At 42.1% G+C, this 144,179-nt stretch overlaps 2 pseudogenes; one reads left to right on the forward strand and one right to left on the reverse strand.

Moving 5' to 3' along the window:
* The first annotated feature begins 57,683 nt into the window (after positions 1 to 57,683).
* Positions 57,684 to 58,019, forward strand: LOC147887592 (phenylcoumaran benzylic ether reductase PT1 pseudogene; annotated as a pseudogene).
* A 21,486-nt stretch (positions 58,020 to 79,505) lies between these two features.
* LOC147887593 (pentatricopeptide repeat-containing protein At3g09040, mitochondrial-like) lies at positions 79,506 to 115,521 on the reverse strand (annotated as a pseudogene).
* Between the last annotated feature and the right edge of the window lie 28,658 nt (positions 115,522 to 144,179).

A 144,179-nucleotide genomic window follows, 5' to 3' on the forward strand; every position in this document is an offset into this window, starting at 1 on the left:
TATGGTGTCTACACTGCCTAGCAAATCATACAGCAAATGAGTGCTCAGTCCTTAGAGCCAGGATCACCGCACAAGAAAATCCACCGCCAAGGTTGTGGTGCCATATCTATGTCATCAGTGGCCATGATGAAAATAGTTGCATCTTCAACATGCACAACAACTCGCAAAATTCGACCATCCTTTTGGGAGACATAACTTTTGATCCAGGGGGGGTTCGAAGGTGATCCAAAGAGCAAAATTCCTTTCCAGCTCGTGCTCTACACACGTCACATCATATTTCACATATGAGCTCGGGGGGGTCACTCATCATATGTAACCTTATCACGTGAGTTCAACAGAAGGATATTTTTTATTCCCGAAATTTACAGAAATAAATGTACATAAGGGACTATTTAAAAAAGTTTTGGAAAAAATTTACAGATTTGTATAGAAAAGGGGTACATTTTATTAATGAAAAAATTTACAGATAAGGGATTTTAAATATAGGCCTTGAACGCACGTGATATAGAGGGTTTATACATAGTGACCCCCCCGAGCATATGAGATTGTCACAGGTCAGCATCATTGAATCCACATCATTGGAAGAACCTTCTGTTCCATTGCAGTGCATCCAACACATAAAATGAACAAACTAAAACTCATTTTGTGGCATTTTGTGATTTGACATGTAGTCTAGCTATAGATTAGCACTGCCATAGAGGAGATCCAATTCCACCAAGCCAAGTCATCTATTGCCACATTACCTAATTAGTTCCCACTGGCATTAGTCCCATCGGATCTATCATCGGTATACACATTCACATAGTGACACCAGTTCAATTCTCTTGGCATTTGGCAGTTCATCACTGAGTGTGACACTTAGTAGAGTTATCCCTTTTGGATCCAAGATTGTTGCATTCTTCTTGCACACACACATGCCACCCATGTAAAGTCCCATATTGTTGACTATTTTTGGCATTGGCTTTCAGACACATACATTAGCCTTGTATAGCCTCTTGGCTACTCTGGACACACAATCGTCCAATTTACTAAAGGCTTGATCCTTGGCATACAAAATTTCTCACATGACTTGGTCTTGATCGTTCAACATAAGCCCCTTAGTGAAAGCTCTTTTATAGTGTTCTCATGGGTAGACACTCTCGCCACTGCTACACGGGTAAGCCTCTTGCATAGAGCACTAGACTGCCTCCAGCATGGAGTTATTCTCATTACACTCCTAATGATACACCAATCATGACTCCAAACAAGATCCATGAGAGGAAAGAGAACCTTCTTAAACCATTTATTGCCACAGATTATGTTCCAGTGCCATTTATGTCACAGGTTATGTTTTAGTGTATGATGCCGGCTCGAGCCTCATTGGCCTCATTGGCCTCATTGGCCTTGATAGATCGACTGTATGATGCTGACTCGAGCCTCATTGGCCTCGATAGATCAAATGTAGATGCTTCGAATGTTAGCAAGGATCAGCCCATAGTTTTTGATCATGCACATTCCTTAGCAATCCCTTAGCATGAGGCACATTCAAAAGTAAGCCCTCAGCATGAGGCATATTTGATAGTAAGTCCTCAGTACAAGGCAGTCTCATCTACATTAGCACAAACTTATCCTAGTTATGTACAAACATCACATTCATGCATAGATCTGACTCATCCTTTGCCACAAATGCAGATACTTAGCAGGAAGTGATCATGCAATTATTCAGCAACAGGTAAGTCCTCAATAAAAAGCACTCACATCTCCAACCACATGCAAAGATATATGCCCCAATGCATCCAGCTCTTCAGGTGATTCCATTCCATCATCCATCACTGATGCTTTCACCTCTAACATAAAGCATATCATGGACACAATTCCCTTGAACAAAGATTAGCACATCAGTCTTCAAAACATTCCAACATCGGCTTATTCATGGCGCATTACATCCTTGGATCCAGTTATCACCACCACCACTTTCGATCAACAGATCATTCCTCAGTAGGAGGATACCTATGCATCAGTGCGGTCTTGCCCTAGTGTAGTGGACATCATCAGGTTTAGCCATAGTGCAACATGGGGATACTTAATGTTTCATCATGCACTTATTGTGAAGATAGTGGGAGAGAGGGAAGGAGTCTCCACATACACAGATGGGGGAATACACACAAAGGTGGAGGCTGAAGACAGTTTTCCTCTTCTTAGTTGTGAAAGCCAAAAGAACTCTAGTACAAAGAAATAGAAGAACCCTATATGTGAGTCTCAAACCAAACTCAACTAACTAAGGTGGCATACTAACTGAGCCATGAACTAGAGTAGATAAGGATAGCTGTCATCCAGCTATAATTCGTGAACAGTGTACCAACTGCATCTGCAGCTAACAAGTCGGTGACATAAATGCACAACGGTCACCGTGGCATATCGCGAGTGGATCTCGATATCTCAATACTCCCCCTCAAGCTCAATCCCAATTCCTGCACACCAAGTAGGTCTCTGAACTTGCGCACCTTCTCTGTGCCCAATGCCTTCATGAATATGTCAGCTACCTGAACCTCTGTGCTGACATAAACTAGATCAATGAGACCTAGTAAAACCTTCGCCCGCACATAGTGATAATGCACCTCAATGTGCTTTGTTCTAGCATGATAGAATGGGTTATTTGCCAAGTGTATACTGCTCATGTTGTCACAATAAATGACAATTGGACTGATGCATATCATAAAGTAGCTTATGCAACCAAGCTACCTCACATGCAGCCATTGCTGCACCCCTATACTCAGCCTCTGTGCTCGACAAGGCAACTGTAGGCTATTTCTTGCTGCTCCAGGTGACTGCAGCACTTCCAAAAGAGAACACATATCCACTGGTGGATCATCTATCAAAAATACTACTAGCCCAATCAACATCAGTGTATCCATGCAAATGTATCTGAACCCCAACCTCATAAAATAGTCCATATAGCAATGTGGACTTCACATACCTGAGTATGCATCTAGTCGCATACAAATGCGGTTTCCTTGGAACTTGCATAAACTGACTTACCAATCCAACAGCATAGCTTAAATCTGGCTTGGTAGTAGTCATATAAATCAAAATTCCTACTATGCATCTGTACATAGTAGGGTCTTCCAAAAGCATACCTGCATCTGTGCTCAGCTTCACATTCTGCTCCAAAGGAACTAAAATAGGCTTATAGCCTATTATCCCATATTTGGACAGCATGTCCAATCCATACTACCTCTGCAAGTGCCATATCTCACTTGTAAATCTAATCACCTCAATGCCCAAGAAGTAACGTAGCTCTCCCAAATCCTTCATCTCAAACTTCTGCTTCAATAGCATTTTCACATGAAGGATATCTTCATCACTATCACCTCTGATGATCAAATCATCAACATAAATGACAAGTAGCATAATGCCTTTCTTTGTTTTTCTCACATAAAGTGAGAAATCTGCCTTGGAAATCTGAAAGCCAATAGTGACAAGATACTGTCCTATCTTGTCAGACCATGCTCTAGGTGCTTGCTTCAAGCCATACAAGGCTTTCTTCAACCTGCAAACAAAATTAGGATGAACAGTATGAACGTAACCTGGTGGCTGCTCCATATAGACCTCTTCTTGTAAATCACCATGCAAGAAAGCATTCTTTACATCCATCTAATGTAAAGGCCATCCCTTTGATGCAGTCAAAGAAATGACTGCTCTTACACTTGCCATCCTTACAACCGGAGTGAATGTTTCTTCATAATCAATGACATATGTCTGTGCATACCCCTTGACAACTAATCTTGCCTTGTATCTATTCACAGAACCATCTTGTTGGCTCTTTCCTACTACTTTCGTAGGAAGAGCTGGGTATTTTATGTTGCAGGGTTCCGAGGCTTTTTGTCACCTACAGATATGTTGGGATTGTCGTTGTAGTATATGAGTAGCTTAGGACCTCGAGTCGTGTTCCGGTGAGAGACGTAGGCTTAAGTGTGGTAAGCAAACAAAGTGCAAGCATGTGTAAAAGGCACGTAAACCATCGTTGTTGGGGTAATGAAGGCTTTCGCCTTCATTGGGGGTTGTAGGGTTTAGGAGGAGTTTAAGGGTTCAGAAGGAGGTTCCAGGGTTTAGAAAGAGTTCAAGGGTTCAGAAGGAGGATCCAGGGTTTAGAAAGAGTTCAAGGTTAGAAAGAGTTTCAGGGTTTAGAAGGAGGTTCCAAGGTTTAGAAGGAGTCCAGGGTTAGAAGGAGGTTCCAAGGTTCAGAGTAGAGTACATGGTGGAGAACTCGTCTCCCTCGTAGATCATGGAGTTTAAGGGTTTAGGAAAGCATAGGAGTGGGAGAGGAAGAAGGTGTAAGAGCATGGGTTAAGGAAGAGAGAGAGGAGGAAGGAAGAGGAGGGAAGAGGAGGAGGGAGGGGGAGGAGAGAGGAGGAGGAGGAGGAGGGAGGAGGAGGAGGGAGAGGAGGAGGGAGGAGGAGGAGAAGGAGGAAGGAGGAGGGAGGAGGAGAGGGAGAGGTTGGGTTGCAGGGATGGAGGAGAGGGGAGAAGGGTTGCAAGGTTAGGACATGCTTTTGGACGTGCAGTGCAAGGAAGCATGGACACTTGAGACAAATGCTTGGAATACCAATGTAGACTCAACACAATGCCCCAAGAGTGTGGGCTTCATTCCATTATAGGGTATTTATACAAGTTGGAGAGCTTCTCTCTCTGCATGTAACACAAAGTCGTATCACAAAGTTGTAACACAAAGTTGTATCACAAAGTTGTAACACAAAGTTGTGTCACAAAGTCGTAACACATTCTCTCTCTTCATGTAGACAAACTCGTAACACAAAGTTGTAACACAAAGTTGTTACACAAAGTTATTACACAAAGTTGTAACACAAAGTTGTAACACAAAGTTGTGTCACAAAGTCGTAACACATTCTCTCTCTTCATGTAGACAAACTCGTAACACAAAGTTGTTACACAAAGTCGTAACACAAAGTTGTGTCACAAAGTTGTAACAGAAAGTTGTATCACAAAGTTGTATCACAAAGTTGTTACACCTTCTCTTTCTTCATAAGTTCATGTTGGCACAGAGTCAACACATCTGCATTGTGCTTCACGTTATAAACCCACTTGCAGCCAATTGCATTCTTGTCTTTAGGCGAAGGCACCAAAATCCATGTAGCATTTGCTTCCAAGACATCCATTTCTTCATCCATGGCTTTCTCCTAGTTTTCTTTTCCCATGGCTTGCTCAAAAGAAGTGGGTTCTAGTTCATGTATCACTTTGACCATATAGGCATAGTGAATGGCTGTAAATCCATCATATTTCAGCCTATCCATAGGATTCCTAGCTCTGGTAGACCTGCGCTAAATAGGCTCACTTCCAGGTGCTCTCAAAACATCCCTTGTCTTCCTTGCTCCAGGTGTAGCAACAAAAGGAATACCCAACTCATCATCAATGCTCTGTTCTAAGCCACCGGATTCACCATCCATGTAAGAGTGACCTGCATTCACATTGAACATGGGCTGATATACCTTCTCTTTTCCTTTTTGTGATACCTGTGTACCACTCTCTACATCGCTTTTAGGAGATTCTCCTGATCTCAATCTGCCTATCCATGGTGAAGTATGTGAACCACTGCTAGACGACACTGCAGGTCCACTTATATTTTGTGATTGCTGCTATGAATTCTGTGTGGCATTACCATTTTGTGTATCTACATCAATCATCACATTTATTGGTTTATACCAGCTACTCATCTCATAAAAGACATCTCTACTCACTGTAAACTTACAAATAGAAGGGTTATAACATCTATACCCTTTCTACTGCAGAGAATAACCAATAAAGACACACTTCTCAACTTTTGGATCCAACTTGGACCTCAACTCATCTGGCACATGAACATAGGCAATGCAACCAAAAATGAGAAATATCCGGTTTCCTACCAGTATACATCTCCTCTGGCGTCATGCCATGTATTGCTGCAGTGGGAGTCCTGTTCATTATGTAAACTGCTGTAGCAACTGCTTCAGCCCAAAAATAATCTGGTAGATCTTTTTCATTTAGCATGGCCCGAGATACCTCTCCAATATGCCTGTTTTTCCTTTCTGCAAGTCCATTTTGCTGTGGGGTATGACTGCATGAATATTGTTGCTTTATGCCATGCTCCTGCAGGAACCTTGCAAACTCATTTGAGAGGTACTCTCCCCCTCCATCTGACCTTAGGCATTTTATTTGCAGGCCTGTTTCTTTTTCAACCATAGCTTTAAAAGCTTTGAAATGCCCAAACACTTCACTTTTCTTTTTCATAAAATACACCCAAACTTTTCTGCTGTAGTCATCAATAAAAGTGACAAAATAGTGACAGCCTCCAATAGATGTAGCTTTAGTAGTCCACACATCAGAGTAAATTAATTCCAATGGCTTTTTACTCTCTTGAACATGCCTAGGAAATGGTTTCCTTGCCTATTTTCCAAATTGATAGGCTTCACAAACCTTATGCATTTCTGCAACCTTGAATTTAGGCAATCCTGCAATAATATTTTTGGGCTTGCATTAATTTAAGTCATTGTATATTAACATGACCAATGCGTTTATGCCAAATATCAATATCTGCAACTCCACCGGTCCCATGTGCAAACATTGCTACACTCAATTCAGGCATGTCCGCATCCAATGTAAACATCTTGCCCTTCTTCTTTCCTTTTGCTATCAAGCGACCCTTATTTTTCATATCCTCAACAAAGCATCCATGAGGATTAAATCTGACCTTCAAGCCCTTCTCAACCATTTGACCAACAAAAACCAGGTTCTTGGTGATGTTCGGGACATGAAATACATCAGACAGGTATTTCTTTTTCCCACCCTGCATAGACAAAGGAATTTTACCAATCTGCACAATAGGATGTGCAGTATCATCACTAGTCTCCACAAATCCTGGTTTTTCCATTTTCCTTGCATCCTGCATCCATTTTGCATGACCTGTCATGTGGTTTGATGCACTTGAGTCAACATACCACACATCATTTTGTTCTTCTACACTTGTCACAGAATTGGTCATGTGCTGCACCATAAATAGATGCTCATTTTTGTCATCACCCTGTCTACTAGAAGATGCATAATTGCCTTGCTGCAATTATGCATCCATTTTCCTTGCATCCTGCATCCATTTTGCATGACCTGTCATGTGGTTTGATGCACTTGAGTCAACATACCACACATCATTTCGTTCTTCTACACTTGTCACAGAATTGGTCATGTGCTGTACCATAAATAGATGCTCATTTTTGTCATCACCCTATCTACTAGAAGATGCATAATTGCCTTGCTGCAATTTTCCATTCATAATGTCATTCTGCTTTTTGTAGCAGTCCTTAGCCATATGACCCATTTTACCACAGTAGTAGCATTCAACATTGCTATTTGCATTTCGGCCTCTCTGCCATCCACCACGGCCTCTTTGGCTCCCCCTGCCTCTAGAGTTACCACGTCCTCCTCCATAGGATTGGTTTTCTTGAGTTTGCTGCATATTCTGATTTCTACCATGGCCTCTAGATCGGCCTCCTCTACCTCTACCTCTTCGAGCATTTGAGTAGAAGATAGTTTCTTTTGAAGTTCCTCCTAAAGAAGATGCACCCCCATTTCTTAGCTCTTCAAAAATTAGAAGAGCAAACAACTCTTCAAAATCAGGAAATTTTTCATGGACGGCAATGGATGTCCTCTGGATGTCCAGAACTGTGCATAATCCTTTCCTAGACCATTCAAGGTCACAAAAACTAGATCATCATCTTCCACTGGCGACCCAATGGAAGCAAGTGCATCTACAATTTTCTTCACCTTCATGTGGTAGTCATTGATGCTCATATTTTCTCTCTGCATATTGTGCAACTCCTGCTTGAGCTGCATTTTCCTAGCTTGTGTATTTGTGCTGTACATTTTTGCCAAAGTATCCCATGCCTCCTTTGGCGTACTTGCATCCTAAATATGCACAATCATAGAATCCAAAACACTAATAGACAGCCAGTACATAACTTTTCTAGCTCTCTCATGCCATCCTTTAAATGCCTGCATTTCTTGTTGATTGGGAACATTAGGAAGAACTAGTGCTTCTTCATTTCCTGTAATGAACTCCCAATAGCCTTTTCCCATAAGGAAATTCGTCATTCTAAACTTCCATGCCTGGAAGTTATTCTTGTCAAGCTTTTCAGTGACAATCTGTGAAAGAGAATCAGACGCCATTATAGAACACTGTAAAATATTATGTCACTGCAAAAAACATAGCTTTTCCTCACATGGGTAGATCTACAAAACTAACGAAAGTGGTATTTGACCACACAGTCCTTCCTAGTGACGATTATGCATCAATAGGAAACAAGCATGATTCTGCAACTCCCAATATCTCTGCACACAGGCATATGATGCAATTTCTGTGGCAACTTTTCACTGATCAGCAGAGCACTGGTCGCATAGAAAAAATAGGGCCTTTTTTTGAGTGCCTGTGAAGAACTTTTGCCTTCAAAATGGGCCCCGAAATGGCCTCGAATCAGAAAAATAAAGTCACCCAGGGCTTTGCCCATACCCGCAGCATATACTGCCCTCTCGCCACACTGCAAAGGGCGTCTCAATCTGAGACAGTGCACTCTTGCACTTCTGACTGTGCTACCTGCAGAGATTTGCTCCCAAACTTGAAAAAGGAAAGCAACACCGGTCCTCTTACTAGGACACTTCCGACTGTGCTACCTGCAGAGATTTGCTCCCAAACTTGAAAAAGGAAAGCAACACCGATCCTGTTACTAGGACACCGTGAACTTGGTTTTCTTTCTTGAGCTCCTTACCACAAACCAAGCTCTGATACCATGTGAAGATAGTGGGAGAGACGGAAGGAGTCTCACTTGTGGCTTTCTCACATACACAAGTGGGGGAATGCACACAAAGGTGGAGGCTGAAGATAGTTTTCCTCTTCTTAGTTGTGAAAGCCAAAAGAATTCTAGTACAAAGAAATAGATGAACCCTATATGTGGGTCTCAAACCAAACTCAAATAACTAAGGTGGCATACTAACTAAGCGACGAACTAGGGCGGTGTACCAACCGCATCTGCAGCTAACAAGTCGATGACATAAATGCACAACGGTCGCCCTGGCATATTACGAGTGGAGCTCGATATCTCAACACTTATGGCCATTGCATATAGCCCTTACATGATGCAAATTAGTGGTTGGGGATCTAAGACTACAGATCAATCCCTTCATCAACATTTGGCACCTCATATGCTCAGGGACATCTTATGCATTTTCAATTGTATTTTAGGCTTATAGGCCTTTATACTATCAGCTCCTTCTTGATGAGCCTATGACAAATGCTACATCCCATGCTGATGGATGTTTAGCCATATACACAACTGACAACCTTTAGCTCGACAATTGAGCATATAGGTTAGATAAGTTTCTATACCTTGTCATTTGTACGGGCCTCTTCTTCAACAAAGCAGTATATCATACCTACACATTTGGCCCCATATTTTCAACCCTTGGATCATCAATTTGTCCACACCGACTATGTGTTCTTCTTTGACCCCGCATCATTTGACAGAGATTACATTACTGCAGCATACCTCTCACATTGCTATCAGTTCTTTTGGGTTGGTGATAGTCTTGTATGTCACAATCTACCAGATCACATTGCCATAGCTACATCGACTAGCCTCTCATCTAGATGCCTCTTCCACAAAGCAACTACATAGTTCATGGTGACTTATGACATGTTCATCCTTAACATGTTTAGCATGCAGCCATACACACTGTCATTCACACAATCATCATTTGATCGACCAGTCTTTGATCCAAGCGGACTTGACTTTCTGCAAATTTCCTTCCTCTTCCTTTGGGCCTGTCCTCTGGGTTTTATTCCCAAAGGTGAAGGACACCCCACAACTTAAGAGGGGGAAATCCACATTATGTACAGGATCATAAGTTATACTCATTGTACATGCTTCCGCGCGTAGTCACTGTGCTCACTTACGCACATACTACTTTGATTTCTTTCAATTTTCTTTTCAGTTTTGGATGCTATCATATGCATCAAACAAAATCCACAAAAATTTATTGTACATTGCACCCTCTACTTACCTAGTGCAATTTAAGAGGGGGTGTTAAAGATAGTGTAAATTGCACTATCCACATAGGGCATAGGGGCAAACCCTAACCCTAACCCTAAGGGGTTCACGTGTATACATTCATGTTCATTGTCAATACACTTAGTGTACAGGTAGCTATATCGTGTGCACTTCTCTGTCTCTCTCTCTCTCACTTCCACTATCACTCCTTGTCCTCCTTCTCCTCCTCCTCCTCCTCCTCCTCCTCCTCCTCCTCCTCCTCCTCCTCCTCCTTGCCCTCCTCCTCCTCCTCCTCCTCCTCCTCCTCCTCCTCCTCCTCCTTCTTCTTTTTCTTCTTCTTCTTCTTCTTCTTCTTCTTCTTCTTCTCTCTCAGAGTCTCTCTCTCTCTCTCTCTCTCTCTCTCTCTCTCTCATGAGAGAGACTTTGACGAGTTCATGGTACCATCCCCACATTTCTTAAACATGCCATGCATGTTCTTGACAATCAAAAAATAAAGTTTATGGTGGTAACCATGTCTGTGCCACATGATGGCCAGTCTAATCTACCTATGTTATATTGACTCTCATAGTTGATACTAATCATTGGCCACCACCTGTAGGCTTAACAATCTCTCAAGTAGAAAAGACTATTTATGCCCTCACATGTAGCCATTTCAAGGCTTTTAAGGCCATGGTTGAAAAAGAGAAAGGTGTGCATATTAAAGTGCTAAGATCTGATGGAGGGGGAGAGTACTTTTCAGAAGAATTTTGTGAATATCTAAAAGAACAGGGAATTCAAAGGAAGTACTCATGCAGTTCTACCCCTCAGCAGAATGGGGTTGCAGAAAGGAAGAACAGGCATATTGCAGAAGTAGGACGGGCGACCCTAAATGAGAAAAACATGCCTGATTATTTTTGGGCTGAAGCAGTAGCAACTGCTGTTTATATTATGAACAGAACCCCCACTGCAGCTGTCCATGGCATGACGCCTAAAAAAATGTATACAGGCCAAAAACCAGATATTTCTCACTTGAAGGTATTTGGTTGCATAGCTTATGTTCATGTTCCTGATGAGAAGAGAACAAAGCTGGATCCAAAGGCAGAAAAATGCATCTTTATTGGATATGCTCAGCACCAGAAAGGGTATCGCTGTTATAACCCTTCCACCCGCAAAATGCAAGTGAGCAGAGATGTTGTTTTTGATGAAATGAGCAGCTGGTATGCACCAACTGTTATGGTAGGAGATGCAGATGCAGAAAATGGGAATGCTGCAATAAATGCAGAGCAGCAATCTCAAGCCTTGAGTGGACCCAGAGAGTCCTCTACTAGTGGATCTAATGCATGGACAGGGAGATTGAGATCTAGTGAATCGTCACATGGCAGTCCTGATAGTGTTGTGCAGGTATCACATAAGGGAAAAGAAAAAGTGGACCATGCTCCAGTATTTGATGTGTCTGCTGGTAGCTCTCATGTTGATGGAGAGTCAAGCGGCTCTGAAATGAGCCTTGATGAGGAACTTGGGATTCCTTCTGTTGTTACACCTGGTGCAAGGAAAAGCAGGCATGATTTAAAGATGCTTGCAACTGATCCAGTTGTACGGAGGTCCACTCGTATTAAGTATCTAGTTGACAGGCTGAGATATGATGGGTATACAGCACATCACTATGCTTATATGGTCAAGGTTCTAGAGGAGCCAGAGCCCACATGTTTTGAGGATGCAGCAGGGCATAAAAATTGGGAAGCAGCTATGGATGAAGAGATGGCTGCCTTGGATGCAAACCACACTTGGGATTTGATGCCTTTGCCTCATGATAAGAAGGCTATTGGCTGCAAGTGGGTTTACAAAGTAAAGCACAATGCTGATGGTTCTGTTAGCAGGTACAAGGCAAGATTGGTTGCCAAAGGTTTTGCACAGACATATGGAATTGACTATGAGGAAACTTTCAGCCCAGTTGCAAGGATGGCAACCGTGAGAGCAGTAATTGCTATGGCTGCTGCAAAGGGATGGTCTTTGCATCAGATGGATGTGAAAAATGCCTTCTTGCATGGTGATTTGCAGGAAGAGGTTTATATGATGCAGCCAGAAGGTTATGAGGATAAAGCACACCCCGATTTTGTATGCAGGTTGCGCAAAGCCTTGTATGGCTTAAAACAGGCGCCGAGGGCATGGTCAGACAAGATAGGACAATATCTTGTCACTATTGGATTTCAGATTTCCAATTCAGATTTTTCACTTTATGTGAAAAGGACAAACAGAGGGATTGTGCTTATAGTCATCTATGTTGATGACTTGATTATTACAGGTGATAGTGATGCAGACATTAATGAAGTGAAGCTGCTGTTGAAGCAGAAATTTGAGATGAAGGATTTGGGAGAGCTGCGTTACTTCTTGGGCATTGAGGTTATTAGATCCCCGAGTGGGATATGGCTGTTGCAAAGGCAATACGGTTTGGACATGCTGTCCAAATATGGGATGACAGGCTGTAAGCCTATCTCTGTTCCATTGGAGCAGAATGTGAAGCTCAATGCAGAGTCAGGTGAGCTTCTTGAAGATATTACTATGTACAGGCGCATAGTAGGTAGCTTGATTTACATGACTATAACCAGACCAGATTTGAGCTATGCTGTGGGGCTGGTGAGTCAGTTTATGCAGGCACCGAGGAAGCCACATTTGGATGCGGCTAGGCGCATACTGCAGTATGTGAAGTCCACATTGCATTATGGACTGTTTTATGAAGCTGGGTGTGCATTACAGGTACATGGATACACAGATGCTGACTGGGCTGGTAGTGTCTCAGGCAGGAGATCTACTAGTGGTTTTATGTTTTCCCTTGGGAGTGGTGCCATCAGTTGGAGCAGCAAGAAGCAGCCAACAGTTGCCTTGTCGAGCACAGAGGCAGAGTACAGGGGTGCAGCAATGGCTGCATGTGAGGTAGCTTGGTTACGGAAGCTACTTGCAGATATGGGACAGTCAGTTCATGCAGCAGTTGTCATTCATTGTGACAACATTAGCAGCATCATGCTTGCTAATAACCCAGTTTATCATGCTAGAACGAAGCACATTGAGGTGCATTATCACTTTGTGAGAGAGAAGGTTCTAGCTGGTGAGATTGATCTTGTCTATGTCAGCACTGAGGAGCAGGTGGCTGATATTTTTACGAAGGCATTGGGTACCGAGAAGCTTCGCAGATTTAGGAGCTTGCTTGGTGTACGTGAGATGGATTTGAGCTTGAGGGGGAGTGTTGAGATATCAAGCTCTATCCCCGACATATCTCCTGGATGACTATCATTTATGTCACCGCCTATGTTAGTTGTACTTGTGGTGTAGTTAGACTACCACGTATGTTTTGGTTTGGGTTCACATATGAACCACGTATTCTAGGTTTTGACATATAGGGTATTTCCCTCTTCTATTGTATTGTTGTTGTATGCAAAAGTGAAGAAAGGCTTCACCCTCCAACCTTGTGTCCTCTCTCTTTTGTGTGTTGTGAAGAAAGCTGAACTTGAGTCTCCTATCTCTCTCCCTTATTCTTTACAGTTGGCCACATGGTTGACTCAGGCAGCCACTATGTCAACATGCATAGGAGCCATGATGACTCTTATATCAATGCTTAGATTTTCAAAAGTACTAGAGTTTCTTTAGAATTTTGTGGCCACTTCAATTGCTATCTATTTGACCTCCGATGTAACTTCCTTTGAGCTTTGATGCAGCTTCCTTTGAGCTCATAGGAGCAACCATTATGGTTGTTGTTGGGAAACTAAAAAGAAAGAGTAGAGTGGACACAAACTCAGAATACTTGCATTATGGAATGAAGAAAAGTGAGGTCCTTAAGTAGGCACCTCATACATGCTCACTGACATCACTGATGACTTCAGAGCTCCACAATCGTCTCCTCAATCAACTCCTAGATTCTCTCAATCATCCCATGTGGCTCTCCACCACCTAACTGTGCTTGTGGGCACCTAACTGTGCCTCTAGCACTCAAACATAGAAACCAAGGTGTGCCTGAGGCATACACCTTGTGATATCCCATCAAACCCCCCTCAAGGGAATGCCTCAGGCTATGTCAAGGATACATCTAGTCTCATAGTTTCTCATGCCATCTCATGGTGGTCAAGGATAAATCTATGGCTAGGTTCTCATGCTAGCAAGGGTTCCCATGGGTGTAAGGTAAACAAAAGGGATACAAAAAGACCTTCCAATGGTTATCTGTTGTTAGGTTGGTTTCTATTGTAGGATTGGGGTTGGGCCTAGCATGGTATTCCTTATCCTAGGTAGCTAATGGCATCTTTGCCTTTGGAGAAATCTCAGTAGACTACTCTACTTTATTTTTAGCCTCCAGAGTAGGTTGCTTCTCCTCAACCTCTGTGTTGGTTTCCTTCTGGCCTTCCTTGTCTACATCTCCTAGGCAATGTGGCATCTTGGGCCACATATTTGCTTTCCGTTTCCTCTTCTTTGACCTCCTTCTAATCTAGTGAGGCTTGTGTATGTGGGGAAGAGGACTGAGATTGGGGTTTTGTTGGAGAGGTTGGGGGAGTAAATACATCTTGCTTTGATTTTGGTGATGAGGCAATAACAATGGTAGGAGGAGGTTTCTCTAGAATTGGCATTAATGTTTGTCGATGGAGACAAGTGGTTGTTAGTAGGTTGCTTCTCCTCAACCTCTATGTTGGTTTCCTTCTGGCCTTCCTTGTCTACATCTCCTAGGCAATGTGGCATCTTGGGCCACATATTTGCTTTCCTTCTCCTCTTCTTTGACCTCCTTCTAATCTAGTGAGGCTTGTGTATGTGGGGAAGAGGACTGAGATTTGGGTTTTGTTGGAGAGGTTGGGGGAGTAAATACATCTTGCTTTGATTTTGGTGATGAGGCAATAACAATGGTAGGAGGAGGTTTCTCTAGAATTGGCATTAATGTTTGTTGATGGAGACAAGTAGTTGTTAGTAGGTTGCTTCTCCTCAACCTCTATGTTGGTTTCCTTTTGGCCTTCCTTATCTACATCTCCTAGGCAATGTGGCATCTTGGGCCACATATTTGCTTTCCTTTTCCTCTTCTTTGACCTCCTTCTAATCTAGTGAAGCTTGTGTATGTGGGGAAGAGGACTGAGATTTGGGTTTTGCTGGAGAGGTTGGGGGAGTAAATACATCTTTCTTTGATTTTGGTGATGAGGCAATAAAAATGGTAGGAGGAGGTTTCTCTAGAATTGGCATTAATGTTTGTCTATGGAGACAAGTGGTTGTTGAGCAAGACTTGTGTAAGAAGCTCAAATTGGGGGAGGCCCTAACCAAGTTCCAATGTCCATGACCTAAGACTCCACTATTGTGGATCCACCTTCAATTGTTGTGCTTGGCTCTCTTATTTCTTTAGTTGTTGCTTGTTCTCCACTCCCATAGAGGCTTCTCCTAATCCACTTAGTGCACATGTGATCATCAATTTTGCATTAGAGTCCCCCAAGTTGGGTGGTACACAGCCATCCCATTGCTTCAGACTCCAATCAATATCACATCATGCAAAGGTGTGGGCCAAGCTTGCAGTGAGCTTGATGTGCCAGACACACCCTTTTTAGCTCCTTATCAAAGATTTCAATGAAGATGTCAAGCCAATGGCTGCGTCCTCAAAGGCCGTGAGTACCTTGGCCACAAACTTTCTTGAAATGTAGCATGGGATTTTCTCCAATCCAATATACTCTATCAAGAAGCGATAGAATGGTCGAGCATTGAAATACTTGGATTTGTTGAAAAGGTATCCTTGGCATGGAGATGAAGAGTGAGTGAGATGAAGCTAACATAGTGCAAAATGTTGCATGAGCCAATAGCTTGTTTCTAGCAATTTGTTCAATTGAAGCCTCCCATGTGACTCCTTGGCTGGAACCCAATGGCTATAGACCTCATAATTAATGCCAGTAGTGGTGAGTTTAAGAGACTCAATGCCATGTGGCATTTGATTCGCGATCTTTGTGAATTGTCTCACTATTACTAAACTCACTGTGGCATTGTGGTAAGGCTTAACTCGACTACCATTGATTAGTTCAAGAACCACTCTGCTCTCTAGATTAGCCAATTCAACAGTACCATTATCATGAACTTCTACCAACTGTATGGACCATCCCAACCAAATTTGAACTTGTGCTTCATCTTATCAACCCTTATATTGTATAAAAACACAAGCATACCCTTCCTCATATTTTTGGCCATAATATACCTGTCATGCCAAGCCTTCCCCCTCCTTTGAATTTTTGGCCACAATGGTATGGAAGTTAATACAAAAAATCTACTCTTGCATGTGATTTACTAGGTTTATGTGAATAACCCTAAAATTAAACCCTTGCACTAAGAGCATCAATTTCATCAACTTGCCTTGAATAATAGTTTTGTTGGTAAGATACAATAAATCTACGATATATTAATGACACTAAGTGGTTATGACCATTGGAAGACCTTGGTCCTTAGGATCTAATGTAAGCATTGTACACCATTGGATCAAAATCAATTACCATTACATCAAGGTGTTTTCTACCCTTAAATGCATTGTTGTCTGTGCGGAGTCACCATTTTGTTCCTCCTTCTCAAGTTGTCATTTATTTCTTTTGTGATTTTACATCTGTATTCCAAATCATGATTCAAGGCATCAAGCACTTTCAAAAGGATGAATCGATATATAGCTCTCAATTGTTTGCTAGGCTGAATTCTTTTTAGTGTGTATTATTGGCAATTGATTATTGGCAATAGTAACACACAAAAATAGTTCATGCGCTTGCAAATCAATTGTCAAACTTCCATTGCATTGATGTAGGAGTTGGGTAGGACTTGGTCATTTGAGACATAGCTTCTCTTTGAGCCATAACTTGAATTGAATAATTGTGTTCATTGTTCACAATTCTCTCCACAATGGTCTAGCAGTTTCAAGTTGAGGAACAAGATTCTCAATTGCTTCTATGGGGAGAGCGTAAAAGTGTATGTCCACTTCTTGGCAAACAACAGTTAGACTTAAGTTTAGAAAACCCAATGTGCTTATGATTTGGTCATTATTAGCCCTTACCAAAGCCACGTTGAGGTTTAGGGGTACCTGTAGCTTTTCCTATACCTCGTGGGAGATGAAGTTGTGGCTCACTTTTGGATCCACAAGTGCCCTGATGCACATGCCTAGACCTTGTAGTTGAACATGCAACTTAGTTGGTTCTATCTTTAGTTCATCCGCTGGTCCTCGGTGTTCAAGCATTTCCTTAATCAATGCCATATTCTTATGCTATTTGAGCTTATCGTTACGTGCTCTGGCTTCTTTGATGGCCTAGTGTCTCATCCTGGCTACTTCAGCCTTGAGTTCTTTTTCTCTACGGATGGCTTGAAGGGTAGGTAGTGTGAGTGGCTCATAGTATCTCTTTAATTTGCTCCCATTAAGGTAGCCATCCATTTCTATTCCATCAAGGGTGGCTATTTGGCACACCCCTTGTGGAGTGATTTCCACCACAGGGTAGGGACCCATACCTTGGTACTTCAGCTTGCACTTGGCATTGTGGATTCTATAGAGGAGTCCCAGATCACTCTCTACAAGGTCTTTGTTCTTAAGGTTGTGGTCGAACCACTTTTTGCATCAGGCCTTCTCCACCCAAAGGCAGTAGGCTTTACACAACCTTGTCTCCTCTAAGTTTTCAAGGTCAATTAACCATTCTACCAAGGCATTCTCTGTGAGCCTTTCTTTGATGGTAAGGCAGAGGCTAGGCACTACATAGTCCATTGGCATCACCACCTCCACCCCAAAGGCTAGGCTGAAGGGGGTGTAGTTCATGGCCACCTTATAGGATGTTCTATAGGCCCATAAGCTGCAATGAGCTTATGCTCACAGTCAGTACGACTGGCCTCTACTGTGCAAGTTATAATCTTACAACAATTTTTATTAGAGCTCTCAACCAAGCCATTTGCCCTAGGATAGTATGGCATTGACTTCCTATGTATAATCATGAATTCACTAGCCAGGACTGCTATTGTTTCATTGAGGAAATGAGTTCCTTGTCGTCATCTTACTGACTAGCTATAAGGGACATTCAAACCATGTGATAACTTGCTCATATAAGAATTTAGCGGTGGATCTCGCATCCGCCTTCACGGTGGCTCTCCCTTCTACCCACTTGGCGAAGTAATCTGTGGTGGCCAAGATGATGTATTCCTCTAGCTGCTTGACTTATGGATCCAATAAAATCAATGCCCCATTTCTCAAAGGGTTGATTGGTTAATATTAAAGTTAAGGGCATCATGTCCACCTTATGTGGGATTTGCACACGCTAGTAGGGGTCGCAGCACTTGATAAATTGGACTGCATCTTTGAACAGCATCAACCACCAAAGGCTAGCCTGGAGCACTTTACATGTTGTAACATTAGTGGTAGCAAAGTGCACTCCTACAATTCCAAAGTGGGATTCCTTGAGCACCTTGATGTATACATGCTCGCACACACATCTATGCATGACGCCATCCTTGCCCATGCAGTATAATAGGCCTATGACAAAATATGAAGAAGGGAGAGGAGAAGAGTGGAGATGAGGAGAGAGGGCACAGCTAGAGAGCACACCACAAATGACTAATTGTACACTAGATTTAGTTGAAAAAATAGAATATATACAAACCCTTTTAGGGTTAGGTTTAGGGGATCTAACCCTTTCCTTTATAGCACTCTATAAGGTTAGTGCTACGCACATATGATCACATGATGGTGCTATGCACACGTGATCACATGATGTTGAGTGTGAACTCTCAACACCTTCCCTCAAGATCAACATCATGAAGTAGGCGTTCCCTCAAGATGATGATTCTGGGGAATCAAAGAAGGACTGAGCATTACATTCCATCACACCCCTTTAATGGGAATGTCCTTCCTCTGCATCAAACCAAGAGCTAGTCAGTGTCTCTCGAATAGCTCTTTACCGAGTGGTTTGGTAAAGATGTCTGCAACATTTTCTTTGCTATCACAATGCTGCAGTGTGATGGCACTAAGTAACACTCTTTCTCTGATGAAGTGCTCTCTGACATCAATGTCCTTTGTCCTGGAGTGATATACTAGATTTTTGGCCAATGCTTGAGCCGATTGATTATCACAGTATATTGTTGTTGGCTTTGACTCATCAAAGTAATCTGTTTCCAACAATAGTCTTCTGAGCCATATAGCCTCACAAGCACCTGTAGTGAGTGCTCTATATTCTACTTCAGTCAAAGACAAAGAAACAGTTGGGTGTTTGTTTGACAACCATGATATAGCACCTTGACCAAGGAAAAATGCATATCCCTGTGTCGATCTCTTGGTCTCATGATCTTCGGCATAGTCACTGTCACAGTATCCATGCAACCGTCGATGACTTCCTCTATATTCTATCCCAAATTGTCTTGTTCCTGTGATGTATCTCAAGACTCTTTTGGCTGCATTCCAGTGAGACTGTTTTGGATTTTCCATAAACTGTGCTAGTGTGCTTATTGCATAACAAATATCTGGCCATGTGATTGTCAGATATATAAGAGATCCAATGAGTTGCCTGTAGTATTTGTCATTGACTGTAGGCTTTTCTAAATCTTTAGTAAGTTTCAAACTTTGTTCCATGGGAGTGGCTGCAATCTTGCAATCTGCCATATGAAACTTCTTCAAGAGACTGTCAACATACTTGAGCTGACTCATAAATGTGCTATCTGAATCTCTCCTAAACTCAATTCCAAGACAATAGTGCATAAGTCCAAGATCTTTCATGTCAAACTCTGCAGATAAGTCTTGTTTTTGTTTTCTGATGAAGCTATCCTTGCTTCCTATCACAATCAGATCATCTACATACAAAAGTACAATAGTAATGTCTTCCCCTTGAACTTTCTAGTAGAGAGTATGATCTGCATTGGATTTCATGTATCCCAAATCAGCAAAATACTTGTCAATTCTACTGTACCAACTTTTGGGTGCTTGCTTTAAGCTGTAGAGGCTTTTCTTGAGATGGCAAACCTTATTCTCCTTTCTTTGTTCAACATAACCTGCTGGTTGCTGCATGTAGACTTCCTCGTCTAGATAACCATTGAGAAATGCATTCTTGACATCAAGCTGATACACATTCCATTTGCTGAGTGTCGCTAGTGATATCAAGAACCGTATGGAATCCATCTTTGCTACTGGAGCATAAGTCTCATCATAATCTTGACCATATTGTTGTGCAAATCCTTTTGCAACTAATTTGGCTTTGTATCTCTGAATACTGCCATCTGGATTGTACTTCACTTTGTATACCCATTTGTTGGCTATGGCCTTCTATCCTGGTGGAAGGTTGCATAATTCCCAAGTATTATTCTTATACAAAGCTTCCATTTCTTCATGCATCTTTGAAGTACACTGGCTCTTCTGTAGCCATGATGGTAGTCATAAGAGCAAAGTTGGTAGTTTCCACCTGAATTGCTTTGCCTTTCTGAGCATATGTCAATTTGGTGGGTGGTCTACTTTCCCTAGTAGACCGTCTGAGTTGCTGTGGCTCTGCTTGGAGTGTTGCTGGCAATTCTTGCTCTTCTTCATCAACCTGTTCTATAGATGACTGTGAAGTCAATGCTTCTATCTCCTATGTAGGTGAGGTTTTCCATTCTGATTCCTCATCAAAGATTACATCTTTGGAGATAATGACTTTGTGGTTGATGGGATCATACAATTTGCATGCTTTGCTTTCTTCACTGTAGCCAACCATGATGCATTTGCGTGACTTCGCATCCAATTTCCTGCGATGATCATCATGTATGTGGGCATATGCTATGCAACCAAATATGCGGAGATGCCCAATGCATGGCTTGTGTCTAGTGAATGCTTCATAGGGAGTCATACCCTGTATCGCTTCGATAGGAAGCTGATTAAGCAAGTCGTTTGTTGTAGCTATTGCTTCTGCCCAATACTGATTCGGAAGATGCTTTTCACTAAGCATTGCTCTAGCACTATCTGCTAAAGTCCCATTCTTCCTTTCAGCTATTGCATTCTGCTGAGGAGTATCTTCACATGTGAATTGTCTTCGAATGCCATGACTTTTGCAAAAGTTCATGAATGTTGAAGACATTTATTCACCTCCTCTGTCTGATCTCATGACCTTGATCTTTCTCCCTGTCTGGTTTTCTACCATGGCTTTGAATTCTTGAAATCTGGAAAACACTTCATATTTCTCTTTCAAAAAGTAGACCCAACAATATCTGATGTAGTGATCGATGAAGATCAAGTAATAAAGTGAACCATTGATGCTGCGAGCCTGGGCATAACCCCATACATCTGTATGAATTAAATCAAGAATACCTCATGCATGAGAGGTACTTCTGATAAAGTTGGTTCACTTTTGTTTGCCAAAGTAGCATGCTTCGCAAACTTTTCCAAGAAACTATAGCTTTGGAATCCCAATTGCCATATTCTAATTCCTGAGATCTAACAAGTACTTGAAATTTACATGACCATATCTCTTGTGCCATTTTGCAGTGAGATCTAACAAGTACTTGAAATTGACATGACCATATCTCTTGTGCCATTTATTTTGCAGATAGTGGCATCTGTTGCATTTGAGCTGACATGGCATGCCTATTTGGTACTGTAGTTAGCATTTTGTATAAGCGTCCTTCCTTGACACCTTTTGCTACTAGCTGACATCTTTTGGATTTGTCTCTAATAATGCATTCATCACTGTTGAAGATGACTTTGTAATTGTGTTCCGTCATTTGACCTACTAACAAAAGGTTCTTGCTGAGCTTCAAAAAATAGAGCACATCTTTGACTAATCCTTTTGTACTAGTGAAGTTGTTCATAGGGATAACACCTGTCCCTTGAACTAGATTCGGTGTACTGTCTGCTGTGTACTTCTAATGGTTTCATCTCTGTGAACCATTCCTGATGATTTGTCATATGAGATGATGCACTGCTGTCGATGTACCAAGGATCATGTTCCACTTGCTTGACTTGATAATTGTAATCCTCTTTGGGATTGAAATTAGTGTCTAGGTGCATTGTATTAGTCTGATGCAATTCCTCACTTTCAAGAAACATATTTCCATGTTCATTTGCAAAATGATCGTGACTAGAATGTCCACCACGATGATTTCCTCTTCCTTGGGAATTCCCTCGATTACTGCTTGATTGACCGTCTTGGTCGTACTGTTTCTTGTAGCAATCTCTTTCATAGTTTCCAAACTTGTGACAGTAGTTGCACTGAATGTTTGACACATTGGTGGATGCATTCCCTCGTCCTTGGAATCTTCCTTGGTTGGAATGATTTCCTCTTTGCTGATTCTGATGTTGCTGAGGATGATGCTGATGTTGATGCTGATTCTGACTTTGATTTTGTTGATGATGACCACTTTTTTGGTTACATGATCTACCTCTATTTTTGCCTTTGCCTCTGTTTCTATCTGAAGCTGTGAATGCCTGATCATTAGAATGACCTTTGCGTGCTTGAATGGCTTGAGTCTTGAGTTCTTCACCAAGTAGGACTGACTGAAGTTGTTCCAGTGTCCAAATTTGCCATTGGATGGCAATACTCTGGACTAAATTCTCGTATCCTTCTCCTAGTCCATTTAGGATTACTTGAACCATTTTTGTGGGGTCCATAGTCTCTCCTACTGCTGCAAGTTGATTGTTGTAGTCTTTTATGTGGAGTACATAAGCATGACCAGTTTCACTACTGTTGTGGAAACTCTGGTTGATTTGGTTTCTTAGGGTGAGAATCCTAGATGTGTTCTTGGACTCGTAGAGAGCTGCGAACATATCCCATGCTTCTTTTGATGTCTTGACTCTGTTGAGCTATCCTATGTTGGAATACTGAAAAGAAAGAGTAGAGTGGACACAAACTCAGAATACTTGCTTATAGAATGAAGAAGAAAGAGGTCCTTAAGTAGGCACCTCATACAAGGTCACTGACATCACTGATGACCTCAAAGCTCCACAATCATCTCCTCAATCTGCTCCTAGATTCTCTCAATCATCCTATGTGGCTTTTCCACCACCTAATTGTGCTTGTGGGCACCTAACTGTGCCTCTAGCACTCACACATAGAAACATAAGGTGTGCCTGAGGCATACACCTTGAGATATCCCAACAAACCCCCCCTCAAGGAAATGCCTCAGGCTATGTCAAGGATACATCTAGTCTCATAGTTTCTCATGCCATCTCATGGTGGTCAAGGATAAATCTATGGCTAGGTTCTCATGCTAGCAAGGGTTCCCTTGGGTGTAAGGTAAACAGAAAGGGATACAAACAGACCTTCCAATGGTGATCTCCCCTACATGTACATGCACACAATGTCTGTAGGAGGTACCATGGAACAAAACATACACATGGTCTACATCATAAGGTGACCAGAGGTGTTTACAAAACACACAACACACAATAGTTTATTTTCATTCATTTTGGAGGACTATCCAGGCTGAGTACCTTGACATAAAAAGAGAGATCTGGAGCATACATAGAGATGAGTTTAAAATGCATAATCTTCATGAGATGCCTCATCTTGTGGAGGCAAAATATCCATGTCAAGGCAAGGTCTTACCACATGGGCAGTGTCTAGTGCCTTATAAGATGGTACTATGATAGAACAAGTGGATCTGAAAGTCATATCCTTCATGAGAACAATTATCTTGTCATCTCCATAGTTGTGTAGAGAAGCATATCTTAGGTGTCTGACCTTCATCTTTTTCTTGTACTTGGAGTCAAATAAAAATGCCATGAGAGTGTAGATCTCTGTATTTGCTTCCTTTTTGGCAACCATTGTTTTGGCAATCTTCAATAAGGAAGTCAGGTTGGCATTTTCATCCTTTGTAGCATAACAAGACATTGCTTTATGTTTTGGCTTTTCACATATTTGGCATAAGCAAGCCATGAGAGGCTCTAACCCAAGTATTGGGTAGTGTCTTCTCTCTTACAAGGCAAAAAGAACTGAAATACTTCCAAAGTATAGCCACTTGTTGTAGCAAATAGTAGTGACTAGTTTTCAAACAATGATGCTTCTTCTTACATGCTTCATAGAAGTGGATGAAATAAACATTTTCCAATCAAAACCAGGTCTAGCAAGTCAAAACAAAATTGAATCCACACTTGTACTGAAGTTATTGAAAACTTCAAAAAACCAGAAATGCTAGAGTAGCATTTTATGTAGCATCATCTTCAAAAACTTGTCCAAAACTGTCAAAACTGAAAAGCTGAACTTGGAGGGCTTGTAGCTCACTCTTCAAAGCAAGGAAAAGAGGGCTTTCTGAAGCAAAAGAAAGCTCATATACCAGAGAAGGTCCAGCACAGAGGTTGGACGAAATGGTGCGCACTTTTGCCCGGGAGAGTTGCTACAGGCTGAAACTGAGTTTTGACGATTTCTCCCTCGTTACTGAACCAAATGACTTGAAAAATAGCTCAAAATCTTCGTCTTGAGGTCGCCCATCTACTCCTAAGAGGGCTCAGGCAATGGCAGAGTATGCAGGGAGTATTGAGCAACAGAAGAAATTCGCTGTTTGGAGAATGGCAGCCACCACAGACGTTTTTTCTTCAATTGCTTGCAGGTGGAAGTTCGCCCATACTAGAGGAGTTTCCAGCTCAGAGGGTTTGGGCAATGGTCGTTTGTAGATGGAGAACCAAGCTCTCAAAGATTTTGGGAAGAAAGAGGAAAATGGAGAAGAAGAAGATGAAGAAGAAGATGATGATGTGGCAGAAATGGGCTCAAGGGGGATCAAATGGCTCTGATACCATGTTGGAATACTGAAAAGAAAGAGTAGAGTGGACACAAACTCAGAATACTTGCTTATAGAATGAAGAAGAAAGAGGTCCTTAAGTAGGCACCTCATACAAGGTCACTGACATCACTGATGACCTCAAAGCTCCACAATCATCTCCTCAATCTGCTCCTAGATTCTCTCAATCATCCTATGTGGCTTTTCCACCACCTAATTGTGCTTGTGGGCACCTAACTGTGCCTCTAGCACTCACACATAGAAACATAAGGTGTGCCTGAGGCATACACCTTGAGATATCCCAACATCCTAGCATGACATCTTGCACATTCTGCTTGAGCTCAGGCAATGGCAAGATCTACTACTGGTGCGGAAACTATTTGTGTAGATGTAGATCCTGATGTAGATCCCATTGCTGGTGTTGTGACAACAGATGGAGTAGAGCTACTGGTGGCTCAATCGGCCAATGGTCTAGGTGTAGACCCATCGACATACTCCCATTTGTCCTAAAGCAGAAGAATGGTCTCCATTCGGTATTTCCATGTACCGTCATTGGAGTTGTCTAACTTAGCAGATGCCTCCAGATTGAGGTTGCTAGTCGACATGGTGCAAGAAATGTACTCAGAAGTGTCATGAAGATCTCTGTATGAATCAACTGTAAATACACTGAATATGCCAAGTTAAGTCTTTGAACCATCGGTGAAGATAGAAATGCAGTATATAAAATCTGATATGTATTACAAGGCTTGTGGCAATGATGCCGAAAATAGCCAAGAGGCTTTACAAGGCTGAAATGATGTGCACGATGCCGTGAGATAGCCAAATAGGCTTTACAATGGTGGCATGTGTGTGTGAAATCAAGTGCTATCTGCCCATTGAATCAGTCTGGAATGCCTCTGAACTCTGAAGATTGCTCACTGAACTGATGAACGTAAGGTTTTAGGTAATGTAATGATGTGAAACCATATGTGAGCATATGGACTGACTCGGAGTAGGTACTAGTCGAGAATTTGGGGCATGGCTTAGATTGGCAACTTGGGGAAATTCAAAGTGTCCCTTCTATGGCGATCTAGTCTACTCTAATCTAGATCTAAACCAACCTTTGATCAATGAAATAACAACAAATAATTCCTTTTCTTTTGTTCTTTTTAAGTGTTGGGTCAGATGCATCAATGTAGAGGCAAATGTGCATGAAGGAAGTGGTTTTGTCAGCGAGGCTCAAATGTGAGTGTAACTTGCGCCAAAATGTGCACGTGATGTGACAACGTGTAGAGCACAAAAAAACGAGCGACTTTCCTTTCTGGAGTGCCCTCAAATTCTTCCTGGATCAAGAGATATGACTTGATCTAGGTGGAGGGGCAACAGGAGTGCGAATGGTGCTCAATGATTATGTGTCACTGTGAGTCACATCATGCAGTAATGATGTGGCACTGTGCCTAGCAATATGTGTGCCAGTGGGGCCTTGTGCTGAGGTGGCAGCTGTGTGCACATGCAATGTGTGCACAATGTGCCTGACAAGGGACTATGCCTACAGAGGGTCAGTGCTAAGGTGGCACAGATGATGTAAACAAGATGATGTGGTAATGCTGACATGGCATTGATGACATGGTACTAATGACATGTCCTTGATGACATGGCATAGGTGACATGGTTGATGATGTGGTAGTCAATGATGATGTGTCACTGATGACATGGTAGGATGACATGGCCTACTTACGTGGCACTGATGACATGTCAATTGAGCTGGGTTGCTGACGTGGAAGTTGCTGATGTGGCAATCGACTGCCACATGTCAATTGGATGATGTGGCAAGCGAGGATAAGATGATGACATGGTAGACAGGCCACGTGTCACTTGGCTGGCCACACCTCAATGTGTGGTGAGGTTGAGGATAAGATATCCTCCCTCGCTGCCATGTGGCACTAGGAGGGCGACCGAAAGTGGCTTGTCGAAATCTTTGAGATGCCAACGAAATCTTGAGATTTCGTCATCTTTGTCGATGATGGTCGATGAACAGGAGCCGCATTTGTTGCTCGTTGGTCAGCCATTGCTAGCGTATGAGCTTGCCGCTACATGTGCTTCTTGCTGTTGGCCACAGCTGGACTAGTTCAGGAGTGCGTCAATCGAGGTGCTTGGGTGTAGCTTGTTGTTGGTGGCGGCTAGGAGCTCACGGGAGCTACTACAGAGTTCGTTGCTCATTGTAGGAGGCGTAAGAGGTAGCAGTGCACAAATGGAGGAGCCGTTGACAAAGCTTGGAGTTGGTGATCTTTGTGTGGTGTCGTAGGAGGTGCTCGTGATGGTGCAGTAATTGAGGTCGGCTGTGGATATTGCAGCTAGAGCTGTTGTCAGCCGTTTGATGACAATAGTCTTCTTTCTTCCTGTGCTCCATCTTGCTCCAAGCGCACCTCTGCATTGACTATTGGAGGTCGTTCCACTGAGTGGATCGCACGCTATGGAGCCTTGGATCTATGTGGGCAGTTGTAGATGGCCATGAAGAGGCTCGCATTGGTTGATTGATCCGTCAAAGCTATAGATAGGATCTTGTTGAGAGGCTAGAAGATGTTGTAGGTCATTGTAGAGGCTAAGACTACAGAGTTTGGTCGTCTGGTGGCACTATTATTGCAGATGCAGCCCGTGAAGCTACGTCGAGAGCTTGGTGGTAGAGCTTTGTTGCTACTTTGAAGGTCAACGAAGCTGGGAGCTATAAATGAAGAGGCTGCCCGTCTTGGCTTGCTGTGAATTGAAGGACTCAAACTAGAACACAAAGAATGAAACCTCCACCAAAAACACTCAAAAACTCTGTTGAGACACCTCTCTATCTCTTTCTCTTAGAATGAGACTAAAACCTTTCTTTCTCATAAATCACAAAGCTCTCTCTCACACAAATATAAAACAGATCTATCTAAATTTCTTTCTTCGGAAGAAAAGAACAACTCTCACTCTCACGGAAGAATGAATGGAATAGAGAGTCGAATGACTCTCTCAATGAAACTCTCACAAAATGAATGGATGGAAGTTCCTCTCAATGGATGGAAATTGCTCTCAACGGAAGTGAAGGGAAGGATCTCACAATCACTCAAGAGAACTCTCAATCTCACAATCTCTCTTGCACCCTCAAGAATCACAATGCCTCAGCGAAAGACAAGGGAGCTCTGATACCATGACAAAATATGAAGAAGGGAGAGGAGAAGAGTGGAGATGAGGAGAGAGGGCACAGCTAGAGAGTACACCACAAATGACTAACTGTACACTAGATTTAGTTGGAAAAATACAATATATACAAATCCTTTTAGGGTTAGGATTAGGGGATCTAACCCTTTCCTTTATAGCACTCTATAAGGTTTAGTGCTATGCACATATGATCACATGATGGTGCTATGCACACGTGATCACATGATGTTGAGCATGAACTCTCAACAGCCTATAATTAGTTGATACGACATTGCGTCCTTAGTGAGTTTGCAGACTCTATCTTTCTTAAGAGCTGGGCCCAAGGGTAGGTCAAGACCAATCTCGATGGCCCATTTGGTGTTGCTTCCTTAATGAGTTTGTGGGCTCTATCTTTCTTGAAAGCTAAGCCCAAGGGTAGGCCATTAGCTAGGTAGTGACCGACCTCGGTCGCCCATTTGGGTATGAGGTCGATGAGAAAGAGGGAAGCATCAGGGAGGTCATCTTTGACTCCCATCAGGGCTCCCTTGGCATTGGTGGGGGGTGGAAATTCCAAGATGAGTTCGATTTTGCTGTGGTCTGTGGAGAATCCATTCTAGGACACTATGTGGCTGAGAATTATGCCATGTTTGACCCAAAATTGGCACTTAAGAGAATTCAAGGATATGTGATACAATCGGCACTTTTCTAGGATGAGTCTTAGGTATTTTAGGTGATCATCCCACGTCAAGCTCGTGCATATGTCATCCAAGAAGACTTCCACAAAGTCTCTCAAGTACTCCTTGAAGACAGTGATCATCCTCCATTGGAAGGTGGCCGACACATTAATCAACCCGAATATCATTACTCTAGCCGCATATACACCCCTCAGTTTTGCGAAGGCTACTTTATGTTGATCCTACGGGGCAATGGACACTTGGTTGTATCCAAAGAATCCATCTAGGAAGCTATAGACTTCCTTTCTGGCTACCCTTTCCAGGACAAAAGTTTCATGAATTGCAAGGGGTAGTGGTCGTGCTTGGTTGTAGCGTTAACTTTTTTTAAGTGGTAGTGCTCGTGCTTGGTGGCGGTATTAACTTTTTTCAAGTCCACGCATACTCCATTTTTTCTATTCTTCTTTAGGACTATCATGATGGGTGACACCCCATCCGTATGCTCAATCTCATAGATGAATCCCGCATCTATGAGTTTCTAGATTTCCTCCCTGACTATGAGTGCATACTTGGGATTCATAGGATAGGGATATTGATGTACCATATTGGCATCACCCAACAAGGGTATCATGTGCTGCACTACTTTAGCGGGTGCCCCTTTCATATCGGTGTATTTCCATAGGAGAGCTATTAGAGTGTTCTCCTCATTTGGAGTGAGATCATCAGTGATGAATATAGATTGGGGTTCCTGCCCTTTTGGAGCCATGTTTACCTCCTTGACCGAGGCTCGACCATCATATCCTTGGGAGCACCTATTTTCCCAAGATCTCTTGGCCTGTTGGTATAAGATCTTGTGTTCCTCAATCATGTAAGCCTTGTAGTAGTGGGTACCTGTTGTAGGTCTTCCTTCTAGTCAACTTCCTCCTCGATTTTTGTAGGAGAAGTGGCCCTTTTGGCCTTATCCAAGGAACCACTGAGGTCATTCTCTTGAGCTCAGGGGTTGTGATTTGGAACCCTATTCTCTCTAGAACATCAATGTTGGCTAGGACGTGCATCTAGTTTTGAGAAAAACCTCTAGCTCACAAAGAGGTGCATACCAAAAATCATAGGACTCTTTTTCATCCTCTTCCCTCTCACTGTGTTGGAACAGCTTCAAGGATGTGGTCTGGATGGTTGTGTCAGATTCCACATAGAGAAAAGGTGTCTTGACAATGGGTGGGCCTTTTAGGTGCACAAGTCCACTCGCATGATTTGTTCCTCATGCCGCAAATAGATGTTATATGTATGCCAGTTGTGTACGAGCATAGACATTCGTAAGAAGAGTCTACCTAGGATAGCCTCATATCCCGGCTGTTGTGGGTGAAGTCCATGACTACACACCTGATGGGGTATGTGAATCAAAATACTTTAATGTTAATGCTAGTAAGGACTCCCGAGGCTTTTGCAGTTCTTCCATCAGCGACCAATTTCACCACTTGATGAGTTTGCTTGAGTGTAGGTTTTCCCCACTTTACCCAGCATTCCTTGGTACAAACAATGACTCCCAATCCCCCATCCAAGATGACATCAACCTTTTGGTGTTGATAGTTTATGGGGATAGCCATGTTTGTGTCATCACCCTCGAAGTATTGGCCTAGCTTATTGATGGGAACCTTGGGTAAGCTCTTCCCCTCCTCTGGTGATGATTGGTTGGCCTTAGGGTGACAAAATATGAAGAGGGGAGAGGAGAAGAGTGGAGATGAGGAGAGAGGGCACAGCTAGAGAGCACACCACAAATGACTAACTGTACACTAGAATTAGTTGAAAAAATAGAATATATACAAACCCTTTTAGGGTTAGGGTTAGGGAATCTAACCCTTTCCTTTATGGCACTCTATAAGGTTAGTGCTATGCAAATATGATCACGTGATGGTGCTATGCACACATGATCACATGATGTTGAGCGTGAACTCTCAACACCTTCCCTCAAGATCAACATCATGAAGTAGGCCTTCCCTCAAGATGATGATTCTGGGGAATCGAAGAAGGACTGAGCATTACATTCCATCACACCCCTTTAATGGGAATGTCCTTCCTCTGCATCAAACCAAGAGCTAGTCGGTGTTTCTCGAATAGCTCTTTAACGAGTGGTTTGGTAAAGATGTCTGCAACATTTTCTTTGCTATCACAATGCTGCAGTGTGATGTCACCAAGTAACACTCTTTCTCTGATGAAGTGCTCTCTGACATCAATGTCCTTTGTTCTGGAGTGATATACTGGATTTTTGGCCAATGCTTGAGCCGATTGATTATCACAGTATATTGTTGTTGGCTTTGACTCATCAAAGTAATCTGTTTCTGACAATAGTCTTCTGAGCCATATAGCCTCACATGCACCTGTAGTGAGTGCTCTATATTCTGCTTCAGTTGAAGACAAAGAAACAGTTGGCTGTTTGTTTGACAACCATGATATAGCACCTTGACCAAGGAAAAATGCATATCCCTGTGTCGATCTCCTGGTCTCATGATCTCCAGCATAGTCACTGTCACAGTATCCATGCAACCGTGGATGACTTCCTCTGTATTCTATCCCAAATTGTCTTGTACCTCTGATGTATCTCAAGACTCTTTTGGCTGCATTCCAGTGAGACTGTTTTGGATTTGCCATAAACTGTGCTAGTGAGCTTACTGCATAACAAATATCTGGCCGTGTGATTGTCAGATATATAAGAGATCCAATGAGTTGCCTGTAGTATCTGTCATTGACTGTAGGCTTTTCTGAATCTTTAGTAAGTTTCAAACTCTGTTCCATGGGAGTGGCTGCAATCTTGCAATCTGCCATATGAAACTTCTTCAGGAGACTGTCAACATACTTGAGCTGACTCATGAATGTGCTATCTGAATCTCTCTAGAACTCAATTCCAAGACAATAGTGCATAAGTCCAAGATCTTTCATGTCGAACTCTGCAGATAAGTCTTGTTTTAGCTTTTTGATGAAGCTATCCTTGCTTCCTGTCACAATCAGATCATCTACGTACAAAAGTGCAATAGTGATATCTTCCCCTTGAACTTTGTAGTAGAGAGTATGATCTGCATTGGACTTCATGTATCCCAGATCAGCAAAATATTTGTCAATTCTGCTGTACCAACTTCTGGGTGCTTGCTTTAAGCCATAGAGACTTTTCTTGAGATGGCAAACCTTGTTCTCTTGTCCTGGTTCAACATAACCTGCTGGTTGTTGCATGTAGACTTCCTCGTCTAGATAACCATTGAGAAATGCATTCTTGACATCGAGCTGATACACATTCCATTTACTGAGTGTCGCTAGTGATATCAAGAACCGTATGGAATCCATCTTTGCTACTGGAGCATAAGTCTCATCATAATCTTGACCATATTTGTGCAAATCCTTTTGCAACTAATCTGGCTTTGTATCTCTGAATACTGCCATCTGGATTGTACTTCACTTTGTATACCCATTTGTTGGCTATGGCCTTCTTTCCTGGTGGAAGGTCGCATAATACCCAAGTGTTATTTTTATACAAAGCATCCATTTCTTCATTCATAGCAGTTTGCCATTCTGGCTTATCTACTGCGTCTTCGAAGTACACTGGCTCTTCTGTAGCCATGATGGTAGTCATAAGAGCATAATTGGTGGTTTCCACCTGAATTGCTTTGCCTTTCTGAGCATATGTTACTCTGGCTGGTGGTCTGCTTTCCCTAGTAGACCGTCTGAGCTGCTGTGGCACTGCTTGGGGTGTTGCTGGCAATTCTTGCTCTTCTTCATCAACCTGTTCTGTAGATGACTGTGAAGTCGATGCTTCTATCTCCTGTGTAGGTGAGGTGTTCCATTCTGATTCCTCATCGAAGATTACATCTCTGGAGATAATGACTTTGCGGTTGATGGGATCATACAATTTGTATGCTTTACTTTCTTCACTGTAGCCAACCATGATGCATTTGCATGACTTCGCATCCAATTTCCTGCGATGATCATCATGTATGTGGGCATATGCTATGCAACCGAATATGCGGAGATGCCCAATGCGTGGCTTGTGTCCAGTGAATGCTTCATAAGGAGTCATACCTTGTATCGGTTCGGTAGGAAGCCGATTAAGCAAGTAGTTAGCTGTAGCTATTGTTTCTGCCCAATACTGATTCGGAAGATGCTTTTCACTAAGCATTGCTCTAGCACTGTCTGCTAAAGTCCCATTCTTCCTTTCAGCTATTGCATTTTGCTGAGGAGTATCTGCACATGTGAATTGTCTTCGAATGCCGTGAGTTTTGCAAAAGTTCATGAAGGCTGAAGACATGTATTCACCTCCTCTGTCTGATCTCATGACCTTGATCTTTCTGCCTGTTTGGTTTTCTACCATGGCTTTGAATTCTTGAAATCTGGCAAACACTTCAGATTTCTCTTTCAGAAAGTAGACCCAACAATATCTGCTGTAGTCGTCGATGAAGGTCAAGTAATAAAGTGAACCATTGATGCTGCGGGTCTGGGCATAACCCCATACATCTGTATGAATTAAATCAAGAATACCTCGTGCACGAGAGGTACTTTTGACAAAGTTGGTTCGCTTTTGTTTGCCGAAGCAGCATGCTTCACAAACCTTTCCAAGAAACTGTAGCTTCGGAATCCCAATTGCCATATTTTGATTCCTGAGGTCTAACAAGTACTTGAAGTTGACATGACCATATCTCTTATGCCATTTTGTAGAGAGTGGCATCTGTTGCATTTGAGCTGACATGGCATGCTTATCTAGTACTGTAGCTAGCATCCTGTATAAGCGTCCTTCCTTGACACCTTTTGCTACTAGCTGACCTCTTTTGGATTTGTCTCTGATAGTGCATTCATCACCGTCGAAGATGACTTTGTAGTTGTGTTCCGTCATTTGACCTACTGACAAAAGGTTCTTGCTGAGCTTCGGAACATAGAGCACATCTTTGACTAATCCTTTTGTACCAGTGAAATTGTTCATAGGGATAACACCTGTCCCTTGAACCGGATTCGGTGTATTGTCTGCTGTGTAGATGACATTCTTTTGACCTTCTAATGGCTTCATTTCTGTGAACCATTCCTGATGATTTGTCATATGAGATGATGCACCGCTGTTGATGTACCAAGGATCCTGTTCCACTTGGTCGACTTGATAGCTGAAATCCTCTTTGGGATTGAAATCAGTGTCTAGGTGCATTGTCTAGGTGCATTGTATCAGTCTGATGCAATTCCTCACTTGCAAGAAACATATTGCCATGTTCATTTGCAAAATGACTGTGACTAGAATGTCCACCACGATGATTTCCTCTTCCTCGGGAATTCCCTCTAGATTGACCGCCTTGGTCATACTGCTTCTTGCGGCAATCTTTTTCATAGTGTCCAAACTTGTGACAATAGTTGCATTGAATGTTTGACACATTGGTGGATGCATTCCCTCGTCCTTGGAATCTTCCTCGGTTGGAATGATTTCCTCTTTGCTGATTTGATGTTGTTGAGGATGCTGCTGATGCTGATTCTGATTTTGATTTTGTTGATGATGATGACCACTTTTCTGATATGATCTACCTCTGTTTCTGCCTTTGCCTCTGCTTCTGTCTGAAGCTGTGAATGCTTGATCATTAGAATGACCTTTACGTGCTTGAATGGCCTGAGTCCTGAGTTCTTCACCAAGTAGAACTGACTGAAGTTCTTCCAGTGTTGGAATTTGCCGTTGGATGGCAATACTTTGGACTAGATTCTCATATCCTTCTCCTAGTCCATTCAGGATTACTTGAACCATTTCTGCGGGATTCATAGTCTCTCCTGCTGCTGCAAGTTGATTGTTGTAGTCTTTGATGCGGAGTACATAAGCATGACCGGTTTCACTGCTGTTGCGGAAACTCTGGTTGATCTGGTTTCTCAGGGTGAGAATCCTGGATGTGTTCTTGGACTTGTAGAGAGCTGCGAACATATCCCATGCTTCTTGTGATGTCTTGACTGTGTTGAGCTGTCCTAGCATGACATCTTGCACATTCTGCTTGATCAGGTGATAGGCATACTTATCTTTCTTATCCCATTCTGCTTGAGCTCGGGCAATGGCAGGATCTGCTACTGGTGCGGAAACTGTTTGTGTAGATGTAGATCCCGATGTAGATCCCGTTGCTGGTGCTGTGACAACAGATGGAGTAGAGCTACTGGTAGCTGGATCGGCCAATGGTCTAGGTATAAATCCATCGACATACTCCCATTTGTCCTGAAGCACAAGAATGGTCTCCATTCGGTATTTCCATGTACCGTAATTGGAGTTGTCTAACTTAGCAGATGCCTCCAGATTGAGGTTGCTAGTCGACATGGTGCAAACAATGTACTCAAAAGTGTCCTGAAAAACTCTGTATGAATCAACTGCAAATACACTAAAGATGCCAAGTGAAATCTCTGTACCGTCGGTGAAGATAGAACTGCAGTAAATAAGATCTGACCTGTGTTACAAGGCTTGTGGCAATGATGCCGGGAATAGCCAAGAGGCTTTACAAGGCTGAAAAATGATGTGCACGATGCCGTGAGATAGCCAAATAGGCTTTACAATGGTGGCATGTGTGTGTGAAATCAAGTGCTATCTGCCCACTGAATCAATCTGCAATGCCTCTGAACTCTGAAGTCTGCTCACTGAACTGATGAACGTAAGATTTCAGGTAATGTAATGATGTGAAATCGGATGTGAGCGTATGGACTGACTCCGAGTAGGTACTAGTCGGGAATTTCGGGCATGGCTTAGATTGGCAACTTGGGGAATTCAAAGCGTCCCCTCTATGGCGATCTAGTCTACTCTGATCTAGATCTAAACGAACCGTCGATCGATGAAAGAGCAGCAAATAATTCCTTTTCCTTTGTTCTTTTTAAGTGCTGGGTCAGATGCGTCGATGTAGAGGCAAATGTGCGTGAAGGAAGTGGTTTTGTCGGCAAGGCTCAAATGTGAGTGTAACTTGCACCGAAATGTGCGCGTGATGTAACGAGCGCGTAGAGCACAAAAAATCGAGCGACTTTCCTTTTTGGAGCACCCTCAAATTCTTCCTGGATCAAGAGATACGACTTGATCTAGGTGGAGGAGCAAAAGGAGTGCAAATGGTGCTCAATGATGATGTGTCACTGTGAGTCACATGCAGTGATGATGTGGCACTATGCTTAGCAAGAGGTGTGCCAGTGAAGCTTTGTGCTGAGGTGGTAGGAGTGTGCACATGCAGTGTGTGCACAGTGTGCCTGGCAAGGGACTGTGCCTGCAGGGGTCAGTGCTGACTGGACTGCTGAGGTGGTAGTGCTGAGGTGTCACTGATGACGTGGCCAGATGACATGGTAGATGACGTGGCACAGATGATGTGGCTTGATGACGTGGTAGATGATGTGGCACAGATGACATGGCCTGATGACGTGGTAGATGATGTGGCAGGATGAGCTGGCAGGGGTGACGTGTCAATTGGAGATAAGGTGATGATGTGTCTCGTGGATAAGGACTCCACGTGTCAATAACGAATGTATGCCTTATCCTCCACGTGTCAGAGCGCGGGCAGCTAGAATCTTTGGAGATGCTTCAGAATCTTTAAAGATTCCGTCGATGGAGTCGTTGGTCTGCGGGCGTACCTCTCCAGTCGTCTTTTCGCAGCGTGGAACGACAGCAATGTAGTGACTTGTGGGTCGCAGGCTACTCCCACTAGGCTCGAACAGAAGCTGTTGACGTGAAGGAGCTTTCTGCTGGTTATCGGTTGGAATTACAGCACCGCTTCTCTACCAGCCTGCCTCAACCTTTGCCTATCCAACTGCTCTTGTGCTGTCGTCTTCTACCAGCACAACACTTCAGTCTGCCTTCATGTGTCCAGGGTGATGAGCCTCCTCAATATGAGCGATGCAAATTACTCCTCTTCTTCAGAATGGCGCCCATCATCACGTGAAAATGCATGGGAAGGGGTTCTCTTCCTAGCGTAGCGGCAGTAGGCAGCTCCAGAGATGCAAAATATCAGAAGACAGGGAAGAAGCAATTTCTGGCAGAAGTGGCCACGATAGGGAGAGTGGATCATGTCCACATAGTCCGCTTGTTCGGCTTTTGCTTGGAGGGAGCTTGACGTTGTAGAAGGCCGCGTTGAGTGCACATGAGCTGAGTAACTTGCTATGCAGAAGGGCTTGGAAGGAGCCGGTGAAGAGGCTTGGAGCTCTGATCATCGAAGAGCCTTCGGAGGCTCAAGGCGTAGCGCTATGAGAGCTAATGGCAGCCATTCGGTGGGCTGCGCTGGCCTTCGATGGAGAGGTTGCGTAGAAGTCTTCTGCAAGTCCGCGCAGGTTGAGGCCGTGCCTTGAGGCCTTGGACTGTGGTGGTTGTATAAGCCTTAGAGCTGCTGGCTAACCGTGAGCCGTAGGTCAAGCTGCTGAATGCTTTGTTGAAGAACCACGGGTTGAGGAGCTGCTGTAGATGGCTTATGCGAGAAACTTTAGAAGAGGCTGTTGATGCAGTTGTCCATCCTTGTTGTGATGCTAGCAACAAGTCGAGCTGCCGGGCACTAAGGCTAGATGGTTGAAAGCCTTACAGTTGTAGAAGGTCCTGTAGAGAACCTTTGATCGACCACTAATGTAGAGAACATAGAGGAGCAGCTCTCTCTCTCTCCCTATATTCCTCTCAAGCATTACACTCCCTATATTTCTCTCAAAGCATTGCTCACAGTCTCTCGGAATCACTCATAAGATCTCAATGGAATGAAGAGAAATCCTCACATGGAACCCAAGAAATGAACGGAAATCTCTTAAGCAATGACGGAAATTTTCTCTCAAATGGACGGAATTTTCTCTCAACGGAAGTGAAGGGAAGAATCTCACAATCACTCAAGAGAACTCTCAATCTCACAATCTCTCTCGCACTCTCAAGAATCTCAATGTCTCAGCGGAAGACAAGGAAGCTCTGATACCATGACAAAATATGAAGAGGGGAGAGGAGAAGAGTGGAGATGAGGAGAGAGGGCACAGCTAGAGAGCACACCACAAACGACTAATTGTACACTAGAATTAGTTGAAAAAATAGAATATATACAAACCCTTTTAGGGTTAGGGTTAGGGGATCTAACCCTTTCCTTTATAGCACTCTATAAGGTTAGTGCTATGCACATATGATCACATGATGGTGCTATGCACACATGATCACATGATGTTGAGCGTGAACTCTCAACATAGGGCTAGCAGGGCCTGGGGATGTAAAGAATAAGGGAGAGAGATAGGAGACTCAAGTTCAGCTTCCTTCACAACACACAAAAGAGAGAGGACACACGGTTGGAGGGTGAAGCCTTTCTTCACTTTTGCACACAACAACAATACAATAGAAGAGGGAAATACCCTATATGTCAAACCCTAGAATACGTGGTTCATATGTGAACCCAAACCAAAAACATACGTGGTAGTCTAACTACACCACGAGTACAACTAACATAGGCGGTGACATAAATGATAGTCATCCAGGAGATATATCGGGGGTAGAGCTTGATATCTCAACACTCCCCCTCGATAAACATTGCCTTCGTAAAAATATCAGCCACCTGCTCCTCAGTGCTGACATAGACAAGATCAATCTCACCAGCTAGAACCTTCTCTCTCACAAAGTGATAATGCACCTCAATGTGCTTCGTTCTAGCATGATAAACTGGGTTATTAGCAAGCATGATGCTGCTAATGTTGTCACAATGAATGACAACTGCTGCATGAATTGACTGTCCCATATCTGCAAGTAGCTTCCGTAACCAAGCTACCTCACATGCAGCCATTGCTGCACCCCTGTACTCAGCCTCTGTGCTCGACAAGGCAACTGTTGGTTGCTTCTTGCTGCTCCAACTGATGGCACCACTCCCAAGGGAAAACATAAAACCACTAGTAGATCTCCTGTCTGAGACACTACCAGCCCAGTCAGCATCTGTGTATCCATGTACCTGTAATGCACACCCAGCTTCATAAAATAGTCCATAATGCAATGTGGACTTCACATACCGTAGTATGCGCCTAGCCGCATCCAAATGTGGCTTCCTCGGTGCCTGCATAAACTGACTCACCAGCCCCACAGCATAGCTCAAATGTGGTCTGGTTATAGTCATGTAAATCAAGCTACCTACTATGCGCCTGTACATAGTAATATCTTCAAGAAGCTCACCTGTCTCTGCATTGAGCTTCACATTCTGCTCCAATGGAACAGAGATAGGCTTACAGCCTGTCATCCCATATTTGGATAGCATGTCCAAACCGTATTGCCTTTGCAACAGCCATATCCCACTCGGGGATCTAATAACCTCAATGCCCAAGAAGTAACGCAGCTCTCCCAAATCCTTCATCTCAAATTTTTGCTTCAATAGCAGCTTCACTTCATTAATGTCTGCATCACTATCACGTGTAATAATCAAGTCATCAACATAGATGACTACAAGCACAATCCCTCTGTTTGTCCTTTTCACATAAAGTGAAAAATCTGAATTGGAAATCTGAAATCCAATAGTGACAAGATATTGCCCTATCTTGTCTGACCATGCTCTCGGTGCCTGTTTTAAGCCATACAAGGCTTTGCGCAACCTGCATACAAAATCGGGGTGTGAATTATCCTCATAACCTTCTGGCTGCATCATATAAACCTCTTCCTGCAAATCACCATGCAAGAAGGCATTTTTCACATCCATTTGATGCAAAGACCATCCCTTTGCAGCAGCCATAGCAATTACTGCTCTCACGGTTGCCATCCTTGCAACTGGGCTGAAAGTTTCCTCATAGTCAATTCCATATGTCTGTGCAAAACCTTTGCAACCAATCTTGCCTTGTACCTGCTAACAGACCCATCAGCATTGTGCTTTACTTTGTAAACCCACTTGCAGCCAATAGCCTTCTTATCATGAGGCAAAGGCATCAAATCCTAAGTGTGGTTTGCATCCAAGGCAGCCATCTCTTCATCCATAGCTGCTTCCCAATTTTTATGCCCTACTGCATCCTCAAAACATGTGGGCTCTGGCTCCTCTAGAACCTTGACCATATAAGCATAGTGATGTGCTGTATACCCATCATATCTCAGCCTGTCAACTGGATACTTAACATGAGTGGACCTCCGTACAACTGGATCAGTTGCAGGAGTCTTTAAATCATGCCTGCTTTTCCTTGCACCAGGTGTAACAACAGAAGGAATCCCAAGTTCCTCATCAAGGCTCATTTCAGAGCCGCTTGACTCTCCATCAACATGAGAGCTACCAGCAGACACATCAAACACTGGAGCATGGTCTACTTTTTCTTTTCCCTTATGTGATACCTGCACAACACTATCAGGGCTGCCATGTGACGATTCACTAGATCTCAATCTCCCTGTCCATGCATTAGATCCACTAGTAGAGGACTCTCTGGGTCCACTCAAGGCTTGAGATTGCTGCTCTGCATTTATTGCAGCATTCCCATTTCCTGCATCTGCATCTCCTACCATAACAGTTGGTGCATACCAGCTGCTCATTTCATCAAAAACTGTTGGAGGTGCAAATCTCTCATGGACAAAGGGGATAAGAAGAAGGAGAAAGGGTTGAATTATCCCACATACAAAGGTGTGTGGAAGATGAAGGGACATAAATAGTCCAAGTTGCCCCACCTATCTTCAATTCCCCCAAGCTTGCCTTTTGTGGAGGTTGGAGGGCTGGCTAGGCAAGGGTGCCTTATGGCAGGGGTGGGGACCTGCCATACACACATGCCAGAGCCTCCGTAGTGGCCATGAAGGTTGTGCACTTCCGTGAGGTGCTAGCGGTCTTGGCGGGGGGCACGCTAGGCACATGCTCTTGGATTCTAACATGGTATCAGAGCCCGGGTCTGATCCCCGGCCACCTCTCTCCATGATCGATTGGAGGGGGGTGTTGGAGGTGCAAATCTCTCATGGACAAAGGGGATAAGAAGAAGGAGAAAGGGTTGAATTATCCCACATACAAAGGTGTGTGGAAGATGAAGGGACATAAATAGTCCAAGTTGCCCCACCTATCTTCAATTCCCCCAAGCTTGCCTTTTGTGGAGGTTGGAGGGCTGGCTAGGCAAGGGTGCCTTATGGCAGGGGTGGGGACCTGCCATACACACATGCCAGAGCCTCCGTAGTGGCCATGAAGGTTGTGCACTTCCGTGAGGTGCTAGCGGTCTTGGCGGGGGGCACGCTAGGCACATGCTCTTGGATTCTAACAAAAACAACATCTCTGCTCACTTGCATTTTGCGGGTGGAAGGGTTATAACAGCGATACCCTTTCTGGTGCAGAGCATATCCAATAAAGATGCATTTTTCTGCCTTTGGATCCAGCTTTGTTCTCTTCTCATCAGGAACATGAACATAAGCTATGCAACCAAATACCTTCAAGTGAGAAATATCTGGTTTTTGGCCTGTATACATTTCTTCAGGCATCATGCCATGGACAGCTGCAGTGGGGGTTCTGTTCATAATATAAACAGCAGTTGCTACTGCTTCAGCCCAAAAATAATCAGGCATGTTTTTCTCATTTAGGATCGCCCATCCTACTTCTGCAACCTACTTCTGCAATATGCCTGTTCTTCCTTTCTGCAACCCCATTCTGCTGAGGGGTAGACCTGCATGAGTACTTCCTTTGAATTCCCTGTTCTTTCAGATATTCACAAAATTCTTCTGAAAAGTACTCTCCCCCTCCATCAGATCTTAGCACTTTAATATGCACACCTTTCTCTTTTTCAACCATGGCCTTAAAAGCCTTGAAATGGCTGAACACTTCACTTTTGTGCTTCATAAAATAAATCCACACCTTCCTAGTGTAGTCATCAATAAACGTCACATAATAATGGCATCCACCAATAGAAGCAGCTTTGGTTGTCCAAACATCTGAATGGATCACTTCCAAAGGTCTTCTGCTCACCTTAGCATTTTTGGGAAATGCATGTCTGGCCTGCTTACCCATTTGGCATGCTTCACATACCTTTTGCATTCCCTCAACTCTGAATTTAGGCAAACCTGCAACAATGTTTTTCGTTTGCATAGATTTCAGCCTTTGTATATTCACGTGCCCAATGCGCTTGTGCCATATCTCAATATCTGCAATGACACCTCTCCCATGCGCAAACATAGCAGCTTTCACCTCAGGCATATCAACATCCAAGGTGAACATTCTGCCATTTTTGTTGCCTTTCGCAACCAAGCAGCACTTATTTTTCAAGTCCTCAACAAAGCATCAGGATTAAATCTAACCTGTAGACCTTGCTCAACCATCTGGCCAACTGAAACCAGGTTCTTAGTGATTTTTGGAACATGAAGTACATCTGCCAAGTACTTCATTTTGCCATCCTGCATAGCCAATGGCACTTTACCAACCTGCGTAATTGGGTGCGTAGTATCATCACCTGTTTCAACATAACCTGGCTTATCCAAATTTCTAACATCATGAAACCACTCACCATGACTGGTCATGTGGTTAGAGGCACCTGAATCAACATACCAAACATCATTGCAAGCTGCAGCATCTCCTGACATGGAGTTAACCATATGCTGCATCACAAAAAGGTGCTCATTTCTGCCGTCACCATGCCCACTTGATGATGCATAGTTGCTTTGCTACAACTTCCCACTTTTGATGTCATTCTGCTTTTTATAGCATGTATTCTCCTTGTGTCCAGGCTTTCCATAATAATAGCATTCTGTGTTGCTATTTACTTGCTAGTTCCTTTGCCATGAACCACAGCCTCTTTGGCTCCCCCTGCCTCTAGAACTACCACGTCCTCCTCCATAGGACTCGTTTTCCTGTTGTTGCTGTTGGTTCTGATTTCCTGCACGGCCACCAAAACGGCCTCTTCCTCTACCCCTGCCTCTACCTGTATTCGAGTAGAAAGCAGTCTCTTGAGAAGTTGAGGTGGCTGAACCACCATTCCTTTGCTCTTCACTCAGCAAGAGAGCAATAAGTTCTTGAAAATGAGGAAATGTTTCACGGACTCCAATGGATGTCCGAAACTGTGCATAATCTTTCCCAAGACCATTCAAGGTCACGGACACTAAGTCCTCATCATCAACAGGTGCTCCAATGGAGGCAAGAGAATCTGCAAGGCCTTTCACCTTCAAGGAATACTCATTTATATTCAGATTTTTCCTTTGCACATTGTGCAACTCCTGCTTTAGCTGCATCTTTCGTGCTTTGGTATTTGTGCTATACAGCTTCACCAATGTATCCCATGCCTCCTTAGGTGTCTCTACATCCTGTATATGCACAATCATAGAATCTGAAATGCTAACAGACAGCCAATACAGGCATTTTCTGGCTTTTTCATGCCATTCTTTAAAGGCCTTCAATTCAGCAGGAGTGGGAGCAGCACCCAAAACTGGTTCTGCAGTTTCACCTCTGATGTACTCCCAAACTCCCTTTCCCATAAGGAAGTTTGTCATCCTGAACTTCCATGCTTGGAAGTTGTTCTTGTCAAGCTTCTCATTGACAATGGTAGACAGATTCTCAGACATTTTACAAATCACGAATTGCAACAGCAACCTGTAAACACAGCAAATGCCTCACAAGGGCAAATAGCAAAACTTCTGCAAAAAGCCTCACAGGGGCAGATCTGCAACACTGACAAAAGTGGTATTTCACCACACAGTCACTTCCTAGTGACGATTTTGCATCAACAGGCAACAGGCATGAATCTACAACTCCCAATATCTTTGCACACAGGCATACGATGCCATTTCTGTGGCACTTTTCCACCGACTAGCCGCGCAGTGGTCGCACAGCGAAAAACAGGGCCTTTTTCTGAGTGCCTGCGAAGAACTTCCGCCTTCAAAACGGGCCCCGAAACGGCCTCAAATCAAAAAAATAGAGTCACTTAGGGCTTTGCCCTTATCCGCAGCATATACTGCGCTCTCGCCACACCGCGAAGGGCCTCTCAATCTGAAACAGTGCACTCCTGCACTTCTGGCTGTGCTACCTGCAGAGATTTGCTCCCAAACTCGAAATAGGAAAGCAACACTGGTCCTCTTACCAGGACACCACAAACTTGGCTTGCTTTCTTGAGCTCCTTACCACGAACAAGGCTCTGATACCATGTAAAGAATAAGGGAGAGAGATAGGAGACTCAAGTTCAGCTTCCTTCACAACACACAAAAGAGAGAGGACACACGGTTGGAGGGTGAAGCCTTTCTTCACTTTTGCACACAACAACAATACAATAGAAGAGGGAAATACCCTATATGTCAAACCCTAGAATACGTGGTTCATATGTGAACCCAAACCAAAAACATACGTGGTAGTCTAACTACACCACGAGTACAACTAACATAGGCGGTGACATAAATGATAGTCATCCAGGAGATATATCGGGGGTAGAGCTTGATATCTCAACAGGGGGCAAGAATTGTCTATTCATCCGCTTGGATAAGTCTCACCAAAGGATGGGATTCCCTCTTAACAAGGAGGGGATTGGCATTTTTACCTTAGTCAAGAGGAAGGCAACGATGTTATCATAGGGTTCCTGTGAAGACTCTCCTCCCACTTATAGTAGCAGGTCTTCAAAACCATAAAGGTCTGCTTCTTCCTGTAAGTTTTGCAATACTGGGTCCTCCTGGAACATTTTCTACATCAAATCTGGAGCCTCTGACTTATCGAAGTTGAGACATTCCTCTTTTTCCACCCTTTCTGGCACTTTGAGCACCTTTTCTCCTCAATGGCCAGTTAGGTGGGCTAGATGGATGATATCCAACCCTTTGGTCTCCTTGAGTCTATGCTCAAACTTTTCCTGGCAGTCCCGTACCAAGTTGTGTTGAGAGTTCACGCTCAACATCATGTGATCATGTGTGCATAGCACCATCACGTGATCATATGTGCATAGCACTAACCTTATAGAGTGCTATAAAGGAAAGGGTTAGATCCCCTAACCCTAACCCTAAAAGGGTTTGTATATATTCTATTTTTTCAACTAATTCTAGTGTACAGTTAGTCATTTGTGGTGTGCTCTCTAGCTGTGCCCTCTCTCCTCATCTCCACTCTTCTCCTCTCCCCTCTTCATATTTTGTCATGGTATCAGAGCATGGTTCTGCCTTCCGCTGAGGCGCCATCCTTCTTGTGAGAGTGAGAGAGTTCTCTTGAGTGTTCTCCACGAGAGTCACTTCCGGTGAGAGATCTTCAACCGTCCATTTGAAAGAAATTTCCGTCTACACTTGCATGAGAGATTTCTGTTCGTCTCTTCTTCTTAGGGAGAGAGTTTTCTGAGATTTTTTGTGACTTGAATCATTTTTTTCTGAGCGAGATATTGAGAGAGACCCTTAACAAAGTTGTCTTGCCTAAAGCTCAAGAAGCAGCCACCCTCGACTCTCCAACAAGCCGCTCCAACCGTATGAAGGCAGAAAATCGAGCTCCAAAGAGCTCTTAGCTCTATTACCAGCCGCCATCAACAAGCTCATACGAGCTTTCCTCAACTGGTAGTGCTCCATAGTAGCAGCACAAGTGAGCTTCCAGCCTCCACAAAGGCAACACCACAGCCTTCAACGAGGGGCGCACCAACCCATCGCTCCATCGAGCCACACAACCAACGGGTCTTCTTCGTCTCAGCAGTGGCTCCATAGCTCTAGCAGCATCGGCTAGTCTCTGCCTCGCCTCGTCTACAACAAAGCGGCTCCAACACATGCTTCTCCACACAAAGCTTAGGCTTGCATAGTGCATCCACAGCCGCCTCACATAAAGAGGCTCTTCTAAGCTTTCGCAATCACTGCGACAGCTATTCATTGCGGCTGTTCCGTTGGAGAGGCGCTGCGTGGCCAGAGATACCAGAAGATCATCATTGTGGAGTCGACTGCTGCAGGGATCGTCGTCGAGGCTAGAGCTAGTTGTTGCTAGCAAAGTCATTAGAGGCGCTGTTGGTTGGGAGCCTAGAGCGTGTGCGTCTGTTGTAGAGGCTCACGAGGCTGTAGCCTCTACCCCCAGGAGATCCGTTTGGTGGCGCTGCTCTTAGCGCGCCAACATCGGCTGAACAACAATGACTATGGCCTCCAATTGTCTCCTCTGATCGCAAGCATCCCTCCACCAATTCGTCTCCTTCGATAGCGCCCATCCAAGGTCAGCTTCCAAGCTTCATAGCACGGCTTCATCCTCCACGAAGCCTCTTCATCGACTCTACATGACAAAGCGCGATTCAAGCTTCCTTACCAACGTGGTCCTCCTCGACAGAATCGGCATCTTTGATGGAATCTCCAGTAGATTCCAAAGCCCCAAAAATTGACACGTGGTAGGGTAAGCCCATCCTTGGGCTTGGCCACAAAGCTGACACGTGGCAGACCTTATCTGCCACATCACCCCTGCCAGCTCAACAGGACACATCATCATCGACTGCCACATCATCACCAACTACCACGTCATCACCGACTACCACGTCATCAGTGCCATGTCACCAAGCCATGTCATCAGTGCCATGTCACCTGTGCCACATCATCAGTGCCACGTTAGCATTGCCACATCACCCTGCTGACATCATCTGTGCCACCTCAGCAGTCCAGTCAGCACTGACCCCTGCAGGCACAGTCCCTTGCCAGGCACACTGTGCACACACTGCATGTGCACACTCCTGCCACCTCAGCACAGAGCTTCACTGGCACACCTCTTGCTAAGCACAGTTCCACATCATCACTGCATGTGACTCACAGTGACACATCATCATTGAGCACCATTTGCACTCCTTTTGCCCCTCCACCTAGATCAAGTCATATCTCTTGATCCAGGAAGAATTTGAGGGTGCTCCAAAAAGGAAAGTCGCTCGATTTTTTGTGCTCTACGCGCTCGTTACATCACGTGCACATTTCGGCGCAAGTTACACTCACATTTGAGCCTCGCCGACAAAACCACTTCCTTCACGCATATTTGCCTCTACATCGATGCATCTGACCCAGCACTTAAAAAGAACAAAGGAAAAGGAATTATTTGCTGCTCTTTCATCGATCGACGGTTGGTTTAGATCTAGATCAGAGTAGACTAGATCGCCATAGAGGGGACGCTTTGAATTCCCCAAGTTGCCAATCTAAGCCATGCTCGAAATTCCCGACTAGTACCTACTCGGAGTCAGTCCATACGCTCACATCCGATTTCACATCATTACATTACCTGAAACCTTACGTTCATCAGTTCAGTGAGCAGACTTCAGAGTTCAGAGGCATTACAGATTGATTCAGTGGGCAGATAGCACTTGATTTCACACACACATGCCACCATTGTAAAGCCTATTTGGCTATCTCACGGCATCGTGCACATCATTTTTCCAGCCTTGTAAAGCCTCTTGGCTATTCCCGGCATCATTGCCACAAGCCTTGTAACACAGATCAGATCTTATATACTGCAGTTCTATCTTCACCGACGGTACAGAGATTTCACTTGGCATCTTCAATGTATTTGCAGTTGATTCATACAGAGTTTTTCAGGACACTTTTGAGTACATTGTTTGCACCATGTCGACTAGCAACCTCAATCTGGAGGCATCTGCTAAGTTAGACAACTCCAATTACGGTACATGGAAATACCGAATGGAGACCATTCTTGTGCTTCAGGACAAATGGGAGTATGTCGATGGATCCATACCTAGACCATTGGCCGATCCAGCCACCAGTAGCTCTACTCCATCTGTTGTCACAGCACCAGCAACGGGATCTACATCGGGATCTACATCTACACAAACAGTTTCCACACCAGTAGAGATCCTGCCATTGCCCGGAGCTCAAGCAGAATGGGATAAGAAAGACAAGTATGCCTATCACCTGATCAAGCAGAATGTGCAAGATGTCATGCTAGGACAGCTCAACACAGTCAAGACATCAAAAGAAGCATGGGATATGTTTGCAGCTCTCTACGAGTCCAAGAACACATCCAGGATTCTCACCCTGAGAAACCAGATCAACCAGAGTTTCCGCAATAGCAGTGAAACCGGTCATGCTTATGTACTCCGCATCAAAGACTACAACAATCAACTTGCAGCAGCAGGAGAGCCTATGAATCCCGCAGAAATGGTTCAATTAATCCTGAATGGACTAGGAGAAGGATATGAGAATCTAGTCCAGAGTATTGCCATCCAACGGTAAATTCCAACACTGGAAGAACTTCAGTCAGTTCTACTTGGTGAAGAACTCAGGACTCAGGCCATTCAAGCACGTAAAGGTCATTCTAATGATCAGGCATTCACAGCTTCAGACAGAAGCAAAGGCAAAGGCAGAAACAGAGGTAGATCATATCAGAAAAGTGGTGTTCATCAACAAAGTCAAAATCAGCATTAGCATCAGCATCATCCTTAGCAACATCAGAATCAGCAAAGAGGAAATCATCCCAACCGAGGAAGATTCCAAGGACGAGGGAATTCATCCACCAATGTGTCAAACATTCAATGCAACTATTGTCACAAGTTTGGACACTATGAAAGAGATTGCCGCAAGAAGCAGTATGACCAAGGCGGTCAATCCCAGCAGTAATCGAGGGAATTCCCGAGGAAAAGGAAATCATCGTGGTGGACATTCTAGTCACAGTCATTTTGCAAATGAACATGGCAATATGTTTCTTGCAAGTGAGGAATTGCATCAGACTGATATAATGCACCTAGACACACTGATTTCAATCCCAAAGAGGATTTCAGCTATCAAGTCGACCAAGTGGAACAGGATCCTTGGTACATCGACAGCGGTGCATCATCTCATATGACAAATCATCAGGAATGGTTCACAGAAATGAAGCCATTAGAAGGTCAAAAGAATGTCATCTACACAGCAGACAATACACCGAATCTGGTTCAAGGGACAGGTGTTATCCCTATGAACAATTTCACTGGTACAAAAGGATTAGTCAAAGATGTGCTCTATGTTCCGAAGCTCAGGAAGAACCTTTTGTCAGTAGGTCAAATGACGGAACACAACTACAAAGTCATCTTCGACGGTGATGAATGCACTATCAGAGACAAATCCAAAAGAGGTCAGCTAGTAGCAAAAGGGGTGTCAAGGAAGGACGCTTATACAGGATGCTAGCTACAGTACCAGATAAGCATGCCATGTCAGCTCAAATGCAACAGATGCCACTATCTGCAAAATGGCACAAGAGATATGGTCATGTCAACTTCAAGTACTTATTAGATCTAAGGAATCAGAATATGGCAATTGGGATTCCGAAGCTACAATTTCTTGGAAAGGTTTGTGAAGCATGCTGCTTCGGCAAACAAAAGCGAACCAACTTTGTTAGAAGTACCTCTCGTGCACGAGGTATTCTTGATTTGATTCATACAGATGTATGGGGTTATGCCCAGACCTGCAGCATCAATGGCTCACTTTATTACTTGACCTTCATCAACGACTACAACAGATATTCTTGGGTCTACTTTCTGAAAGAGAAATCTGAAGTGTTTGCCAGATTTCAAGAATTCAAAGCCATGGTAGAAAACCAAACAGGCAGAAAGATCAAGGTCATGAGATCAGATAGAGGAGGTGAATACATGTCTTCAGCATTCATGAACTTTTGCAAAACTCACGGCATTCGAAGACAATTCACATGTGCAGATACTCCTCAGCAAAATGCAAGAGCTGAAAGGAAGAATGGGACTTTAGCAGACAGTGCTAGAGCAATGCTTAGTGAAAAGCATCTTCCGAATCAGTATTGGGCAGAAGCAATAGCTACAGCTAACTACTTGCTTAATCGGCTTCCTACCGAACCAATACAAGGTATGACTCCTTATGAAGCATTCACTGGACACAAGCCACGCATTGGGCATCTCCGCATATTTGGTTGCATAGCATATGCCCACATACATGATGATCATCGCAGGAAATTGGATGCGAAGTCACGCAAATGCATCATGGTTGGCTACAGTGAAGAAAGCAAAGCATACAAATTGTATGATCCCATCAACCGCAAAGTCATTATCTCCCGAGATGTAATCTTAGATGAAGAATCAGAATGGAAAACCTCACCTACACAGGAGATAGAAGCATCGACTTCACAGTCATCTACAGAACAGGTTGATGAAGAAGAGCAAGAATTGCTAGCAACACCCCAAGCAGTGCCACAGCAGCTCAGACGGTCTACTAGGGAAAGCAGACCACCAGCCAGATTGACATATGCTCAGAAAGGCAAAGCAATTCAGGTGGAAACCACCAACTATGCTCTTATGACTACCATCATGGCTACAGAAGAGCTAGTGTACTTCGAAGACGCAGTAGATGGATGCTTTGTATAAAAATAACACTTGGGAATTATGCGACCTTCCACCAGGAAAGAAGGCCATAGCCAACAAATGGGTATACAAAGTGAAGTACAATCCAGATGGCAGTATTCAGAGATACAAAGCCAGATTAGTTGCAAAAGGATTTGCACAACAATATGGCCAAGATTATGATGAGACTTATGCTCCAGTAGCAAAGATGGATTCCATACGGTTCTTGATATCACTAGCGGCACTCAGTAAATGGAATGTGTATCAGCTCGATGTTAAGAATGCATTTCTCAATGGTTATCTAGACGAGGAAGTCTACATGCAACAACCAGCCAGTTATGTTGAAACAGGAAAAGAGAACAAGGTTTGCCATCTCAAGAAAAGTCTCTACGGCTTAAAGCAAGCACCCAGAAGTTGGTACAGCCAAATTGACAAGTATTTTGCTGATCTGGGATACATGAAGTCCAATGCAGATCATACTCTCTACTACAAAGTTCAAGGGGAAGATATTACTATTGCACTTTTGTACGTAGATGATCTGATTGTGACAGGAAGCAAGGATAGCTTCATCAGAAAGCTAAAACAAGACTTATCTGCAGAGTTCGACATGAAAGATCTTGGACTTATGCACTATTGTCTTGGAATTGAGTTCTGGAGAGATTCAGATAGCACATTCATGAGTCAGCTCAAATATGTTGACAGTCTCCTGAAGAAGTTTCATATGGCAGATTCAAGATTGCAGCCACTCCCATGGAACAGAGTTTGAAACTTACTAAAGATTCAGAAAATCCTACAGTCAATGACAGATAATACAGGCAACTCATTGGATCTCTTATATATCTGACAATCACACGGCCAGATATTTGTTATGCAGTAAGCTCACTAGCACAGTTTATGGAAAATCCAAAACAGTCTCACTGGAATGCAGCCAAAAGAGTCTTGAGATACATCAGAGGTACAAGACAATTTGGGATAGAATACAGAGGAAGTCATCCACGGTTGCATGGATACTGTGATAGTGACTATGCTGGAGATCATGAGACCAGGAGATCGACACAGGGATATGCATTTTTCCTTGGTCAAGGTGCTATATCATGGTTGTCAAACAAACAGCCAATTGTTTCTTTGTCTTCGACTGAAGCAGAATATAGAGCACTCACTACAGGTGCATGTGAGGCTATATGGCTCAGAAGACTATTGTCAGAAATAGATTACTTTGATGAGTCAAAGCCAACAACAATATACTGTGATAATCAATCGGCTCAAGCATTGGCCAAAAATCCAGTATATCACTCCAGAACAAAGCACATTGATTTCAAAGAGCTTTTCATCAGAGAAAGAGTGTTACTTGGTGACATCACACTGCAGCATTGTGATAGCAAAGAAAATGTTGCAGACATCTTTACCAAACCACTCGGTAAAGAGCTATTCGAGAAACACCGACTAGCTCTTGGTTTGATGCAGAGGAAGGACATTCCCATTAAAGGGGTGTGATGGAATGTAATGCTCAGTCCTTCTTCGATTCCCTAGAATCATCATCTTGAGGGAAGGCCTACTTCATGATGTTGATCTTGAGGGAAGGTGTTGAGAGTTCACGCTCAACATCATGTGATCATGTGTGCATAGCACCATCACGTGATCATATGTGCATAGCACTAACCTTATAGAGTGCTATAAAGGAAAGGGTTAGATCCCCTAACCCTAACCCTAAAAGGGTTTGTATATATTCTATTTTTTCAACTAATTCTAGTATACAGTTAGTCATTTGTGGTGTGCTCTCTAGCTGTGCCCTCTCTCCTCATCTCCACTCTTCTCCTCTCCCCTCTTCATATTTTGTCAAGTTGTGAGACTCTATTACATATTGTTTCTCTAGGACTAGGTCTAGATAGGTTTCCTTATAGGAGGGCAGGGGTTCTAGGACTTGGGCTTGAACTGGCTTGTTTACACCTAAGCTTGGAGGTACTTCTAGGTCACCCTATGTGGAAGCTGACAAAATATGAAGAGGGGAGAGGAGAAGAGTGGAGATGAGGAGAGAGGGCACAGCTAGAGAGCACACCACAAATGACTAACTGTACACTAGATTTAGTTGAAAAAATAGAATATATACAAACCCTTTTAGGGTTAGGGTTAGGGGATCTAACCCTTTCCTTTATAGCACTCTATAAGGTTAGTGCTATGCACATATGATCACGTGATGGTGCTATGCACACATGATCACATGATGTTGAGCATGAACTCTCAACACCTTCCCTCAAGATCAACATCATGAAGTAGGCCTTCCCTCAAGATGATGATTCTGGGGAATCGAAGAAGGACTGAGCATTACATTCCACACACCCCTTTAATGGGAATGTCCTTCCTCTGCATCAAACCAAGAGCTAGTCGGTGTTTCTCGAATAGCTCTTTACCGAGTGGTTTGGTAAAGATGTCTGCAACATTCTCTTTGCTATCACAATGTTGCAGTGTGATGTCACCAAGTAACACTCTTTCTCTGATGAAGTGCTCTCTGACATCAATGTGCTTTGTCCTAGAGTGATATACTGGATTTTTGGCCAATGCTTGAGCCGATTGATTATCACAGTATATTGTTGTTGGCTTTGACTCATCAAAGTAATCTATTTCTGACAATAGTCTTCTGAGCCATATAGCCTCACATGCACTTGTAGTGAGTGCTCTATATTCTGCTTCAGTCGAAGACAAAGAAACAGTTGGTTGTTTGTTTGACAACCATGATATAGCACCTTGACCAAGGAAAAATGCATATCCCTGTGTCCATCTCCTGGTCTCATGATCTCCAGCATAGTCACTGTCACAGTATCCATGCAACCGTGGATGACTTCCTCTGTATTCTATCCCAAACTGTCTTGTACCTCTGATGCATCTCAAGACTCTTTTGGTTGCATTCCAGTGAGACTGTTTTGGATTTGCCATAAATTGTGCTAGTGAGCTTACTGCATAACAAATATCTGGCCGTGTGATTGTCAGATATATAAGAGATCCAATGACTTGCTTGTAGTATCTATCATTGACTGTAGGCTTTTCTGAATCTTTAGTAAGTTTCAAACTTTGTTCCATGGGAGTGGCCGCAAACTTGCAATCTGCCATATGAAACTTCTTCAGGAGACTGTCAACATACTTGAGCTGACTCATGAATGTGCTATCTGAATCTCTCCAGAACTCAATTCCAAGACAATAGTGCATAAGTCCAAGATCTTTCATGTCGAACTCTGCAGATAAGTCTTGTTTTAATTTTTTGATGAAGCTATCCTTGCTTCCTATCACAATCAGATCATCTACATACAAAAGTGCAATAGTAATGTCGTCCCCTTGAACTTTGTAGTAGAGAGTATGATCTGCATTGGACTTCATGTATCCCAGATCAGCAAAATACTTATCAATTCTGTTGTACCAACTTTTGGGTGCTTGCTTTAAGCCATAGAGACTTTTCTTGAGATGGCAAACCTTGTTCTCCTTTCCTGGTCCAACATAACCGGCTGGTTGTTGCATGTAGACTTCCTCGTCTAGAAAACCATTGAGAAATGCATTCTTGACATTGAGCTGATACACATTCCATTGACTGAGTGTCACTAGTGATATCAAGAACCGTATGGAATCCATCTTTGCTACAAGAGCATAAGTCTCATCATAATCTTGGCCATATTTTTGTGAAAATCCTTTTGCAACTAATCTGGCTTTGTATCTCTGAATACTGCCATCTAGATTGTACTTCACTTTGTATACCCATTTGTTGGCTATGGCCTTCTTTCCAGGTGGAAGGTCGCATAATTCCCAAGTGTTATTTTTATACAAAGCATCCATTTCTTCATTCATAGCAGTTTGCCATTCTGGCTTATCTACTGTGTGTTCAAAGAACACTGGCTCTTCTATAGCCATGATGGTAGTCATAAGAGCATAGTTGGTGATTTCCACCTGAATTGCTTTGCCTTTCTGAGCATATGTCAATCTGGCTGGTGATCTGCTTTCCCTAGTAGACCGTCTGAGCTTTGCTTTCTTCACTGTAGCCAACCATGATGCATTTGCGTGACTTCGCATCCAATTTCCTGCGATGATCATCATGTATGTGGGCATATGCTATGCAACCAAATATGCGGAGATGCCCAATGCATGGCTTGTGTCCACAGTGAATGCTTCATAAGGAGTCATACCTTGTATCGGTTCAGTAGGAAGCCGATTAAGCAAGTAGTTAGCCGTAGCTATTGCTTCTACCCAATACTGATTCGGAAGATGCTTTTCACTAAGCATTGCTCTAGCACTGTCTGCTAAAGTCCCATTCTTCCTTTCAGCTCTTGCATTTTGCTGAGGAGTATCTGCACATGTGAATTGTCTTCGAATGCCGTGATTTTTGCAAAAGTTCATGAATGCTGAAGACATGTATTCACCTCCTCTGTCAGATCTCATGACCTTGATCTTTCTGCCTATCTGGTTTTCTACCATGGCTTTGAATTCTTGAAATCTGGCAAAGACTTCAGATTTCTCTTTCAGAAAGTAGACCCAACAATATCTGCTGTAGTCATCAATGAAGGTCAAGTAATAAAGTGAACCATTGATGCTGCGGGTCTGGGCATAACCCCATACATCTGTATGAATCAAATCAAGAATACCTCGTGCATGAGAGGTACTTCTGACAAAGTTGGTTCCCTTTTGTTTGCCGAAGCAGCATGCTTCACAAACTTTTCCAAGAAATTGTAGCTTCGGAATCCCAATTGCCATATTCTGATTCCTGAGATCTAACAAGTACTTGAAGTTGACATGACCAAATCTCTTGTGCCATTTTGCAGATAGTGGCATCTGTTGCATTTGAGTTGACATGGCATGCTTATCTGGTACTGTAGCTAGCATCCTGTATAAGCATCCTTCCTTGACACCTTTTGCTACTAGCTGACCTCTTTTGGATTTGTCTCTGATAGTGCATTCATCACCGTCGAAGATGACTTTGTAGTTGTGTTCCGTCATTTGACCTACTGACAAAAGGTTCTTACTGAGCTTCGGAACATAGAGCACATCTTTGACTAATCCTTTTGTACTAGTGAAATTGTTCATAGGGATAAAACCTGTCCCTTGAACCGGATTTGGTGTATTGTCTGCTGTGTAGATGACATTCTTTTGACCTTCTAATGGCTTCATTTCTGTGAACCATTCCTGGTGATTTGTCATATGAGATGATGCACCGCTGTCGATGTACCAAGGATCCTGTTCCACTTGGTCGACTTGATAGCTGAAATCCTCTTTGGGATTGAAATTAGTGTCTAGGTGCATTGTATCAGTCTGATGCAATTCCTCACTTGCAAGAAACATGTTTCCATGTTCATTTGCAAAATGACTGTGACTAGAATGTCCACCACGATGATTTCCTCTTCCTCGGGAATTCCCTCGATTGACCGCCTTGGTCATACTGCTTCTTGCGGCAATCTCTTTCATAGTGTCCAAACTTGTGACAATAGTTGCACTGGATGTTTGACACATTGGTGGATGCATTCCCTCGTCCTTGGAATCTTCCTCGGTTGGAATGATTTCCTCTTTGCTGATTCTAATGTTGCTGAGGATGATGCTGATGCTGATGCTAATTTTGACTTTGTTGATGATGACCACTTTTCTGATATGATCTACCTCTGTTTCTACCTTTGCCTCTGCTTCTGTCTGAAGCTGTGAATGCCTGATCATTAGAATGACCTTTACGTGCTTGAATGGCCTGAGTCCTGAGTTCTTCACCAAGTAGAACTGCTGACTGAAGTTCTTCCAGTGTTGGAATTTGTCGTTGGATGGCAATACTCTGGACTAGATTCTCATATCCTTCTCCTAGTCCATTCAGGATTACTTGAACCATTTCAGTGGGATTCATAGTCTCTCCTGCTGCTGCAAGTTGATTGTTGTAGTCTTTGATGCGGAGTACATAAGCATGACCGGTTTCATTGCTATTGCGGAAACTCTAGTTGATCTGGTTTCTCAGGGTGAGAATCCTGGATGTGTTCTTGGACTCGTAGAGAGCTGCGAACATATCCCATGCTTCTTTTGATTTCTTCACTGTGTTGAGCTGTCCTAGCATGACATCTTGCACATTCTGCTTGATCAGGTGATAGGCATACTTGTCTTTCTTATCCCATTCTGCTTGAGCTCGAGCAATGGCAGGATCTACTACTGGTGCAAAAACTGTTTGTGTAGATGTAGATCTCGATGTAGATCCCGTTGCTGGTACTGTGACAACAGATGGAGTAGAGCTACTGGTGGCTGGATCGGCCAATGGTCTAGGTATAGATCCATCGACATACTCCCATTTGTCCTGAAGCACAAGAATGGTCTCCATTCGGTATTTCCATGTACCGTAATTGGAGTTGTCTAACTTAGCAGATGCCTCCAGATTGAGGTTGCTAGTCGACATGGTGCAAACAATGTACTCAAAAAGTGTCCTGGAAAACTCTGTATGAATCAACTGCAAATACACTGAAGATGCCAAGTGAAATCTCTATACCGTCGGTGAAGATAGAACTGCAGTATATAAGATCTGATCTGTGTTACAAGGCTTGTGGCAATGATGCCGAGAATAGCCAAGAGGCTTTACAAGGCTGAAAAATGATGTGCACAATGCCGTGAGATAGCCGAATAGGCTTTACAATGGTGTCATGTGTGTGTGTGAAATCAAGTGCTATCTGCCCACTGAATCAATCTACAATGCCTCTGAACTCTGAAGTCTGCTCACTGAACTGATGAACGTAAGGTTTCAGGTAATGTAATGATGTGAAATCGGATGTGAGCGTATGGACTGACTCCGAGTAGGTACTAGTCGGGAATTTCGGGCATGGCTTAGATTGGCAACTTGGGGAATTCAAAGCATCCCCTCTATGGCAATCTAGTCTACTCTGATCTAGATCTAAACCAACCGTCGATCGATGAAAGAGCAGCAAATAATTCCTTTTCTTTTGTTCTTTTTTAAGTGCTGGGTCAGATGCGTCGATGTAGAGGCAAATGTGCGTGAAGGAAGTGGTTTTGTCGGCGAGGCTCAAATGTGAGTGTAACTTGCACCAAAATGTGCACGTGATGTAACGAGCGTGTAGAGCACGAAAAAACGAGTGACTTTCCTTTTTGGAGCACCCTCAAATTCTTCCTGGATCAAGAGATACGACTTGATCTAGGTGGAGGGGCAAAAGGAGTGCAAATGGTGCTCAATGATGATGTGTCACTGTGAGTCACATGCAGTGATGATGTGGCACTGCGCTTAGCAAGAGGTGTGCCAGTGAAGCTCTGTGCTGAGGTGGTAGGAGTGTGCACATGCAGTGTGTGCACAGTGTGCCTGGCAAGGAACTGTGCCTGCAGGGGTCAGTGCTGACTGGACTACTGAGGTGGCAGTGTTGAGTTGGCACAGATGATGTCAGCAGGGTGACATGGCAATGCTGATGTGGCACTGATGACGTGTCCTTGATGATGTGGCACAGGTGACATGGTTGATGATGTGTCACTGATGACATGGCAGGTGACATGGCAGTCGGTGGTGACGTGGCAGTCGGTGATGACGTGGACTGCTTACGTGGCAATGCTGACATGGGCTGCTAACGTGGCAGTCGGCTGCCACGTGTCAGTTGGATGATGTGGCAGACAGGATAAGATGATGATGTGGTAGATGGGCGATGACATGGCAAGCTGAGCGAGATGGTGACGTGGCAGATAAGTGCGCTTGCTGATGTGGCAGATAATCTGCCACATGTCAAATCATTGACCACTCTTGAGTTGAGTGGTTACCCTCGGATACGGTTGCCACGTGTCATTAACGGGTGTATGCTTTATCCTCCACGTGTCAGGGCGCGGGCAGCCAAAATCTTTGGAGATGCCGACGGAATCTTGGAGGTTCTGTCATCGTCTGTGATGGTCGACGAATGGAGAGGAAGAATCCATCGGATTTAGACGAGTTGAAGGCGGCTCGCTTGAAGGCGTGTGCTACTTGCTGGAGTGTGTGGAGCCTGTCAACACAATGTATGGGAAGAAAGCCTCTATCCGTCAAAAAATTGAGGCCGCAGGAATCGCTTACATGTACATTTCCAGCAATGCGTTTGCTGGATATTATCTGGCAAATCTTGTGCAATTCAGAAAGCCTGCTCCTCCCAGGGATAAAGTCACCATCTATGGCTCACGAGACGCCAAAGTAATCTTTGTCAAGGAAGAGGACATTGGAACGTACACCGTCAAGACAATTGACGATCCGAGGACGCTGAACAAGATTGTCTACATCAGACCGCCTTTGAGAAAAGAATCCTTAGACGATCATGCTAGCCTCGTCGCTGCGATCAAAGAAGTGGACGTTGTTTGACTTAGTTGCTGCTGCAGAGGAGCTGCTTGTGAAGAGGTTGCGTTGCTGGTGGCGGTGGCTTTGGCGGCAGCTTGTTGTAGATGGCGTTGGCAAGAATGAGAGCCGCTATAGATGTGCTACCTGAGACCAAGAGAACAGGCTTTGCTTGTGAGAGTCAATAATAGAGGACGATCACACTCCCTTGCCTTTGAAGATATCGTGGTTGATAGAGTTGTGGGAGTCGTTGGGTAGCCACCGTGTGAGGAGAGTGAGCATCGATTGATGCGGAAGGAGCAGATTGTTGATGGAGGCCCTTCTTGGAGCTATGGCGGCCGATCGTGAGCTTTGAGCTCTTTGGAGGCTGCGTAGGAGCTTGTTGTCGGCGATCGTTTAGAGCTCTGTGAGCTAGTCGAAGGCTAATTTCATCAAGCTTTCTTTCTCACAAAACGTTTGAAGACCTCTCAATCAGAATTCTCTCAAGAAATGAAGGAGCATATCTCTCTCAGTTAAGGGAAGAATACCTCGCAAGTAAAGCACTCTCTTTGTCACAATGGAAATCTCTCAAGAACAATGACGGAAATTTCTTTCAATGGACGGAAATTCTCTCAACGGAAGTGAAGGGAAAAATCTCACAATCACTCAAGAGAACTCTCAATCTCACAATCTCTCTCACACTCTCAAGAATCTCAATGCCTCAGCAGAAGGCAACATAGCTCTGATACCATGACAAAATATGAAGAGGGGAGAGGAGAAGAGTGGAGATGAGGAGAGAGGGCACAGCTAGAGAGCACACCACAAATGACTAACTGTACACTAGATTTAGTTAAAAAAATAGAATATATACAAACCCTTTTAGGGTTAGGGCTAGGGGATCTAACCCTTTCCTTTATAGCACTCTATAAGGTTAGTGCTATGCACATATGATCACGTGATGGTGCTATGCACACATGATCACATGATGTTGAGCGTGAACTCTCAACAGAAGCATGTTCTTAGGCAGAGGAGGTGGTGAGGGTGGCTGTCTCTTCATCGGAACCATCTTGGATGAGCACCTAGTCAGACCCATCACCTACTCATATGGCCTTCTTGGACCAGGTCTACCGATGTTGAGGAGCCTTAGGGCCTTGCAAAAGGCCTTTATCCTTCTTGGCATGTTTCCTCATTGCCCTACCTATGGCTTTGGCTTGCATCCTTGTGATGACTTTTAAGGGTACTGCAACCACCTGGCCTTGTTCAATACTGAGAAAGTTAAGGTTGGTGCTCTTAGGTGGGGTGACTGGGGTTGTCGGTCTTCTCAAGGGACAATCCTTGAACAAATGCTCGATTTCACACCTTGCACACAAGGGTGTAGGGCTCATTGTGGGAGGAGTGGCTATGGTAGGATCTCTATAGGGGCAATCCTTCAAGAAACCTAACACTTGAAGCATGATAGTGGAGGGTTCGAAGTACCTTTGTAGGGGCTGTCACTTGCCTTGTGTGGGCGTCGATAGGCATAACATTGGATTGGGGGCCTTGGGGTAAATTACAGGACTCTAGCCCTTGAGTTCAAGAGAGCGGTCTAGAACATGGGGACTTGTTGATCCTCTTCAGGAGGTAGTGACTTAGGGTGCCACTTCCTTCCTCATAGGGGTAGTAGTCGAGGGGTACGTGGTACGGATCTGTGTCCTCCCAATCATTGGGAACTTTCTCTACCAATATTGGATTGATTGGAGCTATACGAGGTAGTGGAGGTTGAGAGCCCACTATGGGTGGTGGCAGTAACGGAGCCTATTGGGCCCTTACTAGCATGAACTAGCCAAAGGGTCACCTTCTACATTCATAGGATTAGGCAGAGCCATCAGGGCTAATGGGGGTCTCGTTTGATACATGGGTTGGGGAAAGGACCTTGGAGATTGGCATTGGGAGGTATGATGGTTTCCCCATCTATGACAGTGTGCAAAATAGAGGGTTGGCCTTCCCTCAATTAAGGACACTCATTGGAGGGATGGTTCCCATTGCATACCCCACACCATACGTTGTCTCTCAATGGAAACAAGTGGGGATTTCTTGGCGCCTCCTTGGAGGTCCCTGCCCTCCACTATTGGCCTAGCTAATTCAGCACATTTGAGGCCAGATCACTCATATCCAAGCCCTTGGGCTCGTTGGTCTCCTTCTTGATAATCTCCACACTAGAAGACCTGACTAATGGTGCTACTTATAATGGGGTCAGGGTTTATCCAAATCTGCCTTGTCCATCATCTTATCACTTATACGGATAGCCACCTTGCTGCATAACCACATCAAGCGGTCATGCAACTTTGGGTCTACCAATCCGATGAGGAAGTGGGGCAATGATCGTTTGTCGCTCATCCGCTCGTATGGTTCACAACGGGAATTGAGGTGCTTGATTCTAACTATGTAATCTTGAAGGGATTCCTTGTCATTCTGCTTCACCTCTTGTAACTCATTAATCGGGCTCCATTTATGTCCACTGGGGGTGAACCTCACAATGAAGGGTTTTCTCAGTGTCTCCCAGTTGATTTTTTCTTATGGGGTGAGATCCCTATACCATTGGCCTGCTTTGCCATCCAAGCTAAGACCAAACACATTAGCCACTTCTAGATCTCCAAGAGCTCCAAAGGCTTCACATATCTTTTTAAATCACTCCACATGGGAGACCAGGTCTTCTTCCCTAAGGAATTCGGTCATTAACTTGGAGATGGCTATAGGTCAACTCCTTGAGGGATTTGTGAACCTTACAATTGCAGGAAACAATGGGGCGAGTGGAGGTAGTGTGAAGAGAGTGGGAGAGAAGTAAGGAATCTTACTTGTAGCTTTCTCACATACACAATGGGGGAATACACACAAAGGTGAAGGCTGAAAATAGATTTCCTCTTCTTAGTTGTGAAAGCCAAAAGAACTCTCTCTAAGTACAAAAGGAATAGGTGAACCCTATATGTGGGTTTCAAACCAAACTCACCTAACCTAGGTGGCATACTAACTAAGCTACTAACTAGAGTACATAAAGATAGCTGTCATCTAGCTATTATTCATGGGTGGTGTACCAACCACATCTATAGCTAACAAGTCGGTGACATAACAACGGTCACCCTGGCATATCATGAGTGGAGCTCGATATCTCAACAATCCCCCTCGAGCTCAATCCCAATTCTTGCACACCAAGTAGGTCTCTGAACTTGCACAGCTTCTCTACGCCCAATGCCTTCGTGAATATGTCAGCTACCTAATCCTTTGTGTTGACCTCGTTATTTGAGTATGAAGCAAAGTACCTAGTGTACTATGTAGAAGGTGCAGAGGGTCTAATACCAGTTTATGCACATCAATTACGTCCCAACACATATCATGCATCAATCAAGTGCTACAATTGTGGCAAAAATCACTAGATCACAGAGTGCCCTCATCGTGATAGCCCAGCTACTTTCCAACCACTCTGTCAAGATTGTGGCATAGGATATGCCTTTATGGATTGTCCCATGAAAAATAAGGTCCCAGAACAAACACAGGTTAATCCTGACATCCCAATCGGCATCATTGGGGTAAACCATCAAACTCTAGGTTCGGTAAGTGTAAAATCACAACCTGTAAATGTAATTACATGCTAACAAAAAGAGGCCACCATGGAGCCTAACATTCCAATCCAACCAAAGAGGCTTCTTAAAAAGAAAGCACAAGTGCCTCCACCTCCGCCAAGCAATGAGCAGCCAAGCTCATCCACATCAACTCTCAAGCCTCAAATAAGAGAAGCTCCATACCCGAATGCAGAAGTGGAGAAGGCTCGTTTTCAGGTACTTCAACAATGGGTCCAAATTGAACAAGCTCAATTCGAGGCTGAGAAACAAGCTCAAGACCGAATCCATGACTTGGCCCCACAAAGTATTGATTCTGTACTCGAGCCTTTGTTCCAACAACAAACTTCACAACAGAATGTACTGCCACATCAACTTGAAGGAGCCACACTCTCTAGCATCCTGAGTTGCCCTGCATCAATTCCCATCGGAATCCTCTTAAGTAATTGTCCCAATCTCTGGGAGAGTTTCAAAGGATGAATTGAACTTGCAAATCCCCCTCCACCTATGAACGACATTGAAGATATCCGTGTGCGAGTGGGTGAGAGAGATGACATATGCAACATTATTGTGCCTTTGATCCACAAGGCATATAATGAAGTCCAAGCTTTAGTGGATGGTGAAGCACGTGTAAATGTCCTATCAAAGGAGCTCTACAAAAAAAGGGGTCTCCCACAGATGCAAAAGGCTAATTTCAACATAAGCCTTGCCGATGATTCACGGGCTAATCCCTTGGGGATAGTGAATGGTGTGTCCACAAAGATCGCAGGAGTCCACTTTTCCCTTCAATTCACAATCTTGGATCTCCCCAAAAAATCCTATCAAATCTTACTAGGACGTCCTTGGTTACGGGAAGCATCAATCCTCCATGACTAGGGAACTGATAGACTGACAATCCAGAATCGAGACAATGTAGTCAGGGTGAATGTGGGACAGGAGCTATTAAACCAATTGTGCCTAGAGCATTGATGACACATCTTCAACAACAATCTCAAGTAAATCAGCTCCCTTGCAAGAGCATGCCATAGCGGGTGACTCACAAAGCAATGTCAATAACTAGATACAAACATTGGCAACCATCGACAATTGCCATTCATTAGACCCCATCTTCTCACAGATCGATGCTAATGTGCTACAAGTCGAACCTCCACTGACACATGAAGAACCAATGGATCTAGAGATGCCATTCTTTATGGCTAACCTCGAGTGGGATAATGAACCTGAAGAAGGTACCCATACAAATGATGACTCAAATTTTCCTTGGGACCTTGAAACAGAGGTTACGAATGTTGAAATTGAAGATCAAATCTTTGATAATGACTTAGCCACTCTGCATGCCCTAATGGCAATCAAACTCCCAAAAGTTGAACCTCCAAAGTTGAATAACAGTAGAAAATCCCACAAGAAAGCTGAAGGAGGAACTTTGTGATACAACTTTGTGTTATAACTTCTACATACGACTTCTACATGTAGAAAGAGAATGTGTTACAACTTTGTGTTACAACTTCTACATACGACTTCTACATGTAGAAAGAGAATGTCTTACAACTTTGTGTTACAACTTCTACATGTAGAAAGAGAATGTGTTACAACTTTGTGTTACAATTCCTACATGCAGAGAGAGAAGCTCTCCAACTTATATAAATACCCCATAATGGAATGAAGCCCACACTCTTTGGGGCATTGTGTTGAGTCTACTTTGGTATTCCAAGCATTTGTCTCAAGTGTCCATGCTTCATTGCACTCCACATCCAAAAGCATGTCCTACTCCTCCCCTCTCCTCCAACCTTGCAACCCATCCACTCCCTCTCCTCCTCCCTCCTCCTTCCTCCTCCTCCTCCCTCCTCCTCCCTCCTCCTCCTCCTCCTCCTCCTCTCTCCTCCTCCTCCCTCCTCTCTCTTCTTTCCCCCATGCTCTTACACCTTCTTTCTCTCCCACTCCTATGCTCCCCCTAAACCCTTTGTTTCTCATCGCTTAAACTCCATGATCTATGAGGGAGATGAGATCTCCACCATGTACTCTACCCTGAACCTTGGAACGTCCTTCTAACGCTGGACTCCTTCTAAACCCTGGAACCTCCTAAACCCTGGAACTCCTTCTAAACCCTGGAACCTCCTTCTAACCCTAGAACCTCCTTCTGAACCTTGGATCCTCCTTCTAACCTTGGACTCCTTCTAAACCCTATAAACCCTGGAACCTCCTTCTAACCCTTAAACTCCTCCTAAACCCTACAACCCCCAATGAAGGCAAAAGCCTTCATTACCTCAATCATGATGATACACATTCCTTTTACACATGCATGCACTTTGTTTGCTTACCACACTTAAGCCTACGTTTCTCACTGGAACATGACTCGAGGTCCTAAGCTACATGTATACTACAACAACAATCCCAATATATTTGTAGGTGACAAAAAGCCTCAGAACCCTACATACTGAGAGAACCTAGCTTTTCCTACGAAAGCAGTAGGAAAGAGCCAATAGAAAGAGAAGAGGGAGCTTGTATTCCAAACTTGTGCATATAACAATGAAGACCAAAGTGAACCCTTTGGTCTTTTATACATGTCACCTTTGAAGGGAGGGCCAACACTTTTCCTTTTAGCACTCTCCCTTTCTTTAAATTAAAAGGCTCTTGGGCCCGTAGGGTGCCAATTCATATTGCTATCCTTTCGATCTCTCCATACTTCCGGACATAGTAGTTGTATTAACCATATAAGAGCACTTGGAACAAGCCTGGTATTAGGAGGTGCTCCTAACCGGCTCCCAAATAGCGCTTGTGTTAGCCTTGCACCTCTAAGCCCTAAGCTATTTGGGGCTCAAACCCCCTGTGTGAGGCTCAAAACTTGGAGTGGCAAGGCCAATCTTGGGCTACTTGCGGCTTGACCGCCGTGTGGCAATCAATGGTTGTAGCAATGGAAGGAGTACAATACAAGCTCAGGGAGTTTGAGCCCCGAATACCCCCAACAATCACACTGTATATTGTTGTTGGCTTTGATTCATCAAAGTAATCTATTTCTAACAATAGTATTTTGAGCCATATAGCCTCACATGCACCTGAAGTGAGTGCTCTATATTCTACTTCAGTTGAAGATAAAGAAAAAGTTGGATGTTTTTTTGACAACCATGATATAGCACTTTCATCAAGGAAAAATCCATATCCGTATGTTGATCTCCTAGTCTCATGATCTCTGGGATAGTCACTGTCACAATATCCATGCAACCTTGAATGACTTCCTCTATATTCTATTCCAAATTGTTTTGTACCCCTGATGTATCTCAAGACTTTTTTGGCTTAATTCCAATGAGACTATTTTGGATTTTTCATAAATTGTGCTAGTGAGCTTACTGCATAATCGTTATCTAGCTGCGTGATAGTCAAATATATAAGAGATCCAATGAGCTACTGATAGTACCTGTCATTGACTATAGGCTTTCAAACTCTGTTCTATGGGAGTGGCTGCAATCTTGCAATCTGCCATATGAAACTTCTTCAGGAAACTATCAACATACTTTAGCTGACTCATGAAGGTGATGTCTAAATCTCTCCAAAACTCAATTCCAAGACAATGGTGCATAAGTCCAAGATCTTTTATGTCAAACTCTACAAATAAGTTTTGTTTCAATCTTTTGATGAAGCTATCATTGCTTTTGGTCACAATCAGATCATCTATGTACAAAAGTGCAATAATAATTTCTTCCCCTTGAACTTTGTAGTAGAGAGTATGACATGCATTGGATTTCATGTATCCTAGATTAGCAAAATACTTGTCGATTCTATTGTACCAACTTTTGGGTGCTTGCTTTAAGCCATAGATACTTTTCGTGAGATGGAAAAATTGGTTCTCTTTTCTTGGTTCAACATAACTTGTTGGTTGTTGAATGTAGACTTCCTCGTCTAGGTAACCATTGAGGAAAGCATTCTTGACATCTAGCTAGTACACATTCCATCTACTGAGATATCAAGGACCATATAGAATCCATCTTTGCAATTGGACCATAAGTCTCATCATAGTCTTGACCATGTTGCTGTGCAAATCCTTTTGCAACTAGTCTAGCTTTGTATCTTTTGATGCTTCCATCTAGATTGTACTTCACTTTGTAAATGCATTTGTTTGCTATGGCCTTCTTTCCTAGTGGAAGGTCACATAATTCCCAAGTATTATTCTTGTACAAAGCTTCCATTTCTTGATTCATAGAGTAGTTTTCCATTCTGGCTTGTAAACTATGCCTTCAAAGTACATTGGCTCTTCTACAGCCATGATGGTAGTCATAAGATCATAGTTGGTAGTTTCAACCTAAATTGGTTTGCCTTTCTGAGCATATGTCAAGCTAGCTGGACATCTTCTTTCCCTAGTAGACCATCTGATTTGCTATGGCTCTTCTCAATGTGCTTCTGGCAATTCTTGCTCTTCTTCATCAACCTTTTCTATAGGTGACTGAGTAATCGTTGTGTCTATCTCCTATGTATTTGATGTTTTCCATTTTGATTCCTCACATCAAAGATTACATCTCTGGAGATAATGACCTTGTGCTTGATGGGATCATATAACTTGTATGCTTTTCTTTCTTCACTGTAGCCAACCATGATGCACTTTTGTGACTTCGCATCCAATTTTATGTGATGATCATCATGTATGTGAGCATATGGTATGCAACCAAATATGCAAAGATGCCCAATGTGTGGCTTATGTATAGTGAATGCTTCATACCCTGAATCAGTTTGGTCAGAATCCAATTAAACAAGTAATTTGCAGTGGCTATTGCTTCTTCCCAATATTGATTCGGAAGATGCTTCTCACTGAGCATTGCTCTAGCAATGTCTGCTAAAGTACCATTCTTCCTTTCAGCTCTTGCATTCTACTGAGGAGTATCTGCACATGTGAATCGTCTTTGAGTGCCATGACTTCTATGCAAAAGTGACATGTATTCACCTCCTCTATCTGATCTCATGACTTTGATCTTTCTTCCTATCTGGTTTTCTACCTTCAAATTCTGGAAATCGAGAAAAGACTTTAAATTTCTCTTTGAGAAAGTAGACCCAACAATATCTGATGTAGTCATCAATGAAATTCAAGTAGTAAGTGAACCATTGATGCTACAAGTCTGGTCATAACCCCATACATATATGTGTTTCAAATCAATAATACCTCATGCTCGAGAGGTTCTTCTGCCAAAATTGGTTTGCTTTTGTTTGCCGAAGCAGCATGCTTCAAAACTTTTCCAAGAAACTGAGGCTTAGTAATTTTAATTGCCATATTCTGATTTCTGATCTCTATCAAGCTTTTGAAATTGACATGTCCATATCTATTGTGCCATTTTGCGGAAAGTGGCATCTATTGCGGTTGAGTTAACATGACATGCAAATCTAGTACTGAAGCTAGCATTTTGAATAAGCATCCTTCCTTGACTACTTTACCTACTAGCTAATATCCTCTGGTTTTGACTCTGATAGTGCATTCATCTCCATTAAAGATGACTCAATAGTTGTGTTCTTTCATTTGACCAACTAACAAGAGTTTCTTTTGTTGAGTCTTGGAACATAGAGTACATCTTTCACCAATTCTTTCATACAAGTGAAATTGTTCATAGGGACAATGCCTTTCCCTTGAACTAGATTTGGTGTGTTATATGTAGTGTAGATAACATTCTTTTGTCCTTCTAATGGTTTCATCTCAGTAAACCATTCCTAATGCTTTGTCATATGAGATGATGCACCATTGTCGATGTACCAAGGATCGTGATCTGCTTGGTCTATTTGATAACTAACTTCCCTTTTCGGATTTCAATCAATGTCAAGATATATTGTTTTAGTCTTCTACATATCCTCACTTTCAAGAAACATATTCTCATGTTCATTGGCATAATGACTATGACTTGAATGTCCACCACCATGATGATTTGCTCTTCCTCAAAAATTCTCTCAATTGCTATGGGATTGATTGCCTTAATTATACTGCTCCTTGTGGAAATCTCTTTCATAGTGTCTAAACTTATGACAGTACTTGCATAGAATGTTTGACACATTGGTGGATGCATTACCTCATCCTTGGATTCTTCCTTGATTGGAATGATTTCCTCTTTGCTGATGGTAATCTTGTTGAGGATGATGCTGATGCTAATTCCCACTTTGATGACTTTGCTGCTGATGATGATGACCACTTTGTTGGAATGATCCACCTCTACCTCTGCTTCTATTTGAAGTTATGAATGCTTGATCATTGGAATAACCTTTGCGTGCATGTATAGGCTTGCTTCTTGAGTTCTTCACCAAGTAAACCTAACTAGAGCTCTTTTAAGGTTGGAATTTGCCGTTGAATGGCAATACTCTAGACTAGATTCTCATATCCCTCTCTTCGTCTATTCAGGATGACTTGAACCATTTTTGCAAGATTCATTTTCTCTCCTCTTGTGCTGCAAGTTTATTCTTGTAGTCCTTGATCTTGAATGTGTAAGGATGACCGATTTCACTACTATTGCAAAAAATTTGGTTGATTTGGTTTCTTAGTGTGAGAATCTTGGAAGTGTTCTTGGACTCATAGAGAGCTGCGAACATATTCCATGCTTCTTTTGATGTCTTCACTATGTTGAGCTATCCTAGCATGACATCTTGCACATTCTTCTTGATCAAATGATATGCATATTTGTCTTTCTTGTCCCATTCTGCCTATGCTTGGGAAATGGCACGATCTGCTATATGGGTGCAATCACTGTTGGTCTAGTTCTAGATCCCATTGTAGATTCAGCTGTTGGTGTTGCAACAACAAGTGGAGTAGAGCTACTGTTGGTTGGATCATCCAATGGTCTAGGTATAGACCCATCGACAAACTCCCATTTGTCTTGAAGTACAAGAATGGTCTCCATTTGGTATTTCCATGTGCCATAATTGGAGTTGTCTAGCTTAGCAGATGCCTCCAAATTGAAGTTTCTAGTCATAGACATGGCATAAGAAATGTACTCAAAGTGTCTGTGAAATCACTGCCTGAATCAACTAACTACAATATGAACTATCGGCAGTGAAGATAGAACTGCAATATATAATCCAATCTATTATAAGGCTTGTGGTGACAAATGATGCCAAAAATAGCCAAGAAGCTTTACAAGGCTTGAAATGATGTTCACAATGCCAAAAATAGCCAAATAGGCTTTACAATGATGGAATATGTGTGTGAAATCAAATCATGTGCAATCTGCCCACTTATTATTCGATTGTTGGTTCTTTCCTTATGTTTACCAGGTCGACAAAGCACACTCCCAATTGCATACCGTGGTCGATGGAGAGGGAGGGGTGTCTTGCGTAGGGCTCGGAATGAAGAGGAGGATGGAGGTTGATGCTTGGGGTAGATATGTTTGGCTAGAAATGGAAAAAAAAATTTACTCTCCTTGCCCTTGAGTGTTATGTTCATGAAAGTTTAAAGTAGTTTGTTTTTTACACATACCTAGATATGTTTACTCGCTACTTGAGATGCTAGTCTCCCCAGCAACGGCGCCAAATGTTGGCTCTTTCCTACTAGTTTCGTAGGAAGAGCAGAGTTCTCTCAGTATGTAGGGTTCCGAGGCTTTTTGTCACCTACAGACATAGTGGGGTTGTCGGTTGTAGTATATGTGCAGCTTAGGACCTCGAGTCGTGTTCCAATGAGAGATGTACGCTTAAGTGTGGTAAGCAAACAAAGTGCATGCATGTGTAAAAGGAACGTGTGTCATCATGATTGAGGTAATAAAGGCTTTTGCCTTCATTGGGGGTTGCAGGGTTTAGGAGGAGTTTAAGGTTTAGAAGGAGGTTCCAGAGTTAGAAGGAGGTTCTAAGGTTTAGAAGGAGGTTCCAGGGTTTAGAGAGAGGTTCCAGAGTTTAGAAGAGGTTCCAGGGTTAGAAGGAGGTTCCAAGGTTTAGAAGGAGGTTCCAAGGTTTGGAAGGAGTTGCAAGGTGTAGAAGGAGTTCCAAGGTTTAGAAGGAGGTTCTAAGGTTTAGAAGGAGGTTCCAGGGTTTAGAGAGAGGTTCCAGAGTTTAGAAGAGGTTCCAGGGTTAGAAGGAGGTTCCAAGGTTTAGAAGGAGGTTCCAAGGTTTGGAAGGAGTTGCAAGGTGTAGAAGGAGTTCCAAGGTTTAGAAGGAGGTTCCAGGCTTAGAAGGAGGATCCAAGGTTCAAGGTAGAGTACATCGTGGAGAACTCGTCTCCCCCATAGATCATGGAGTTTTAAGGGTTGAGGAACAAAGGGTTTAGGGGGAGCATAGGAGTGGGAGAGGAAGAAGGTGTAAAAGCATGGGAGAAAGAAGAGAGAGGAGGGAGGAGGAGGATGGAGGAGGACGAGAGAGGAGGAGGAGGAGGACGACGATGAGAGAGGAGGAGGAGGAGGAGGAGGGAGGAGAAGGATGAGGAAAGAGGAGGAGGGAGGAGGAGAGAGAGAGGGTGGGTTGCAAGGTTGGAGGAGAGGGGAGGAGGAGTTGCAAGGTCAGGAGATGTTTTTCAACATGGAGTGCAAGGAAGCATGGACACTTGAGACAAATGCTTGGAATACCAAAGTAAACTCAACACAATGCCCCAAAGAGTGTGGGCTTCATTCCATTATGGGGTATTTATACAAGTTGGAGAGCTCCTCTCTACATGTAGGAATTGTAACACAAAGTTGTAACACATTCTCTTTCTACATGTAGAAGTCATGTGTAGAAGTTGTAATACATTCTCTTTCTACATGTAGAAGTCATATGTAGAAGTTGTAACACATTCTCTTTCTACATAAGTTCATGTTGGCACACAGTCAACATCGGTCAATGCCTTTGAGCACTCTGAAGTCTGCTCACTGAACTATGAAACGTGTTACATCAGCTATATTCCCAAAATACTCTGGTGTGGCTATGGTGAAGTGATAAACCAAAGGGCTCAACAATGTTTGGCTGATGGGATCCTAGAGGGTTGGGACTAGGGACTATCCTAGGCCTAGGCAAGAATGGGGAGTGCAATGTTAAGGCCTAAAGGGCAATAAGGTACTAAGGTCATTTATGGACATGTGGCACCCAGGTGGGCTCCAAGTGGCAAGCACTGGGTTCAGGGGAGATTCTAGAGAGAGGCTCCACAAAAGGAATAAAAGAGAGGGGACTCAAAGAGAGTTCACATACGGTTGCAAGAGGTAGTACTCTAGGAATTGAGGCTGGGTGGAGAATCACAGAGAACCCTTTTTGTGGTCATGCTACATTGGTATCAGAGCGAAAGGGATGAGAGTTATGGCATCATGAAATACTGCTTGAACCGTTTGTGGTGGATGACGATGGCATGTTTCACGTGAAGAGATGACGCAATGATTTTTATAGGTGGTTGGTAGCATGACATTAATGTAAGGCTAAAGGCGACGAGGCATTACCTTTGAAAAACTACAGTTACCAGTACTTTTAAGTTTCGGAATCAGCACTCAGGGGGGTGGCATGCTTTGCAAGGTGCATTTGAGATTCAATCAAGACTCAAGGTCCAAGGGAGATTGGAATGCCCAAGACTTCAAGAGTAGTTTGCGTGATAGTGCTATCGTGAAGGAGCCATGGCCACTATGTAGCCATTCATCAACACTACGGGGCTAGAGCAGCGGGTGTTAGTGATGCAGCCTTTAATTATTAAGTCTCTCAGAGGTCCAGACTCCAGGGGTGGCTTATGGATTCCGGAAGATATTTGAAAGCAAATCGGCACCTTCGTCCATTCGTCAACACCTTAGAAAAAGTTTTAAGCTTTGTAAAAGCAATGTAATCGAAGGTTTCCAAAACCTTAGAAAAAACCAAATCATCAACACCTTTTCTACCCCTCATCTTCCTAAGGATTAAAAACCCTTTTTACCCCCTTATTCTTCCCAATCTTCCTAATCTCGCCATTTTCAAAGAAGAAGATTGGAGATTGGTTTGAGGACTTCGTAATGTAAAGGAAACGAAGAGAGGGATTTCAAATTTTGAGATTGAGGGAAGAAAAAGAACAAGAAGCAAGATCGTGATTAAAAGAACGCAAGAATGACTCAATTTTAAAAACAAATCCAAAACCTCGAATAAATATCAGGGAAGTGGGCATCATATTTTTCTCTTTGACATTAAGCGCTTTGTTTTATCATTTCTAAAAAATATGCATCTTTAAAATGACAACTCCAGAAAGGGAAGATACAATTAGGGGGGCCAAGGAAAGGACTAGAAAGGGAAAAGCAATAGTTAGAGAGGAAACACATGAGGAGGTACAAATTGAAAATCAAGAGGATAGAGTGGAAATGGAGGACATAGACTACGGTGATTATGGAATTCCATATACGAAATTCACTAAACTTGAAACTCGAAGAAAAAATATACAAACATATATACATTGAAACCCTAGCTAAAGCCATAACTAAGATAGCCGATTCTCAATTGGTATCTATTACACAAAAATCACCGATTCCTCCTAATCAAGTTGAGAGGGCGACCTCTTGACTTAGAGAAACCTCTAATATTCTTAAGGACTTGAAACCACCAATTTTCAATGGGGAAGAAAAGGAGCGTAATAAAGATGTGATTAATACATTCTTGCAAAAGTGGCAAGACTTCCATCAACTCAGGAATACTCCTCCTGAAAATCAAGTCGTGAAAGCAATTCTTTCCCTCAAAAAAATAAAGCCTATAAATGGTGGATGAGCCTCAAGGAAAATGATAGAATTCCTAGGTATTGGATTGAGTTTGAACAAGCCTTCCTAAAAGAGTTTTTACCAAAAAACGAATTAGAAAGAGCATGCGAGGCTTGGGACAATTGCACTATGGATAAAAACACTCTAGTCCAATACATAGCGAACTATCGGGAGGCAGTCCTTAAGCTGAAGGGAATTGATCAATTCCAAAAGATAAGGGGTTTTGTGAGAGGTCTCAAAGACACTTATAAGGTTGAGGTGAAAAGAAATTCTCCTAAAACCTATGAGGAAGCTATTAAGTATGCCCAAATATACGATGATACGACAGGGAAATTCAAAGTTGGAACTTCAGAGCAAATAGGTTTTGTTCCAAAGTTCAACAAATTTCCAAATTTGAAAAGGAAGGGGCACTTTAAGAAGGAGGTTCCTTAGGCACCACCTAAGAAACCTCAAACACAAAATTATCCTCTCTTCAAGAAAGAGGATTATGAAAGGGCCAGGCAAGAAAATCTTTGCTTCAAATGTTTGGGCAAAGACCATGCTGCTTGGAGCTGTCCTAAAAATAAAAAAGCGGGAGCTAAAGCCCCAAATAGACCTCCACAAAAACAAGTATGTGCCGGCAAGTGTTGTCGCTCAATGGTACTAAAAAGTACACTGAGATAGAGGTCCATCAGGATAGCACCCACACGTGCTATCTATCCTCGGCAATGCGGTAGCCCACCGTTGGTCCTCATGATTTAATGAGGACGCATGGAAAATTTAAGGGGCTAAGAGTAAGAGTGATGGTCGATGATAGTCCAACACATAATTTCTTGAACTACTCGTTAGTTAAGAAATTAAAATTGCCTGAGAGTCTAAGTGCATCTCTTTGGCAAAGGGCAATGATAAAAAAGTTTGGGACACCATGATACATGGTGTGGAGGTGGATGTTCAAGGTTATCAAGATGCCTTGGATTTCCAAATCATGCATCTCGACTGAACAGATGTAGTGCTTGGTCGAGAATGGTTGTATAGTCTTGGCCATAGTTTATAGCGGAGTTATCTTAATAACTCCATTATGTTTGGAAAAGAGGGTAGAGTCTTCCAGATTCAAGGAGAACATGATGTGCCTAACTCTCCTCTTATTTGTTTGATGGAATTGGAATGACTACTACACCAAGAAGAATGTGAGGTATATCTCTGTGAACTTACTTTTATTGGTGATTTTATGTCTTCTACATCAGAAAGAAGTAATGTTATTTTTTATAATGTTAAAAAGTATAAATCTTCTTTCAATGATTTAATGTTTGAATTTAAAGTGTTTTTTCATCTAATTTACCTTATGGTTTACTCCTTAGAAAGAAGTAGATCATAAAATAGATTTAATTCCTGGATCTACCCCTATTTGTAAACCATCATATAGGCTTAGTCAAACGGAGGAATGTGATGTCGAAAGATAGTTAACAGAATATCTTAGGAAGGGCCAAATCCAACCAAGTAGCTCACCTTGGTCTGCACCAGTTTTACTGGTAAAGAAAAAGGATGGTACTATGCATTTATGCATAGATTACCAAGCATTAATAAAATTACCATAAAAAATAAGTATCCTATGCCTCACATTGATGAGCTCTTTGATCAATGGCAAGGGGCAAAATACTTTACTAAAATTCATTTAAGATGAGGATATCATCAAATACAAATTAGGGAAGAGGATGTCCCTAAGACATCATTTCGTACTAGGTATGGGCATTATCACTTTGAAGTAATGCCATTTGGATTAACAAATGCTCCAACAACTTTCATGACACTTATGAAAAGTGTCTTAAGGCCATATCTAGGGAAATTTGCTATAGTATTTTTAGATGATATCCTTATTTATAGAACCTGAAAAAAGCATTTGGAACATTTGTGAAAAGTGTTCCAGCTACTTAGAGATAATTCACTCTTTGCTAAAGAATACAAATGCGAATTCTTTGCAAAAGAATTGAAATACTTGGGACATATGATATCCCAAGAAGGGGTTCGTATGGACCCTGACAAAGTAAGGGCCATATTGGAATGGCCACATCCTACAAATCTAGAAGAATTACATATATTCTTAGGTTTTTCAGGATTCTATAGGAGATTCATCCAGGATTATGCTAGGATTGTTGTTTCAATAATGGACCAGCTTAAGGGAAAGGGAAGCATCTTCATATGGGATGAACCTCAAAAGAGAAGTTTTGAAAAATTAAAAGTAGCTATAGCAGCAGCTCCTGGCTTAAAAGTAGTGGATCCCAATGAACCATTCGTGGTTGAGACATATGCTAGTGATTTCGCTGTTGAGGTGCTACTTGTACAAAAAGTTCAACCAGTGACTTTTGAAAGGAAAAAGTTGGATCGTGCCCAACGGAATTACTCGGCATATGAGAAGGAACTATATGCTATAGTCTATGCTTGAAAAAAGTCGAGGCACTACTTATATGGTGCAAAATTTGAGATCATATTTGATCAAGAGAGCATTTGTAATCAACCAGAGCTTAAAGGTAGAAAAGCTAGATGGGCTGAGTTGATGCAAGAATTTGATATACAATTAACATATAGGAAAGGGAAGTTCAATGTGATCGCAGACTCTCTTAGCCAAATGCCAATTGTTAATGAATTGAGTTTTACTCAATTTTAGAATGATTTCCTATAGTCCTTAAAGGGTAAATGCGAGTTTGATTTCACTTCTCTGAAATATGGAAAGTAATTATAAATAGGGATCCAACTAATTGAGAGGCTTTCATTGAGGAGTCGCATGGAAATGGTGACACACCACAAGTTGGTGATAAAGGACTCAAGTGAAAAAAATATAGTATTGAAGATGGCTACTTGCTCTACAAGGGTAGAGTATGTGTCTCGGATAATAAGAAGAGCTCAGGATACAGCATGAAGTTATGCAAACCCCCACCGTAGGAAGTTAGAGTTTGAAGTAAATGAGAAAGTCTTCCTTAAGGTACTTGAATCTTCAGAATCTCTAAAGACAGGTAAATGTCCGAAGTTGTCTCCTAGTATTGTGGACCATTCACAATACTTAAGAGGATTGGAGAACTTGCTTGCAAATTAGCCTTACTTGAGGGGTGTAGAGTACATCTAGTTTTTCGTGTCAATAGGCTAAAAAGAAAATTAGGAGATGATGATAATCTCATCAGAAATGAAGTCCTAGTTGAACTCATTGAACCTGCATCTTTACCACATGAACTAGAAAGAATTTTAGATAAACAAGAAAAAAGAACACAACATACTATATGGCAAGAATGTTTGGTTAAGTGGGAAGATAGGTCTAAAGAGAGTTCAACATGGGAAAGGGTAAGCAATCTCCAAAGGAGCTTTCCCAATTTTGTTTTCGAGGACTTAAACCATTCTTAAGGGGAAGGGAATGTTACACCAGCCATATTCCCGGAATATTTTGATGTGGTTGAGGGCTTGACAGTATTTGGCTAATGGGAACCTAGAGGGTCGGGGACTAGGAACTATCCTAGGCCTAAGCAAGAATGGGGAGTGAAATGTTAAGGTCTAAAGGGCACTAAGGTACTAAGGTCATTTATGGACATGTGACACTCAGGTGGGCTCCAAGTGGCAAGCACTGGGTTCAGGGGAGATTCTAGAGAGAGGCTCCATAAAAGGAAGAAAAGAGAGGGAACTCAGAGAGAGTTCATGTATAGTTGCAAGAGGGAGCACTTTGGTAATCGAGGCTGGGTGGAGAATCAAAGAGAGCCCTTTTTGTGGTCCTGCTACAGAACGTAGGTTTCAGGAAATATGATAATGTGAAACCAAATGTGAGCAAAGGGACTTACTCCAATTTAGGAATTTTTTGGCATGGCTTGATTGGCTGCTTTGGAGTTCTCTCCGCTAAGGATGATGTAATCTATTATAAACTAGATCTAGACCAATCGTTGAGCGATGAAAAAGCAGAAATAATTCCTTTTCTTTGTTCGTCTTAGGTGTTGGGTCAGATGCATCGATGTAGAGGTTGATGTGTGTGTAGGAAGTGGATTTGTCTTCGAGGCTCAAAAGTATGTGATACTTGCGCCAAAATGTATGCATGATGTGACAAGCACTTCGAGTACAAAAAATTGAGCATTTTTCTTGCGAGGGTTCGATATAGCATTTTGTGAGTACACTTATAAGGGAAAATGTAGAGGTGTTACAAGAGGACATGATGCTCTCCTCTACATGCATGAACGTGGGTGGATTATGAAAACTAGTAGATTGGAATAAAGGTGTTTTTAGGGTTTTGGCTATTTTAGGTAAAGCTTAGGGGGTTATTTTTTATGTAGATATGTGTACGTATGTAGAAACATGTGTTTGAGAGTGTAAGGGGCACATGTGTAACTATGTGAGGGTAGATGCGTGTATAAGCATGAAAGAATGATGCACACCAATGTACAGGTCATGAGTGTAAGGTCATACATGTTTATGTGAGAAAAAAGAGGAACTTGGTAAGAGCAGGTTTTAAATCATCTTTATAATAAAAACTATGTATGTATGTGTGTGTGTGTCTGTGTGTGCGTGTGTGTGTGTGTGTAGACATAGACACATCCATATCTTTACACATACACACACACCAAGGTTTAGTATTAGAGACATCAACTAAGGAAAATAAATTATATACTTTACCATAAATTGTGCATATCATAAACGGGTCCATTATACAACAAAAACTATATAGCTATGTTTTTAAAAAAAACCTTCTTTCAATATATGTACGTATATCTTATATAAAACCAAGGTTTAGTGTTAGAAAGAACCTTTGTTGTTTAAAATAAAATAAGAAAATACATAATAAGGAAAATAAATTAAGAAAAATACATAGTATATACATTGCCATAAGTTATGTATATAATTAAATCAAATGCCAACCATTAATAAAAAAGCCAACCAATTAAAAGAAAATTTTAATATAAAAAAGCTCGACCAACCTTCAGAGAGGTTACAAAAGTAAGGGGGTGGATATAAAAAATATATCATTCTTTAAAAATTAAACATTATCATTGAAAAAATAAAAAATATTAAAGGTAGTCCCATATCTAGGGGGGTAATCGGATTGTACCTACTACTAAGGAATAAGAGAAAAAAAGGGGGGGGGGGAGGGGAAGGAGAATGTGCGTGTGAGAAAATTTTACTAAGAAAAAATTATGTTTGTGTGTGTGTGCGTGTGCACATGTGTGTGTGTGGCATATAAAAAAGAGGGGGACGAGAGAAACTTGTAAATTATATGTGAGTGTACAGAGATGACTTAGGGGGTGTGTGTGTGTGTGTGTGTGTGTGTGTGTGTGTGTGTGTGTGTGTGTGTTCAGATTAAAAAGTCCTCAATAATTGAGCCATACAATTAATTCCATCAATTAGATAAAAAGGAAAAAAAAGAAAAAACATATAAGGAAAAAAATCTTTGAAACATTTAAGTTGAAAAAAGCAGAAACTATGAGTTTGCAAAAATTTTCACGAAAAACTAGGAATTTTTAATAATATTGAGTTTGACAAACACAATATTGAAAAACCATGTCGAATCCTCAGGCAGTCCAGGTTCCGAGGTCAGGGTCCACTTACATGCCACCATTCAAACTACTAGGTGTTAGAACAACATAGTTACGTTTGGGTAGACAGGTAATGCAGGTTTTCCCTGGCTTGTTATCGCTTTACCTAGGAATATAGACAACCATATGGATTCTTACATAATTTAAAAAGTGTTTAAGTCACAAGAGGAGTAAGGAGCAAATTAGAGCATAGGTTGAGAAGGGATTAGTGGAGGTATGGGAGGATTAGTGGGTGGTTTAAAATAGAGTGTAAAGGGGAGATTTCATGGGGTGTACATAAAAGAATAATTCATCGTTGGGAAGTATACATGTGTGTGTGTGTGTAAAGAAATAAGTGTATATGTGTGAGATACATTTACTAATCAAAATTAAAGAAATAAGTGTCTGTGTATGTGAGATATGTTTACTAATCAATTATTTTTTGTGGGTATGTGTGTGTGTGTGTCTGTGTGTAACTAATTTAGATAGATAGATATATCGAGGAGAACGACAAAGTGAAAAATGAGAGTACTAGATTGTATTTCTTAAGAGTCGATGACTCAACTACAAAGCTCCACTAAATAGACAAGACTAAAAATACAACTTTTGGGTTATATATGAAAACTCAAATAAAATATAATAGACTAACTAGACTAAGACTAACTTTCATAACCATACCATTGCATATGTTCCTATACATTTTTCCCTCGATGATATTAGGACTCTAGAAATGTCTCATTAGTACGAAGTGTAGTAAAGTACCATGGTTGTACAAATTCATCTTTAGCAATATAGCAACCTATGAAAGGGCAAATAAATAAAACAATGTAATTTTCAACCCCCCCATTGATATGTTTTGTAGATCTCTCATCCCCAAGCCTTCTTGAAGGTGTACAAATGTATTGACCGGAAGGCTTTCGGTGAAGATGTTTACCGCCTTGCCCTTGGATGGAAAATAGTGAGGTCAATGGATTTGTCCTCAATACAACCCTGAATGTAAGGTTGATGACTTTCAATGTGCTTCATGTGAGCATGAAAGATGACATTGTATGGTATTTCACTTCACTAGATGAAACAGATACCCTACCTTACTGAGCCATGAAATGCAAGCTGACCTCAATGAGAAACAATGACCAAAAGTGGATTGTCAGTCGTCAATTGTCCTTGGCCCATCATAGCTTGCTGAGACATGAAATGCAAGCTGACCTCAATGAGAAACAATGACCAAAAGTGGATCGTCAGTAATCAATGTCCTTGGCCAATCATATCTTGTATTTATGAAGATCAATGTCCATGACCCATGAAACTTGTGGGACAATGCCTAAACTGACGAAGCAACCCTGTGGCATAGGAAATGGCAAGCCTCGTAGAGCACAAATAAATGAGGTTGCCCCCTTACTATCTATAAAGCATCCCACAGTTAAGGCCTATATAAAGTGTCACACTTTTTTAGCTTGAGGCCTATTGGAAGTTGACCAAATGAGAATTAGCTCATACAGAACTGTGGGAGCAAAATTTGATTCAACAACAATTGAAAATTGTTGCTGAAACCCCAAACTGCGAAATGCAAGCATCATGCTTAACAAATTTGTGAAAGAGTCAAATTGTACTTTGCACAAATCAAAAGTCTTTTAGCTAAAGAGACTGGATTTCTAGAAACTCACAACCTTGTTCACTAAAGCAGACACAATCCCAACCTAGGTTCAGCCTTTCATTCTCCTGGTCTGAGTTCCGTTTACCTATGTTTTTTTCATGCTAGCATCAACATTTCAAGTAAGAGGAATAAAATCTACCATAGTTACACTAGAATTACCAGTAATCTCCACAAGATCACTTTCTGTTCTTCAAAACATGTAGGATGTTAGCATCTCTGACAAGAATAGTTCATTGCTCTCTTTTTTACATACGCGTTTTATAGCCGAGTGATGATCTTTGCAAACCCGAAGATTTTTTTACAACACGTATGGGTACCCCCTTGGCTGTGCACAAGTGACAGACAGCATCTCGCTGTGCCTACAGAGCTGAAATTCCTTTAGATGATCCGATTTGTCCTGGGATAGCCAACGCAAATCTGGTACATATCATTCTTCCCTTATTTTGAAAGAAAAATTTTCTGCCTTTGCATATATATAATTGCTTTGGGAATGTCCTGTATCCCCTACTAAAAATGAATGCATAGCTCTGCCAACATTAGTCCAACTCTGTCCTGGCTCCTTCGATGCTTCTTTTAATCTCCTTAACTCCACGTGCTTAGCGTCCTCCTGCATGTGAGCCTCTGCATAGATGTTCGACATCAAGACATAAGCTGCAGCATCCTTTTTATCCAATTCCACTGCATGTTCAAAGGCCCACCTTCCAAGCTCCACATTCCCCCACTTCCGACAAGAACCCAACACAGTATGCCACAGCACGAGATTAGGATTTAATGGCATCTTCTTAATCATCACTACTGCCTTGTTTAATTGGCCTGCACGGCCAAGGAGATCAACCATGCAATTGTGGTGCTCAATAGTTGGAGTGATGCCATAGTCTTTGCTCATCGACTGAAAGAATGTCTGGCCCTTCTCCACTAGACCTGTGTGACTACATACAGTAAGAATGCTAAGGAATGTGACCCCATCTGGTTTTACGTCTTCTGCTCTCATTCTGTCAAGCATAAGAAAAACATTTTCACTCTCTACTAGCTGGGCATACCCTGCGATAAGTGCATTCCATGAGACTGCATCTCGAGCTGGAAGTTTGTCAAACACTTCCTGTGCATTTGCAAGCAAGCCACACTTGGCATACATATCAACCAAGGTGTTACCAACAAAAGGATCTCTTTCCAACAATGCCTTTCTTGCAATCTCAGCGTGTATTTCTCGGCCCTTGTCTATGGCTCCTATGCTGCCACAAGATTTCATGATGCAAACAAATGTGACTGCATCAGGATAGATACCCTCCAATTGCATCTGTTCGAAACAGTTCAGAGCATCCTGACCAAAATCATGTTCAGCATACCCTGCGATAAGTGCATTCCATGAGACTGCATTTCGAATTGGAAGTTTGTCGAACACTTCCTGTGCTTTTGTAAGCAAGCCACACTTGGCATACATATCGACCAAGGTGCTACCAACAAAAGGATCTCTTTCCAACCACCCCTTTTTCGCAATCTCAGCATGTATTTCTCGGCCCTTGTCTATGGCTCCTATGCTGCCACAAGCTTTAAAGCTGCAACCAAACGTGACCGCATCAGGAGAGACGCCCTCCAATTGCATCTGTTCAAAACAGTTCAGAGCGTCCTCACAAAGGTCATGCTCAGCATACCCTGCGATAAGTACATTCCACGAGACTGCATTTCGAATTGAAAGTTTGTCAAACACTTCCTGTGCTTTTGCAAGCAAGCCACACTTGGCATACATATCAACCAAGGTGTTACCAACAAAAGGATCACTTTCCAACAACCCCTTTTTTGCAATCTCAACATGTATTTCTCGGCCCTTGTTTATGGCTCCTATGCTGCCACAAGCTTTCAAGCAGAAAACAAATGTGACCACACTTGGCATGACACCCTCCAATTGCATCTGTTCGAAACAGTTCAGAGCATCCTGACCAAGGTCATGTTCAGCATATCCTGCGATAAGAGCATTCCAAGAGATTGCATCTCGAACTGGAAGTTTGTCAAATACCTCCTGTGCTTTTGCAAGCACGCCACACTTGGCATACATGTCAACCAAGGTGCTACCAACAAAAGGATCTCTTTCAAACAACCCCATTCTCATAATCTCAGAATGTATTTCTTGGCCCTTGTCTATGGCTCCTGTGCTGCCACAGGCTTTCAAGCAGCAAATAAATGTGACCGCATCAGGAGACACGCCCTCCAATCGCATCTGTTTGAAACAGTTCAGTGCGTCCTGACCAAGGTTGTGTTCAGCATACCCTGCAATAAGTGCATTCCAAGAGACTGCATCTCGAACTGAAAGTTTGTCAAACACTTCATGTGCTATTGCATGCAAGCCACACTTGGCATACATATCAACCAAGGTGTTACCAACAAAAGGATTTCTTTCCAACAAGCCCTTTCTCGCAATTTCAGCATGTATTTCTCGACCCTTGCCTATGGCTCCTATGCTGCCACAAGATTTCAAGCTGGAAACAAATGTGACCGCATCAGGAGAGACTCCCTCCGATTGCATCTGTTCGAAACAGTTCAAAGCATCTTCACCATGACCATATTCAGCATAACCTGCAATAAGTGCATTCCACAAGACTGCATTTCGTATTGGAAGTTTGTTGAACACTTCCTGTGCTTTTGCAAGCAAGCCACACTTGGCATACATATCGACCAAGGCGCTACCAAGAAAAGGATCTCTTTCCTGCAACCCCTTTTTCGCGATCTCGGCGTGTATTTCTCGGCCCTTGTCTATGGCTCCTATGCTGCAACAAGCTTTCAAGCTACAAATAAATGTGACCACATCAGGAGAGATGCCCTCCAATCGCATCTGTTCGAAACAATTCAGTGCGTCCTGACCAAGGTCATGGTCAGCATACCCAGCTATAAGTGCAGTCCACGAGACTGCATCTCGAAGTGGAAGTTTGTCAAAAACTTCCTGTGCTGTTGCAAGCAAGCCACACTTGGCATACATATCAACCAAGGCGTTACCAACAAAAGGATTTCTTTCCAACAACCCCATTCTCGTAATCTCAGCATGTATTTCTCGGCCCTTGTCTATGGCTCCTATGCTGCCACAAGCTTTCAAGCAGCAAACAAATGTGACCGCACTTGGCGAGACACCCTCCAATTGCATCTGTTCGAAATAATTCAAAGCGTCCTGACCAAGGTCATGTTCAGCATACCCTGCGATAAGTGCATTCCAAGAGACTGCATCTCGGGCTGGAAGTTTGTCAAACACTTCTTGTGCTTTTGCAAGCAAGCCACACTTGGCATACATATCAACCACGGTGTTACCAACAAAAGGATCTCTTTCTAACAACGCCATTCTTGCAATCTCAGCATGTATTTCTCGGCCTCTTTCTTTATCTTTCAGCCTGGCACAAGCCTTTAGTAAGGCCACGAATGTATACCCACTAGGATGTACACAATCCTCATGCAATTTTTGGTGCAATAGGAATGCATGCTGTAAATCCCCACATTCGATATAACCGGTGATGAGAGAAGTCCAGGAATGCTCATTCCGATCAACCAACCTATTAAAAACCTGCTGGGCATCACGCATGCTTCTAACTTCCACCAGCATTGGGACGACGTAGTTCCCGAGTGAATTATGAGCTTCCAGCCCACTTTTGCGCAGGTAGGCATGTAAGCGCAGGGCATACGCTGGGATTTTGAATTTTCTACACTGGCGCAAGATGCATGTCAAGTCGTCAACCGAAGGCGGATGGGGCATGCGTTCCAAAGAAGCGAGTGCCTCCTCGAAACTAAGTGCTGGCAGTCGTGCCAGGGGGCTGTGCGTGGCGTTGTTTGCAGTCTCCATTTCCTGGAGCGTGACTTTAATCCAATTTGGATTGTCGGCTATCCATAGCGACTGCGTGAAGAATTCAAATGGAGTTCAGCTCGTCGTAGACGTACTGTCAATCAATTGGGAGGGTTCTTTTGCAGATTGGGGGAGGCACAGAGAGACTGTGAAGTGTGGTCCTCTGAAGTGTGTCATCTTTGCTCCAAATTTGCTTTTTTGGAAGAACTACTGGAAAACAACCCAAATGAGGGCAGTGTAAGAAATCTCTCTCTGTTTCATATCAAACACCTCACATGTGCAATGCTTCTGTGCTTTCGCTTCCCCTCATACAACGATTCGTACTCAAATTTTACATATGCATTAGTGCTACTTTTTCTAAAGATGCTAAAGTTGATAGCTCTCATAGTTTCTTTTGTTGCCTCTTGTTGCAATGGAAGATGGCCTTATTTCTTGAATTTAAATGTTGTTGAATTCACAATTTATTTTTGTTTGGGGATCAGCTATCTCATTGACTTTGCACTTTCTTTTATTGTTATAGATGCCTCTGTGTTATGTTCCTCTGTTTGTGAACAAACTAAAACTAATTGGCTGCGTCAAAACCGATACAAGTCCTCGAAGAGATTATTGTGTATGCATCGAAGAACGTGTTGAATAACATTCTCGAAGAGTTTGGGGATCAACTATTGGATTGACTTCACATTTTCTTCAATTTTTATAGATACCTTTGTATTATGTTCCTAAGTCTGTGAATAAACTGCATCTGATTAGCTGGCATCAAACCTGGTAGAGGTCCTCAAAGAGTTTATTGTATGTGCATTGAATGACACGTTGAATGGCATCCCACCTCAGCAGGATGCTCACAAGGATTTAAAAGCGGTGTCCAATCATGTTGTAGCCTAAACTAAAGCAATTGATGCTTCTGTTATCCTGAAATCATTCAAATTGAAAACTTTAGATGGTTTTGAAAAGTCATCGAGATTCAACAATTCTTTGTGCTTTGGATTTACTTTCTATAGACAGTTGCACTAGGGTTGTGGTGCTTGGTTTACGTGAAAGCCCAAAGGCCCTCTTTAAAAAGTTGATACATTGAGGACATATATATACACATACATACATGCATATATATGTACATCTACATATACATATGCATATGCATATACATACTTACATACATGTATACGTATATGTATGTGCACACACACACACACACACACACACACACACACGCACGCATGCACGCATACATACATGCATGCATACATACATACATACATACATACATACATACATACATACATACATACATACATATATATATATATATATATATATATATATATATATATAGTGCAAAGCATATCCGATGGGCACAATACCTTGCACACACCTTCAACTAGGTGGAATTGACTTACGTGCAAAGTGGCATGGCTCCATCCTTCAATGATTTGAACATGAGGAAGGATAAGATCCATAAATACGAAAGTTGCCAGAAGGTCCGATATGATTTAGTGGCACTTAGACCTCATGGGTAAATGTGAATGGTTGTAAAGGCAAAGGGTAACTGTACCCTTTGCAAATGTTAGATGACTCATGTATAAAGTCTGAGAGTCATAGGAGTTTGGGTCATTAATGCTACCAAGGCTACTCACGTGTGTAGAGTAAGGCCCGCACACTTGTATATGATTGCTAATTTTTGCAAAGTCTTAGAAGAAAGAACTTTCCAATTGATGTACATACATTCTTTGCTTACAATTCACTTTCCAAGTTGTGTGTTGCCCTCTTACTCCCCCCGCAACATATTCACTGCATTGGGGGATTTACACTCATGCCTCACACCCAACTGGCTATTCAAAAAAAGGTCTTGCACTGCACACCCTAAGTGAAGCAAAGGATGAAGGGACTAAGCAAAGCACCACTATGTAGAGCCACGATTCAAGCATAATATTTGGCGATCGTGCTGGGGACATGAAATGGTCTACACTACAAAATCCAATGGTGTGTGCCAAAAAAACTGAATTGCAGTGAATGTCAAAACTAATAATACCAAGAGCAAGTAGAAGGGTGGGCTATAGGAATTGGATCTCAAACAAGAGGACTCTAGACAAACAGCGAACAAGAAGAAGCCAATGCTCGAGCAAAGAGAGGGAGGGAGCACCAAAGAGAGTCAAAGACCACCTCCAACATATTCAAGCTAGCTTTGTCCCACTAGTGAGTGCACCATTGAACCCCCAAGAGGCATTGAGGTAGCAAAGAGGCCCAAAAAGTTAAATGAAATTTAAAAATACATGGGACATGAGAGAGAAGATCCTTGATTTCATATGCAAATTTTTTGTGAAGGGTGGTGAGTTTACAAGTCAACATGGAGGAAGAGAACCTCATCTACTTCCCCACCACATTCGCAAGAAAGCTATCAAGGGGTGTGACCAATACTCCGATGAGCATTTGCCATGTGGGATAAAATGAGAGATGTGTTTCTGAATAGTTATAGTAGAATTCAATAAGGAAGATGCATTGCTGAATCTCAACTAACTCAATGAATAGGAAAGTGAATTTGTGTATGACTTTACAACACAAATAGCACTAATGACCCATGAACTCAACAACATAAAAGATGTAACACAATATTCAGAATTTTTGGACTTTTTCTCTTGTTTTGGACTTTTTTCCCAAACCAATCACCTCCACTTGATACTGACCTACTAGACTCAAAAAAGGGTGCTTTTACAACACTATATATATCTATCTCTGCAAATTATGATATGTGGAAGCAAAGGTGCAGGTATAGTGAGCGGGAAAGTGAATGTGAGGGGGCCACATGTGACACACCCCTTAATATGTGGCCACATAGGGCTTGATCCTTACATGTCCACCTAATGCTTACACCTTCTATTACTAGATAATTTTTAGTTATTTTTTAAATTCATAATTAATTCTTTAACTATTAATTTCTATTCATTTTTATTATTTTATTAATTATTAAATAATTTTTATTACTAATCCTTTTCTATTACTAAATAATTTTTTATTAATTAGAAACTTATTCATTTTTATAACTTTTTGTTAATTCTTTAATTATTAATTACTTTTATTATACTAACTAGTTTTTTGATTAATTAATAATTAATTTCTTAATTTAAACTTAATTATTAATAGATAGAATTCAAGTGTTGTTCATATCAACATATAGGTGGTGTAAAGATACACCATTTTGGAAAATGATGTATAAGATCACCAAAAGGGGACGCCACATAGGGACATATCTGCTCTTATGCTTCGGAATCTCTTTCTAAGTCATCAGACTCTATTACTGCATCTTTAGTTGGATCAAGTCTACCCAAACAATGTTTGATATGTGCGAGGCTGCTGTCAGGGATCGTGATACTTTTTTCCACATCATACCCATGCTTCTTTTTAAGATTTCGAGCCCTTGATTCGCAACAATGAATGATGCTACTCACCTCCACTTCAGCCAAGCCCTCTTTATTTGGAACCCATTCCCGTTTCTTTTCCAAACAACCCTCATAAAGCTATTTCATGGTATACCTCTTTGGGAGATTTTTAAATGGTTTAGGTTCATACCATAATGATGTTTACGTGCTAGGGATTCCCATTTCATCCCTTGCTATCTGAGCAACCTTTGCAACCCAAATTGGTCTCCTTGGTCATCCAACTCTGATTCTGGATTTGGATCTGCTGCACAAATGGCAACAAAAAGTCCCTTTTGGATTTCATCGGATGGTACAAACTCCGACAACAGCTTATCACCCTTCCTACCATAAAATTTACGAGGCAAAAGGCATTGCTCAGCTTCTTCCATATCTTCAGCTATAGTGGACTCTCTAGCAAATGCAGAATCTTCTCTTGACTCAATTTGTTGTGGCCAAAATAGATTTGAGTATTCTATGCTTGGTAAATTTTCTTGCTCTTTTATATGTTCGAGAAGAGATTCATTTGCCGTGATTATGTCCATATTTTTCTCAGATTACTCTGGGTATTTTTGCATCATACTCCTAACGTGAGAAATGAATGCTTGCAAGCCTTTAATTTCATCCATGTGAAGTGCTTTGTTTTTTTGTGAAAACTAATGTAGTCTCCTCCAAGGGGATTATTTGTTCTAGTAACATGTATGGCACACTCCATAAATGACCTGTGTCCACTGAGTAGTACTTCCACTACTGGAGTGTTGTCATGCATGCTAAACTGGAAGTAGTGTGGATTTGTGTGTCCACATAGTGCATCATCTCCTCCTTTAAAATGAGGCTCTATGAATGCTCTCCACACTACCATCCTCTCCAAGATAGCCACTTCTGACTCTTCCTTTCGCGAACCTCCGATTTTTTTCCTAATTGGATGTTTGAAGTCATCCATTGTCAAAATATCCCTGGACTTCAACTCTCCAAAGATAATGCTAAATATTTGATCTATGCCTTTGTGTGTATGGCCGATAAGAAGAAAATATTTTCAAACCAACTAGCATAGAGCACAAAGCAAAAATGTATCTATTCTTATTTTCTCTCCAGCAATTATTAGCCTATATACGCAAGATGTGAGGTAAACGTCCACGTGCATCCTTGACCTTTCGTATTGCTTTCATGATGGATGTTGCTACTTGGTTACTATCATGTTCATGCAAGCAATCAATCCAAAGATCACAAAAGAGTTGGAATCCGTGTACTAATACACCACACAAGTGTGTTTTAAGTCCACGTTTACCCTCTAATGGAGGTGGGTTGCGTATGAATGTAGGCAAAGTTGTTGTGTTTTGATCCATTCCATCAATGGTGATGCACATAGACTTCTTGATATCTGAAATAGCTTCCTCCCTCCAAGAAGCATACATCATTCTAGCATCTTGCACATGATGCAAATTGATTTCTCTCCATCTTATATATTTTCCTCGACATTTATCGCATTTACTATGCTCAATGGCATTTTTCAATTCATTGCATGTTTTGGATTTTGACATTCTTTGCTTTAAAGGAGTCTTCACATTGCAAAATTGCCCACGCCAAATTTGATAAAAAGTAGCTCTAGAAATTTCTCTCTCTTCTTTGTCTTGTAATGTTCTGTTAACAGACTCTAACACAACCTTCTTTGTCATTCCTAGAGGAAGATGACATTGGCACACATACACACACACAAAGAGAGAGAGAAAGAGAGAGAGAGAGAGAGAGAGAGAGAGAGAGAGCAAAAACAAGGAGAGGGGATTATATAACCTATTATGTCCTATTACATATATTATGTAGATATAATATATGTATTATATATATATATATATATCTATATACATATTTAAAAATAATACATATATACATATTATATATATATATTATACATATTTAAAAATTATATGTGTGTGTGTGTGTCTATGTGCATGTGTGTATGTGTGCACATGCACACACGCACATGTGTGTGTGTGTGTGAGGGGAGTTAGTAAATGTGGCTTAACACACTATGAGAGAGAGAGAGAGAGAGAGAGAGAGAGAGAGAGAGAGAGAGACCCAGTGAAGCACGTCTCTAACTCATCGTAGACAAGTTCTGGTACTCGTCTTTCTTCCCATGAATCATGCAAGGATTTATTTCTAACCTATGTATGTATCTTTGATGGACTCCGAGATGATGCTTTGCACAAGGCTAACTTTAATAAGATTAAGGCCTGTACAAAGGATCAGACACCTAAGAAAATATGCATATCCAATAGTGTAAATGATATTCCAGGAATATCATTTACAGAGTTGGACATGAATCTTTCCTTGCTGACTTACCTAAAATCATGCATCATGCATGAGTATTAAAAGCATAAAACATGCTTCTTGTGTTTTGGATGGGCATGATACTTTGCATAGGCCTTAATGTAAGTCCTTTCAAAGTATCATACCCTTGGAACACCACTTGCATGGTTAGACACACATATTTCCTTTTTTTCTTATTGAAATCCTAAACCATAAACCCTAATTTGATGGTACAAAATAAAGAACAAAATCCAAATGTACAAGTAATTTTTAAAGAACCCTATCTTTTTTAAATTAAATAGAGAAAAAAAATGTGAAGAATTCTTGTAGAAAACCCTCATTTTGAGCTATCAAATAGGGAAAAAATCTAAATATGAAATTATATTTTTTGGGGGAAAAATGTTAAAAAGTTTAAAATCTTATAAACGTTTAAAAAAAAAACCTCATCTTTCTAATAAATTGGGAAAAAATAAAAAATATCTAGAAAACCCCAATATTTTTCTATCAAAATGATCTTTTTTTCAAATTTAGAAATATTTAAGCCACACCTTCAAAGAAAGCCTTCTCTAAAACAACATATGGCATCCGCCATATGTTATATTGTTTTCAATTTAAAATGTAAAGATTTTGATTTCTTTTCTTGGCTTGAGCCACACCTTCAAAGAAAGCATCCTTAATTAATTAAATGAGAGTAATATATCTAATTAATTATATTATCTACTTAACTAATCTAATTAATCAATTACTCAAATATCTAATTATTGAATCTAATTATCAATTTCTTAGATTAATGTAATTAATTACTCTTTTTAGTATATTTAATTGAACACAAATAAATAAAAAAATTAATATTAATTAATTAGTTAACCTAACCAAATTAAACAAATCAAGCTAAACCAAGCCAATCCATCTAATTAAATTAATTTTATGTAATTATATTTAAATTAAATAAGTTAATTCAATAAGTTTAACTAAAGAAATTAATTTAAATAATTCAATGAATTAAACTAAGGAAATTCAAATAAATAAATAGATCAATTTAATTAATGTAATCAAAAGATTAACCTAAGCATAGTATAATTAGTCCAATAAACTAATTAATTCAATTAACTAATTAATCCAACCTAATTAAATTAAATTTACATAATTTAGTTTAAATTAAATATATTTGTTTAGCAAGATTAATCAAAATAATTTGTCTAATTGGAGTGATTAACTAATCTAACTAGTGATTAACTAATTAAAATAATTCATATGATTAATCTAACTAATCTATGAATCTAATAAATTAAAGAATTAACATAAGCATAGCTAAGTTATGTTTTAATTAAATAAAAAAATTATTTAATTTAATAAATTTAACCAATTAAGCAAATTAATATAATTATCTAAAATTTATTAAATTTAATTAATCATTTTGCTAAATGATGTACATGTTCAAAAAAAAAAGGAGATATGGCATACGCCATATATGAATTAATCATTTTACTAAAATTTGTATTTTTTTCCTAATTGAGGTACATGTTCAAAACAAAGAGATATGGTGTACGCCATATGTTTCACATTACCTTCATTTTGATTTTGGACTTTTTTCGGGAATCTCGCTAGAGGTTGGAAGCCTTCCCACTAGCTGGTACTTGAGAAATGACTTGTGAAATGACTGACAATCTCTCTTTATATATTCCTAACCCTTTCAAAAAAACTCTTCCCACCCGTTTTTCCCTCTCTTTACACTAAAATTTTAAATTTTAAAGTATTTCCTTTAAAATGGAAAGAAAAGGTAAGGAAGTAGAAGTCCCCACAGTGAGTAAGCAGGAATAAGGTTTTATGTTTGAATTACGCTTAGCCATTGTCGCCTTCTCCCCTTCCAGTAATCTTCAATGTAATATTCAAAACCAAGTGTCCCCATTAACGGTCTTCCTCTTCTCCATTAAACTATAGCATTTGAACTTCAAGAGTTTCTATAAAGGATGCTATAGTTCAATGTAATCTTTAATGTAATCATCTCCATTAATGGTCTTCCTCTTCTTGTCAGAAGATTCACCTGTTATAAAGCTAATAAACTCAAAAACACACTCTTGCACTGTTTCCTTGGCCTCCTTGGAAATTTTTGCATTAGCAAGGAGCACCCTTTTCATTATGTGGCTCACAATGGCGGTTTGCCCTTTACTCCTCCCTCTCCTTCCTCGACCTCAGCCGTAACCCCCTCTTTGGCCCCATCCCTCCCTCCCTTGGCTCCTCCTCCACCTCCGAGTGCTTCAGCTCCACTATATCGACAACCTCACTAGTACCATCCCTCTATCACCAAACTCTCCAACCTCACCCACTTTTGCTTCAGCCTAATTATTCTAGCTCATCCAAGGAAAGGGTTTCTGCTCACAGTTCAGTCTATATCGACTGAAGGGTGACATTGTAAACCGGGGACTGCTCGTCGAAGGAAAGGGTTTCTGCTCACAGATCAATCTATATCGACTGAAGGGTGACATTGTATACCTAGCTCGGCCTAATTGTTCCAGGTTTGCGATCTAATTTGCTATTTGTTCAACTTCCAAATTAAAGCACTAAAGAATCTGCTGCTTGTTCAACTTCCAAATTGAAGCAGCATCCAAATCGATCTTCTTGTAGCAAATTTCCCAACACGAATCATTTCAAGTTTCCCTTATCCCCGCTACAGATTGCCATAGGCCCCTTTCGAGCTGCTTATCGGAGCTATTTCGCTCCTAGGAGCTCATTATCATAGAGATTTGGCCCTAATTTGTACCTCAAACTAGCAATAGCATAAGAGATCATTAGAGTTTCTATTTGAGTCACCTCTAGGGTTCATTGCTTGCTCCTGGCCTCCCTTTGTAACTCTGTGAACTATGTGTCGCTGATTCAATTTTGAGTGGTGGAGGAGGAGAGAGTGGTGGAGCAGGAGAAGGTGGTGGCAGAGGAGAAGGGTGGGTGGGTGGAGTCGGCCGCTAGTTGGGAGGAGAAGCATGGCTGGGTGGTGGTGGCGAAGGAGAAGGGTGGCTGGGCGGAGTCGAAGGAGGAGAAGGTAGTGGCAGAGGAGAAGGGTGGCTACGTTGTCGAATCAGGTGGAGGTTTGGTTGCACATCGGGAAGAATGAGTGGGCGCTGGAGGATGCAGTGGCTATGCTGACAATTTTAGTGGTGGAGGAATTGGGTGGCATAGATGCGACAGTGGAGCTGGGGCTACAGAGGTACGTTGAGGCTATGGAGGTTCTTGAGAAGGTGGTAGGATGAAGTCAGAAGTCCATCATGTTTTCTAGCTTCACTACTGTTTATGTCCTCGCGAATTACGTCATGTTATTCTTTCTAGCATCGTGTATGTGACACTATGAGAGCTCTCATCATTTGGTGACAAAAATTAAAATTCCTTGGCATCATGTTTTCTGGCATGGAGTGAGCGACGATCCAACACCTCTATCTTGTGAATATCATATTGATTGCACGTCATCTATATAAATGATCTTTACATACATTGTGTTCCAGTAGATCACTTAGGACTCCTTGTGTTGTGTTTTGATGTTAGCAAGAAAGTTGTAAAATGGACGTCGAAGGTGCTTGATGGCTAGCATGATGAAGATACTATTGTTGATGAGCATCTTGCTCATGGTAGCTCCGTTAGTAGTGGTGTGTGATCTTTATAGTCTGGACAATTGACCAGGAGGCCTCAGTGATCCTAATGCCCAAAGCACAGTCGTGCATATGATCCAAAAGCACTTTGAAGAGGGGGAACTAAACGTGGATGGGGACTTGTACTACGGTATAGTCAGCCGTAGAGATTCTAGAGAATCATACTGCCTAACCAAGACAGTGTAGTGCATGCATCCTTTTTCCTATTGAATTTCTAGAAAGAAAAACTTTTTTCACTAACCTTGGTGTCTTTTCTTGACTTATTTTCTCTAAGTGTGGCCTTTATAGTGTGTCAAAGTCTCTCATTAGAATCAGATTCTGAAGTGCTCTTCTCTCATGAGTGTCTTCTCCTTGTCTTTTGAGTGCACTCAATATCTCTTTCTAAATTCGCTCAGTGCTCCCTCTCTTGTAATAATTGGTCTTGCAATTCTTGTATTGATGATGATTATGGAAGGTGCTGTGCCATTATAACATTATAACTTAAAGAAAAATGACTAACAAAGATACTCAGTCAAATATCCACATTTCTCGCTCGTGATTTAGTGTGGTGATCAACCCAAATGTCAGTTGTCTTCAACGATATCCACAATCTCAATTCACATGATGCTATGTAATAATGAAAATTTCCCAACGTATCAATAGATACAAGAGTTTTGGTATTCTCCTTTGGAGAGCTTAAAAAGCTTTGTCAAGATGTCGATATGAAAAGCTTGTTGAAATTTGCTTCAATAGAAACTCAACCATTCATGTCAAGCGAACCTCCTTGATTTTAAAAGTTGGTGGGGTTGAGAATATTGTAACCTTTAGATTATCCTTTATATCAGGCATGTCACCTCTTTTGTCTTTCATGGTGAGGCTTTAGTAAGGATGTAGGAGGATGAATAGAGGGATTTTAGAACATTTAGAGAGAGTAAGAGAATGGGTGTGGGGTGATAAGATGATAGCTTATCTGATAAAAGCTCACTCTCTTATCATCTCTCCCATTAAGCTCTTATCACTGTGATGAACATTCAGCTTGACAATTCTCCTTGATAAGTGGTGATCAGCCCCCACTCATCCTCTTATTGGTTGACCTTGAGCTTCTAGAATCCCATTGCTAAACTCCTGAAACTACCTTGACCAAATTTTGAGGCTGCTCCTTGAAGAAAGTTGATCAATATCTCTTGTTCAAGTGCTCAATATTTGCTGAATTTACAGCCTTGGTCTTGCTAGAAGGCTTAGTGGATAGCCACTAAGAGATCGGTCTAGACAGAGCTCAATTTGGTGAAGAATCAAGCAAGAAATCTTCAAAAACGTCCTTCACATAGCTTCAGGTTGTTTCACATGCTTGTGCTAGGGGTCTTCTTTGTCCTTGGTCTCTTTTCCTTTTCATGAGGCTATGAGATAGTAGGCTGAGGCTCTTGCTCAGCTCATACTAGAGGCTCCTCATATGTGATAATATTGAGGCACAGAGGGTCGATGGTGCTCTTTCGTGCAGTCTGCTTGGTTGGAGGATCGAGGCCAAGGTTCATTATATCTGTGAGCCTGCCAAATACTTCCTCTTGTTGTGGCCCTTGTAATCTCTCCATCTCCTCTCTTTGCCTTTTTTGCTCCCCTTGTTGGCTTAGATGCTCCATGCCAAGACCCAACGGAGGAGGGAGGGGCAATTGATCACGATTGACTAGACTATTTTTCCCCTCTTGGGAGACCCCTCTACTTCCATGGTTAGTTGTGTGGAAGGACTGAGAGGACTCCTGACCATGCTTGGATCCTTCATCGTGCTGGGATTCCTCATGGTGCTGAGATCCCTGGGATCCCCCATGAGAGTTGGATGGTGGGGACTTGCGTCGCTTGGACTCTTGATGATGAGAACCACCTTCAGATCCCTGCTAATCATTGCCCTCTTGGCCACTGGGGTTTGTAGTGTGTTCGGAGGACATGGAGTTGTGAGGAGGAGAACGGGTAGTGTCTAAACGACGTCCAGTGGGTCTAGTAGTTTGTTTAACTCATGCCATAGAAATGAGAGATTTTAGGGCTTTGAAGTGCTTTATATAGTCTTTTTCAAAGCACTTTAGGGTTTTTCTTTTAAATTAGGGTTTTTTGAGTGCACCCCCTCCCCCCCAGTCTTTTGTCGCTAGCTCGGTAATACTTAATCTTCACCACGTTCCCTCCCAACCCACTCACCCCTCCGCCCTGCCATGTCGCACATGCAATTTAGCAATTTCCAAACAAATTTGTGAATTTTGGAATCTATAATTGACTCAAAATAACTAGAGGGAATTATTTTGTATTATTTTAAGGATATCCAATTTTTTAAAAAATTACTTAGAATCCATAGTCATGTACACCTTATCCTCTGCACCACTTCAAGGTCAAATTTCAACATGGAACTTGATGGGTGGTAGAGATAGCATATTAATCTATTGTGCAAAGATGGTCCTAGAAGGCTCAGAATCTCTGCTTATAGAGGCCATAACTCTTGCTACAGACCTCCAATCGAGATGATTTAAAAACCAAAATTGTAGTAATCAAGCTCATCTATGCCACTAGAAGTTCATATTTCAACATTAAGCTTGAGGGTTGGTAGAAACCGCATATTAATACGCGGTGCAGAATGGTCCTAGAAGGCCCAAAATCTCGCTTGTAGAGGCCATAACTTTTTCTACAGACCTCTGATCGAGATAATGTAAGAACCAAAATTGTAGTACTCAAGCTAATCTACACTATTCCAAGGTCATATACATATCTCATCATAAATATTGAGGGGTGGTAGAGACCAAGTATTAATATGCGGTGCAAAATGGTCCCAAAATACATGGAATCTTCGTTTGCATGCAATTATTGGAGTGGATCATTGTGTGTTGTTCTAGATAAAATTCTACATGGTTACCTAAATAAGAAGGAGAAGATATGTTGTTTAGAAAGCTCATTTGAATCATTGTGTGATGCAAGAGATCAAATATACTTGGTTTTATGATGCATTTAGGCCATACACCTCCAATATTTACTGTATATAATGAACTTATCTTTGAGAAGCTAAATATACAACAAATGAGTAACTAGTGGACTCATTATCAGGCTTGAGGTATAGAAGGAACCTGGAGCATCATCCACCATGCATTTTCAATAAAAAGCAAGGGATCCACTAGTTTCATTGAATGTAATTTGATCCTTTTGTATCCTCTAGGTGGCCTATGAATGGAGATGGGATGTGTTATTGCACCTCTCATCATAGAATTCTTGACAAATGGGCATGCATGCTTCTCTTTTGATAATAATACTATGAATGGAGATGGGATGTGGTATTGAACCTCTCATCAGAGAATGCTTGACAAATGGGATGCATGCTTCTCTTAATTTGATAATAATACTTTGATTGAGGGTAGTGTTGGGAGCCCCTTGTGTAGGTTGCTAGTGCCAAGAGAGCTCGATTGGATCTTGTTGATTAGGATGGTAATGAGTTTACTATTAAGCCTTTCAAACACCCATATGATTCATGTATATATGCACTCATGTGATATTTCCCAAATTAAAGGGATATCTATTATAATATGAAGTACAAATTCTGCTATTATTTATGTAGAAGTCACTTGCCATGCTTTAGGATGAATAGCATTCAATAGCTTCTTATGTGAAATTCAATTATGATACACATTGTTTAAGAAGATAGGTATAGATCATGGTGTTCTTAATAATATGATCTAATATGATTCGAGGACACTCCTTGCATTTTTAAATGTGGTTGATAGTTTGTAGTGATTTTTGTTTTGCATATATCTTTGATAGGATATGCATAAAACATTGCACTCAATATATATAGTCTAGCAAGAGATTTCTTGCATTACAAAATGAATAGACTTCTTGTTATTTGTTTCATCTACTTTGGCATAATAGACATAAATTCATTTGATAAAAATATATTCTTATTAAAGAACATTCAATGTCCATACATTAATCATGCCTTTGACTTTTTTGGTTGTTTAGATCTATTTACAATGTAGATTGTGTTTGTAGTGATCTACTAGGCTAAGCAGTAGCAATGGAAAGGGTAGTGGTGAGAAGCGTGATCAAACGACCAAACAAAACGAAAATGATCCTTGATTTGTTGATGATGAATACTTAGAGACTTTGAATTGAAAATTAGTTTGTCATATTGGTCAATGTAATATTTTAACTTGGTATTTTATTACTTTAAATCACATCGATATTAAGCAAGACTATGGGTAGTACTATGACATCTTACACATGATATTCTACTACTTGAATCATTATGCCAAATTGTGGTTATTTCTTCTTTCTAATTGTTGGATGCATGTGATGGGTTAAGTCAAATGTCATAAATTGATTTTTCTTGCTTGGTTTTCATTGATCGCTTCATGAGGCTAGCTCGGTTTTCATCGCTCGGGCCATAGACTGCCTCCATCCCATGGAATTTGACCATGGCTCTCTGCAAATTCTCTACATCCACAAACATTATTGAAAGAATTCATCTCAAACGTTTGGATGCAAGATTTCTTTTTACTCTTCCAAGTCATTGTGCCACTTACACAATGGTATCCTCCAAGGTTTTCTCTAGTACATTGGTTAGTTTCTTGACATGCAAGCCTTACAGACCACAATGTTGGCAGTGACATTGTAGATATCTTATAGTTTTCCTCCATAGAAAACTTGAAAATTTTAAAAACAAAGTTGAAAGCTTCACGAATTACACCAGCAGCATCACAAGCTCCAAGCACCTCCTTTGCTTGCATGAGGCCCTTGAAATCCTTCATTACCTCTCTAGCAACTTGTTCACGTAGCCCTTTTTGTCTAGAGTCCAACACTTCCATGACATCACTTGGCTTTATTAAACTTCGTCAAACATATGAAGGATCACTATCATCCATTTCCATTATTCCTATGACATCCTCCATGAAATTCCTAAAGTAGAGTACAAATGAGTCTTAGTGGAAACAATGCAACACCACAAATATTTTGGAGTAAGAAATTTCATTGAAATTTTGGGGAACTAACCTTGCAACCTGTATTCTCCTCTTTCAAGCACCACTATTGGTTGACAATGCATCCATAGATTGCAATTGTCTTTTCCTCTCCTTTAGTCCCAAAGGTGTTTCCTTCAACTTTTGTGCTCGTTCTATTGACTTCTCTTCTTCCTTCTCCATAGCACGTTGAACTTGGCCATAGATAGACCTTTCCAAATCTTGTTTGCTTTTAGGGAGCTTCTGAATTGATTCTTCCAATTCATGTCGCTCCAAGTCCAGTGCATGTGCTTTCACTGAGTTCTTTGTTTTGCAATTGGACATCCTGTATACTATTATGCATTGCCACAATAGTAATATTTCCCAAATGTGCAAGTTCTTCTACTTGGGCTCTCTGCACTTTGCTTGCTTGCATAGCCAATGTCTGAGAATGGTTCAATCGATTGCAATAACCAAGCAGTTCAGCATGTCCCTTGCCAACAAACTGAATAACATCATGCACTGTATGAAAAGGAGGACTCTTTTGGGTGGTAGGCTCTAAAGGATGCAAGTTTCCATCCACCCAAAGGTGAAGCTGCTTCTTCCCTTGCAATTGAAGACTGTGGAGCACGCTTTGAGGAGTTCCACTATATCCCAAATAGCATGTGCTTGCATATTCTGCCTCCAGTTGTAGGTTCATATGGTGCTTGTTGGATATGTCCTTGAATGGTGCCATGAGTACTCAAAGAGAGGTATCAGTGATGCAGGCTAAAATGTAGGGGAGAGCTGGCAAAGATGGAGCAGTGAGAGGGAGAGAGTAGCAAGGAAGAGGGAGGAGGAGAAGCAAATGAGAGCAAGAGGAAGAGGAGGAGGAGAGTAGGGCGACATGTGTAGAAGGGAGGGAAGGAGCTGCTATAGAAGGGAGGAGGGGAGAGATGCTACAGGAGGGAGAGGGAGGGGAGACATTCTACAAGAGGGAGGAGCAGAGGAGAGGGAGCCTGGGCGGCTGGAGAAGGAGGGGAGAGGAAGGAGGGAGGAGGAGCCAGAAGGAGGACGAGGAGGGGAGAGGGAGGAGAGAGGAGGAGGAGCAAGACGGAGGAGGGGAGAGGAGGAGGGAGGGGGAGGGAGGAAGAGGGAGAGGGAGAAGGAGGGAGGGAGGAAGGGAGGAGAGAGAGAGAGGGAGGGAGGGAGATTCGAAATTTGAAATTCAAATTTCAAAAAGTGGCCCCCTCCCCTCATTGATGGGGGAAGAGGTGGGCTCAAATGTGGGCTTAGCCCACCTAGGTTGGACAAGTTAGGCCTCTTTGGGACCCTCCAAGCCCCTTGCATTAGCTCGCTAAGCATTCCCTAATCCATTCCTTATGAGGCCCTTTTGAGACCCCAATTCTCCCCTAATGCGTCACGAATGGTTCAATCGATTGCAATAACCGACAATCGAGCATGTCCCTTGCCGACAAACTAAACAAGATCATGCACTATAAGAAAAGGAGGACTCTTTTGGGTGGCAGGGTTTAAAGGATACAAGTTTTCATCCACCCAAATGTCAAAATACTTCTTCCCTTGTAATCGAAGACCGGGGAGCACGCTTTGAGGAGTTCCACTATATCCCAAACAGCATGTGCTTGCATATTCTACCTCCAGTTGTAGGTTCACATGGTACTTGTTGGATATGTCCTCAAATGGTGCCATGAGTAGCAAGGACGAGGGAGGAGGAGAAACAGATGAGGGCAAGAGGAAGAGGAGGAGGATAGTAGGGCGACAGGTGTAGAAGGGAGGGAAGGAGCTGCTACAAAAGGGAGGAGTAGGGGAGAGATGCTACAGGAGGGAGGAGGAGGGGAGAGATTCTGCCAAGGGAGGAGCAGAGGAGAGGGAGCCTGGGTGGCTGGAGAAGGAGGGGAGAGGGAGGAGGGAGGAGGAGCTAGAAGGAGGAGGAGGAGGGGAGAGGGAAGAGGGAGGAGGAGGAGCAAGATGGAGGAGGGGAGAGGAGGAGGGAGGGGGAGGGAGGGAGAGGGAGAGGGAGGAGGAGGGAGGGAGGGAGGGAGGAGGGAGGAGGGAGGGAGGAGGGGGAGGGAGAGAGAGGGAGGGAAGGAGAGAGAGAGAGAGGGAGGGAGGGAGATTTGAAATTTTCAATTCAAATTTCAAACATCGGCCCCCTCCCCTCATTGATGGGGGGAGAGGTGGGCTCAAATGTGGGCTTAACCCACCTAGGTTGGGCTGGTTAGGCCTCTTTGGGACCCTCCAAGCCCCTTCCATTAGCACACTAAGCATTCCCTAATCCATTCCTTATGAGGCCCTTTTGAGACCCCAATTCTCCCCTAATGATTAAAGGGGCCACAACAAGAGAAAGTATTTAGTAGGCTCGCAGATATAATGAACCTTGGCCCCAATCCTCCAACCAAGTAGACCGCACGAAAGAGCACCATCAACCCTTTGTGCCTCGATATTATCACATATGAGGATCCTCTAGTACGACCTGAGCAAGAGCCTCAGCCTGTTGTCTCATAGCCTCATGAAAAGGAAAAGAGACCAAGGACAAAGAAGACCCCTAGGCGCGACAAGCCACCTCGAAGGACCCACCAGACACAAGAAGAGAAGTCTGAAGAGACAGTTGCAGGAGAGGAGAGGCGAAAGAAGTTCAAAGCAAACAAGCGGCCATGGGGCCATGTCGAGAGGCCAGTGCAAGGTCCCCCAAAGATTAAGAGGCGCAAAAAATCAGGCGTGAAGGCACTTCAAGAGATTCGCAAGTTCCAAATCACTGTGGACAATCTCATTTCCCATGCACCCTTCGAGCGTGTTATACGTCAAATAGCACAGCATTACAAGGATGATGTGCGTTTCACTTCAGGCGCTATGGGAGCAATTCAAGAGGCAATGGAGCAAATGACAGTAGGTCTTTTTGAAGACGCGAACTTATGTGCTATCCATGCCCAAAGAGTAACAGTGATGGACAAGGACCTTGCACTTGCCAAGTGCATCCCCGCTCCGATCCCTCCCTTAGGCCCTAGATGTTGTTTAGGTTCATTTGGTGTAACGTGAGTCATTTTGTAAGTCTCTGCCCTTTGAGGCCAATGAATAAAATATATTTTTATGTTCTATTACTGTTCTTATGTTATTATACATGTTACGTGATGCTTTCCATCAATTCATGCAAGTTCAGTGTGAATTTGAGTGATCAAATGATGTTTTTTCACCGTGGCACAGAAGGCAAATGTGTTCAGCACCATGCGGGGAGCTTAGAAATGCCAAACCCTGCTATGGCGTGTGTGAGGCCTATTTGGTCAAACACGCCTCATACGCGCCATAGCAGATTTTGGCATTTTTGAGCTCCCCGCACGATGCCGAACACATTTGCCTTCTACACCATGGTGAGATTCTTACTAGATTGCACAGAAATGACCATTATAGCTCAAAAATTTATCTGATAGCATGCTTTTGAACAGAATAGTGAATAAAAATATTAATCCCAACAACAATTAAAGTTACAAAATACAATGACAGTATAAAATAAATTTTGTAAAAGAACACAAAATGGGGCACTGTATAAAAACTATATCTGTATTCATATAAAATAAAATTTCTATACAATAAGGCTTTAGAGCCTTTCTCTCTTCTCTAAAACACTGAGAACATCAGGCTTTGAATTCCCAAATACACTCCTAGCTCTAAACCTAGTCGATAGATAGTCAACGCTATTGTCATTTTATTGGCCATGAACATGGCTGCTGCCATCAATGCCATACCTTGAAAATTGGTTCTAAAGGCATTAAGGGCAGCCATGCGGTTCACCAAAATGACCAATCACTCATGACAAGGCCTTGCACTTTAGGACGTCATCAGTGCCATGTGGAGAAAAATTTTTATGGATGACCACAAAGCACCCTTTTGCTTGGCCAAGGTAATGTGCCAGTGAGTGATCTCTCGGCCAAAGCTACTACAAACAAGGATTGCTGAGATGGGAATAGGTCAACCTCAAATGCTTTTTGCAATAGTCCAACATTACATTAGAATTCCATTAAAGCAAAAGTATACCAAGAGAGAAGAAATTCAAAGCTCATAGTTTCTTACCACTATGGAGTTGTCATGCTCAATCCCTTCCTCTTTCTCAATGAGGATGGATCCAGAGGCCTCCAAGAGAAACTAGGGCTGACATCGTCAACAAGTTAAGAATTGAATCATCTGCTCCCAAAAACCTAGGTTCTTGCATAGTCATGTCCACCTCATATCCACATAGGACACCAAGAGCTTCATCCTCTCAGAGACCAAACATAACCTCTATGTCATGGAGAAAGAGGTATTGTTCTCCATCAATAAGAAGGGGAGCTAGGAACCATATCACTGTTGTGGGGTCAATAGAGGTGGTGCCCAAGATGGATGGAAGTTGAGAAGTAGAATGGGGTTCAAGAGGTCACTGGAGCACTTCCAGGGCCAATGTAGCTTCTCGCTCCTCAGCTTCTTCATCCATGGGCTCTTCATTGTAGATGTTGGGCTCATCTATAGAAATAGGATAAAAAAGGGTAGGGGCAGGGGTAGGGCTTGAGGTCAAGGCCTCCTCTTCCATTTGTCCCTCCTCGAGAAGGAAAATAAAGGCCATTTCCCAATATAGGAACTATTTCCTGTGTTTTTGATGACTCCGCATGCTAGGACGTCATCAATGTTCAACTCCCTAAACCCTAGGGGTGTGACCTGGGCTCGAAAGTGATCTAAATGCTTCACGAACCTGGGTTCTTGATCAAACAAGTACTTCAAATAATCAAGGGGACCCATCTTTTTGTAGACTCGTCAAGTTGATATGCAAAACTCACAATACTCGGCTAAGGACCCTACAAACATAAAGATGACTACTTAATATGTTAGTACCTACTAGAGGAGACTAACCGACTCTCATCATGACAAGAAGGCCAAAACCATTGTGAGGAGTGACCTTTGTAATGGCCACGAACCGCCTTGCCCTTCTAGTCATCACACCAAGTGTACTGCATGCACATGCTCACTACATGAACCACCAATTACTACTTACACTCTTGCATGGACAAATCATGTTACATTTTCCACCACGTATAGAACCTTCCATCAATCAAAGACAATCAACTAGAATGGTGACCAAACAATCCTGCTATACACTATCATGCACTTGAATATCCCTATGAGGATCATTCCTTGAACAGAGTCTACAAGTGCTAATGATTTAAATACAATATTAACAATTAATGAAACATATATTTGTATTATTTGTAAGGTCTATTCATACATCAAGCAATGCCTCATGGCTAAGTGCATTGTTGAAACACCGAGGATAAAAAACCCCAGATATTATTAATATCCAATCTTTGGAACCAAAAGTTGGAATGCAGCCATCATGTCTCTATTATCTCTAGAGTATGTGGGGAGCAACAAGTCTTACAAAAGATGTTTGTCTCATCCTATATCTAATTTTACAGTTATCAAGTGTAAAATAATAGTATCCGAGGGGGGCTTGCTATTGCCAACTGCATTTCTTCTCTGACAACCGCATGGTCCACTTCTCTTCTAGTTCCAACATAAAATTAGGATGTCCTTGCGAAGAAATGAATACCTTGACATTTGGGCTATGAGTCCCATCATGCAAATCATCATCTATTACAGGTTTTTCCATATAAACCTTCTATATGTGAAAGACATGCAAAGATATTGCCTTCCAATGAAATACCTGCAAAAATTAAAATCGGTCATAATAGTAGCCTGTAACATTTGCCTTTTTTATACAAACAAGACTGGTTAGATACAATTACCAAAATGTCACAATTAAAGTGTCCAGTAAATATTGTACCATGTCTTCACTATAATAGCATGTTCTTGTTGTCATCCATTATCGATTAATTCACAGAACCAATCTAGTTCGAAGCTATCGCAAGTACATGCTATCTTTGTTTTCCTACATTGCTTACAATTAGAAAAGAAATCAACAAATCATGGGAATGGAAGAAACCAACTCAGCCAAGCCTAGAAGTTGGCTTCATAGCATTTCTCACATCATTGGTTTTGCAGGTGCATGAAATACGTGAATAGAGAAGAGGGCAAATGACTAATCAAGAGTGGAATGAAGATAGTTTTAAACAAGTTGCTAGAAAGTGGTGGGACCACATTTTGGGAGTGTATGGAGGAGGTAAAACCTTTTGGAAGAGAGAAAAGAGTGAAAGAGTTGGTTTGAAAGTCAAAGGACTAAGCCAAATAGTTGAACCATAGATGGATAGGAGGAAAACAAGGAGGCCTAGGCATGCCAACGATAATATTTTAATGTGAAGCCCCAACCATGTTTCTGTAGGTGTTTTGGGAAAAAAGTGGAATTTTTCCTAGATTTGGGGAGCCTCTGTTATAGAGAAGTCCAATGGCATAATCTCCTTGATGGAGCCTCTAAAATTTTAATAATTCTCTAAAGGCCCTTTTTTTTAGTCCAAAGATTTTGTAATGACAACTCTAAATTCATGAGTTGATTTGAAGAATAAAAGGGTAGCTTTTGAAAGACTCTTTCAAGAAAACAAAAATTTCACAGATTCACCACTTTATCTATAATACCTGATCCATGCTTTCAAAGAAAGTTTTTCGCACTGTCACTTGCCTGTTTGAATCCTCACCAAGCCAAAGCTATGGGGAAAGGAAAGGTGAAACTCAAGCTAAGCTTGATAATGGTATAGATGGTGAATACAATAGGTTGAATGAAGCTACTTCAACTTCGAGACACAATCGCTCGCACTTAGGGGAAACATAAGTTTGGAAAGAAAATCAATGCCTTACCAAAAATGTCTTGTCAATCTTTCAGTTCCTTAGTAATGGTGTAGAACGTAATCATGCAATTAACTCTTTACATTCAATTGAAAAATATCGAAACCTTTTTTTTTCCTTTTTCTACTATGTATTTTGCTATATTTTCATGGTATATATTGGAAAAGCATTCCACCTTACCTTGCTGCCACCCTAAGAGATAGGACACACTAGCTTGTTCATTGTGTCATACAATTAACTAATGTGAATAATGATAAGACCACACTAGATCTACAGGGAAAAGGCATTGTTACTAATTTGTTAGGTCCAAGTGAGCAAGTTAATTTAACACAGGTACCCCCTAGTAATGCTATCATACCACAAGCTCAAACTACTCAGAGCACCTTGATGGAAGATCCAAGCAAAATAGCTATTGTTAGCAAGTTGCAAACAGATACTTTACAAATTATCAAAGATCCAGCTTGCTACCATCTCTGAATCCTACATAAGAAGTATCATTGTTTGGGCCCCCCCATCGTGTACTCTAAGGTGAGGGTATTCATGTACTACAAGAAGTACCAATGCTTCCTCCTCCCTATCATGTATTCCAAGGTTAGGTTCTTAGTAATGGTGTAGAATGTAATCATGCAATTAATTCTTTAAATTCAATTGAAAAATATCAGAACCTTTTTTTTTCCTTTTTCTACTATGTATTTTGCTATACTTTCGTGCTATATATTGGACAAGAATTCCACCTTACCTTGCTTCCACCCTAAGAGACAGGACGTCATACAATTAACTAATGTGGATAATGATAAGACCACACTAGATCTATAGGGAAAAGGCATTGTTACTAATTTGTTAGGTTCAAGTGAGCAAGTCAATTTGACACAGGTACCCCCTAGTAATGCTATCATACCACAAGCTCAAACTACTCAGAGCACCTTGATGGAAGATCCAAGCAAAGTTGCTATTGTTAGCAAGTTGCAAACATATACTTTAATAGATTATTAAAGATCCAGCTTGCTGCCATCTCTGAATCCTGCATAAGAAGTATCATTGTTTGGGCTTCCCTGTCGTGTACTCGAAGGTGAGGGTATTCATGTTCTACAGGAAGTACCAGTGCTTCCTCTTCTCTATCATGTATTCCAAGGTTAGGTTCTGTGTTGGCATCATGTATGGCTACCACATGTCAGAGAAAGCATCGAGTATGGGGGGATCCCACTCCCCCACCTCCTAGCCATGCAAGGCCCTCCTCTCCTCTTCAAGCTAAACACATGACTTTTGCCCACCAATATCAAGAATCTCTTGAGTGACCTCAAACCACTTAGTAGATCATTGAGTCCCAATAAAAGTTGATGGTGCACCAAGAACAACACCTTCAATCCCTTGACATTACTACTATTGATCTACAACAGAGTTGTCAAAACAATGCCAACCTTTGTCAACAGGTGGCAACATTAAAACAAATTCAAACATTGATCTAGTAGCTCCCGGAGCACTCAAGCATCCCATCGAGACAAATAGATATCACTTATGATGAGGATGCTACTAGGCACGGTGGACAAGCATAGGTAAAAAAACCAATGGACCAATCAAGCATAGCCATAAATGCTCCCGTACAAGAGTAGAGTCTTTACTCCGGGAAAGTGGTTATCAAAGAGTGGGAGCCAACCAAGAAGAGCATACTTCAGCATATCAACCACTTCTCCTTTTGGATCCTGAGTTCTAGCCCCATATTGATCAATTTATTCCCTAGACATGCCATGTTGGCAAAGGTATGCAGACTTCAATTCCATACTACTCCAACATTGTGGACAAGCCATCCCTAGAGAATACGGAGATCATAGCTTGAATGATTAGCATGACTTGCCAAGCCCTTCTTTGCATTACCTACAAGATATTTTGAGAATCACTCCTCTTAGATCTCTATACAAACCATCCCCTTAACAATACTAGTTTTCTCAAACCTGCATTAGCTATTTGGTTCCAAGAAGCATTTTTGGATAAGTATGATAACCCCACTAAGATGAGGTCAGAGTATGAATGGGCAACCCATTCTTTTGACTTAACGATGAAGGAGAAAGACAATAGGAAGGGGAGATAATTTTAGTAAATATGTCTTGACCTACACTACTAGCTTACTTCTCTCAATAACTACACTTCTTGAGTAGTTGTTGGGCTCTACTTGCATTGAGGCTACCACCATGTATAACCACATTTTGACCATGTTTAGATCATTTGAAAAATGGGTGGATCCTCCCAGATCGAATGTGCATCATTGCCAACTTCATTTCGAGGATACATCCTAGTATCAACCATGGTTAAGCTAGATGGTATAGGATTGGATTAGAGCATGGCAAACCATCCAAAGCAAGCACTGATTGATGTCAGTAGCTATACCACCATCATCTCCACCTAGATAACTTGAGCCTCAGGGGGGAGCCATGCTCATCAATACTTCTGAATCTCTATGCACATCATCTGCTATAAGTCTCATCAGATGACCCTTGGTGACTCTACAACAATGAATCTTAGTCCCCAAATGAAGGAAAATAAATTTTGTTTCTTGAAACAATGGTCTACCAGTGGTCCACCAATGTTTGAGAGCTATGGGCGCATGGTGCAAGCAAAGCCGAGGCAAATGTTAACAAAAAGTTAACACAATGATTTGGGTCAGGTCAGCTTAGGTCTAAACCACACAGATAGTAGGATTGGGATTTGTGGCCAACACCAATAGCAAGCAGTACCACCCTAAATTACCTTAAAAAGGTAAAATCTAGAAGAATCGAGGAACCAATTATAGTTAGTAGTTATGTACATTTGAAGGAATAAATTAGGAAAGTAGTCTAGCTCAACCGCCTAAGTCTGAGTCGAAGGTCTTAGTATATAGGTTTTGCTAGTATATTGTAATGTGCCCTTTCCCATGCTAGTACTATTCTTGTTTTGCTATGCATAGGCTAGAAATATTGACTCAATGTTTTGTCTCTCATAGGGCCTGTGCCTCAAACCAAAGAGAGAAAGAGTGGCGAACATTACAATGCTAGTTCTATAGCTATGGCCATTTGTAATTCAAGAAGACCCTATCACATGTAATACAAATGTGTTAAATTGCCATATTGCTACTTTCTATTCCTTGAGCAATACTTGTGTTTAGAGTTCAATTGGTCAACCACCATCTCCACACGGTTCCGCCCACACAATGCAAACCTAGTTTTTAGTGTTTTCCATTGATATCTATTTCTACATCCCAAAAGATGTAGGAAAAGCCTGGCAGAGCAACCTCAAGATTGCAAGAGTGGGTATCTTCCTATTCGGCCAAACACTTGACACACCAAATTGGACACCAAGTATTTGATCAAATCGAGGGGTGAGAAAAAGACCTTCAACAGTAGGAATTTTCCTAAACTATTACAGAAGAGCTATTTTATAGCATGAGCAGCTCCAGAAGAAAATTACCTCTGTATTCTTTCTAGGTCACCTGGGTATTGATCTATTTACATATTGTTTATCTTCCTAAATCACCACTATGGCATGCTTCATGCTCAATACTATATTGAATTTTAGCGTATGTGTTTCTGGTAATGCTTAAAACCTTTGTTGGCCTTGGATTGTTGAAGCATGCAGACTTTACGTAGAGGCATGCGATACGAAAGAAAAATATGTCACTTGGATAAAATATCTTCCAAGTTTATATCTCTAGCCTTTTCGTAAATGAACAAGCAATATAACATGCCTTGGGCATAGAATGGTTGTTTTTCTTTCTTTAAGGTGTGAGGTTTTTTGCACAAATATTTTGCATTGAGTCTTTCTTATGTTTCTTTACCACCACTATCATTGTTTTTGAGGTCTAAGAGCCCTAGCTTGGCCACCAAAGTCTACCCAATTTGATCAAGGTGTATTTTTAAGGCTACTCCGAGGCCCATAGAATCCTACAATAAGCAAGCCTACTAATGGCTCCTCCAGATGCAAAATTTCTTAACTACCAAACCAGAGAGCGTTTTCACATTGAATCAATTGGAAATTTAAGTTAATTTTACACAAAAATTGTATGTATTTGCATTCCATATCTCTATGCTGTAGCCATGGAGGTGTTGCTGTGTGATGAAATGCACCCGTCATTCGCTAATCCTAAATCTTCACGAGTGTGAAAACTAATGTAATAGTCCTCAATTTATCAATCTACTTCTCGCTCCTCGCGCTCCTACCTGCCGCCTCTCCCTTCCACTGCCTTCTGCGACATCTCTCCTTAGCTAGCTCCACATCCTCTCTCCTGAGCTAGCATCCGCCTCTCCATCCGCTGCCAGTCTTCTCCACCTCTGCAGCAGCTAGCATTCGCCTCACCATCCGCTGCCCGTCCTCTCCACCATCCGCAACAGCTGGCTTCCTACCTTCCCCCATCCACAGGCTTCCGCCTCCTCTCCTCTTTCTTTCCCTCCCCTTCCCCCTTCACTCAACTCCTCCATGCCCCTTCTGCGTCGCTCCGTCCCCTCACCCCCCGCTCAGCCTTCTCTACTCACATGCACATCAACAGTACCACCGAGAAGCATTAATATAGAGCTTGCAAAGGTAGTTAGAAGCTTCCAGTGACATCGCATTAATTCGCTTCATTTTGTCCCTCTTACCTTACATTAAGTGTGCCACCCATCCACTTATTAATGGTATTTTAATTTTGGGAACGTTAGGTGCCCCTATTGGTATAAAATACATACTGGCTCTACGAAAATAAAATCCTATTTATTAGTTCCATCTCACAAACAATTTAGTTGATTAACCTAAGTTAGTACGCCCCCTATGCTCGCACCCCCAACCTCCCTACTTTGTCCCTCCCGGCTGTGCCCTCAGCCTCCCCCCTCCCCTACTACCCTCTCCTCCGTCGTCTTGAGTCTCCCTCCTCTGCCACTCCTCTCGACCTCCACCATCTCCAACTCTCCCCTTCTCTCTTCCCTCTTTCCTACTTCCCTCCCTCATCTATCGCTCTCTCCATCCCCCTTTTTCCCTCCCCATCCCTCCCTCTAGGTTGCTCAACCTACCCTCTTGGAGTGGTGCATCCTCTCATGGGAAAACACCTGCTGGAAACTCTGGTGTTGGCCATGAAATGCAAGCTGAATTCCATGAGAAACAATATCAATGTCCTTGACCAATCATATTTAGTATATCCATGGTCAATGTCCCAATCTCAAGCATAATGCAAAACCAAAAGTTACAGTACCATGTACATGTCTAAGAACCCTTTCAGTTGCATTCAATGTGTGATTGTGGAACAATGCCTAAACTGACGGAGCAACCTGGCAATGTCAATCCTAATAGAGTACAAATAAATGAGGTTACCCATTACTATCTATAAAGCAGACCATCAAATTATTCAGTTGTGTCATACTTATTCAACTTTAGGCCTATTGGAAGTTGACCAAACGGGAGACGGAGGGGATAAGCTCATACACACTGAAGGAGCAAAACTTCATTCAACAAATGAAAATATGGAGTTATGGGTTATATATGAAACTCTAAACTGGCATAACTAGATTCACCTAACTAGAGTTAGTTTGAATAACCATACCATTGTAATATTTCTGCAAATCTCATACTCTGGAAATGTCTTAGTAAGACTTGGAGTACCTAAAGTACCTGGTTGCATAAATTCATCATAGGAATACGGCAACGTTCAACTCTTAAAGTCTCCATCATATTATCATGTCATAAAAAGTCTTATCAGAGATACTTACCTCGTAGATAGATATAACACCTTTTCAGCAAAAGAAGATACAAGGTAAAATAGCCTAGTATGAAACTTCAAAACTGAAATACTAGAGCTAGCTCATAGAAGACTTTAAATACTAGAACTAGCTCACAGAAGTTTTGTCCAATTAAATATAGTGGGGACAAATCTGTAATAAGACAAAATGCAAATGCCACAGTTAACAAAACCTTAAGCAAGTCACAAACTGTACTTGCAGAAACCAAACACCTGTTAAGGTTGTTAGAACATGAAGTCAAGTTGAGTGTTCTAGTGTGTACTAGGAACTAGTATTTGTGTGAGAGTGCCACGTGTCATATTGGGAATTATCCCATATACACTAGGTACTTTAGTTTGTGTGTGCACTCTATAAGAGTGTTGTACTTCCTTGTGTCAAATCATAGGAGTCAACATCTACATCAAGCTTTCCATCATGTGAGTACTTTGGTTATCTTTGCTTTGCTCTAGCATTTTCATTATGTCTTTCCATTCCATTCTTGCACCTTAATGTGGTATCAGAGCCAGGTCCCCTTCCTCCTTGCCTTCCAAGGAATTGAGTTGAGAGAGGCCAGAAAGAGAAGCTTCTCTCTCTCTCTCTCTCCTTGGAAGGCTTCCCTTCCCGTACCCCTTCATGTGGAGCTGGAGCTTCCCTGTGGTCTTCATTAACATGTAGCTGCCCACGATTTCCCTCTTCATTTGCCATCTTCTCCTCCAAATCTGGCCGCTCCCCTCGTGTTTGCTGCCCGCCACCTCTTCTCACTTACCTCGCCATTCTCTTGCTGCTGCCCGCCACCTCTTCTCACTTACCTCGCCATTCTCTTGCTGCTGCCCGCCTCTACATCAAGCTGCCACTACCCTGCTGCTGCCGGCCTCTACATCATGTCGCTCCTATTTGTCCCTGATGCTGCTCAAAATCTGCGCCAAGTTCTGTCCCATCCTTCAGCAACTGTCTAGCGGTTACTTCATTCTTCATCGCCATCATTTGTTGCTGCAGTTCTGCCCCGTCATTTGTTTCCAATTCAGCACACCAACTGTTGCTGAATTCTGAGTAAAAGTGCGCCCCATTCTCCTGCATCTTCCCATGAATACTCACGTTGCCATTGACAAGTTCAATGGCCAAGGATTCCACACCTGGCAAATGAAGATCAAGTTCCACTTGATGAAGTACAATCTATGGAATCTGGTCAAGGGAACTTCTTCATCAAAAGAGAGGGAAAAGGAACCTCAACGTCTCGAGCAAGCATTCGCAATCATTGCATTGGGTCTTGGAGACAATTATTAGCATCACATTGCCAATCTTGAAGATCCTGCTGAAGCTTGGGCTGTGCTTGACCACTTATTTGGTGCAAGTAGCAAGCATTCTAAGCTGTCACTCAAGATTGAGTTCTTTGAGTTAGAGCTGACATCTGGAGCACCTCTTGATGCTCACATCAACAAAATGAGAAGTCTCATGAACCAGTTGGCTTCGGTTGATTCACCGGTGACAGAAGATGATTCTATGGCAGTGCTTCTCAAAAGCATGCCAAAAGAATACGACAACCTGGTAACCACGCTGAAATATGGTCCTAATCCTTCATTTGAAGGAATCATAAGTGCATTGCAGGAAGAGGAAAGGAAGAAAGAGAAACAGAAGGATGAGGGAGAACTAGCTTTGGCAACCAAGTTCAAAAGGATGAATTTTAAAGCTTGTAAACATTGTGGCAAAAACAATCATGATGAGAAAGATTGCTTTCGCATCAAGCCATGTGGGATTTGTAGCAAGAATGGCCACTCTGAAAGTAACTGTTTCTCAAAGAAAAATTCAGCAAATATGGTGGAGGACACAAGTGATGAAAAAGCATGTATGGTAGATGATAAAGATTTTTGTTTCTAGGGTTCCTTGCCTGGATCATGTTTCCAAAAAGGATTTTGTAAACCTGTTGCAACCGCTATGAGTATGCAAAGGTATCTTGTCTTAATCTGTTTGACCTCTTAGAGGTATCTATTATGTTTTGTGTGTTTATCCTGGTATATCCCATATTATGTACCTACCCAAGGATGTCCAACTTGCATGAGAGACTAGAGCCGTGGATTCATCCTTGACCAGAGACCCTGGCATGAGAGACCATGAGCCTATGATTTATCCTTGCAGTATGAGGCATTTCCTTGAGGGGGGATTTGTTGGGAATATCAAGGAGCTACATTTTTTTATGGACGCATGCTATCACTCACCTTTCCTTCATGGGGGGGTGTTAGAACATGAAGTCAAGTTGAGTGTTCTAGTGTGTACTAGGAACTAGTATTTGTGTGAGAGTGCCACGTGTCATATTGGGAATTATCCCATATACACTAGGTACTTTAGTTTGTGTGTGCACTCTATAAGAGTGTTGTACTTCCTTGTGTCAAATCATAGGAGTCAACATCTACATCAAGCTTTCCATCATGTGAGTACTTTGGTTATCTTTGCTTTGCTCTAGCATTTTCATTATGTCTTTCCATTCCATTCTTGCACCTTCAAAGGTAAGGAGACTGGATTTCTAGAAACTCACAACCTTCACACATGATCCAAACTCACTTTTGTCCTTCCATTCTCCTGGTCTGAGTCCGCCTCTTTCTGTCATACTAGCATTAACATTTCAAGTGAGAGGGATAAGCGCTACCATAGCTACACTAGGATTACAAACAGTCCCCACAAGAACACTTTCCATTCTTGAAAACATGAAAGCGTTAGCTTCTCTGACAAGAATAGTTTGCTGCTCTAGTTTGGATATAAGTGTTGTAGCTGAATGACGGTCTCTGCAAATCCGAAGATTTTTTACAACAGTATGGGGACCCAATGCAAATCTGGTACATATCCTCTTTCCTTAATTTGAAAGAAAGATCCTCGTGCTTTGCATATATATAATTGCTTTGGTAATGTCCTGTATCCCCTACCAAAAATGAATGCACAATTCTGCCAACATTAGTCCAACTGTGTCCTGATTTCTTCCATGCTTGTTCTTTTAATCTCATTAACTCAATCTGCTTAGTGTCCTTCTGCATGTGAGCATCTGCATAGATGTTAGACATCAAGACATAAGCTGCAGCATCCTTTTTATCCAATTCCATTGCATGTTCAAAGGCCCAACTTCCAAGCTCCACATTCCCCCATTTCCAACAAGCACTCAACACAGTATGCCACAGCCTGAGATTAGGATTTAACGGCATCATCTCTATCATCACTACTGCCTTCTCTAATTGCCCTGCACGGCCAAGGAGATCAACCATGCCAGTGTGGTGCTCAATAGTTGGAGTGATGCCATAGTCCTTGCTCATGGAATCAAAGTACATCTGGCCCTTCTCCACTAGACCTGTGTGACTGCATACAGTAAGAATGCTAAGGAATGTGGCCCCATTTGGTTTTGTGTCTTCTGCTCTCATTCTGTCAAGCATAAGAAAAGCCTTTTCACTCTCTCCTAGCTGGGCATACCCTGCAATAAGTGCATTGCAGGAGACTGCATCTCGAGTTGGAAGTTTGTCGAACACTTCATGTGCATTTGCAAGCAAGCCACACTTGGCATACATATCAACCAATGTGCTACCAACAAAAGGATCTATTTCCAACAACCCCTTTCTTGTGATCTCAGCATGTATTTCTCGGCCCTTGTCTATGGCTCCTATGCTGCCACAAGCTTTCAAGCTGTACATAAATGTGACGGCATCAGGAGAGACATCCTCCGATTGCATCTGTACGAAACAGTTCAGTGCGTCCTGACCAAGGTCATGTTCAGCATACCCTGCAATAAGTGCATTCCAGGAGACTGCATTTCGAACTGGAAGTTTGTCAAACACTTCCTGTGCTTTTGCAAGCAAGCCACACTTGGCATACATATCAACCAAGGTGCTGCCAACAAAAGGATCTATTTCCAACAACCCCTTTCCTGCAATCTCAGCATGTATTTCTCGGCCCTTGTCTATGGCTCCTATGCTGCCACAAGCTTTCAAGCAACAAATAAATGTCACCACATCAGGAGAGAGGCCCTCCAATTGCATCTGTTTAAAACAGTTCAGAGCATCATGACCAAGGTCATGTTCGGCATACCCTGCCATAAGTGCATTCCACGAGACTGTATTTCGAATTGGAAGTTTGCCAAACACTTCCTGTGCTTTTACAAGCAAGCCACACTTGGCATACATATCAACCAAGGTGTTACCAACAAAAGGATATCTTTCCAACAACCCCTTTCTCGCAATCACAGCATGTATTTCTTGGCCCTTGTCTTTGGCTCCTATGCTGCCACAAGCTTTCAAGCTGCAAATAAATGTGACCGCATCAGGAGAGACACCCTCCAATTGCATCTGTTCGAAACAGTTCAGTGCGTCCTGACCAAGGTCATGTTCAGCATACCCTGCGATAAGTGCATTCCACGAGACTGCATTTCGAACTGGAAGTTTGTCAAACACTTCCTGTGCTTTTGCAAGCAGGCCACACTTGGCATACATATCAACCAAGGTATTACCAACAAAAGGATCTCTTTCCAACAACCCCTTTCTCACAATCTCAGCATGTATTTCTTGGCCCTTGTCTATGGCTCCTATGCTGCCACAAGCTTTCAAGCTGCAAATAAATGTTACCGCATCAGCAGAGATGCCCTCCAATTGCATCTTTTTTAAACAGTTCAGTGCGTCCTGACAAAGGTCATGCTCAGCATACCCTGCGATAAGTGCAGTCCACGAGACTGCATTTCGAACTGGAAGTTTGTCGAACACTTCCTGTGCTTTTGCAAGCAGGCCACACTTGGCATACATATCAACCAAGGTGCAACCAACAAAAGGATTTTTTTCCAACAATCCCATTCTCGTAATCTCAGCATGTATTTCTCGACCTCTTTCTTTATCTTTCAGCCTGGCACAAGCCTTTAGTAAGGCCACGAACGTATACCCACTGGGATGTACACAATCGTCCTGCATTTTTTTGTGCAGTAGGAAGGCATGCTGTAACTCCCCATTTTCAATATAACCTGTGATTAGAGCAGTCCAGGAAAAGTCATTCCGATCAACCAAGCTATCAAAAACCTGCTGGGCAGCACACAGGCTTCCAACTTCCACTAACATTGGAACGATGTAGTTCCCGAGTGACTTATGAGCTTCCAGCCCATTTTTGCGCAGGTAGGCATGCAAGCGCCGGGCATATGCTGAATTTTTGTGTTTTATGCACTTGCGCAAGATGCATGTCAAGTTTTCAACCGAAGGCGGATAGGGCATGCATTCCAAAGAAGCGAGTGCCTCCTCTAAGCTAAGCTGTGGCAGTTGTGCCATGACGCTGTACACGGCGATGTTTGCAGACTCCATTTTCTGGAGCGTGCCGTTAAACCAGTTTGGATTGTAGCAGCCGTCCATTCATAGCGACTCCTTGAATATCTGGGCCTTTTGCGTGTGCTAAAAAAGATTGATTTTCGGTTCGTCGTATACGTACTTCGTTGTTTCGATTGTCAAACGACTGGGAGGGATCGGTGAAGTAGTCCTTCCATAAGCACTCAATATTCGATGCGTCTCCGCTTCTATGGTACAGGATGACGCTCAAAGGCGGAGGAAGTGGGAGGCTGAGTGGCAAAGTATGATGTGGAACTTTTACCGGGACGTACTCGTTCGTTTTGGACCATAGAGGTTAATTAACCTATGTTTATCCATGGATTAATTGATTTATTTGGGTTAATTAATTAATTTAATTGATTGATTTATTTGGGTTAATTAATTTATTTTAAGTTAAGTCTAAGAAGAGTGCACATTCTTTAGGAGGGTGGGATTCGAACCCACAATGTTGTCTTTCACTAAGCCGATTCTTGTGTCCACCATGCTGCAATCCATGTCTTCAAGTTGTGGTGTTGCAATGCATTGAAGATGGCCATAGCCTGATATCGTCCTTGGAGTAATGTACTTGGCATTATATCAATAGATATTTTCAAAGCAGAGGACTTCTCTCTAGCATGCATTTGCCTTCCTAAATCCTCATGAATGGCAGTAAACTTACCTAAGAAGCACTCGACTAGTTTCCACTCCTCAAAGTCTGAAGGAAATACATTTGCTATGCACAAGTGCTATTTCAAAATACAATTTCAAACTGACTCATTACACTGGTTCTTTTTCAAAATACAATTTCAAAGTGACTCATTACACTTCAAAATCTTAGACAAAATGCGGACTTACAATGCGATGGTATTGTCGATTGATTACTTGACGGAGGAAGGCGCATGTCCTTCCCCATGTAGATGTGTTGCACCTTTGCAAGCCATCCTTTCTTCCCAAGCTTGAACTTCATGATGCAGCCCTTCCATTCATGCAAAAGATCACCTCTTTTACTCTTGGGAAGCTTATGTTTGTTGAGAATCAAGCTCTCAGTTATTGTTCATGTTGTGTGAGTAGGTGAATAAGGTGAGTCACACTGACTCAACCATAGTTAGTTCTTATCTACTATGTATGGGTGTTGACCTTAGTAGTGTTCAATTGTATTGTGTAGCGTGAATATGAGCTGATGGTGGAGGAGATTAGTGGAGGAGATTGTTGCTCCCTCCTGGTTGCTTCCTATATCTCTCTTCTTGTTTTTCTTAATATGGTATCAGAGCTACCGTTCCTTGCCTTCTGGTTGCCCACTGCTTGTGGAAGCTTGCGGGAGTGCTTCTCCTACTCTGAAGCTTCGAAGTGATGAGAAGAGATCTCGTTTTTTGGACTGAAGTAGCAATTTCCAGCTTCTGTTTGGCTTGGGAGCTGTCCAATTGAAGTCTTCTTGCTAAGGGGAGATCGCTATTACCCATAGGTTGCTCATGGGAGATGCATTTTGACGAAACACAACTCGTTTTTACTGTTTGGGTGTGAAAGAACGGAGCTTATCTCTTTTTCTGGACAATTACTACTTGGTTTGAGCCAAGCAAGAGGTATACACAGCAGTAAGAAGCAAAAAAGTCTCTCCAAACCTCATCGCCCAGCTCTCTTAAGGTTGTTTATGGCTGAAAAAAAAAAAACTCTCCTACATCTCATATCAAGTGAGGAGAACCTTCAGCTTGTAGATCTCGCCTTTTTGCTTCTGGACAGCTTTTGGAGACTTCAAAAGTGATATACAACTTGCTTTCTTCCTTTTTCCAGCACCCCAAAGGTTTGCTACATCCTCATACATCATTTTTGTGGAGTCTTAGTCTCTCTGTGAGCTACCAGGACTCCCGTGTTCCTCCAAACACAAAAAGTGATGTTGTTTTTTTGGTTCAAAAGTGATCAAATTGTCATTTTTCGGAGTGTTTATTTCTCAAACAGTGTGGATTTAGATGCTGGTTTGAACTGACAAGTTGGAGGCAAATATACAAGCTCCGACTTTGCTTTTAGAAGCAAGTTCATTTGGATTTACTGTTAAAAGTTATGAGCTTGGAAAACTCGGAAAAACTCACATTTTACAACTTACTGTTAAATTGTCAGATGCAGTTGCAGGCATGATATTGCAATGTTCATGAATATATGTGATGGTATTTGGATGCCTAGTGGTTAGATATTAATGTCAAGTAGCTTGACAGATGCTATGCCTTGCCAGTGATAGTAGCAAAGTGGCATTTTGAGTCCGGTTGATCCATTGAACTAGTAACTGGAAGTTTTCGGACTGCTGTCAAAAGTGTGCAAGTGCCTATTTTTAGCAGCAAATAACAGTGAAACCTTACAAAATTTGGACCTGCACTAAACTAGAAAGTTGTAGACCTGTGGATTGGCTACAATTTGTTAGTTTATAGTTTTTGTATCTGAGGTAACGTGCGGAAGTTATTGACTGTGCAAAATAGCAAAAAGTTGCAAAAATCTGCTGTTGGAAACCATGGCTAATGCTAGTGGAAGTGACAACATTACATAGATTGTTGGAGAGAAGTTGGATCAAAATAATTATGCCATTTGGAAGTTTCGAATGGAAAATTTCTTGACTGGAAAAGGCTTTTGGGATTTGCTTACAGGTGATGAGAAAGAGCCTAATTTGCCAGAAAGAAATGCTACTACAGAACAAGTTAAGAATCATAAAGCTTGGCTGGAAAGAGCACGGAGGGTACTTCATTAGTTTTCAATATCTATTTCACATGCCATGGTTATGCAAATTCTAAATTGCAAGTCTCCCAAGAATGCATGGGATATCTTGACAAGATATTATGGCACAACTACAAGTGCCAGGAAAATTCAGTTGAAGCAAAAGTTCAACAATATGTCAAAGCAGGGTAGAACAATACAGGAATATGTGACTGATATCAATTGGCCTCTATTAATGCTCCTGTGGATGATGATGACATGGTTGCAGTCACTTTGAATGGACTTGGTCCCGAATATAAGTCATTTGACACTTCTATTTTTATGAGGCAGAATATGCCGAATTTCAATGAGTAGGAAGTGAAGCTTGGGCTGAATACCAATGGCAGTAGCTCAAGGAATAGTGATGCAGTGTTCTACTCTGATTAGAGAGGACATGGTGGATGACACAGAGGTTCATTCCGTGGTAGAGGTGATGGCAGGCATGTCCCTAAAACCCCTAGTCAATAGTCACCTCAGAGAGAAGGTGGAGCCTTCAGAGGTAGGGGGAGAGGTGCTTCTCATGGTAGAGGTACTTGGTAGCAACTGCAACAAACAGTGCATAATCCTAATAGTGATAAGACATGTCATTACTATGGCAAGGTTGGCCATATTGCCAGAGACAATTTCAAGAAGCAAGCAAATCAAAGAGGAAAGGCAAAGCAACATGGTCATTTTGCCTCTTCTAGTCATGCACATGAGACATCCTCAGATCAGCTATTTGCTATGATGCATGTGCAGGATCATAAGTCTACTGATGGTGGCTTGGATGATATATGGTATATTGATTCAGGAGCATCTAATCACATGACACCACATGGAGAGTGGTTTGATGAGATGACTCCTGGTGTGCATGGTTATGTTTGCACAGGAGATGATACACAGCATGACATTACACACAAGGGTGTTGTGCCTCTGGTGATGCATGATGGTTAAACCAAGAAGCTACATGAAGTCTAGCATGTGCCTTCGATCACCAAGAACTTGTTGTCTGTTGGACAAACGGCTGAGCAGAACTTGCAAGTCTGGTTTAATAAGGATGGATGCTTCATTGAGGAGTTTGGTAATGGTTGCAAGTTGATTGCGAAAGGAAAAAGGCAAGGAAGAATGTTTACTTTAGATGTATGCATGCCAGAACTAAAGGCTACCATGTTTACCAATGGTACAGGTGTGTTGTCTCTGATTTGGAAATTTGGCACAAATGCATTGTTCATATTAATATTCAGAAGTTGAAAAATATGCAGCATAGAGGCATTGTTGGTGGCCTACCAAAGTTTAAGTATAATGCTTTGGAGCATGTATGTCTTGCATGCCAATTCGGGAAGCAATCCAGGTTGCCATTTACTAGGCATATGCGGGAAAGTAATAGACCTTTGCAGTTGATTCACTCTGATGTCTGGGGTCCCACACACACTACCTCAATGGGAGGCTCGTCATATTATGTCACATTTATTGATGATTTCAGTCGGTATACATGGCTGTATTTTTTGGAACATAAGGATGAGGTCCTGCCTGCCTTCAAGCATTTCAAGCAACATGTTGAAAAGGAGTTTGGGTCATATATCACATGCTTGAGATCAGATAATGGAGGTGAATATCTGTCAAATGAATTTGATGACTTCTTGGCCTATCATGGGATTAGACGGGAGCTTACATGCCCATATACACCACAGCAGAATAGAGTGGTTGAACGTAAGAATGGGGTGATTGGTTCGTGTGGTAGAGCCATGTTGAATGAAAAGAACTTACCTGATTATTATTGGGCAAAAGCACTTGCAACTGCAGTGTATGTGTTGAATCGCACTCCTATTGCTAGCATTCATATGCTCACACCATATGAGAAATTGTATCGACAGAAGCCTGATGTCAGTCATTTAAAAGTGTTTGGCGGCTTGGCATATGTGCATATACCAAATGAAAAGAGACCGAAGTTGGATCCCAAAGCTGAAAGATGTGTGTTTATTGGCTATGCATAGAACCGGAAGGGTTACAAATGCTACAACCCATCGACCAAGAAGACTATGGTGAGTCAGGATGTTGTTTTTGATGAGCTGGAATCTTGGTATGGCAAGCCAAAAGTGGTTGTTCCAAATGATGCATCTACAGGTCATGCATATGATACAAATCATCAAATTAGTACATCCATATCTAGGCCTACATCTACTGGTTCTACTACACTGAATCCTTGGTCTGGCAGGTTACGCAATTCCACTGACACTACTATGTTAGTGAGGAGGAGAGATAAAGGGAAAGCCAAGGTTGTTGAGGTGGCTTTCGCAAGCTGAAAATGATGTCCCTAGGCCATCAAATTTTGGCTATGATTCGTCATGTAGTGACAGTTTGGATAGTGAGGTGGGTATACCATCTATGTCTACACCTGGAGTCAAGGGAAGCAGGTACATACCTCCTCATGAATGAGGAGAGTCAAGCACTCTAGTGAGAAGGTCACAAAGAGTCAGGTATCCTGTTGACAGGTTAACTTATAGTGCTTATGCTACTCGACATTATGCATATATGACAAAAGTTATGGGACATACTGAGCCAACTATCTTTGGTGAGGCTATGCAACATGGTCATTGTCAGAATGCCATGGATGAGGAGATGGATGCTCTTGCCACGAATCAGACTTGGGATTTGGTGGAGTTGCCTGAAGGCAAGAATCCTATTGGTTGCAAATGGGTCTACAAAGTAAAATTCAAGTCTGATGGATCAGTGGAAAGGTATAAAGCAAGGCTGGTTGCCAAAGGGTATGCATAGCAGTATGGGCTAGATTATGAGGAAACTTTCAGCCCTGTTGCCAAGATGGCAACTGTGAGAACTGTCATAGCATTGGTTGATGCAAATGGCTAGAAATTGCAGCAAATGGATGTCAAGAATGCTTTCCTAAATGGTGACTTGTTGGAGGAAGTTTATATGGTTTAGCCCGAGGGTTATGTGCACCCTAACTATCCCAACTATGTTTGCAGGTTGAGGAAAGCTCTCTATGGGCTGAAGCAAGCACCTAGAGCATGGAATGAAAGGATCAGTAGATACCTGTAGGAGCTTGGTTTTGCAGTTGGGAAGGCTGATCATTCATTGTTCACAAAGAAGACAATTGCTAGATATGTTGTGATTGTGATTTATGTTGATGATCTGATTCTCACTAGTAGTGATGATGATGGCATTGCTAAAATTAAGAGCAAGTTGAAAATGGAGTTTGATATGAAGGATCTAGGGGACTTGAAGTTCTTTCTTGGCATAGAGATGTTGAGAACACCTGATGGCATTTGGCTTATGCAGAGGTAGTATGCCTTAAATATGCTAGAGAAGTTTGGCATGAAGGATTGCAAACCAATGGATATCCCCTTAGATTAAAACTTGAAGATTATGGCTGATTTTGGAGCTGAGATTGAGGACATTACCATGTACAAGAACATGGCTAGAAGCTTGATTTATCTAACTATTACCAGGCCTGATTTAATATATGCTATGGGACTCATTAGTCAGTTTATGCAGAAGCCTCATTTGGATGTAGTGAGGAGGATTATCTGCTATGTCAAGGCAACATATCACTATGGACTCTTTTATGACTATGGAAATGATATAGAACTGGTTGGATACATAGATGCAGATTGGGCAGGATGTGCCTATGACAGGAGATCCACCAGTGGTTATGCATTGAGCCTTGGTAGTGCAGTGGTGAGTTGGAATAGTAAAAAGCAACCCACAGTGGCATTGTCTAGTATAGAAGCAGAGTACAGAGGTGCAGCATTGGATGCATGTGAGATTTCTTGGCTTCAGAAGCTTTTGCAGGATTTGGGACTACATGTGGAAAAACCAGTCAAACTTTATTGTGATAACATGAGTAGTGTGCAGTTGGCAAGTAATCTGGTTTATCATGCTAGAACTAAGCATATTGAGGTACACTACCATTTCATCAAAGAGATGGTGTTGTCAAAGAAGATTGATCTCATACATGTGAAGACTGAAGATCAGGTTGCAGATATCTTTACCAAGTCATTGGGTAGAGATAATTTTACATGCTTTAGAGAGCTACTTGGTGTTATGCTCCCTACTTGAGCTTGAGGGGGAGTGTTGAGAATCAAGCTCTCGGTTATTGTTCATGTTGTGTGAGTAGGTGAATAAGGTGAGTCACACTGACTCAACCATAGTTAGTTCTTATCTACTATGTATGGGTGTTGACCTTAGTAGTGTTCAATTGTATTGTGTGGGGTGAATATGAGCTGATGGTGGAGGAGACTGTTGCTCCCTCCTGGTTGCTTCCTATATCTCTCTTCTTGTTTTTCTTAATAATGTGGACCCTTGGCAGATTCTCTCATGACTATCCAATTGTTTAAGCTATAGGTGCAAGGCACCCATTCACCCAGTGCATTTTTACTCCTGTGGCACACAGAGTACATGTATGGTCTCCTCACCATGCTTGTATAGAGATCACAATAGCAATAGTGGACTAGAAAGTGCATCTTGGAGGGAGAGAGCAACTTTGATAGAGGGAGAGAGAGGGAGAAGGTATAGAGGGTGCAACTGAAGGTTGAGAGAAGCTCGAAGAGGTGTTGTAGCTAGGAATGGAGGGAGAAAGAGCAGAGGGGGATGAGCAGCTACTCCAGGAGGTGTTGTAGCTAGGAATGGAGGGAGAAAGAGCAAAGGGGGATGACCAGCCACTACAGGAGGTACTGTAGCTAGGAATGGAGAAAGAAAGAGAAGAGGGGGATGAGCAGCTACTATTGTAGGAGGTGTTGTAGCTAGGAATGGAGAGAGAATGAGCAGTTGCTGGAGAGGGAGAGAGACAATGGACCAAAGCAGGAGGGCGCAGAGAAGATGTTGAGATATCGAGCTCCACTCGCGATATGCCAGGGTGACTGTTGTGCATTTATGTCACCGACTTGTTAGCTGGAGATGCGGTTGGTACACCGCCCACGAATAATAGTTGGATGACAGCTATCCTTATCTACACTAGTTCGTGGCTCAGTTAGTATGCCACCTTAGTTAGTTGAGTTTGGTTTGAGACCCACATATAGGGTTCTTCTATTTCTTTGTACTAGAGTTCTTTTGGCTTTCACAACTAAGAAGAGGAAAACTGTTTTCAGCCTCCACCTTTGTGTGTATTCCCCCATTTGTGCATGTGAGAAAGCCGTAAGTGAGACTCCTTCCCTCTCTCCCACTATCTTCACATGGTATCAGAGCCTTGTTCGTGGTAAGGAGCTCAAGGAAGCAAGCCAAGTTCGTGGTGTCCTGGTAAGAGGACCAGTGTTGATTTCCTATTTCGAGTTTGGGAGCAAATCTCTGCAGGTAGCACAGCCAGAAGTGCAAGAGTGCACTGTCTCAAATTGAGACGCCCTTCGTGGTATGGCGAGAGCGCAGTATATGCTGTGGGCGTGGGCAAAGCCCTCAGTGACTTTATTTTTCTGATTTGAGGCCGTTTCGGGGCCCGTTTTGAAGGCGGAAGTTCTTCGCAAGCACTCAGAAAAAGGCCCTGTTTTTTGCTGTGCGACCACTGCGCGGCTAGTCGGTGGAAAGGTGCCACAGAAATTGCATCGTATGCCTGTGTGCAGAGATATTGGGAGTTGCAGATTCATGCCTGTTGCCTGTTGATGCAAAATCGTCACTAGGAAGTGACTGTGTGGTGAAATACCACTTTCGTCAGTTTTGCAGATCTGCCCGTGTGAGGCAAAAGCTGTGTTTTTTGCAGTGACAGAATATTTTGCAGTGTTCTGTAATGGCATCTGATTCTCTTTCACAGATTGTCACTGAAAAGCTTGACAAGAACAACTTCCAGGCATGGAAGTTTAGAATGACGAATTTCTTGATGGGAAAAGGCTATTGGGAATTCATTACAGGAAATGAAGAAGAACCTGTTCTTCCTAATGTTCCCAGTCAACAGGAAATGCAGGCATTTAAAGGATGGCATGAGAGAGCCAGGAAAGTTATGTACTGGCTGTCTATCAGTATTTCGGACTCCATGATTGTGCATATTCAAGATGCAAATACGCCAAAGGAGGCATGGGATACTTTGGCAAAAATGTACAGCACAAATACGCAAGCACTTTGGTTGCAAGGGATGCGTCAATTTTATGAGCAAAAACCTATGAGCAGGTTTATCCGAGCGTGTTTTTCAAGAGATTTTTAAAAATGTTTTTCTTTAGGAAACATGGTTTTTACACTTTTATTTTCACTAGAACTAGATCCCTTTATCATAAAAATATACAGACTAGTCACTCATTCATTTTTACACAACATAATTTTCTTATTTAGAGACATCCCTTTGTACCCCTGTTATTACCTTAAAAAACTGTTGATTCCTTTAAGAAACATTCCTCATAATCACTCTCAATGTAATAATACTATGCATATATAATTACTTATTAACACATTTATATCATATGGCAATATCTTTTTAGTGTTTTTATTGCATATTTATGGACATGTTTCTAAAGAAGTTTAAATTACTATAAATAAGTATTAACTTGGGCTTATATATCACTCTCATAAAATACATGTAATATTTAATACTATATATGAAAGATTTTCCAAAATATAACTCCATAGATGTGCTCAAATGGGGTGTTGCGATCAATTTGAGTGGTTGAATGACTATATTTGGACATTGGATATGAAAGTTATGTCACTTTTAAAAGTGCTGTCCAAGGTAGTTTCGCCAGCGAAACTACCTTGGGAGACTTGCTTCAAAGGGGTTTCGCTGGCGAAACTACCTGGATGGCTTGCTTCAATGAGTTTTCTTTGAAGAAACTCTTTCATGAAGATAGGTTGAGAGAGGGTTTTCAATGTCACCCCCTATTAAGTAAAAGTTGTAAGAAGGATCATAAGGGAATTTTCACAGAGAAGTCTACTCTACATGTGGGTTTCTTCAAAAGCCATCCCATTATGCTCTCACCATTCCGACAGATTCACCTAAAGATTTTTGTATAAAATAGGCATTGCTATAATACTTTGCATATTTCTAAGTGAAACTATGTTTTCTTCTGATCGATTTTTGCCACATTTATGCATAGTTGGAAGCTTTTTTTTTCCTTCGCTCGGACGCTCGGAAGATTTCGCTCAGAAAATGCTCGTCCCCGGTTGCAAGAAAGGATGCCATTTTCCCAGTGTAGGCTTCCCTTTTGCATCTTCTGAGAGTGGGTACAATACAAGCATGTCCATTTTGCATCTACACCTTATTACAACCATACAAGCACTTGAGGGTCTTCAAATCACCAGCTAGATGCCATTCAACTTGAAACGTTCCATGCCCATCCTCTATTAATGTTTGCCCTGCCTCTTAGCTTTGAATAATTGACAGGATGCCGGTTCTCTCCAAAACCCACTTCAATGTCTCGTGGCACTCCTTTGGGGTCTCAAAGGCTGCAAGCCACCATATGTCCTTCTCAGATTGGATTGAGAAACCCTGCTCAACTTCCTCATCCCGTTGAACAAAATGCAAGGTGTCGTCAATAATACAAATGCTCACCCTCTCTAGCTTGTGCTCTTTTACCAACTGAGCTTCATCCATTTTTATAACAAATACTAGCTTGCCATCTGTACAATGTAAGAGAAATACAGTAAGGATATAGAAATGAGAAGAAATAATTTTGAATGTGAAGAGGGAATTTCTCTTACCTTCTTCTCTCATTCCATAGAATTTGACCATGGTTCTCTGCAAATTCTCTACATCCACGTAAACATTATTGAAAGCATTCATCTCAAACGTTTGGATGCTAGATTTCTTTTTACTCTTCCAAGTCATTGTGCCACTTACACAATGGTATCCTCCAAGCTTTTCTCTAGCACATTGGTTTGTTTCTTAATGTGCAAGCCTTACAGACCATGGTTTTGGCAGTGGCAGATATGTTATACTTTTCCTCTGTAGCAGACTTGAAAATTTTAAAAATAGAGTTGTAAGCTTCACGACTTACACCAGCAGCATCACAAGCTCCAAGCACCTCCTTTGCTTGCATGAGGCCCTTGAAATCCTTCATTACCTCTCTAGCAACTTGTTCAGGTAGCCCTTTTTTTCTAGGGTCCTTCAACACTTCCATGACATCACTTGGCTTTATTAAACTTCTTAGAACATATGAAGGATCACTATCGTCCATTTCCATTGTTCCCATCACATCCTCCATGAAATTCCTAAAGTAAAGTACAAATGAGTCTTAGTGGAAATAATGCAACACCACGAATATTTTGGAGTAAGAAATTTCATTGAAAATTTGGGGAACCAACCTTGCAGCCCGTATTCTCCTCTTTTGGGCACCACTATTGGTTGACATTGCATCCATAGATTGCAATTGTCTTTTCCTCTCCGTCAGTCCCAAAGGTGTTCCCTTCAACTTTTGTACTCGTTCTATCGACTTCTCTCGTTCCCTCTCCATAGCATGTTGAACTTGGCCATAGATAGACCTTTCTGAATCTTGTTTGTTTTCAACGAGCTTCTGGCTTGATTCTTCCAATTCATGTCGCTCCAAGTCCAGTGCATGTGCTTTGTCACATTGAGTTCTTTGTTTTGCAATTGGATGCATTGTCACAATAGTTATATTTCCCAAATGTGCCAGTTCTTCTGCTTGGGCTCTCTACACTTCGCTTGCTTGCACAGCAATGTATGCAAATGATTCAGTCGATTATAATAAGTGAGCAATCCAGCATGTCCCTTGCTAACAAACCGAACAACATCATGCACTGTATGAAAAGGAGGACTCTTTTGGGTGGCAGGGTCTAAAGGATACAAGTTTCCATCCACCCAAAGGTCAAGATGCTTCTTCCCTTGCAATCGAAGACTGTGGAGCACGGTTTGAGGAGTTCCACTATATCCCAAACACCGTGTGCTTGCATATTTAGCCTCCAGTTGTAGGTTCACATGGTACTTGTTGGATATGTCGTCGAATGGTGCCATGAGTACTCAAAGAGAGGTATAAGTGATGCAGGCTAAAATGTAGGGGAGAGCTAGCAAAGATGGAGAATTGTGAGGGAGAGAGTATCAAGGAAGAGGGAGGAGGAGAAGCAGATGAGGGCAAGAGGAAGAGGAGGAGGAGAGTAGGGCAACATGTGTAGAAGGAAGGGAAGGAGGTGTTGAGATATGGTGCCATGAGCACATGTAGAGCAAAGGTATGAGTAAAGGGCAAGCTGCCACATGGCATGGAGGAGATATCCCACATGTGAGCCAACTAGGTTCCATCCACCTTAGAGTGCTCCATAGATCCTGAGGCACGCATGTTTTGTCATGGTATCAGAGCGTAGGTTTAGATCTTCTAGATTAGCTCATTAGTAGTTCACTAGGATTGCTCCCATTCCTAGATTAGTTGTAGGCATGCGTTAGGAACTCATGAGTTCTCCTAGGTTAGTTTTTTAATTTTAGATGGAGAGTTCCTTCTTGGTTTCTTGATGTTTTTTTGTGAAGGAGAGATTTTGAAATTTTCGTCTTCTGAGTGAGAGAGAAAGAGTGTGTTGAGTCTCCAAAGAGACACTTCTCTACATAGAGAACTTGGAAAAGAGAGCTGTGTGAGCCTATTACATCTATGCTTCAACAAAGCCTTCAATGGCCAAAGCAGCCCATACCGCCATATCTTCAACAACAATAGCCATCACCTTCTTCAAACCCATCGGGGCTCTCTTTATTGCTTATCAGCAACATGCAGCTTCGATAGAGCGCCTAGGGAAGAAGCAAGGTGGCCAGCGAACTTTTCTTGGTTAACCTTGAGGCGAGTGACATGGCCAGAGGTGGAGTCACAGGCGATGCCATTCCACAAGCAGCAGTTGGGAGAGGAGGCTTTCTAGTAGGAGATCATCGCCGCCTTGCATTGAAGTATCATCTCGACGCCAGCCTCTACAATGCCTTCTTACAAGGCAGCTCCCAACAACACATCCAGATCTGTAGCACAAATGCCACCCACGACCTCTTCACCTTTGGCCGACTAGGGTGACTAGTACTCACAGCTCTATAGCAGCTGCCTCGCCAAGCTCCTCTGCCTGTGAACTAACAAGGGTGCCCATCCCAGCCATGCAAACTCCAAAAGCATCTCAGCCCGTCAATGAGCAACATCAACGAGTCTCATAACAGACCTCAAGCTCGATTAACGCTGCCTTGCCAAATGACCCATAACAAAAGCCTACGCAACCATCCAAGGTGTAGAGACCTTCACGGCTCCCTTGACACCTGCAACAAAGACTCTCTGAGCTCCGCGCTCTCGGTGACCAAGAAGCTCTAGGCAATCAATGCCTTCAACAAACTCCTGCAACGAACGGGCTTAGCCAACTCCGAAAAGCCAGTGGCTCCTGCATCCTCAGCTATGCAGTAGAACATCATCACCATCACCATTCAGGATGCCATGCCCTCCTGAGAACCATCTGACGAAGACGATGCCACGTGGCAGATAAGGCCATGTGGCAGATCGGATCACTCGATGGCTTCTAATGGTAAAAGAATTCAATTTCAAAATCATGGTGAGAAAAGGAGCTCAACATTTCATTGCCGATCACATGTCACGATTGAGGACAGGAGAAGAGCTCCAAAGAATAGAAGATGACCTACCAGATGCAGCATTATTTCAAATAGACGCTGTGCTTGATTGGTGTGTAGACATCATTGGGTACTTAATGGCAAGAAGACCACCTCCTAAAATGAAAGTAGTAGATGCAGAAACTAATTCTAAAAGCTGCACCCTATCAACTCATTGTTGTAGGACAACTATACAAGATGGGCAAGGACATTTAAGAAGATGTGTGATGCCACACAAGATCATGCCAATCCTTAGTGAAGCACATGAAGGCATTACAAGTGGACATTTCCAAGGGGAAGCAATAGGAAGAAAAGTCCTTCTCGTAGGATACTGGTAGCCAACACTTTGGTTAGATGCCTATGAATATGTCAAAAGCTGTGATGTATGCCAACAAACTACTAAACCACAACACAAAGGCTTCAATCTCCTAATAACAGTCATTGCACAAAAACACTTTGAAAAAAAAGTGATTGATTTTATGGGTCCCATCCATCTAGCAACAAAGAGAACAGAGGCATGCTACATCATTGTGGCCACTAATTACTTTACCAAATGGACTGAAGCTAAAGCAATTAGATCACAATGCCTTAGTGGAAGGAAAGGGAGCTCTGATACCATGACAAAACTGGAGTGCCTTAGGGTCAATGGAGTGCTCTAAGGTGGATGAAACCTATGTGAAGACATGATGAAGATACTGCTCATGACATGTACCTCAAGTCAATTAGGTTCCAAGATAGATTAGCTTGGACTCATAAACACAATCTTGAGTGAATGTGCATTTCTTCTATTCAACAATACATGATAGGCCTTTTATATAGAGAGTGCCCTTAGAATAGTCAACTCTTCTGGGATCCTTTGATCCACATCTCTCCTTGTGGATATCCTTGATCCACATCCTCACATCATGTAGTCTACATCCTAGGGTGGCTACTTTAATACATTCCTTTACCATACCTTAGCCTCTAATTATGTGCTCATGGCACCATATCTCAATAGAGGATGAGAGACTAAGTTTAAGTATAATGCTTAGCTATCTAACAATACTAGAACTTGCAAAATTTAGATCAATGAATCAACTTTAAGGACAAGCAATTTTGAAGACACATTGTAGGAATAGCCAACTAAGTTTTCATTACAATTCAAAAGATATGTTTAACAAAATGCTTTTGAAACCATTATAGATTTATAGCTTTTGACCTGATCTTTGAGATGTAGCTTTTACTTTGCATATTTCTCAAGGTCTAAGGGGATCTTTGTCTTATACACGAACCGAGGTTCCTTTATCATTGCTCACTTAAAGCCTGTACTTGTAATTCCTCTTGGTTGTCTCTAGTATCTTCATCTAGGTTGTCTCTAGTATCTTCACACTCTCAAATCTTTGTAGTCAAAGACTAGGTTTGAGCACTTGACAGTTACCTTCATGCTTGCTGACAAATGCAATCTTCAATCTAGCTAGCAAAAGTATTCAATAAAAGATGACACAAGTTTTGCATTTTGCAAGTGCTTGAGTCCTCCTTCCTCTTCAATCTCTTCATCCTCCTTAGAATCCTTAGCATATAAACTGTAACTAATAGAGGGCTTTTGTATTAAATATATTTTATCACAATTGATGAATTTTATCCTCCACCAATGAGCATGAGACACCAAGGTTGGTTCAAAATCAATCTTGGCCTTTCATGCTTTACCAAGATCGGTTTTAAAATCAATCTTAGCTAAGGCCTCTTCATCTTTCTTAGCCTCTCATCCTTCAACAAGATATGATTTTATTGGAGGATGAAAAAAATAAGGAGGATGAATTGGCCTTACCCATTCATCCTCCACCAAGAGTAGTTTTTAAATCAATCTTGGTGGAGCGAGAGAGCAATTTTACTACCAATCTTGGTGGAGGATGAATGGTGAAGCCTTCATCTTTCATTTTCCGCATAATTGGTTTTAAAACCAAACTTGGTGGAGCATGAGGATTGGACTTTCATCATTCACCAAGGTCGGTTTTAAAATGTATCTTGTTTGAGGATGCAAGGCCAAGCCTCATGCTCCATCAAGATCAATTTGAAAGCTAAATCGTGTGGATAATTTTAAATTTGGACTAAGCGATACATTATAGATTTGAGCTTGAAATTTAAAAATTGTAATTCTAATTTCAAATTTGCCGCTCTGTTCAATCTAATTTTGAACTTGCAAGCCTAATTACAAGTAATTATACTAGTTTAGTTTCATTTCTAGGCTCTCCGCTCCATCATTATCATAAGTCTCCATGTCCCACCTATTGAATGCTAGCATGGTGGGCAATTGATGACTAGCCCAATGGTGTTGTGTTTCCAAGTAGTTAAATTAGTCTAGTTTATGAGTAGCTAAATTGATTTAGTTTAATTTTTGGGCTCTTTGCTTCATCATTTTGTAGTGGGCCTCGGCGGTGACTCACGTGTCATGGGGATGTTGAAGATATGCTGACAGAGTCTCCACTCCTAGCTACTCTTTGTGGGAGCAATGCATAGCACGAGTCATCCGCAATTGTCATGCAAGCGGCCTCTGGATTGTTGTTGCAATGTGGTTTCATGCGAGAGAGAGGGAAGAGGAAGAGGGGAGGGGAGAGGGAGAAGGGAGGGAGAAGGAGAGAGGAAGAGGGGAAGGGGGAGAAGGGAGTGAAGGGGGATAAAGTGACAACCACAAGGGCACTATGAAGGAAACAAGAGAACACCCAAAACACTCTCTTGGAAGAGAAGAGGGAGCTTGTATTCAACTTGGTGCAAACAACAATGGAGACCAAAGTCAACCATTTGGCCTTTTATACAAGTCACCTTTTGAAGGGAGGGCCAACTCTTTTCCTTTTTAGCACTCTCTCTCTCTATACAACCAAGGGCTCTTGGGCCCTTAGGGTGCCAAGACATATTGCTATTGTTACCATCTGTCCCTACTAGTGGAAATAGTGCTTGTGTTAGCCATATTAGATTGCTTAGGACAAGCCTAGAATTAGGGGTCAGTTCCCAAATAGTGCTTGTGTTAGCCTCATGCATCCTAGGCTTAGGTGATTTGGGGCTCAAACTCTCTGAGTGCCCTCACACCTTAACCTATTTGTGGTTCGAACCCCATGAATGCGGCCTAAAACTGGGAGTGGCGAGGCTTAACTTCCACGAGACACTCAATGGTATTCAATAGGATACTTCTAATATGACGATCGAAATGATTTGTCGATGGTGGTGGTGACGGTTGGCAGGATACCATTATGGCGATGATCGGTGGGATATTGACTATGTAAAAGAGAAAAAGAAAGAGTTAGGGGGGGGAAGGGTGACTGAGCACTTGTGCATTGCAAACATGATAGTGAGGTCAACGTGCAAGATTATGAACACATGCAAGAAGTGCAAAAATGGATTCTAATCACTTGGTGCTGATCGTGTGTGTGTGTGTGGTGTGTTTGGCAAGGACTACTTGGTTGCGGGTGTGTCGAGTGGTGAGATGCCTACTGTACTGACTCACCTAGACCTGGATGCAATGATTATGATGAATGCGGTGAAGGTGGGTGTCGTACTATGGCATAGCGTGTAAAGAGCCATGTCAAGTACATGTACAACTTGTTTTTTACCTTGGATTCCAGGGGCACATTTGTGTCAGACTTCACTATTGCTGCGTGGTTTTTCTTCTTGGGAGAAGCGAGCTCTTGTGAGTCTACCAAGGGGGGCTTGGTCCACACAGTGAAACTATCATTATTTGGACACCATTGCTGAGCGAAGCAGTTTAGGTGTGCAAGCTGATTTGACAGTTGATGGCATAGCACCAGGTTGTATAATATGCTTTCAGTTGCTTTTGTAGGGAGAACATAAAAGCATATATCCACTGCTTGGTGAACAAGTGTCTCTTTTAACTTTTCGTGGGCAACTAGCATTTGGCTAGCACATTTTCTATGAGTCTTTCATTTACAGCAAGATGGAGGCTATGCACTACATACTCCATTGGCATTACTACCTCCACCCCAAAGGCTAACCTGAAGGGGGTACAATGTGTTGCCACTTTGTAGGAGGTCCTATAGGCCCATAACGTTGCTATGAGCTTATGGTCCCAGTCGATACGACTGGCTTCTACCATACATGTGATGATCTTATAGCATGTTTTGTTGGAGCTCTCGGCCATGTTAAATTACATGGTGCAGTGGAAGAGAAAATGAAGAAAGAATAGAGAGTGCACCGCAAACTGGAGAGGAATAAAATTTTCCTTCAATACTGATGTAGTACAGATGATGGCTCTGTCCACCTGTGTGCTCCCACAATGGAGCTTAGATGGCGATCTAGACAAATACTAGGTGAAGAGCTACTAGCTAAAAGATCTGATCTGATCTGATCTGATATGATACAATGGATTGAGAAGGTTTCCTCTTTATAGCTATGAGGACAGTAGTCGGATCAAGGTAGTTAGTGGAACCAACCAGTCAACCTAGTCGGTGAAGCCGACCAGTCAACCTAGTCAGTGGAACCGACTAGTCGTCCATGGAATATTTCCTATATGGAATGGATTGAGAAGGTTTCCTCTTTATAGCTATGAGGACAGTAGTCGGATCAAGGTAGTTAGTGGAACCAACCAGTCAACCTAGTCGGTGAAGCCGACCAGTCAACCTAGTCAGTGGAACCGACTAGTCGTCCATGGAATATTTCCTATATGGTTGCCTCAGGGGCTCTCGCCCCTGAACCCCCACCAGAGGGGCCAGCTAGCCCCTAGGCCCCAGCAAGAATAAGGGGCTCCCACACAATCACCTTTCTACCATCAACAGTCTCATTGATAGACCTCATCTAACATGCAAGTCAGGATCCATCCAGTGTCCCGGGCTCACACATGGCTTCTCCTCATATGGGGGCCTTACAACTTGAGCACCTTGGACCAATACTGGTTACTAGGAGGGTGGGGCATTGAACATATCTAACACCCCCTCAATGTCCACCCGTAGGTGAACTACCTTCTTGGCCCAATGCTGAATCTCTAAAGATGACCCTGAAGCTGATCCTTCCCAAGTTCCTTGGTGAAGATATCTGCTCCATTTTGCTCTGTTGGATAGTAGACCAATTTCACTATCCCACCGTCCTCGATCAAATCATGCACATAGTGATACTGAATTTCTATATGTTTTGTGTGCGCATGAAACACTGGATTTTTAGCAATGGCCATGCAACTATGATTGTCGTACCTCAACACAGTTGCCTCATCCTCTTGCACTCCCATGTGCCATAAGATCCTCCTCAACCACACTACTTCACAAGTAGCAAAACAAGCTGCCTTGTACTCAGCCTTGATAGAAGGCAATGCCAATATTGGTTGTTTCTTATTGATCCAAGAGAAGATACATGAACCTAAAGAGAAAAAATATCCAGAAACTGATTTCCATGAATCAACATCTCCAGCCCCCAATCTGAGTCACAATGACCAGCCAAGTACCCATACCATATGTGATACCATAATCAAGAGTGCCCTTCACATACTTCAGCACCCACATCCCTGCATTCCAATAATTCTCCCGGGGCTTATTGGAGAACTTGCTCAAAATGCCAATAGTAAAACTGATGTCCGGTCCAGTGTTGCACAGATAGATGAGACTGCCGACCAACTTCTTGTACCTCCTGATGTCCGCTGGTGGTGAGGCATCCTCCATAGACAACCTTCTTGTACCTCCTGATGTCCGCTGGTGGTGAGGCATCCTCCATAGACAACCTCGAATTTACCTCCACCATAGGTGTAGCTATCTCCTTGCACTCGGACATACCAAATCCCTTTAAGATCTCCCTTGCATATTTATGCTGAGAGATGAAGATCTTGCCTGGCTATTTCCATACTTCAATCCCCAAACAATAGTGCATCAAGCCTAAGTCTAGCATCTCCAACTCTGTGCTCAACACCTTTCTAGTCAGCTGGATCATGTCTTCATAGTCACCTGTAATAAGGAGATCATCCACATATAGAACAATAATAGTATATTTTCCACCTTTCCTGTACACATACAAGTTAGCATTTGAGGCACATCTTTTGAAGTTTAATTCATGAAAATTTTTTTCTATCCATTGGTACCTTGCTCTTGGGGCCTATTTCAGCCCCCGTACAAAGCCTTCTTCAGCTTACTTACCTTGGTCTCAGAATGGGGGGCCTCAAACCCTAGTGGCTGAGCCACATACACCTCCTTCTTGAGGTCACCATTCAAGAATGCTGATTTAACATCCATTTGATAAACTGGCCACTTTTTATGAGCAGCCACTGATAGTACTGTGCGAATAGTGGTCGTTTTGGTAGTCGGAGTGAAAGATTTCTGAAAATCAAATCCTTCAACCTGTGAAAATCCTTGTGCAACCAATTTCGCTTTGTACTTTTGCAAAGTCCCATCGGCCTTGTACTTTACCTTCCAAACCCACTTGGTGCCAATAACCTTTCTGTTAGGTGGTCAATCTACTAGCTCCCAAGTGTCATTCTTCATGATGCTATCATATTCTACTTGGATAGCATTTTTTCAATCTCAGTGTGCAAGTGCTTCCTCCAAACTCGTAGGCTCCTTTACTTCTACAATAATCTCAGCCATCAAGGCCATATTGACTATGTGAGTAGAAGCCCTCCTTTGCTCCTCAATTCTTTGAGATTGCCTTGGTCCATCTACATGCTGCTCAACATACATACGCATCTGGTTATCATGGTCGTAGAGTTGCCTTAACCATCTCGAAAATGGCTTTTTTGGTGGTGTAACAATAGGTTGGTGACTTATATCTTCATCATCTGATATTTCCTCCTCCTTTATAGCTCCTGGGACACAGGTCCATAGCAAATTACCTCTTCACTTGATGATAAAGTGGAAGAGCTCTTCTCTGCCTCGACTGCATGTGGCTACTCCCTGAACACCACATCGCGGCTCGCTATGATCTTCTTTGCCTCTTGGTCATACAACTTATAGGTTTTCTTCTCATTGCAATAGCCTAAGAAGATACATTTGGTGCTTTTTGGTTCTAGCTTGTTTCTCTCTTTGTCTAATACATGTGCATAGCATTCACACCTAAACATTTTGAAGGGGGAGACAGATGGCTTCTTATAATAAAGCATCATGTGGTGTTTTACCTTTGAGTGCCTTTGTATAGCTGCGATTAAGGATGTAAACTGCAGTATTGACAGCCTCAACCCAAAAATGGTTTGGCAGTCCAAAACCTCTCAACATACACCTCCCCATGTCCACGGTTGTCCGCATTCAGCATTAAACAACCAAATTTTGATGAGGCATATGTGGTGTCGTCGTTTGTCGCTTGATCCCTTTGCTCTTGCAAAAATCTCCAAACTCTGTAGAAACAAACTCACCACCACCATCCGATTTGATTTTCTTCACTTTTCTCCCTATTTCATTTTCAACAAGCTGTAGCCATTCTTTCAATTTACCAAAAGCTTGAGCCTTTTCATCAAGAAAGTACACCCACATCTTCCTACTATAGTTGTCGACAATCAATAAAAAATAGGAAAATCCCCTCATCTATGTAGGCATCTTAGCGCACAAGTATTCCATTTTGCTGTGGGGTATGACTGCATGAATATTGCTGCTTTATACCATGCTCCTGCAAGAACCTTGCAAACTCATTTGAGAGGTACTCTCCCCCTCCATCTGACCTTAGGAATTTTATTTGCAGGCCTGTTTCTTTTTCAACCATAGCTTTAAAAGCTTTGAAGTGCCCAAATACTTCACTTTTCTTTTTCATAAAATACACCCAAAGTTTTCTGCTGAAGTCATCAATAAATGTGACAAAATAGTGACAGCCTCCAATAGATGCAGCTTTAGTAGTCCACACATCAGAGTGGATTAATTCCAATGGCTTTTTACTCTCTTGAACATGCCTAGGAAAAGGTTTCCTTGCGTGTTTCCCAAATTGACAGGCTTCACAAACCTTGTGCATTTCTGCAACCTTGAATTTAGGCAATCCTGCAACAATATTTTGGGATTGCATTGATTTAAGTCGCTGTATATTAACATGACCAATGCGTTTGTGCCAGATATCAATATCTGCAACTACACCGGTCCCATGTGCAAACATTGCTGCACTCAATTCAGGCATGTCCGCATCCAACGTAAACATCCTGCCCTTCTTCTTTCCTTTTGCTATCAAGCGACCGTTATTTTTCATATCCTCAACAAAGCATCCATGAGGATTAAATGTAACCTGCAAGCCCTGCTCAACCATTTGACCAATAGAAACCAGGTTCTTGGTGATGTTCGGGACATGAAATACATCGGACAGGTATTTCTTTTTCCCATCCTGCATAGACAAAGGAATTTTACCAATCTGCATAATAGGATGTGCAGTATCATCACTAGTCTCCACAAATCCTGGCTTTTCCATTTTCCTTGCATCTTGCATCCATCCTGCATGACCTGTCTTGTGGTTTGACGCACCTGAGTCAACGTACCACACATCATTTTGTTCTTCTGCACTTGTCACAGAATTGGTCAGATGCTGCACCATAAATAGATGCTCATTTCTGTCATCACTCTGCCTACTAGAAGATGCATAATTGCCTTGCTGTAATTTTCCATTCATAATGTCATTCTACTTTTTATAGCAGTCCTTAGCCATATGACCCATTTTGCCACAATAGTAGCATTCAACATTGTTGTTTGCATTTTGGCCTCTCTGCCATCCACCACAGCCTCTTTGGCGACCCCTGCCTCTAGAGTTACCACGTCCTCCTGCATAGGACTGGTTTTCTTGCGTTTGCTGCATATTCTGACTTCTACCACGGCCTGCAGATCGGCCTCCTCTACCTCTGCCTCTACCTCTGCCAGCATTTGAGTAGAAGACAGTTTTTTTTGAAGTTCTTCCTGAAGAAGATGCACCCCCATTTCTCTGCTCTTCAGAAATTAGAAGAGCAAACAACTCTTCAAAATCTGGAAATTTTTCACAGACGGCAATGGATGTCTGGAACTGCGCATAATCCTTTCCTAGACCATTCAAGGTCACAGAAACTAGATCATCATCTTCCACTGGCGACCCAATGGAAGCAAGTGCATCTGCGATTTTCTTCACCTTCATGTGATAGTCGTTTATGCTCAAATTTTCTCTCTGCACATTGTGCAATTCCTGTTTGAGCTGCATTTTCCTGGCTTGCATATTTGTGCTGTACATTTTTGCCAAAGTATCCCATGCCTCCTTTGGCGTACTTGCATCCTGAATATGCACAATCATGGAGTCCGAAATACTGATAGACAGCCAGTACATAACTTTCCTGGCTCTCTCATGCCATCCTTTGAATGCCTGTATATCCTGTTGATTGCGAACATTAGGAAGAACAGGTTCTTCTTCATTTCCTATAATGAACTCCCAATAGCCTTTTCCCATCAAGAAATTCGTCATTGTAAACTTCCATGCCTGGAAGTTGTTCTTTTCAAGCTTTTCAGTGACAATCTGTGAAAGAGAATTAGATGCCATTACAGAACACTGCAAAATATTCTATCACTGCAGAAAACACAGCTTTTGCCTCACACGGGCAGATCTGCAAAACTTGTTGGGATATCTCAAGGTGTATGCCTCAGGCACACCTTATGTTTCTATGTGTGAGTGCTAGAGGCACAGTTAGGTACCCACAAGCACAGTTAGGTGGTGGAAGAGCCACATAGGATGATTGAGAGAATCTAGTAGCAGATTGAGGAGATGATTGTGGAGCTCTGAAGTCATCAGTGATGTCAGTGAGCATGTATGAGGTGCCTACTTAAGGACCTCACTCTTCTTCATTCTACAAGCAAGTAATGTAAGTATTCTGAGTTTGTGTCCATTCTTTGCTTTCCTTTCAGCTTACCAACATGGTATCAGAGCCCTTTGATCCCCCTTGAGCCCATTTCTGCCACATCATCTTCTTCTTCTTCATCTTCTTCTTCTCCATTTTCCTCTTTCTTCCCAAAATATTTGAGAGCTTGGTTCTCCACCTACAAATGACCATTGCCCAAACCCTCTGAGCTGGAAACTCCTCTAGTATGGGCGAACTTCCACCTGTAAGCAATTGAAGAAAAAACGTCTGTGGTGGCTGCCATTCCCCAAACAGCGCATTTTTTACCATTTCTTCTACTACTCAATACTCCCTGCCTGCTCTGCCATTGCCTGAGCCCTCTTAGGAGTAGATGGCCGACCTCAAGACGAAGATTTTGAGCCATTTTTCAGCTCATTTGGTTCAATAACGAGGGAGAAATCATCAAAACTCAGGTTCAGCCTGTAGCAACTCTCACGAGCAAAAGTGCACACCATTTCGTCCAACCTCTGTGCTGGACCCTCTCTGGTATATGAGCTTTCTTTTGCTTTAAAAAGTCCTCTTTTCCTTGCTTTGAAGAGTGAGCTACAAGCCCTCCAAGTTCAGCCTTTTGGTTTTGACAGTTTTGGACAAGTTTTTGAAGATGATGCTACATAAAATGCTACTCTAGCATTTCTGGGTTTTTGAATCTTTCAATAACTTCAGTACAAGTGTGGCTTCAGTTTTGTTTTGAATTGCTAGACCTGGTTTTGATTGGAAAGTATTCATTTTAGCCACTTCTATGAAGCATGTAAGAAGAAGCATCATTGATTGAATATTGGTCACTAGTCTTTGCTACATCAAGTGCTCATATTTTGGAAGTCTTTCAGTTATTTTTTGCCTTGTAAGAGAGATAGACACTGCCCAATATCTGGGTTAGACCCTCTCATGGCTACCCTATTGAATCTAGAGAAGTTGAAGTTCAATGGAAAGGGCTTCCACACATGGCAGATGAAGGTGAAATTTGCATTGATGAGGGAGAACTTATGGGGACTTGTCAAACCGACTCCTACCGCTTCTTCTACGGCCTCCAATGCTGGAGAATCCTGTTAGAGTTAGCTCAAATGTCCACCTCTCATGTAACCCACCAATATTCTGTGTACCCAATGTTGTAAGGCCCCCATATGAGGAGAAGCCATGATGGGTATCAGATATTGGGAGGGATCCCCAGTTTAGACACTGGAAGGGGTCTTAGAGTAGACCAGATGGTTATGAGACGGCTTAGGAGCCAAGAGTAGATACCCGTCTGCACAAAGGGGGGGTTCGGGGGGGCGATAGCCCCCCCGATAGCAGGGGGTCCGGGGGGCGCAGGCCCCCGGTGGGGGTCTGGGGGCAAAGCCCCCAGCGGCAGGGTCCGGGGGACATCCTTCATCTGCCCGACGGCATGTTTTCTGAAGGGTCGGTTGGTCTTCCAGGCCGACTGTCTATTAGGCCGACTGCCTATTACAGGGCCGACCGTCAACCACTTACACTATATAAGTGGCCACCCCCTATCATCAGATCACCAGTTCTTCACGCTCATAGTCCTCCGTCCAGCATCTGTCTAGATCACCATCGAAGCTCTGTCTGTAGAGCGCACGGGTGGACAGCCAACCATCAGTTGTATCAGCAGTTTGGTATATCAGAATTTTTTGTATTCTCTCCAGCTTTCCATCGTGTACTTGCGTTTTGTTGTTATCTTCCGCTGCGTACTATTTTCTTACAAATCCTCAACTCCGACATGACCGATAAGGGATCCAGCTAGAGAAGAAAAAGCATACGGTATCATTGCTCTTGCTTTAGGAGATGATTATATTCACCATATCTCTGACTTGGAGTCTCCTTCAGAAGCTTGGCAGAAGCTTGACATGATTTTTGGTGCTAGTTCTCACATCTCTAAACTATCACTTAAAATCTCTTTCTTTGAATTTGGCTAGTGGTACTACTTTGGCAGCTCATGTCAACTATATGCGGAGTCTTATGACTCAGCTTGCTTCTATCAACTCTCCTATTACTCCAGATGATGCTATGGCAGTGTTACTTAAGAGTATGCCTGAAGATTATGATCACATAGTTAGCACTTTGAAAAATCTTTCTAATCCTAATCTTGAAGGTATTATCTTTGCTCTCCAAGAAGAAGAAAGGCATATGGAGCTCAGGAAAGGCAATGACACTGTTTATGCTGTAAAAGTCCAGAAGGGCAAGTATACCCCTTGCAATCACTGTGGAAAGACAAATCACCTTTCAAAGGACTGCTTCAAAATTAATCCATGCAAGCACTGTGGCAAGAACAACCATAATGAGAAGTTTTGCAAAACCAAAGCAAAGACAGAAAATGCAAATCTACTTTTAGTTGGTGAGCCTCCACAAGATGAGGCATCCTTTGAAGATTATGCATTTTAAACACATCTCTATGTATGCTCCAGATCTCTCTTTTTATGTCAAGGTACTCAGCCTGGATAGTCCTCCAAAATGAATGAAAATAAACTATTGTGTTTTGTGTGTTTTGTAAACACCTTTGGTCACCTTATGATGTAGGCCATGTGTATGTTTTGCTCCATGGTACCTCCTGCAGACATTGTGTGCATGTACATGCAGGGGAGATAACCATTGAAAAGTCTTTTTGTGTCCCTTTTGTTTACCTTACACCCATGAGAACCCTTGCTAGCATGAGAACCTAGCCATAGATTAATCCTTGACCACCATGAGATGGCATGAGAAACTATGAGACTAGATGTATCCTTGACATAGCCTAAGGCATTCCCTTTTGGGATATCTCAGGGTGTATGCCTCAGGCACACCTTATGTTTCTATGTGTGAGTGCTAGAGGCACAGTTAGGTGCCCACAAGCACAATTAGGTGGTGGAAGAGCCACATAGGATGATTGAGAGAATCTAGGAGCAGATTGAGGAGATGATTGTGGAGCTCTGAAGTCATCAGTGATGTCAGTGAGCATGTATGAGGTGCCTACTTAAGGACCTCACTCTTCTTCATTCTACAAGCAAGTAATGCAAGTATTCTGAGTTTGTGTCCATTCTTTGCTTTCCTTTCAGCTTACCAACAAAACTGACGAAAGTGGTATTTCACCACACAGTCACTTCCTAGTGACGATTTTGCATCAACAGGCAACAAGCATGAATCTGCAACTCCCAATATCTCTGTACATAGGCATACGATGCAATTTCTGTGGCAACTTTCCACCGACTAGCCGCGCAGTGGTCGCATAGCCAAAACATGGCCTTTTTTTGAGTGCCTGCGAAGAACTTCTGCCTTCAAAACGGGCCCCGAAATGGCCTCAAATCAGAAAAAAAAAGTTACTGCGCTCTCGCCACACCGTGAAGGGCGTCTCAATCTGAGACAGTGCACTCTTGAACTTCTGGCTATGCTACCTGCAGAGATTTTCTCCCAAACTCGAAATAGAAAAGCAACACTCGTCCTCTTACCAGGACACCATGAACTTGGCTTGCTTTCTTGAGCTCTTTACCACGAACAAGGCTCTGATACCGTGTGAAGATAGTGGGAGAGAGGGAAGGAGTCTCACTTGCGGCTTTCTCTATTGCACAATGGGTGAATACACACAAAGGTGGAGGTTGAAAACAGTTTTCCTCTTCTTAGTTGTGAAAGCCAAAAGAACTCTAGTACAAAGAAATAGAAGAACCCTATATGTGGGTCTCAAACCAAACTCAACTAACTAAGGTGGCATACTAACTGAGCCACAAACTAGAGTAGATAAGGATAGCTGTCATCCAGCTATTATTCGTGGGCGGTGTACCAACCGCATCTCTAGCTAACAAGTCGGTGACGTAAATACACAACGGTCACCCTGGCATATCGCGAGTGGAGCTCGATATCTCAACAAAGATAGTGGGAGAGAAGGAAGGAGTCTCACTTGCGGCTTTCTCACATACACAAGGGGGGAATACACACAAAGGTGGAGGCTGAAAACAGTTTTTCTCTTCTTAGTTGTGAAAGCCAAAAGAACTCTAGTACAAAGAAATAGAAGAACCCTATTTGTGGGTCTCAAACCAAACTCAACTAACTAAGGTGGCATACTAACTGAGCCATGAACTAGAGTACATAAGGATAGCTGTCATCCAGCTATTATTCATGGGCGGTGTACCAACCGCATCTGCAGCTAACAAGTCGGTGACATAAATGCACAATGGTCACCCTGGCATATCATGAGTGGAGCTCGATATCTCAACACTAGGCGCTTGCTTCATGCCATACAAGGCTTTCTTCAACCTACAAATAAACTCAGGATGACAACATGAACATAACCTGGTGGCTGCTCCATATAAACCTCTTCTTGCAAATCACCATGCAAGAAGGCCTTCTTTACATCCATCTGATGTAAACACCATCCCTTTCATGCAGCCATAGCAATGACTGCTCTTACGGTTGCCATCCTTGCAACCGGACCGAATGTTTCTTTATAATCAATGCCATATGTCTGTGCATACCCCTTGACAACTAATCTTGCCTTGTATTTGTTCACAAAACCATCTGCATTGTGCTTCACCTTATAAACCCACTTGCAGCCAATTGCATTCTTGTCTTTAGGCAAAGGCACCAATTCCCATGTAGCATTTGCTTCCAAGGCATTCATTTCTTCATCCATGGCTTTCTGCCATTTTTCTTTTCCCATGGCTTGCTCAAAAGAAGTGGGTTCTAGTTCATGTATCACTTTGACCATATAGGCATACTGAATGGCTATAAATCCATCATATTTCAGCCTATCCACAGGATACCTAGCTCTGGTAGACCTGGGCAAAATAGGCTCACTTCTAGGTGCTCTCAAAACATCCCTTGTCTTCCTTACTCCAGGTGTAACAAAAGAAGGAATACCCAACTCATGATCAAGGCTCTGTTCCTGAGCCACTAGATTCACCATCCACATAAGAGTGACTTGTATTCACATCAACCATGGGCTGATCTACTTTCTCTTTTCCTTTTTGTGATACTTGCATACCACTATTTGCATTGCTTTGAGGAGATTCTCCTGATCTCAATCTGCTTGGAAGTATGTGAACCACTCCTAGAGGACACTATAGGTCCACTAATATTTTGTGATTGCTGCTCTGAATTCTGTGCAGCATTACCATTTTGTGCATCTACATCCTCAATCACATTTACTCGTTTATACCAGCTGCTCATCTCATCAAAAACACCTTTGCTCACTGTAAACTTATGAGTAGAAGGGTTATAGCATGTATACCCTTTCTAATGTAGAGAATAACTAATAAAGATGCACTTCTCAGCTTTTGGATCTCAACTCATCTGGCACATGAACATAGGCAATGCAACCAAAATTTTTCAAATGAGAAATATCTGGTTTCCTACCAGTATACCTCTCCTCTGGCATCATGCCATGTATTGCTACAGTGGGAGTCCTGTTCTTTATGTAGACTGCTGTAGCAACTGCTTCAGCCCAATAATAATTTGGCAGGTCTTTTTGTTGAGCATGGCATGAGATACCTCTCCAATATGCCTGTTTTTCCTTTCTGCAAGTCCATTTTGCTATGGGGTATGGCTGCATGATTATTGCTGCTTTATGCCATGCTCCTGCAGGAAACTTGCAAACTCATTTGAGAGGTACTCTCCCCCTCCAATTGACCTTAGGCTTTTTATTTGCAAGCCTATTTCTTTTTCAACCATAGCTTTAAAAGCTCTGAAATGCCCAAACACTTCACTTTTCTTTTTCATCAAATACACCCAAACTTTTCTGTTGTAGTCATCAATAAAAGTGACAAAATAATGACATCCTCCAATAGATGTAGCTTTAGTAGTACACACATTCAGAGTGGATTAATTCAATCACCTCTTACTCTCTCGAACATGTCTAGGAAATGGTTTCCTTGCCTGTTTTCCAAATTGATAGGCTTCACATACCTTATGCATTTCTGCAACCTTGAACTTAGGCAATACTGCAACCATATTTTGGGCCTGCATTAAT

The sequence above is a fragment of the Dipteris shenzhenensis genome, chromosome 22 (genome assembly GCF_047967505.1).
Source record: "Dipteris shenzhenensis isolate YYH24624 ecotype China chromosome 22, Dip_SZ_1.0, whole genome shotgun sequence".
Lineage (NCBI taxonomy): Eukaryota > Viridiplantae > Streptophyta > Polypodiopsida > Gleicheniales > Dipteridaceae > Dipteris > Dipteris shenzhenensis.